At 27.9% G+C, this 144,179-nt stretch overlaps 2 protein-coding genes and 1 pseudogene across 7 annotated transcripts in view; 2 read left to right on the forward strand and 1 right to left on the reverse strand.

Moving 5' to 3' along the window:
- Positions 1-11,363: 11,363 nt before the first annotated feature.
- On the reverse strand, positions 11,364-12,154 carry LOC111622793 (annotated as a pseudogene).
- A 34,995-nt stretch (positions 12,155-47,149) lies between these two features.
- On the forward strand, positions 47,150-100,176 carry LOC111622805 (Down syndrome cell adhesion molecule-like protein Dscam2). 6 transcript variants are annotated; one of them, XR_002756340.1, is made up of 24 exons: positions 47,150-47,330; positions 47,399-47,716; positions 56,452-56,610; positions 57,980-58,141; positions 58,267-58,554; positions 60,399-60,668; positions 60,772-61,179; positions 74,063-74,221; positions 74,309-74,587; positions 74,733-74,852; positions 75,215-75,388; positions 76,450-76,597; positions 94,729-94,877; positions 94,940-95,074; positions 95,158-95,313; positions 95,387-95,457; positions 95,526-95,763; positions 98,106-98,204; positions 98,279-98,464; positions 98,538-98,831; positions 98,906-99,070; positions 99,120-99,271; positions 99,616-99,773; positions 100,059-100,165. XR_002756340.1 is itself a non-coding variant. In XM_023365225.1 (24 exons), exons 1-24 carry the CDS (start codon positions 47,282-47,284, stop codon positions 100,087-100,089), a joined length of 4,380 nt encoding a protein of 1,459 aa, XP_023220993.1. In that variant the 5' UTR covers positions 47,150-47,281; the 3' UTR covers positions 100,090-100,176. The 6 variants fall into 6 exon arrangements, 5 of the variants coding, with proteins under 5 accessions (XP_023220993.1, XP_023220994.1, XP_023220991.1 ...); XM_023365225.1 differs by having other exon boundaries at positions 99,120-99,287; positions 99,616-99,769; positions 100,059-100,176; XM_023365226.1 differs by having other exon boundaries at positions 99,616-99,769; positions 100,059-100,176.
- A 34,426-nt stretch (positions 100,177-134,602) lies between these two features.
- LOC111622785 overlaps positions 134,603-144,179 on the forward strand; it is an 11,166-nt gene continuing 1,589 nt past the window's right edge. The window contains exons 1-2 of the mRNA XM_023365206.1: positions 134,603-134,710; positions 141,504-142,006. Of these exons, the coding sequence (XP_023220974.1) occupies positions 141,518-142,006 (489 nt within the window). The 5' untranslated portion in view covers positions 134,603-134,710; positions 141,504-141,517. The remainder of the gene's footprint in view (positions 134,711-141,503; positions 142,007-144,179) is intronic.

The following is a 144,179-nucleotide window of genomic DNA, read 5'->3' on the forward strand; positions in this document are numbered from 1 at the left end:
TATATACAGTACATCACTTTAATATTCACGGCGGAAATTTTTTCCTTATCGCTGCTAACCCACGAGAGAATAAAAATATTACTCTAAAAAAATTGTCTTCAGACCATATTTTGAAAGTAGTAGCTTCTTAAGTGTCTCATTCTGTTATTTTTAAAATGACAAAATGAAAATCTTATTTTTATTATTGTGAAAGTATCTACTTAAGCTATGTTCATCTGTACAAATTATATTTGTTGTAAATTTAAATCGAATTTCTTGGATTTTTGAAATAGTTTCAATGTGGTTAAATGGAAAAAGAAAATCCAATATAACAAATCGATAATCCGAAATGATCTGTGAATACTTATTCTAAGTGAAAATATAATCCTTAAATCAAAAGGGAATATAGTACTGTACAACTTAATTCATTCCAGAAGGTCGTTCGAAGTCCGAAGCAATGTTTTCCATAAGAAGTAATGGAAAGTGAATTAATTCATTCCCCATCATTATACAATACCCATTTCGATAAACTTAATTCTGCATAAACACATTAATGTTAAAATAAGACAAGTACGAGATCTAATAATAAATTAAAACTCGAAAATGATAAATAAAATTTATAAATAATGTATAATAAAATGAGAATTGCATTTACCGGTCGCACACCGTCGACTTCGACATCTTAAACATGGCCGCCAGATCCGTCACACGTGTACAACTTTCCTGTTTCGCGATGAGTTTCTTTTTAATTTCAGTTGTAGATCTACAACCTTCCTTTTAGACTTTTCCTTTTTGAACGTTAATCTCCTTTTCGGCACTTATATAAGACAAGATCAACTGTTCTGTTGTCTCATCTGAGACATTTTCTTCGTTTCCGAATCGTTCTCTTACATTTCGTGGTGATCCGTCTTGAGATGGTGGCGAAAACCTTTCCTTTTCTGAGACGGAAACTCTGACATTTTTCCAGAAGAAAGCAAAAGTGAATCAAACCAAAGAGCAAAAACATTCACGCCAACAGTCAGACAGTGGCCCTCTGAATATCTTGGCATTTCAGTTTATAAGAATAAATAAATGAATGATCTGGCTCATAATTAGCGTTGTCACCCGACCTTATTTGGTAGGAAAAGTCTGACTTCAGTTGCAATGTTCTTCCATTCTTATTTAGCAAGGAATGTCCTTCCTGACAACAAAATGAATAGGAAAAACAAAAAATGTTGCGTCTAATATCAATGGCTAGTGTTTCGAGTGTTACCTAATGTATATTACCTTGTGATTCTCAACATATCACAGAGAAACTTATGAAAAGGACTTTTCTGGGACATATCTCAAGACATTTCCCGATACGATACCTTTTAGCATGCAGCGCATTAACTAATAATTTAATAATAATTGTTCAGTTAAAATTACAAATTCAGTATCAGTTCATAATTGGGTTTGATAATTTTCATGACTACAATTCAAAATTTTTCAAATTCGATTAAAAATATATACAGTAGATTAATAGAGTGCTTCGTACGAAATAGCAAATTAATATCGAAACGGTGGAAGTTTATATAATTTAATGGCCATTGAAGTAATTGAATAGTCAATTAATAAATGAATATTAAAAACGTTAAACTTAACGAATAAATACGTGTNAGAAATGCGTTAATTTTGAAGAAAAAGCTTCAAAGTTTAACTTCCTTTGTCTCGCCCTTCTGTGAAATTTAACACCGAGGAGTCATTGTTTACACATCTGGATGACCTTGAACGCAGCTGGAGTTGGATTTCCCGGGGCATTCTCATAGACGTCGCGGGAGGACAAGGGTTTAAAGTAGGGTGAACACTAGCTGGCCGTGTATTTTTAAATATTTTTAAAAAATTTGGAGACTTAAAAAACATTCCAAAAATTCAAAAAAAAATTTCAAAAATGGCCTTAAGGACCGTGTTTTATGTAACGATATGTAACCTGCCCGAGTTAACTCAGGCGAGGAACTAAAGGGGTTTTAATTAACTCTTCACATCCAGATGTCAGTGATTTGTTTTTAGAGTGAGCTTTTGCAATTCGGGGATTCCCCTTGTACATGATACCATCGACAAATCGCTATTACATTATTCTGAGTTTCGCATTGAAAGGTATAAACTGTAATTGTTTTTGAAATTAAATTTTATTTTTAGCGGTGTTTTGTTCATTTTTACAATAAGTAGTTGTTTTGGTTTTATGCGTTGTTTTGGTTTTATGCGATTTTAGAAAATTACGGAACGTATCCCTACTTTTTTTCAAGGCAAATAAAGTCTTTTTTTATGCGATTTTTTTATGCAGTTTTCTGTAGAACGTATCCACCGCATAAAACGAGACCTTACAGTATATACAGGGTGATCATAATTTAAAGTACATTTATTCAATGCTGTGTAGAAAAATATCTAGCAATTTTAATGTAATCAAATCTGATATGGTACCATTTCAGGATAGTCAGTCAGTATTTTTATTAACATACAAATTGGTACATACCCGGTACCGCAAAACATTCCGGGTGTGATTACAAGGTATACAAAATATGTGATACAATATGCAGTATAAGGTAAAATTGAATGTAAAAAAAAGGTGAACATAAGGAAGAAAAAACAAAACATGTACAAAATTAAGAATCAAAATAACAGATAATACAAAATAGCGAGTACAAATATGATGCAGAATGAAATATACAAATTATAAGCAATATAAAGGTAAAATGAAAAAAAACAATTATATATAGTTAACATAATAGTTATGTACAAAATTACACTACAGAATGATATAATGTTACAAAACACAAATACTAAATGAAATACAGAGTAAGGGGGCGTTGGCACCGCTACAAATTACAGGAATGATTATAAATTACAACTGCAAAGACAGAAAAGAATACGACGGGGCATAAAGACGATGGTTAGTTCGGTAGAGAGCTCTTTGTGCCTTAGAAGGTCGTGATGATGACATGGCCAGTTGATGTTCAGTTTGCTTGCATTTAAATTAATCGCTAGTCTTTCTGCTTCCAGGCAGACACGGTGGAAGAGACAGTGATCAGCACCATACTCCTCGTCACAAACGGTACAGTGTGGGGTGCTTTTGATTGGCGAAGCATTAAAGGTATGAAGAGAAATTGTCATGGTTGGTAAGAAACCGAGATAATTGCGAGTTAGGAGTAATCCATTTGAAACTATGGTATTCTTTAATGTTGGGAATAAAACTGTAGATCGTGGAGTTGTGTTTATCATTCCAGCTGTTTTGCCGTGTCCTGAGCAGATCTTCTTGTAGTAGTCTTTTGGTTGTCGCGTAACTGATTTTGTCGTAGATAACCTCGAGGGAGTCATCGTTGGTGGCTTCCTTTGCAAGCTAGTCAGCTCTTTCATTGCCAGCCGTTCCTTGATGCCCACGGGTCCAGCTGATGTAAGAGTTTGTAGACGTGTAGACGGTTTTCCGAATATCTGTGGCAAGAGGGTGTAGCTTTTTGTTAAGGAGGAGAGAGATGGTAGTTTGTCATTTGGTGATAATAGATATGTTACTGTGGTTGTAATGACGTGTGGTCCAGTCTCTGGCCTTGTAAATAGCTGCAAGCTCGGCTTGGAAAACAGTGCAGTGACTGTTAAGCCTATAACTTTGATAGTAGATTTCTTGATGGTTCTGGAAGACGACGGAGGCACTGCCGATTTTATCAAGTCCTGAGCCATCAGTGAAAACCTCCAGGTCTGGATTAGAAGATGGATTAGTTGGGATGAGATTGTTTACATAAGGAGAAACGGCCTCAGTAATGGGGCTATGTTTTTCTAGATTCCTTGCAAGGAGATTGCAAGTGTTGGTGTTTATGTCATAGCCTTTCTTTAGAATACAAAGGTTGTAGTTTAAATTGATGATGTTGGTGATAGGCGGCCTAACATTGTGGGACTTGTAGCGCTGCGAATGGTGTCAAAAGTGCTCGACGCTACAATTTCTTGAGACATTCGCAGCATAGACATTATTGTCATAAAACAATAAGATCAGCATTTCTAATAAGGTCATTAGCAATTGCGGCTTATCTACCTTAACACAGACTGAATTCGCCATGTGGATAATTTTATACCCAGAAATCACCCATAGCACACGCATTTTGCATGAGATATGTGTTTTTTTTTTTTTTTTTTGCCATTTACAGCATCACAAGTCTCTGAGTGCGTTTTAGTAATTGTTCTTAAGGAATTGTTTTCCACGTGTCCTGAAATGCCACCGTACCAGATTTAGTTGCATTTGGACTGTTAAATCTCTCTGCAGACAGCGTCGAATACGAGTACTTTAATTGAGATCATCCGATATATTAAATTTATATATACAATCTTAGAATTCACGTTACAGATTTAATCAAAACGTATTTAATTTGCAAGAAAAGAAAAGGATGGATTGAAAGAAAAAAATTAAAATGTTTAATTAAATTTATAATAAAAAGTAACATTCAATTTTCTTAATTTCTACATTTATTTGCAATATTTATTTATATTTTAACAACTATCGAAACAATTTAGTTTTTGCAGAAAATACTGTAAAGTCCGTTTAAAAATATTTTTTTTTTTGATTTTTAAATAATTAAAAAAATAAAAAATTCATCAATTCGTTATTTCAGGATTCTACGCAGTAATTGCTATTAATATATAATCTAGTTGTGTTCTTAGCAATGAAGTAGGAAAATTTAGTAAGAAAGACAAAGGTGTGCCCTAAAAATCCTTTTTAGGTATGTAATATAATTTATTTAAGCAGTATTCTATATTTTTTGGCGATATTACATTTCCTCTTTACTCTCTTTTCCGTTTAATCACTTCAATCTCTAACCTAAAAGATGCTCAGACATCGTAAAACCTTACTAAACGACTTACCTATTCAGACGCAAATGTCACTAAGGCTTTGAAACACACGAAAATTGCGTCTACATCCCAAGAGTTTTTAACATTCGGGAGTTTTTACAGAACATGTGCATTTCGCGGAATCCCCTAAACTCCTGAATTCTGTAAATCAGTTGACTACATCATACTTCCTCTTTAACTTTCATTGTCGAAGTATAATGTATACTACTTTCAAATTAACCAAATCTATACTAAAAAAAGATTTGATTAACTGCATTTTAAATATTAATTTAAGTACGAATTTCAAGGAGAATAAGAGCGGTTTCTAATTAATTATATTCGACTGTATTATAAAGTCCTTATGTTTTATTAATATTTTAATTAGCATTACAAATATAAATGCAGTAGCGTCAAAATTACATTACGTATCACACATGTATTACCAAGTTATAAATGAACACAAATATAATAAGTGACATATATTATTAGAGTAATATAACCTATATAGTAAAGAGATTATTGAATAAAAATATAAATTTCTTTAAATAAAATTAGTTATAAATCGATTCTATGTTATAATTCTACAATAAATTACATCTTCAACAAAGATTTATTCAGTTAATATTTAATATTTTGTTAAATTCTTATTTAGTCATACAGAAATACCTACATTTTAATTATTTCAAATTATTTTGAAATAATTAAATCAATTATATTTAACGTCATTTATAAGTTCACATTAGATTCATATTGGAACCTGTTATAATTTTTATTATAGAATTTCTTTCTAATTCTAAAGTTGTGACAGAATCAAATAATAAAATTCATTGCATATTTATAAAGATATTAATATTATAACTTTATCATAACAGATTGCGACAAATAAAAATTTTTTCTATGTTAAACTAATAAATAATTTATTTTATATTGACTAAGCAAATTAATAGTTGTAAGGGTTTAAATTCAGAAACAGTTTAACAACAGCTAATACTATAAACGATGTATATATAACACATAGCATGTATTAAGTGTATACTGTCAATTTTTATAATTGAGTACTTACATCATCCTAATTCTCTCCGGGATGCTTAATATCGAGCTACAAGAACAGCAGCACAAACATGATACAAACTACCAGTAAAACCACCAATTTCCATACTACAGACCCTTTAAAAAATAGAAAAATACCACTGATTAATAACAAACGAGAAAATAGCAAAATGCAAAATTAAGACATTTTATAGTAAAAACAATTACTGATTATAAACAAATAACAATCGATATCAATATTACTCAAATTAGTTTATATTTAGATTACTATAAGATTTTTTTTTAACCGTCCTAAATGAGTTTAAAATATGAATAGTTATTATTTATTTATTTTTTAAATATTCCAGATTTAAATAGATTACTATTATAAAAAAAATGTTGTTGTAAATTCTAAAAATTAATAAAATAATTTCTAGATTAAAAGCAAGTAAAACTATTCTCTCTTATCCGACTTCGAGTGATTTATCTTAGCAGACAAACAAATAACGTAGAAATACTAAGTTTAAAAGTGAAGAAGAACAGAAACGAGAAATGAATTTTTAGATGTTACTATAGAAAGAGAAAATACCCAAATTTTGTTTCGTAAGTATGAAAAATTATGTAACACAAAGAAAATTATTAATTATAAATCATATTGTCCAATAGAAACCAAGAAGAACGTATTTATAATAAAACTAAAGAAAATATTAAATAGAACAACGCTACAAGAAGATATAGAAATAGAAACAAGACAATTTTTTACAAAATATTTATTAAACGATTACCCAAAGAATACAGTATGTAAGTGGTATAAGTATTATATAAATCATAGATATAAAGTTAAAAATTAAATGACAAATAATTCATATGTTAAGTTCCCTTATATAAATAATTTATTTAAAAATATAAACCAGCTCTCAAGAAATATTCTATGTGTATAGTGGCAGAACAAAAAAATAAGATGATGAATCTAATTAATATTATAAATAATGAAGACCAGAATACATGCAAAAACCAACTTGAAGTTGCAGGTGTCGTTTACAAGCTATCATGTACAGTACTTGTCCAAGACAGAAACTTTATATAGATGAAACAGGAAGGAAGTTGGAGACCAGATTAAAACAACATGAAGCCGCTATTAGACTAAAAAGACAAGAATCGCCGTGGTGTCTATATTGTAATAAATTTAATTGTAAATAGATAGAAATAATGTTAAAATATTATATAAAGTTAAAAATTGTTTTAAAAGAAGAATAATAGAACATTTTTGTATCATAACATATGCAAATTTAATAAATCTGAATACCAGGATGAATGTAGATGCATGCTGAGAAAAAATCACACAGCATAAAAGAAACAGAAATTGTTAAAGTTCATTATGTCCACTGATGAGGCCTAGCCCGGTCTTCGGGCCGGGCGATGATGGCAATTTTTTTTGTGTGCTTGGTCGCTACTTGCTTAGCACTTGGCTGGGGGACTTGTCTCCCATCCAATAGGGGTGCTGTACAGGAGTAGTCGTACCAGATGCCAGAGCGATTTTACCGGTTGCGGCATCCAGTAAATTTTATCCGAAATGGATTTTATGATGAATTTTGTGAATATAAAGTTATTGGTAATTAAAGTTAAAGCTTAGTATTTCTACGTTATTTGTTTGTCTGCTAAAATAAATCTCTTGAAGTCGGATAAGAGAAAGTAGTTTTACTTGGTTTTAATCTATAAATTATTTTATTAATTTTTAGAATTTTTACAACAAAAATTTTTTATGAATTTTTTACTGATCCCATTGTTTTAAATTTTGTGAATAGATTACTATTAATTATAATAATTGATTTTTGCCCGATAAATAATTTACATAACGGCGTAGGAAGATATTTTTGAACCTATTACAAAGAAGTGCGTTTATACGAGTGAAAACAACTATAAATTACATGCTAATCATAACCGTATTTACTAATAAAAGCAATAAGTTGCTTAATTTAATATACAAAAAGTTACTATTATTAATCATATCTTCTTCGTAGGTTCCATTAACCAAAGAAAATTTATCATAATTAAACAACATCGTAAAGCGGGGTAAATACTATACGATTTTTTCTGCTTAACGTGGCCACTGGCCGATTTTGACGTTACAAAACGTGTTGCTCGGCAAGGAAATTGGCTTGGAAAGCACAACAACCACTTATTCTAACGTGCAACGGGACACAAAATGTGTAATGGGAATTTTGAATTGTACAGTGAGAATCCAATATTTGTGCAGTGATTAATTGTCCGATTCTTGGTTTTATAAGTATTTTTTTTTTCCTGGTTAAAGTTAAAATATTTACCTAAATTACACAGTGTACAGTAAAACCTGTCCAAAACGGAACCCGAATAAAAAGAAAACCAGTTTAAAAGAAAAAATTATTCTAAACGGAACGATTTTTTATGTTAAAATAAGAACCTGTTTAAAACGGAACCTGCCAAACCGGAAAAGTATTCGGTACCGTAAGATTCTGGTTTACACAGATTGTACTATATATTTTATTTGGTCTACGAAAAAAAAGCTATGGAAGAAATATTGGTAGGATTTACCATTTGTATCGAATATATACAGTAGATAAATTTTTTATGTAGCCGCAACATCAATATTAACATTTATACGCAACCACAGCGCACTTATCGTATAGTGAATTATATGCACAGTACACACTGCACATGTCTAACGATTAAGATTGAACAGTGATTGAAATTAATAAATAATTATACGGATATAAAATTTGTGTTATTGTCCTTTCCCATTATCTTTTACAATAGCTTATTAACGCTAGGATTTAAGGCTTGGCCAAAACAAAACTGATATTTATGCAATAGGAAAAAACCTTAGAATAAGATCTGATTTATACACAAACACTTGGCTAAAAACCAATCGGATACTATAGATAAATTTTATTTGTTTCAGATATTAATAGGTTTTGGTTAGAATTGATAAGATTAACCATGATATCATCCCATACAGAATTAAAGACTGATAAAACTTGGTCAAATAAGCTATTAATAAATAAATTGTATAATACGAGAGATAGCAGAAATCTCTGAGGCCATAATTCTTTACAAATCAAAACGAAACAATGTAGAATCAATTAAAACAAAATATTTTCTATTGTGTAAATAAGATGTCGACCAACAGAGAGAATTGCCACGGAGTCCATATCGTTAAAATTTCTGTTTCAGATTAACTAGATCTATTGAATCAAAAGTCTTTGATAAATCAATGAATACGACAGGATTTAGTCAAGAATTATCTAAATTAGTAGTTAAATTATAGTGATAACAAGCCAGAGCATACAAAGTAAAATAGTTTTGCCTAAAATCAAACGGTTATTTGTTTTTAATATTAAATTTGCTAATGAGAGCATTAAAACGATTGTTAAAATATTTTTCAAATATGTAAGCAATAGTAGGGATTATGACAATAGTAGTTGGCAGTAGTTACCTACATAAGTTCTCGTCCCTCTTTTATGGATTGGTATCACTAAGTTATTACGCAGACAATCCGGAAAAATGTGATAAGACAATGGGAGTATAATTATATCAGTTGCATATTTAAGTAGTAATGAAGATCATCATTATCTGCCGTATTGATAGAAATATAAAAATTAACATGATAAATTTCAGTAGCATGGGTATTCCTAAAAACAAAAGAGTTCAGATTACTAAAGTTACTTTTATAATAACTTATGACAATTCTTTTAGAAACAAACAAAACTATAGCGTGGCCTATCAAAGAGTTAAAATATGCAACAAATACATTAACAATCTAATCGAAAGATTTAGTAGTAGTATTTTGGTAAATAATTCAACCTCTAATTTAATTTCTGTGGAACGTATTCTATTATACATATTTAAGTAGTAATGCACTGCACAGTCCAGCAAAATTTCTTGGTCTTCAATTATTCTGGTTGGAAAATCCAAATCAGCCGTATAAATAATTCCATAGACAATAACTCTTTAAATTCAATCCAAATAAATTATCAGATTTAATATCAATATTGTAGTCATCTATTTAAATTGAAAATTTTATGTAAAAATGGAAAACAGAAATGAAGATATCCAATAAGTTGATGTTGGACATTTATAAACTATACATACCGATTTTTTTAATGAGTTCTAAAGGTTAAAATGTCCTATTTGTATTTTTTAATAGTAGGCTAAATTTGTCTAATAACTGATAAGACTGTTTAGAATAACATAAGAAACTATTCCACCATGCTTCGATGTTGGTCTGTCAATGTTTTCTATAACATAGCTAGGGTAAACTTGCCTCATTCGTATCCCTTAAGGAAAAACCATCATATTAACGAAATTAATAAACACAAATTATTTTTTATTTTAAGTAACTTTTATTTGGGAAATATTTTATTACTACCATAATCAAATTTAGCCTAAATCTTATAAACCAGTGAGAAATAAACAATTTAAAAAACACTAAAAAAGTACGATTTAGGACCATTTATCTTAAATCGTACTTTGAGATCCTATCATTGGTTGGCAGTCTTAAGAATCAAAATCTTAATCAATAATGTATTAATATGTGTGTAGATTAACTCTTAACAAATTCGGCGGATGGTCTTCGCCAATTCTTGGCAGTCATCGCAGTTGTAATCGGTTGTTTTTTATTGGTTCCTGCGCAAAGTTCATGCATTCATATCTCACATTGTATGCATTTGATCATACTTTCTTTTACGTCTTCTTGGCATAATTTACAGTACCAACTGTTATTTTAATCTTCTTCTTGTTTCTTTTTTTTTATTCTCCTTTTGTGATATTTTAGTAGTTTTACTTTTCTTTGCACCAATATTCTTTGACAGGTTTTTCTTCTTGAATTCTTCTATTTTATTCTCGAGCTCTTTTTTATGAGAACTTTCTGTAAGAACAAGAGCGCCTGTAGTTCTTCTTTTTATTTGTTTTGAATTTCCAGGAATAGCACGTATTGGAGATATTATTTCAAGTGTCGCTCGACTGTCTCTGTATTAGATATGTTTAATTTGATATCTAAAGAACATTCCTTCGCTTTCTCTTCTAGACATTGATCTTGCTGTTTTCCGAAGGTTGAGTTGTTGGTACCTCAGGAAGTTGTAGGTACTCAACTTCTTCAGTCTGTTCTTGCTCAGTAGTCTGATTGGATTGTGCCACACACGTTAAAGTATCTGTTTGTTCTTGCTGCCTTTCAGTTGCCAGATTCTGGGAGACTTCCGCCGATTCACTTAAATTAGCATCTTCAAAAACAACATATTCCTCATCCCTGATCTTAAAGCGATTGCAAGGTCACAATCCGCAAGATTCGAAGCCATGCATGCCAGTGTCCATACAAACCGCTCGAGGATATGCCTCTCCCAAAATTTCTGCGATGTTTGCTTGCTTTAGGAACCAGGATAGTTTCGCATCCACGATGCGCAAGCAGCACTAAGATTCAGTTTTAGTGGTTTGAAAAATAACCTATCTAGTGGTTGCAACTTATGTGTGGTATGTGCTGGCAGAGAGCATGATTATTCCATAGTCTCTTCAAGATAAATGGTATCAATGTTCTTCGTGTGCTTCGAATGACCGTCTAAGATGAGAAGAACTTGACTGTCTTGTAATGTTTGCAGTCTCAGACACTTTATAAAATGTTTAAGCCATTCGACAAATAATGTACTCAGAATCCATCCGCTTTCTGAACAACTGTACAACGTATTCGGTGGCCCTCCACACTTTAAGTCATCTGTCATTCTTTTACGTTTAAATATGAGCATGGGTGGCACGAATTCTTCAGCAGCGTTCATACAGCAGATGTATGTGGTGTTGATACCACGTTCGCCACTAGTGACAGCTCCAACCTGGTATTTTTCTTTTTAAGCAAAATTTTAGAAGGCTTATGAACCGTGCTTAAACCAGTCTTGTCCATGTTATAATTTTTTTCAGCGAGCCATTGATGTTGGTTCTGGAGTACGTAAGAATATTTCTGGTGATTCTTCATAAATTTACAATACCATTTCCATCCGACCAGTTGCGATTCATTATTGAATCCATGTTTCAATCCATATTTTTCTGCTAACTGATAAGCTATGCGCCGTAAGTCGGTTATTGTCAGACTGAAAAATCTAGATTCCAACAGCAAAACATGTCCGACTAGTTCTGTTCCCATTTCCTCAGTTAAATCTTTCGGACGTCCAATTCTTTGATGTGTATTCAATCGTTGTAAATGTCGTCTAAATGTCGGTTTCGGTACATTATATACACGACAAACTTCGTTAAATTGTAAGGTCCCGTCATTATATTTTTTAATCGCTTCTTCCATATTTCCTTTTTGACATGTTGTTCTAAAATTAAAGACAATTAAATTTTAAAGTAAAAGAAAAATACGTTTACGAATCGGTAATAGCTTATTGTGACATTCATCTAAAATGGTTTTCCTAAATCGTACCAATACGTTTTAAGAACTTGCCTCAAGTACGAATTAAGCAAGTTTACCCTAGGAAAAGTCGGTGGCGACAATATGGTATAAATCCAAGATTTAATAAAGATTAACAAATTAAATTAAAACGTACTGCCTAATTAAATTTAATAGAGATGTCTTTAAATGTATGTTTCTAACGTTAGCATTAAGAATGTACACCTAATTCAAATTATCTCCCTTGAGACAATTATGTATAAAGATGTCGTTTATCATGTTACGTGTTGTTGGTCTAACGTGAGAGAAATTAGAAAGGCAGAAATAGGGTCTTTTCTAATGTAATTCGTTTCATTTCATGTCTAAGCAGTAGCTATATTCTGTAGTTATTATAATCTAGTTTTGTAAAATAATACTTTTTGGTATTTAAATAAATGATTATTAACATATATGTTATGTTTTTCATTTATATTTGGCAAGCATCTATTGTAATCTGAAGTTTATGCTGCTTGGCTTGCATAATTTTCTGCTTTATCAAGGAAAGTTTACCTACGGTAGGAATATTTACTCTAGGATCTCCTGACAATCGTTTCGTTCTGTGTACATTGATAATACCGTCAAGGTTCATATCACTATTAACGTAACAAGGGTCGGCGTAAACTTTTGTGATGTCGGGGACGTTAATATTCAAAGATGTATTTTAGTAGCTTTCTCAGCAATAATATACTTGTTTATTAAATCCGAAGGAGTAGAAAGTCGTTTCCTATGGCGTTTCCAAACTTCTTTAGACGTCTTGTTTAATGTATTAAAATTAGCACGAAATAAATTGAGACGATAATAAAGAAATCTCTTTCCATATGCACAGCAAGATGAAAGTTCCTCATCTTATATTCCATCATATATTTCGGTGGAATATTACATGGATAATTCTCTTCTTTCGACATAGGATTAGATATAATCATAAACTAAATATTAATATTTGCTTTCCTTTCTGTTTAACGAAATAATTATATGATTATTGGGATACACGTGGATAATCTACAAAGGAAAATAGCCTTCAGGAATGACTTTCTTACAGAAATATGTTAAATACGTGAAGAAAATCCGGAAAATTCCAATTGGTGAGGCGCGAACCCGCGACCAATTCTGCCAGTGTTTAGTGGTTTTATCCAAATTACAGATCTATATATGTTTCATTAAAAGAAAAGTAAAACAAACATAGTTCGTTTCCTTCCTAAATTATACACAATGCGTATTTCATTTTACGAGCACACCATTTTGAATTTTTATCGAATTCTAGCGTACGAATTTCAGAATTTTCATTCGAACATTCAGATTTACTTAGAAGTTAGTTCGTGTTTGATTACGTTCATTAGTTATTTACGTAACAGTGGTATTTCAGTAATGGTTTATTTAGAGACGGTTACTTTACAAGTAACAAATTTAAACAGTAACCAGTTATTCGAATAAGACGATTTTAGGCAATGAACAATTTAGCCTGACAGAGACTATGGAAGCGAGCTGACATCAATAAATATTTTATTTGTTATGCAGAGTTGACTGCATAACAAATAAAATATTTACAAAATTCAAAACAAAAGATTATTTTATTATTGACTTATATAGCCTATCGACGATTTTGGTCAAATACCTATTGTCATCGTTTCTGGTATTAGCATGATTTCGCATTCATAAAAGTTTTTACTGTCGCTTACAAAAAACTGATCCAAGTGATTTTTGACATTGTCATTTCAAGTAAATGTCTTACAGTTAAAAAAAAATTTGTATAGACTGGAACAAGTAATAATCCGAGTGTGTTCGATCTGGCAAACATGGTCGGTGTGATAGCATGTCCCATCTAAGTTATAACAGTTTCTGACCAGTTACCAAACTTGTGTGAAATTTGAAATTATCGTGGTAAAACACTACACCCGTTTTGTTGATCAATTCTGNTACTAACATTGAAATTTTGAAAACTAAGGAATATTATATTAGAATTATTTAGAAACAGGCAATTTTATTTATTGTATATTTGTCTGTATTATTTTCATCGGAGATTTAAAAATAAAGAACTTTACTATTGATTTTCTGATTTTCGTTTTTCTTGAAGAAGAAAAATGTGAAGTCGTAATCCATGGTTGCAATCGTAATACTACTGAATTCAAAATTTTATTTGTTGGCCAGATGGCCGCTCTTTAATCCTGTCTATCATTGTGATGGTAATGGGATCGAAGAACACTAAAGTCCGAGTGGATAAAAACCACTAAAAATTGGTAGTTGATCGTGGGTTCGAGCCTCGCCAAGAGTGGGCAAGTAGAGTTTTTTGGGATTTATTCGCGTCGTAACATGTAAACAGATCCAGTTTCCCTGAAAAAGTGTGCAGTGATGAGAAGATAAAAGATTGGATGATGGAATAAGACAACGCAACACTAGGATTATCTATTAAGTGAGATTACCCGTGAGGACTTTCTATGGGAAACTAGCCCTTATTTGGGTGTTAGGGACGTAAAGAAAACCCAAAAAAACTCTACTTAGTCAGCCCGTTATTGAGGCGCGAATCGGCGATCAACTACCAGTGTTCAGTGGTTTTATCCACTCGTCCACTGGTTGGTTTCAACATGCTATTGGAGCCACGACGCCGTGATTTCGATCATCGGTCAGATGATCATTTCTTAACTAGTAATTTTTATAAAACGTTAACTACTAAAATCATTGGGCAATTTTTCAATAATAGTGATTAAATTGTCGTTTATTATTGTTGTTCCTCTTAAACAGTTAATCTTTGTCAATAGCACTCAAAACTCTGATTCTAATGCACGAATATCTCTGTAGACATTTGACCATAGTTATTAACAATTATTCACATTAAATAAAATTATTTCTCGAGAGAAAATGCTGAATTGAATAGAGCTATTTCGGCAGCATAATAAGAGTTACTATATCTAAAGCAGCCAGATATTCTTCCGCTTTCAATCAAATAACTACCAGAATGGTGATGTTTAAACTTCGGAGATGTTCAACTATCAGAAATAAGATTAATTCTCGTTTTGTTTCCCATAAATATGGAGAAATATTCGTTACCAATAAACAGATTAAAATTCTGATTAAATTTCATCTTTATCATCATATTTAATCACATCTTTTTTTGAAATAACTGAAAAAATTATAAAATTAAATATTATTCGTCTGAATTTTAATATGGATTTAATTTTAATAAGTTTAGTTCATCTCTGAAAGACATCTTATTAAATGTAATGACACGTATCATTATAAGCAAATACGCCCATTTTATCTATGAATTACAAATGACAGTGCAATCATAGAAGCTCTTATTATAGAAGCGTTACCATGATAGTAGTGGTGGTTTTGTACTCATAATGCAGGATTAGGAGATAGAACTAGGATTGGGTTGGATTGATGGAATAAGGCAACGTAACAAATGAACGATCTGCCAAAGAGATCCCTCCCTGGAGGACTTTTATGGGGAACAGGTCTTATTTAAGTGTTAGATATGTGAAGAAAGTTCTGAATACTTTAGCCTTTAGGTGAGAGGCGAACCAGCCGCCAACCAGTGTTTCGTGGTTTTATCCACTCAGACATTGCTAGGCAATCAGATATTCACTAATCGACATTTATTTTAAGTATGTAAATTGATTTACTTTTTATAACTTTTGATTCTGCATCTTAGTCTTAAATGTTTTTTATGTTGGTTAGGTTAATATTTTTGACTAGTTAATTTTAACACGAACAGTCTTCGCAGTCTTTCACGAATTAAAAAAAAACGATTTGAAATTCCTTGAAATCGTTTCTTCCCAATAATTTTAATTCAATTTTAAACAATAATAGAATAATTCAATAGACATTAATTTGATATAAAAATAAAAATGGTGATAATTTTTTGCACCTTTTTGGAATCAAGTTTGAAGACTGTTGTTAACTATGGGGTAAAGACATAATCTAAAGTCTCTCAAAGAATTTTTGAGAAACTCTCAAAGAATTTTTGAGAAACTTTAGATTATATCTTTATGATTTTTCATAGATAAAATAATAGATGAAATAATTTCAGTAAATTTTATGAATTTTTAATACTTTTTCTGTAAATAAACACAGATTATAAATACAGAATTTATTTCAAAATAAAGCATTAACCAATAATTAAAAAGTTTTACAGTCGAGATAGCGAAATATTTTTTTCCTTTTTTTCAATTTCACGTCTTTCAAATGTGATAGAAATCTTTACTTTCAGCGTCCAAAAATTTATACAGTATAAAATTATCACATTTTTTTATATATACCTTATTACAGCAAAATATGTTAGCTCGATACAATATAGGTAACACATGCTTACCTACAATGCGGATCAAAATGTTTGGACGTCATCACCCACGTTATATCGAGAAAATTTGATAGAATTTCGACAAAATTTTACTTTTGTACATGCAATTTACTAAAATATTTATGATATATTATAAAATTCTTCAATAATAATAAAAGATATAATAATAATAGAAATAGAAAAGAATAATAAAAGAAATAATAATAGACTTCATCTAATCAAATTCTCGTTGTTGTCAAAATGACAACAACGAGAATTTGATTAGATGAAGTCTATGTGTTATGTAACTTGGAAGTGAATTTTGTTAATAATAAATGGATAAGATCAAGTAAAGACGTGTGATACAACTTTTCTACCATTTTATAACGAATTAAATTATTGAAATACAAAGTTACTGATCTTAAATGTCTTCTCTTTTCAAAATTTAGAATGGTTGAAACAATTCCTGGAAGACAATCAATTTATTAGAGAGAAATTCATTGGACATTTATTAATAAAATATTCTAATAAAAATTTTAAAGAATATTTTATTACATAAATATTAAATGTTAATTGTTTATTTTCGTTATTTATTTATTATACTAAACAAAATATTAACATTTAAACGAAAATATAGATTTATTTTATTAGAATCATACTGATAAAACATTTAATATAATATTAAAGTTAAGAGAACATATTTTCAAGCGATATAACAACTTGTAAACGATATAACAGAGCTAAAGTTTTGTTTATTAATGGCTACTTTCGTACTAGATGAAACTGGTATAAGTCTAAATTACTAAGTAGAAAGCTGTTTAGTATAATTTGGTTTGATAGGATACGGAAACACAACACATGGGAAACCTTCCATGGGGAATGCTTCTCATAAGTTCTTTCTATTAGCCTCTTTTTAGGTGTTATACACTTGAAGAAAACTCGAAAAACTATAGGCGGACAGCGCAAAGTCAGGGCCAACTGTTAATGTTCAGTGAGAGTAGGAAATCGCTTCTCGGTGTGCAGTGAATAAATCATGTATCACACGAGTTTTGGATTAGATTGAACTGATAGAATGAGACAACCCAACACAAGCGAAGAAAACCCGAAAAATTTCACACGGTCAGCTTATTAGATAGAAACCTGCGACCTGTGTTCAATGCCTTTCTGCTGATGTGCACATGGATTTTGAGTGTAAATCTTTTACAACTGTACTATCCACGATAATTTAATTCTTATAAATTTAAAAATCGATAACAATGTCACTAAACTGTGAATATAGGGGAGACCGGGGCAACTTCGGCATGCGGGGCAAGTTTGTCAAGCGCTTTTTTTAAAAAACAAATTAAAAGGAGACTTTGGTTATAGGTTAGGCAGTTGAGTTTTATTGTTGGCTTGTTGAGTGTAGTGTTTTTATTGTTCTCCAACAAGCGTAGTTGAATTATCAAGCAAATTTTCATTTTCGTTCAATTCCATATAATATTTTTTTTCCATTTATATTGAATTGGCAGGTTTTGTTATAATTCCATGATAACGAAAGTTACTTTTCCTGTTAGAAGGATGTAACTTCAACTTATTCACGTGGCCAGATCGTGGCTTGGCATTCTGTTCTCAGGGTTGTACTTAATGTTTCGAAATCATGACTAGCGGGGTAAGATCGGCAACATAAAGCCACATTAGAAGCAAAGGATAAAAATCAAACAGATGATAAATGAAAACATGTTTGCATTTGTTATTCATGTATATATGTCTTTGAACTTGCATTTCGTTGTAATAATATTAAATGGGTGTTGGATTTGTATTTCTTTGTTTTAATAGTGAATTCCAACTTATACATTGTTAATAACATAATTTTATATACGTGCCTATCTTGCCCCATTACTGTTGCCCCTATACCAGGGGCAACTTTAATAAAAATAATTAAAATAATTACAACTTTACAAAAAGAGAGAAGTTGCCGATCTTGCCCCTATACCCGGGGCAACTTCGTCAATTTCTCTCTTCTTGTAAAGTTGTAATTATTTTAATTATTTTTATTTCCAAACTGATTTTAACCAGTTCTATAGTAAGGTAACATTCCAATAGACAATATGCAAAGCTTTTTTTTCAGTTTACAGCAGTATTTATTACACAAAATTTAAGTAAAGCTTAACATGCCGATCTTGCCCCGGTCTCCCCTATAATACAAAGATTATTACTTATTATTTTTTATTTACATATCCAAGACCAAGGACGTCGAGACAGGAGAAGCTGAGATTTTTCTCCCGGCCTGGAGAAATTTTAAGGGCCTGTAATGGTTCCTATCTCTATAAATTAATATTATTTTTACTAACAAAAAATAACATTCATTAATAAAGAAACATTCTACGTGTTTTGCTTGTTCAAAAAAGTAACAAAAAGGGCCGCTAAAGGACGAAGGGGCCCACTCTATCCCCAGGCCCCATACAAAGGCTCAACAGCCTACATGGGAATAATCAAGCAAATAATATGAATATTGAATTATTAAGAATGTACAAACTCTTATACATTAAGATAACACTAAAGTAATTGAGATAAACACTGTAATTTAAATAAAGTTAAACCTTTGAATAACGGCCACTAACGGAAATAAAAAGTGGTCGTTGTTCAAGAACTGAAAATTGCATGAGTTTTATACATTAAAGGAAAGCTTAATTTCTTAGTTTTAGATTAGAAAATAACAAAAAAAAAAAAATTATAAAAACTCTTTCTGTAATGTGCAGAGAATTAAAAAAAAAACACAGATTGACCTTTTATTGCAAACTAAATCCTAAGTTTAAAAAAAAAAAAAACGTGTCCTCTGCCAGCGGAAATAATTAAAAAATTTTTCAAATTCTTATTTTAAAAACACTTAAAACGTAGTTAGTTCTTGGTGTTGAATTTTTTAAATTATCCCCGCCGGCAGAAGACAGTGTTCCTTTTCTTTTAGATATTTTAACTTCGGTCGTAACCTAGACAAAAAGTCAAATTAAGTCTGTGTTTAGAAGTTCTCTGCACGTTCCAGAAGGACTTGTACAATTTTTTCGCAGTTATCTACAATATTAAACTTAGTTAGTCCTTAATATTTTTAAAGAAAAATTTTTTTATTATTTTGCATTTACAGCCTAATTTATTAACCAGGTGAAAAGTCAGTAACTAAACTAACCATTTTATCGATAAAGACTAATTGTGCACAGTGACGCGTTATCCTATGGGCAAAAAGGACAATTGCCTGAGGCCCTCACTAACAGAGCCAAAACCAATCTTTTATAAGAAAATATTTCCCCCCAAAATATTCCCCGGAAGAAAAATATCTGAAGTCATGAGGCCCCCTAACTCAAATTTGCCTGGGCCTCTTAAAGCGCCACTTACAATGCATTATTATATCACATTTTTGAGGAAAATGGTCTGTGTTGAGAGGTTTTAAAAATAGGACTTTTAGTGGCCGGGAACATTGTCGAAACTGACCGTTGTTTAGAGGTTATTTTATATGTATTTTTGTTTAAAAAAAAGTTTTTGAAAAAAATGACCGCTGTTTAGGGCTGGTTTTTACTGGCGATTCGACTGTATTAACTAAAAATTAATTGTGATTTTAATATTTTAATTAAAGTAAAAGTTTTGAGAGCGAAGTAACGCATACGATATATTTGGTATAATATGTAAAATTCAAATCGAATTTTCAAAAACTTTCGTAAAATTTTGCAAACAGAAAGAAAACTTTGCCGAATTTTTTGCAAATAAAATATCGTGTATAAAATATCATTATTTCAGTCGATGCGATATGATTTTTAAGTAACTTTCTTTTCAATCATTTCGATCATCATTCAAATAATCTCGATAAAGAATTTTATTCACTTATATCGGAAAATGTATTATTTTTCCATTTGTCTTATTCGACGATCGACAGATTCCTGTCTAGAACCAAAGTTGTTAACTGCACAAAAATGGCAGAATACGTTAAACGATAATTACCTCGGATATTTTTTATTATAAGTGTAGGATTGTAGGATTAATGAAATAAAGCAACGCAACAAGTAGAAAGTCATATAAGAAGTCCTCTCGGGAGGACTTTCAATGCTTTGCGGCTACAACACCAATACGTTGGTGTTGACAATGTGTTATCAACACTAACAGAGTGCAGATTTCTATAGAAAGTTCTCCCTTTCTACGGTAAACTGGTCTCTATATAGGTGTTAAAAACGTGAAAAAAGTCCAGAAAACACCACGAGGCCAGCCTATTGGTTAGGCACAAACCCGCGACCAACTTAATACCAGTGTTCAGTGGTTTTATCCGCTGAGCCACTGCCATTTTTATAATTAAAAAATAGCGAATTCAGTTTAACTATATAATAGTTTTATTTAACAAAACAAACAAATACATTTCCCTTAACATACTAAAGAATAAATAAATTTTTTAAATAGTTTAATTCCTTACTGACATTGTTAATTGTTGAATAATGTTATAAATAGATGTATATATTGATTTATTATAAAACTAAAAGAATTAACTTGTATTTATATACCTAAATTTATCAGTAAATAATATAAATTAATAATTATATTGTAATTTCTTTTTGACCTTACTAATTTTCTAAAAACTAATACAGTCAAACCTCTGAACAATGAAGGGGACATAAAATTGGCCGTTGTTTGAGGGTTATTTTGTATGCAGTTCGAAAAAATTGGCCAACGTTATTGTAGAGGTACCTTTATTGGAAACTCGACTGTAATTATGTAAATAGTAATATTCTCATTTCGATTCATAAACATTAATTTATTTACAAATTATATCAATCTTCTCTTAAATATTTGCATAGGCTAATGCAATATAGAGAACAATTAAATTAGTCTATACAAATCTAATAATTTTATAAAGATTTTAAACTTAAAAATATAAAATTATTTATAAAATTCGAAATTTTTATCTGTATTTTTAATAAAAACTGTAGAGGATGAAGACAATTTAATAACAACATCTCACATAATTTGGATATTAATAAATAGAATATATGTAAGATATTTTTATATAATTTTTTCCGAAAACAACGTATTTTTTTCGGGGGAAAAAATTGCTAATCCTTTTCGAAATAAGATTAAAGTCGTAGCTGTTACTTGTAAGCTTTGTTAAGATTATGCTGCTGTAAGGCAGTGAAAAGCTATCAATGTCGGTCAGACTCGTGACGGATCTACCAGATTATAAGGATTTAGAACCAACTTTATTTTTATTTCTTTACACCGAACGAGTCAATTTTGTTAAATTTACAACGAAACCATTTTAATTAATTAGAATTCTTTACAATGCATTAAACTACTAAATTAACTTTGTATGCACAATTTAATGTTGTACGTTATTTTATATTCTTTTCGCCCTGTAATACCTTGTAAGAAGACCTTTTTTCTATGATCTAGCCGAGTTCAGAATGGGGGTGGCCAGATGCGGATCACCCGGATTCGAACCCGGAACCAGAGCGATAAGGGCTTAACCGCTTCGGCCTTTCAGTCGGTAATCTTGTACATTGAAAAATATTAAACGTATAAGAATATTTTTTAAATTTCAGTTTTTATAACTTTATTTGGTAAGAAAGATAGCGATTTATTAAATATTAATTATTGGAAGTTAAATATAAAGACTAGAAATTGATGATATATTAATCACTGGAGTCTTATTCTTAAAGTAAACATTTATTCTCTAAAATTCAAATAATATGAAATATTGAAAACATTCGAGTTCTGTAACTGATTTAATTATAAATTCACTTCATTTGAATAAAGATTTAGAATTTTCTACAAACTTAACAGAACATTTTAATTATTATTTTGAATGTCGTTTAAATTTATTGATTTCTCCGTTACATTTTCTACAATTAACTCTATCAATTCTGAAAGTAAAAATGACTTTTATAATTAAGCATAACAGTTAAAATAATTGTTTAATATTATTTATTTATTATTACAGTTGACCCCCCTCCTATAGCACTGTTGATAATTCCGTTTTATATGAATTCCATGTTATACGAGTCATTTAGATTTAACAAATACGTATGCCGGGCTGTGAACGGCTCACGTATTTGTAAAATCTAATTGACTCTTACAATATGGAATTCATATAAAACGGAATTATCAACAGTGTTATAGGGGGGTCAACTGTATTATGCTGGTCAAGAATGCCGACAGTATTTATTTCAGGGGTGCACAATGAAACGATTAAACTAAAACTCCATTTATTGTTTAAAAATTACATTTATCTCGTATTATATTCGACAGATTATTTGATGGATTAATAAATAAAATAAAATTCCTAGTGTATTTTATTATTTTTCTCCACATTTTTGAGCTAAGGAGTGTAAGTGCACCACCACTTGCATCCTCCTCGCGGAGCGATTGGTGTTGGTAGAATGTATTCTATCTGGTTTATAAACCAGTATCCAGACCAGGATCAAAGTATAACTACAGAACAAGCTAATGTTATGTTTACGTGCTGTTCGCGTTTTGTGTTGTTGTTGTTGCTATTATTACTATTATTATTAGTTTTAATATTAAAGAAGATTCTCAATTTCACTTTCTTCTTATTTTTTGCCAAAATGTAACTGATATTCTTTGACGATAATGTAATTTTTTGCTAGTATTTTTAATAAATATATTCAAAAGTTTATTCCATTTCATTTGCTTATCGTATTTCTCTAATGGATTTTTTGGTAATCGATTGAACATTTTTATTTTATCTTATGTAATCAGGTTTCAAGTTGTTATTTTAAACCTCAAAATATGTATTGTGTTCTTCAGACATTTTAAAAATCAAAACTCATTATCCTGTTTATCATTCGTGAACTCATATAAACTTACATATTTGTTTTAAGTAATTAAAAAATATACTTTAAAATTTTCTAATTAATTTTTACATAAATAAACAAAATTTTTAAAGAATTGCTTTACTGTATACATTTACATTAATTTGTTGTAAACATTAAAGTTGTATTAATTTGTATACATAACTTATATATAACTTTCTTCTACATAAACAATTTTATATTGTTTAAAAGGCAATTAATGGAACCTGGAAAGTAATTATTTACAATAGAGATTATTAGTTATTTTTATAAGGAAAAATTCATTAACTATATTAATATTTTATTGACTTTTATGCTACATTAAGACACGTTATATATATATATATAACCTTAACCAGAAATACTGTACAGTATATACTTAAACGTAAAGGTAATGTTTATACTTGCTAATATCCAATCTTATAACTAAATTTCCGACTTTCTAGTAAAGAAAATAAATTATAATTACTTACATTTATTTATAAATATAATTTAAAATATAAAAAATTAGAAATTTAAATATTTATTTAACTAATCTATTAAAACCATTAAATTGAAACTGCAAATATTTTGTTTATTATTCAACTATTTTTTTTAAAGACTGATCGTTTAAAAACGTTTCCAAAAATTCTGAAAAAGATCATTATAACAATAAATTTCGAATCTTGTAAGGTGTAAACTGATTTATCTCGAGTTTCTGTTTTCTTCCAGGCGAATATTGAATGAATTTACAAATTCTAAAAAAACATTTCCTCCTCTGTTTATGAATAAATCAATATACTGTATACAAGAAACACGCGATATCCTTCTAGAATTTAAAATAGTTCCACAGTTTTCCATAATGTACTAATGTAAATTCAATTCAGTGCGTTCTGTTGCAGTTTTTAGCACTTTATCAATTTTATCGTGATTAATAGGCTTTATTCTATTTTTCAGCGATTTTTAAAATACAAAAATATGAAAATATTTTTAAAACGACTGATTTAAAATGCATTTAAAAACGTTTTTTTTTTTAAAAAAAAAATAAAAGAATAATATCCTGAATAAATTGTGTTAAATTAAAATTCCCCTATGCAGGGTTTCTATCAGGGGGAGTAAGGGAGGGAAATATCCTTTCGTATAACCTCATATAAAAAAAAATATAAATAATTATTGTTTCTACGTATACATATACGTGTAAATTGGACTACCAATTGCACCTGTCTTTCTCCCAGATCAGAAAAATATCATTTCCCAAGAGAATGTTTCATAAAAGAAACGCTGATCTTATGTATATTTTATTGCATTTAATCGTGATAAAAGCTTAAAAGTAATTAAAATTATTTCCGGCGCTCGATAATTAAATTAAAACGCTAATGTCTCTCTTAAGAAATGTTTAGAATCCACTATCCACCCATTAAAAATGGACTGCATAGTGCTCGTATGACAGATCACTTAATAGGTAGTCATCCATTTTAACTTAATAATGTAAGGTTTAGCTATAGAAAAGTTGTAACTTTGCACGAAGAATATTCAATAAGAAATTGCTGTAAGCTAATTTTGGAACTAGACTTTAAGATACGATGAAAAGCGAGAGATGAATAGGCTTATCCCTTCATTGTTACCTATTATACCGCGCATTTTAGACGAGTTTTAAAATATATTAAGCAGACAATAACATGTACTTAATTAATAATTATATGAACGAAAATCTTCTTTTATTTACGCCAGTGTAGCTATTTTATTATTAAAAATAAGACAAGATATTGAGAGAACTATTTTATATAAGCCGGAATATCAATTAAAATGCAGAAAATATTGTTATTAAAAGACAATGTTTTTTTGTCTTAATATTATTTTTCTTTATAAATTTAATTATTATATTCGTGCAATTTTATATGCTAAATTTTTCAGCATTTGAAGAAAGTTCTGAATACTTTAGCCTTTAGGTGAGAGGCGAACCAGCCGCCAACCAGTGTTTCGTGGTTTTATCCACTCAGACATTGCTAGGCAATCAGATATTCACTAATCGACATTTATTTTAAGTATGTAAATTGATTTACTTTTTATAACTTTTGATTCTGCATCTTAGTCTTAAATGTTTTTTATGTTGGTTAGGNAAGACGTTTCTTCAAGAGAAAATTGTTCTTTTATTCTTCTGTTTGTATTGAGATGTTCAACTGCCTTTGTTCTCGTGGAATGCTTTCACCAATGAAGCAAGACGATTGACGGTTCTACCTAAAGCTTCCTTTAACTTCCACATTTTTGTAGAAGAAAGACTCGAAGTGGAGCAAACGGAGCGATCACTCCCCTCAAATTCGATCGACAAACGAATAGTTCGAAAATAGAAACGCGCAAAACATCAAAAGTAGAAACATCCTTTTACATTTTCCGTTTAGGATATCTTTAATGTCTGAAACGTGAAATAAAATAGTTTTTAAACGATTTTATTTTTACGATCAACACATTTTCTAAGATATAACTTTCTTTTGGAAAAGCTTCTGGAGCCATCTCTGAATCCTTATATACTCAAGGCGACAACACAAAACAAACATCACAAAGAAGACGGCAGAAACACTCACCAAAATGATAAAAGGACAATCGTTCGTTATAACTCACCCTCCTATTACTTCCACATAAAAATAACCCTATTTTATCCCTCAACGACATCTTCCAAATCCACACTTTTAACACTATAATTGAACTAGAGATTGTCTTTTATCGTTTAATTCCTGGAAAATTTTCATACTACTCAATTCAATACACGCATAAAAATTGTGTAAAATAAAACAAATGTGTTGTTTTTATTTAAAAAAATTAATTATTTTATTATCAATATATATTCATTTTTATCCCATAGCATTTGTACAGTACATAATATAGTGTAACGATGAGCGCAAATATTCTTTAGTTATCATTATCATTAGGCCTATAAATTATAGAAAAACAGAAAAACTACTAATTTCATTTTTCTTTAATATATAGAGCGTATTTAAAGGAAACGATTTGGAATTTATATAGATAAGTTAATACATTTTTCTATACAGGTATACTTTTTCTATACTTAACCTCTTTGAAGCTTAATAATTCCTGTGCGTTTTGTCGAAAATTTTTGAAAGTTTGTAGGGAGGTTTGTGTATTAGGAGGATTGATGTTATTAAATTTTGGTGATTAAAGGTCTACGGGCTGGAGAGATAAAAGGGGGTCATATATCGTATCTCGAGTAGGGTCGAACTTAATGATGATTTTACTCGTTATCATCATTTACAATTGTTTATAAAACCCATACCTAACCTAAAAAGTAAAGCTTTTTTACTATTTTATAATATTTAAATATATAAAAAGTTCTTAAAATATCATAACGGATGGCGCTACCAAAAATTTAAATGTTTCCGGGAAAGTTAAGCAACTCGTTGCTTGATATTTTTTATTTAATATCTTGAACTTTAATCACTGACTGTAAATTTCATCACAGTCGCTTGCAGTTAAAGTTAAAATATAATATAAAAAAAGCATTTTATACGATTAGTAAATATATTAATAATGGAAAGCTATCATATATAAAGAAATGTAGACATTCTTAGGTTGAGATGGTTCAGATGTTGACATATGATATCACGAATCTCATTGAAGCCGCCGGCCACTAAATGCATTAGTTCAAATGGTAAACTTATTTCCCTTCAGGTAGAATACATTTAGTAATGCATTATTCTCTGAGACAATTTAATAATTAAAAAACAATAATGAAAACGATAGATAATTTCATAAATATAATATATAAGAAACGGTCGAATGACATTTATAATTCTGTATCTATTATAGCATCTAAAAAAACAAAGAAGTTTCATAAATTTATAAAATTTGATTTTGAATTTAACGATGAATGATATAAACTAATTAAAGTGTAATATAATCTAATTCGTTCGCTGCAAATTTTCCTTTAAATCATATATAATTTTGCTTTGATGAAATCTGTAATTAAATTTTACTGATCTTAGATATAATTCTCTTCATTGTCTTCGAGTGATAAATTATTTGAAAGGAACTAACGATTACATAAAGTAATTTTAATATTTTAAAATATACTGTAAGAGATTTAATATAAATATACTAGTTATTCAATTCAGTTTTTCAAAGCACTCGTAGATTTTTTTTTTATTATTTAAATTTTTTAATGATTCGTATAATTATTCTTAGATGGAATTGGAGATTGGAAGTTTTCTTTTAGCGCATTATTGATGAATTTCTTTCAATATTAATTCAGCTTTTTTTTTAAAAAAAATCAGAGTTAAATCATTTATTTAATGAATTCTCTCATTAGATAAGTGACTTTTTTCGCTGTCCATTTTGTATTACACACTGTTTAATCTCTACTTTGTTTCGTAAGAAAAGAATATTGTAGTTATCTCTTCCCTCTTTGATCGTACGAATGGGACACGTTTCGCATGAGTTAAAAACAAATTATTTATTAAAATCTTTTAATTATTTTGACATTTTAAAATGATTAATTATTCAAAAAAATCTTCTTATTATTTTTTTTACTTGTAAATACTTATTTTGTGGATAACTGAGAGGAAAATATCTCTCGGAAATAATTATCACGCTATTTTTTTGTCCAGAAAACTGAAACTAAGCATTATTAAAATTCGTATTGCGTAATCTAGTTAATTAATTAATAATTTAATTTTGTTAATAATTAATTAACTTGGGGGCGCTTCTGTCTGCCGAGGCTGCTGGCGTATTTTTCCACTCACCTCAAAAACAGGCAAAGAACTTATTCTACTAATTAAAAATAGTTAAATTTTTTTTTGATTTTGTGTTGTGCAGTAATATTATTAGTGTTGGATAGTTTAATAATATATTTAATATGCAACGTTCGCCAGTGAAAAGAGGTAGACCACCACTTCAAAGGTCAAAGTCAGTTAACAGGAAAGAATCTGCTCCGAATACTAATACCAAGCTAATTACAGACTACAATACTCATGTTGAAAGAATCTCTCCAGAAACATCCTCTGCAAATATAAATTCGAACTCTGAAACGACACTTCCAAAGACGCNATTATATTATCATAACTATTTTAAAAACTTAATTACAATTAATTGAATAAATTTAAAATTAGAATTACTAATCCTAATAATAATTTAGATATGAAATCAGGCATATAAAATAGACAATGAATAAACAAATAGAATATTTATGCTTTTAAAAAATTGATAAAAAATAATGAAAAAAGAAATATTTTAATATAAGAAATTGGAAAACAATCTTTACTTTTGCTTCTTTTATTAAAATGTTTGCTTGAAGTAGATCGAATAAAAGCTGAAAAGAAGTATTTCTTTACATTGTATTGCACTATTTGAATAATAGTTTATGTTATTCAGTTTCTTTCCTTGTTTGACTAATAAATTTTTCACTATTTCAATTAACTGGGGTCATTTATTGAGGAAAATAAACTAAAATTTAAAGCAGTTTAAGAAAATACGATAGGTTATCGTGGAAAAGTCATCAAGTTTCTAATTTAAAAATATAATTTATGTTTTTATTTGTTTTATCAATAGTTAAATGCTTTTGTATCGTTTTCTTTCCTTGTTTGTTTTGCTAATGTTTATGGTTACTTCATTGAAAACTTTTTATGTTAATCAATTTGTTTCTTCTTGTGTTTAAACAATACATTAAAGTAAAATAATAAAATGAATTAATTTAATATATTTTCTAAATGTTAATTATTGATTCATTTTATTTTATTTTTTTATTACTTCAAAAAATACATTAAAATAATGTATGAAAATATTCTTTAAAACATTAAAATCCATGATTTAGATTAATAGAACTAATATAGAATGAAGCGAATAATGAACAAAATAATATTTTAATTGTGAAATAAAATAATAAATTATAAAATTTTATTTATTTTTTTTTTCTTTGAAGCGAGATCTAAATGATTTTCATCTTATATTTTATAATTTATAGGGTTATTTTATTTATGTAAAATTGTACAATGTAAACGGTATTAGCGATCGTTCATAAATTACGTATACTTTTCAACTATCATCTTATTCCCCTTAATACTCGTAACTAGGGTTTCTTTCCCGGGATCCCGGGAAAAGAAATTATTTTTCCCGTAATCCCGCTGGAAGCAAATTTCCCGGGAAATGAGAAACCCTACTCGTAACGTTATCGCACATACCCATCCCCCAAATTTACGTAGCGTATTTGTCGATCATCCCCTATTAATATACAGCACGGAGTGCAGAACGTTACATTATTTTATTAATTATAAGTATAAGGAAACGTTCAAGTATTACATCAGCAAAACATTGCCCATGTTTTGATCCTCTACCCATAATTATGTCATCAGTCTAGAAGTTAAAACCATTCACAAATACACAAGAATTGTTTTCAGACAATTCTGTGATAATTGGGGAGAAAAATAAACGTCAGATACAATCTTACGACATCAAAGACTCATCCTCCTTCTTCCCATCAACAGCAATCGTCAGATACAAAAGATTTCTCCCTCCCTAATAAACTACCGACGTAATACTTGAATGGTCCCTAATGTATAATTTAACGATGAATGATATAAACTAATTAAAGTGTAATATAATCNAAAACATTGCCCATGTTTTGATCCTCTACCCATAATTATGTCATCAGTCTAGAAGTTAAAACCATTCACAAATACACAAGAATTGTTTTCAGACAATTCTGTGATAATTGGGGAGAAAAATAAACGTCAGATACAATCTTACGACATCAAAGACTCATCCTCCTTCTTCCCATCAACAGCAATCGTCAGATACAAAAGATTTCTCCCTCCCTAATAAACTACCGACGTAATACTTGAATGGTCCCTAATGTATAGTGACCCTTGACTCTAGCATTACGTTTTTGTAAATGCCCTCACTTCGTTGTAACTTATCGTAATGATTACCTGACATACGTTATAGTCGGTTAACAGGAAAAATATAATTAGAAACGAGAAATTTTTTGTGGAAATAGTAGATTATACGCCATATCTATTACTATAATCGGTAAGATCATTGGCGATCAAATAAATTATTTATCGATTAAATTTATTTATTTTTTTAATTAAGAGAACAATGCCTGTGCAATTGTTATCAATCTCATCTTGGCAACTCAAGCTTTCACCAATTAACAGATAGTGAAGAGTGAATGCTTCCTTATCAGTTTTCCATTTACAGAATGGGTAAACACATCCATTTATTGTCAAAGATTTTTTATTTTTTGGTCCTTCTACCGACAAATAACAAATGGACAGTCGCCAGTCGTCATTGTATTAATAAAATTTGTTGAATCTAAAGCTCGAGGGAAGAAAGACACTACAATCCACTGTAATTGTGTTATTATAAATTGAATTAGTTTCTAAATCCCTTTTATAAATAAATATAAAAATGTCTTTACAAAATTTAGTTTTAAAATTAAATTTTGAGCACACTTTGTATATGTTCTTTCCTTTGGATGGATTGAATTCATTTTAGTAGATGACGTTTAATCCCTAGGATTTATATATCAAATACGACTGTTTATAGAAAATATAATTTAAAAATTTTTATATTTTTTCAAATTTTTATTAATGAAAAACGAAAAAAAAAAAAGAAAAAAAATGCAAAATAAAAATTAACTTACATCTTCACCACCAGATGGCGGCGGAATAATTTGTAAAAAATTGTTTTTCTAGTAAATTGATTAATTAAATCAATTATTAAAATAGCCCAAAATTATTCATTTTTATAAAAAGTTGGTCTTAATTTTTCTTTTCTAAAAGAGGCAATTTCGTCGGTCATTATTTTTTAAGGTTTCGGTCATAAAAGGAAGTAAGAAATTCCGCAAAGGAAATTCTCAGTTTGGAATGAATATGACATTCCATATCTCTCAATAACGTCATTCCTGTCCATTGAAAAGGTTTTGTATTAAACACCAAACTTTCCCAACTTCACTGAACTTCTGAGTGCTCTACAGGTCTGATTCATACGAAGTAATAACCACAAAAATATTTTATAACATCGATTGTTACATTGTTTCATTGCTTATTTCACAAACATTCCTTATTTTTACACTGAAAAAATTTTATATTTTAATTTTTACGCTCTTCATATCAATTTCTATATAACCATACCCTTTTAATAACTATCGATAATAAATTTTATAAAATACAGTACAGTAGTCCCTCGGTATATCGCGCATACAGGAAGACAAAACATCGCGATATATCCGAATGAGCGATATAACGAGGGGACACTATATAAAATATCTCTGGTTTTTATCGATACAACTAAAAAATTGCCGAAATTTTTTATTTATTTATTTATATACAAAAACTTTCGATTATTTTAACGATAATATATAAAATTAGTATTAATTACAAAAGCCTATCATCTCTTCTTATTAAATAGAATTTTACTATTTATTTAATCATAAATTACTATCCAGAAAATTTAATAAATGATTATTAATGATATTTTAAAACATAATTTAGTATTATAACAAACATCGATAAGCTCTTTAAAAGATTTTACGAGATATCGGGCAAATTAGGATTTACAATAACATTATTTGGGATTAGAAATACTCCAAGTGAAATTTTTATCTCTGAAACTAATTCCTTATTGACTAAACTCGATAAGGGTAATTATGAAAGAGATATATAATCACTGTAATCAAAAATCATTTATTTTCATAAAAGAAATTTTTTTATAGAAAAATATTCTCTCGATTTTTTTTTAATATAGTATAGGATATAATATAAAATGGTTCCTGCTCAGCATAGCTTTTTCTGTAACAGTAATCGTAGCATTCTGTACACGTATTGATACATCCATTCTCGTTCCCTGGATATTACAAAAGAAGAAATTTTCAAACGAATCACGTTCATATTTTTCACTATTTCTTTTTGTAACTGAGTACCTCATTTAGAAAAGGACTGATTAACGAATACATCCAAAAGGAATGTTTAATAAGAAATATTACCGTTATAAATAACTTTTTCCTTCTTCTTCTCAGTTGATGATGTCGCATCTAGTTATTAAGCTACTTTTCTACGAACGTAAAACAGTAAATAATAATATCATCATTATTATTATTGTTGTTTTTTTATTCTTTCCTCCCTGTGGGCCTTTTTTAATCAGGCCCATCGTGGATTCTACCAGGCTCAAGATGGGGCATATCTCCCCGGCGAAAAATCGCTTGGAATTTTTGGCTGCTGGATTCGATCCTGGATCCCCAGAATGATAGGTTAACGTCTTAACCGCCTCGATCAACCGGCCGGCAAATATCATGATTATATACATATCTTGTATTACAGAATATCGATTACTCCTACCTTAACTGTGGCATTTATCATGCTCTCAATTATAAATTTTGCAAACTAAAATGAATAAACTTGCTGTTAATTAATGTCAGTTTATTTGAATATAAATATATTAATAGAAAATATATATTAATTTATATATATATATACAAACCATTCAACGACGGCCACCTCTAAACAGTCGCCATTTTTTATTGTTTGTTTCTTTCTGTCATTGGCTATTGTTCAGAGGTAAATTAATATAATAGGCCTATATATTGTATATATAAGCCTATTATATTAATTTATTATATAATTTGTTTGATTAATTTGGAAACCATACAATAAAATGAACAAAATATTAGAAATTTCTTATATTCTTCAGTTTTAATGCATTTTAACAATGCACATTTGCGCAGACAAATACGTGTTAAATATAATTACTGCATTTGTTAGAGTTAATAGCGTATACAATTTTAATATATTTTATTTTTATTAAATAAAATTAAAGTATAATTATAATAATTATAAATATATGTTTTTACCATAAATTAATCTTTAAAAATAGAATATATCAATTGTTTGAGTTTACAAACTAAAAATATGTAATAAATATATTCATTGATTATTATATACTTTAAAATTATGTGTTAATGAACATTAATTAATATAATTATTATGATAATGCTAATTGTCAAAGGTATTGTCTAAAATTAAATGCCATCAACGACATCTTACTAATATTACCCATTATATTACAACATTACCGAGTTTAAATTATATAAATTATAACTGCTTCATCATATTACTGATATTAATAATAACTTTACAGAATTGTTTTCAGTTTATACTATTTGATACTTACTAACAATATATATTACTTTTGATATCATTAATAAATAGTATCGACTCACATGTTGCTGACATTAACGCTTCACTAATGATTGTTACTAATTTATTTTCTAAGATAAGCTGTCAAAGTATTAATCATTAGTTTGCTAATTCCCTATAGATGAACGTTACTGATTATTCTGGAATTAAATTCGACATGTTTAATTTTTTATTTTATGTTATCAATGAAAATCTGATTACACGACAGATTCGTGTGCTAATTATTAAGAAGATCATAAATGATAATTCGATAGTATATAAATTATAATATTATTTAATTAATTATGGCTATTTACATTGAATACGCCAATGTAATTTTGTTATGGACACGATTCGTGTTAATTATTATTGAAAGTCTTTAATTTTGTTAATGAAACTAAATTAAAATTCATTTTTAATAAATTATTAAATTTATTATAATTTAAAATATATTATTATATAACGTTTCATATTTTACAAATTAAAGCTAGAATTTCTCAACTAGTGAATCGCCAACCGATTTCTAGATGTCACGGCCTTCTATAAGCTAAAAGGGGAGTCAATAACTAAAGAAAAAGAAAAAAAAAATAAGTGAGAAACATTGATCTCCCCATTTTAAAAATATTTTCGTATCTTTTTCGTGATAAATCGAACTTTCTTTTTGAATTTTTCATAAATCAAAAACCATATTTTCTCGAATTGTAGCTTACCAGCGGCCGAGTGGATAAAACCACTGAACACTGGTAGTTGGGTCGTGGGTTCGCGCTTCGCCTAAGAGAATCGGAAAACACCACGTGGCCAACCATGTGGAGTTTTCCGAGTTTATTTTACGTCTAAAACCTAAATAGGGATCAGTTACCGGTAAAACTCCTCCCAGGAGGCATCCTTTGGCAGATCGCCCAAGTGTTATCATTCCTTATTTCTATCCTATCCTCGAATTGCAGCGAAATTTCTGCGTTGTCATACGATTTTATAATTTATTTTTAAAAATAATCAAAATTATTGCAAAATTTTAGTATCGTATATCATCATTACTACATTCTGTTAAGGTTAAAAGCTTAATAAATTCGAGATTATTATATAGAACGGGCCAGATATCTGTTAGACATGAAAAATTGTGAATTTATCTAAAATCTGTTTTCTTTCATGGGAAGAAAGAAGAAATATAAATATCCTTTCTTGCTCCAAGACATGATCAAACATCAAGACAAATATTTTCTTCTTATAAATATAAAATCTTCATAGTTACGTTGCTTGAAGCAGGTTGGTTCGTAGCTCCAGGTTTTCATTTGTACTTTGTTGCGTTGTTTATTGTTTGTGCTTACATAATTATTAAACTCTTGATAATTTTATTATTAGACTCTAATTTTTCTACACGGACATTATTTTTCGGTTAAGCTCGTCAATTTTATTGGCATATTATTACATCATTATTTCTGGCTTGTGTAACTAAAATATCGATCCGAAAATTTTTCACATGCTACATTTAAATACATTGTCAACATATCAAAAATATCTTTGATCGTTTTCGAGTCTTGCAGACATAAAAAGAATGCTAAATATTTAAGATAAATTTTACCATTTACCATTAATCAATTACAGCAGGCTCTCGCTAATTCATCCATTCCTTGCTCAGAGGGGTCCCAGATTAGCGGGAGTGCCGGATTATTGAAAGTGTATAGGTGTAAAGTTTGAATAATACACTGTATGACGTAACCTGTCGCCCTTCTACACTGTTTTTTTTTTGGAACTATGCTCTGTAATGGTGAAATTATATACTGTACAGTGATACAGTAATTGTAAGCTTAATTCTTCGTTAAATTTAATGTTATAAGTTTATTGTATGTATTTAAAACAAAGAAAACAAGAGACAAACATATGGAGAGTATGTCGGATAATTAAGAGGCCGAATTAGAAAGAGCGCTCAGTATCTTAAAATTATTATAACCTCATTCATTGTTATTAAATATTTATTATTATAAAAGTTTCTAATATTTATTAAATATTAACTTTATTTATTTATTAATTATTAATTTATTAAATTTAATGTAAATACCCTCTAAAGTTATTATTTATTAAATGTAACAATATATATATTGTTTAGTTTGCTTTAATAATAAAAAATTATAATACATTTTTTAAAATCTTAATTAAAGTATAGTCTTTTTAAGAAAATTGACCGCATTATATATGTAAAGTAAATATAAATTTTGAAAGAATATGTAAGCAACGGTCGAGTCAAGAAAAGAAAAAAGAGGAGGAACGGTCTGTCTGTTGTATACAGCACGCATTCTGATATTGTTTTCTACAACTTTTATGATCTAATATTCGAAGTGGCACTTTTATTCTGTAGGTTTTTGAGTTTTCGATCGTGAATGCACCTTTGATAAAAAGGATGCCACGCCTGATCTACTATATAAATAACTTCTATTTATGATCCTTTTTAACTGTAAATAATTATATTATCCAACAAAGAATTTGTTTAGCCAACAAACAGCAAATATCTTATATAATATAGCACTTAATTTTAATAACTGTCCCGTCTAAACATGATATAAATAATGATTTTTCCGATAATAATTATTGTATATCCTAAATATAATTAACTATCTCATCCATTTCCATCAATTTCTTTGGTTAAATGTTGTTATAGATAGACTGTTATTAATTTTATACGTTATTAAATAATTCGTAAACACATGAAATGATTTAATTTATTAAATTAACAAATATAACAAACAATCATAATTTATTACGTATTTTTATCTAATTAATTTATCTCATTTATTATATAAATCTGAATTTTTAAAAGCATGCTTAAAAAGTTTAATTTATTCTGATCAAATGTGGAAATTTTTATCTATTAATTAAACGAATACAAACAAATTATCTTTTGTAAAATGAATGAAAGAATGGATTATGCAGCTATTGACTGTTGCTGTTATTCAGATAAAATATGCAATGTAATATATAAGATTTTGCTTTCAGATTCAATCAAATAGACTTTATTTATTCATGAATATTAATATTACTGAGAACTTACTTCGCTCTTGCTTGTTTGTCTCTCCATAGAGTAACTTAATTAAAATAGCAATCTAATTACAAAAGATATCTTCACCATTCTGTTTAGTACGATAATTGTTACAGTTACTTTAATAAACTGCACAATACATTTTCGTTCCCCCTTCTATATATATAAAATAGAATTTTATTGCCCAGTCATAGACTTTTGAATTATATTTTTGAAGGAACATCAGCATTGTTGTGTTTTTCTCCTTTTCTCTTATTCTCTTTCTCTTATATAATGTATAGTATATTCGTTGGACTGTATCGCCCGATATATATATGATTTTTTTTAAACTTAGCTTTTTCCTAGAAGGGGGATGATGGATTGGATATTCTAAGTTCGCGAATTCGACATAGTCCATAAATCTTAACGTAGTTGTTTCTCGGAGAAAAAAAATATATATATAAAAAAATAGAAAGTAAGTTGATACGGAAATTCGTAAAGAAGATACGAAAGTGCGAATTCAGAAGTCAAAACGTTATCTATAATATTCTTATATCTCGATATGAATACAGATCTACACGAAAATAATTCATGGAATATATCGATGTGATAATCAGAAATATTTCTTTTATCTCATTCTTTTCAGTTTTCGTGCAATAACAATATCCAGATGGCATTTCTCTTTAGAGATGATATATTGAAATATCTGCTCTATCACCAGGAGTCATTTTATAGCAAAGCAATAAGGAACAATCAGAATATAAAGATTATAAAGTTTGTATCAAGTGTACTTAAGGGAAAGAATATGACCATTTATTCACCGACAAGAAAAATAAAAAAAAAAAAACTTTTCAAATTTGGCCTAGCAGATTCTTATTGTTCTTTTACAATAGAAAGCAATTTTTCCAGTTCTATACTCCGGTTTTTTTATATATATTTTTTTATTCCTCTGTAATGTCGAGAGCACTCCAATTGTAGATATGTTGGCACACACCTTGAGGGAATCTGCAACTTAGCTACTAGTCCAGATATTTGATATTATCAAAGGAGGACTTCCTTCTCTGCTTCTCCGAATGTATTAGCCGAAGGGGATGAGTTCGGACGCAGAAATGCTTAAACTTGCTGAATATAAACGCCAGTGCAGTTATTTGCCATCCGGCATATCTGGAAGACAGCGGATCCGGAAAAATAACTTTTTCAATTGTAGTTGCTAAGAACGAATTTTATTCGTTTCTGAAAACTTTTTAGTTAGTTCCTATCTCATAAAATATGTTCAATTAATAAAATCTTTTAATATTTAACTACATTACACTTTTGCTAATTCGGCCTTTAATAAACCGGCCTCTCACTTATCTGGCATACGTACCCTATTATAGTATGTTAATTTCCCATTTATGCTTTTTAAATACGTAAAGTAAACTTGTAACATTAAATTTAATGAAGAGCTAAACTTACAATTACTGTATCTCTGTACTGTACATAATTTCATAACAAATACAGTACAAGGCCACTTTCGGCTTGAGCACTCTCGATGATCCGACAATCTTGCCAGTACAGTACGTTCAGGAATAGTCGGATTAGTAAGAGTCTAGTGTACTTTGTTAGGAGTATATTAATTTTAACCTTTCAAACTAATTCCTTTACACATTCATCAAATATCTCTACTTAGTTATATATTTTCAAACTTTTAACGTGGTTCATTTATCTTTCATTCTTAATTTGTTTTAACTTAAAACTTGACATGAGTGTGTTCTCCTAAATTTTGTATCCTCTCATTTTCAATTTACTGTATCTCACAAGCTATATGTAGCCATGGCAACATTATACTTTGATAACTCAGGTTCAACGATACTGCATATTGTAATGGCTAGAGAATTCAGTTAACTATCAAGATGAAAATTCACTTTTCAATATTATCTAATCGATTTTCCATTAATATTCATAATGTCAAAATTAGTTACAATTGTGACATTACTATCATCTTTCAAATGTTATCTCCTTTATTATTTACAATATTTTAAATTTCAATTTGCATTAAATTACACAAATAATTGATTATTACACTTTAAACGAGTAAAGTTTTACTTAACTCGGGCCCAGTATAACTACATAGAATCCATAAAAGTAATAAACTATTAAATTTCTAAATTAACGTTACATAAATTGGAATAAAATGATGTGATAATTATGTAAACATTATTGAAAAATATTGCTTAATATTTATTATTTATAATATACAATTTTATGTAAATATGGTAACGAAGTTATAAATAACAATTTTACATGCATTAACTTTGTATAAATAGAAAAATAGGTTTCGGTTGAACGAACTCTTGCCATTTGTATAGCCTATTGAAAAATATTTTGCTATTAATTTAAGAAGAGAATTTCTTTTATAAAGGTAACAAAAAGCAGTAGATTCTTTTAAAAATTACCTTTGGAAGACCCTTAATACTTTTCTTATAGAGTTATAATTGTTGAAAGTGTCTGAAAAGCATTTCTCGTACTGAAGCACAAATAGAGATGTATAGCTTTTCTTACTTTTTTATTCTTATCAAACTATACTATTCTCACATAAAATGGAAATTTGTAGTTTTGTTTCATACTCAGAATTCGAAAAGCATTCAGGCATCAATGACAAAAGAGCTTCCTTTCAGTTAGTCGAACGAATATACTAGCTTTCCCAATATTCTCTGATGTCCACGGTTGTCGAATCTGGCATCAGTCAAATTTATCACTTGACTCATTTGCTACAGAATGATTTCTTGTTCTCTCGAGATGCACCTTTACCATTTGTCTGATATTCTCTCTGTACTCCAGGCCATTCTCTTTCTCCCCCTTTTTTTTTCCTTTGGCCCTGTTTTTTATATCATCATTGTCATCTTCACGGAAAAAAATCTCTTCTTCATCTAGCATCCTCCGTGGAAATATCCGAAAGGAAGATGTAATTATGATAAAAATAATTAATCAATTCGTTTATCGAACCGTATAATTAAAATTAATTATATAATATCATTAAAAAGTTAGTCATGTTGCAGATACTAATTACTAATAACCAAAATCGTTTCGCACGCTCTATCAATGAAGGAAAATTAACATTTGTATCGCTTATTTTAATTTTGTTTATGTTAAATTTTTGTAAACAAATAAAGAATCACACGAAAAGAAACGAAAGATATATATTTTTTTTTAAAAATTAGTTTAATTAAAAGAGTGTCGACAATACAAGCTTTTAAATAGAGAATTTGGCAAAAGGAATAAACGTTAACTTTATTGAGACTGGCTGAAGTGTGAAAATAGTAATCGCACGCTGTTTGAATATTAATGGTCTGACGTCATTGCGAAAGTCCATCACGTATTTCCTGGATCAATAATCCACTGGAATATATTCTTGAACCGATAAATTCTGAATTTACAACTCCAATATCGTGTTTTAAATATATCAAGAGAATATAAAAATTAAATTTTTATTTACAGAATACGATAGTTATATTGTAATTATATAAAACTTTCGTAAACAAGCATCGAAGAAAATGTTAATAAGACTTTCTTTCGTAGAAAAAAAAAAGAAATTTGTTTTCGAGTTAACAAATTGTTTTGCTTGATCTTTATGAAAGAAAATACATATATTTATCCTATATATAAATTGCTTTCGAGACTAGAAAGTTCAATTAAAGAGAACAAGTCAAAAGAGATTTAAATAGATTTGTTTTCTAAAGAATTACTGATACAAATGTCTGTTAAAATAAAATACTTTTATATTTTTAAAAAATTTTAAATTAAACTTGAAAGCTTTATATAATGAAAGTAAAAATAAATCTTAAATTAAATTAGAAATTTATATAATTAAGTCTTAATTTTAAATTAAAGTTTATCTTTATATAATTACTTATTTATCTCTCATTGAAGAATAATAAATGCAAAAATTTTAATTTTAGAATTTATAAATAGATATTTTATTATTACTTTTATAATTTTCCAGAGAATTAAAGTTTAATTTTGTTTTATATATTATTATATATGATAATTATTCATAATTATACATAAACATTACGTCGAAAATGTCGAAGTTCAATCCATATTTGTACTGTACGAATAAGCAAAACTTCATATGTAAACTTAATTAAAACAACTCGAAAATTTTAATAACAATTAAAATTAAATACAGTTACTTAATTATAAAATATCTTCTATTTTATAATAAATAAATTAATAAGCTTCAGTACAATTAATTTTAAGCAAATCAGTTTTTTTTCCTAACAAGAGCATATAATACTGTTAATTTATTATATATATACCGCATAATGTCATCAATGTATACCTAAGTGAATATCAAAGATTGAATAGTTTAGAAATTAAATATTTTAAACAATGTCCTGTGCTAATTGAATATTTAAAGCTGAATGTTTTAAAGGAGAGAGAAAGAGAAGAAAATCGATTTTTAACCATGCTTAAAGATTGAGGAACAGGGCAGAACGGTTAATGATTAAATTTAAAACGAGTGAAGTTTTGGTACGATTCAATCGATCCATTTAACTTACTCCATAATTGTTTTTCCGCCAATCAATTTCTAGTCAGAAAAAGAGTGATGTTGCTCTGACAGGTTGTGATTTACCGTAGTCTCAACCAGAAGAGGAGATCCAGTGACATGTGATTAAACCAGGAGAATGAAAGACGGTGATTTTCTGATCTGGTTACATCAAATTGTTCTCAATATGTACAGTGTTATATTGGTGCCCCTTACGTTTTATTAAGAGTTACATCCCAGGTTTTTTTTGTTTTATTAGTTAGTAACTATTAAAACATTTTAAAAAAACTATGGTTTAACACTTAAAAAAAGGGAGAAACCATTATAACACTGTACATGTTTTCCATTATGTTTTATTAAGCGTTACGCTCCTTTTTTTATATATATAATTATTAAGAAAATTATCTTTAAAAATTCTGTATTAAACTTCTTCGAAATTAAAATTTTTCTAATTCGAATAAATTTACTTTTGTATAAAAAAAATAAATACATATAAAACTTATTAATAAATTAACACGTTGAAGCAGATATATTAAATTATTATTTATAGAAGCGTAAAAGTAAATTTAATTACTTTTAAGCTTGGATCTACAAATAATTTTTTTATGTATATATATAACTGGTTTGCTTTAATGCTGGAAAAGTTTGTTTTAATCGTCAATGTAACGAAGAAAGTGATGTGTTTTTCTACAATAATAAAACTTTTATCTTTGAAATTCGACACTATATGTGCGTTGAAAGAAGTCTTCTGCATCTATGCAGATCGCCTACATTATTAATTTGCATAAAATCATGCCATCCATATTGACAAACTGATCTTTCTTTTTCTACTCTCCATTTCTTTCTTATCGCTATCATTACAGGTAATGCACTTTCGAAATTTAAATTCCCAGTTGAATATTATATCAGAAATGAGATTAAACATTGATCTAAATTAGAGAAACCTTAGACGAGAGAATTGTTGCATTCAATGTTATTATTCTCTCTAAATTATTTATTTAAATTGACTTTAAATCTATTCAGAAAAATATTTTAAAACGTTATTAATGTTTAATTCATTGTAAAATTTTAAACGACCGCTTTCTTAATAAATTATTAACTTTAATTCTTTTATTTTTTTTCTTACTAATTGAGAATAAACAGTTATTTTATTATTATTTTTTTGTTTTTTTGCTTTCTTTTACACATAAAAATTTCTCATTATTTTAGTTTTAATAACAGACTAATCTTTTAAAAAATGGATAATGATAAAGACAAAACCATTAAATAATTAATTTTTTAAAAATGAAAAAGCAGTTTATTTTCGAATTTATATATATTAAGGAATAACTTTTATAAAAAGTATAAATTAATAACAGTCTAAGAAAACTTGCATTGGTCTAAGCTTATTTTATAATTTACAATGATTAATTATATAAGGTATTTGGAGTGGTTTACTAGAAAAATAAACAAAGCAGAAATATATAAAAGCTGAAGATGATTCTTGCATAAGAAAATGAATTATATATTTACGCTTGTTAAGATTTTATCATTAAATATAAAGAAATAGAAGAAACTCTCGACGTGAGCATTTAACATTTAATTATTCAAGCCGTTTTCATTACAAAATTTTATTTATAAATATTTTTACATTAGTATTTTTGCTAAGTCCTGGGTGGCATTGATATTTGAGAAAAAGTCTGGAGAGGGCCAGTTATTGAGAAAGCCATTAATGGTGGCAGCGACGATTTTTCTCACCAAACTATCGATTGACAGACTTCAGTTCTATTCAAGCCAGAAAGAATAGGAGAACGATTAAGTTAGGAAGAGGTATGTACAGGCTGAAAATGAGGGGAAAAGAATGCGAAGTTTGACAGAAGACGATCATTATTAAATAGAGTTGAGGACATCGTCCTGCTTGATATCTACTTAAGGTGCTAAATTTAAACTATGCTGGATCGTATTTATCCCTTATATATTCTTCGTTTGCATGCAATGAAATATTCATATTTGTGAATAGTCTTTTCCCCTTTTAAATGCTAGCTCAATTTTACAAATCTTTTAAAAGATACGGGATTAGGAGTGAGAGAAAATTTTCTTTTACAAAGTATAAAAGAAAAATCCATTCCGCATTTAAACAGGGAGAATCTCCATGAAGAAAATTCGATTGAAAGAAACAATATAAAACATTGAAGTAACACATCATTAGTAAGACGACGAGTTTCAGATGTGCACACGTTTTAAATGACGCAGACAATCATTTCTAAACATTTGGCAAACTGACAAAACATTGCCTACTAATGATGATAGTTTTTCAGGGCAATAATAAAACTTCTGAACATTCTATCTGTCATGACTGACACTTCTGAGTCGAAAACACCTGAAATTTATGAAGGAGAAGTGACGTATTTTTAAAATAATGAGCGTGATATTATTCTCATTTTTTTTAAATTTACATCACGGCGTAACTCTGATATTTACAGCAATATATATATATATATATATATATACCTTATACTTTTTGAATTTAGAAGAAGTTTAATTATATCGTTCCACTTAAAACATCTGACATTCGCTGCAGCTGTGTNATAATACTGTTAATTTATTATATATATACCGCATAATGTCATCAATGTATACCTAAGTGAATATCAAAGATTGAATAGTTTAGAAATTAAATATTTTAAACAATGTCCTGTGCTAATTGAATATTTAAAGCTGAATGTTTTAAAGGAGAGAGAAAGAGAAGAAAATCGATTTTTAACCATGCTTAAAGATTGAGGAACAGGGCAGAACGGTTAATGATTAAATTTAAAACGAGTGAAGTTTTGGTACGATTCAATCGATCCATTTAACTTACTCCATAATTGTTTTTCCGCCAATCAATTTCTAGTCAGAAAAAGAGTGATGTTGCTCTGACAGGTTGTGATTTACCGTAGTCTCAACCAGAAGAGGAGATCCAGTGACATGTGATTAAACCAGGAGAATGAAAGACGGTGATTTTCTGATCTGGTTACATCAAATTGTTCTCAATATGTACAGTGTTATATTGGTGCCCCTTACGTTTTATTAAGAGTTACATCCCAGGTTTTTTTTGTTTTATTAGTTAGTAACTATTAAAACATTTTAAAAAAACTATGGTTTAACACTTAAAAAAAGGGAGAAACCATTATAACACTGTACATGTTTTCCATTATGTTTTATTAAGCGTTACGCTCCTTTTTTTTTATATATAATTATTAAGAAAATTATCTTTAAAAATTCTGTATTAAACTTCTTCGAAATTAAAATTTTTCTAATTCGAATAAATTTACTTTTGTATAAAAAAATAAATACATATAAAACTTATTAATAAATTAACACGTTGAAGCAGATATATTAAATTATTATTTATAGAAGCGTAAAAGTAAATTTAATTACTTTTAAGCTTGGATCTACAAATAATTTTTTTATGTATATATATAACTGGTTTGCTTTAATGCTGGAAAAGTTTGTTTTAATCGTCAATGTAACGAAGAAAGTGATGTGTTTTTCTACAATAATAAAACTTTTATCTTTGAAATTCGACACTATATGTGCGTTGAAAGAAGTCTTCTGCATCTATGCAGATCGCCTACATTATTAATTTGCATAAAATCATGCCATCCATATTGACAAACTGATCTTTCTTTTTCTACTCTCCATTTCTTTCTTATCGCTATCATTACAGGTAATGCACTTTCGAAATTTAAATTCCCAGTTGAATATTATATCAGAAATGAGATTAAACATTGATCTAAATTAGAGAAACCTTAGACGAGAGAATTGTTGCATTCAATGTTATTATTCTCTCTAAATTATTTATTTAAATTGACTTTAAATCTATTCAGAAAAATATTTTAAAACGTTATTAATANACGTGTATTTAATACAGAAAAATCTATATGAGAAGTAATATTATATTCCAGAAAATTGTTATTGTTTGTTAAAAATTATAAATTAATAGCGGTAAGAAAAAGCATTTGGCTTCTGAGAGCAGAATGCGATCAGGAGAAGGCAGCTTTACAGGCTGGCGAATTCTTTGGATTTTTGCTTAGTTGATCAATTTCATCGAGTTTCTCATTAATATTCATAAATAATTCCATACTTGAAGAAGTTTTATACTTCTGTAACGTCCACTTATTACCCTCAAACGAAGAAAATTAAATTTGTATCCCGATCATTGAACTAAAGCTTGAAGTTATGCTTCGTTCCTTTAGATCTAGATGAAAAGAAAGCCGTTTGTCATTACCTTAAAGTAATTTCATTATAAATTAATGAGATAAAAATAAAACAAATTTTAATAACTAGTTAATGAGCGATAATATATATTTATATATAAAATTTTTGATACTAAGTGAGTGTAAAAATTAATCCTTAAACTTTAAAATTGTGTCATAAATTCAACAACTTATTTTTAAAAACAATTAAAAATTTTAAAATAAATTAGTGCAGAATTTAAGTTTGTTTTATGAATATATTTACAGCTGTTTTATTATTAAAACATTCGTTTAATGCTTGTGTGAAAAACATTTAAGATAGTATCGACTCATCTGAATGTGCAGAGCAATAGATCGTATCGTAATGCAAATATGAGTTTAAAAATAACTAAATTCTTACAATTTTCGTAAGCGATGCTGCACAATACTGGAATAAATGGTAATAAAAATCTATTTTACATAATTACTTTTTCTGTATTACCAATTTTATGCCGATTTACTTTGTGTGGAGAAGTTTAATAAACGTACTTTGAGCATTAATAGTAGTTAAGGTAATTAAAATATTTAAATGATTATCGAGTTTAACAAAATTCAATTTACGGAGTTAAATGCGGAGAAAACGGGATTTTCGTGTTTGTCAAAATTTTAATTTTCGTTTTGTTTAACAGAAAAATTCAAACTGAAAGCAGTAATCTGAGGTATGCAAGTTTAACTTCTCTTTAAAAGTCAGGAAAGAGACTAGTAAATTTCTTCTCAACATTTTAACGACTTGTGGGAAGGAAGGAAAAGTGGTGGAAGAATTTGTAGCAGGTCTCCATCGAATTACAAATTAGGAAACTCAACATTCACTTATCCTTTTGCTAGACACACATTGTAAGTTTAGCAGAATCAGCAAAGCATCGTGTCACCGTTACTCGCAACTAACGCATGAAAATTCAACTTCACATTACGGAAACGAGTAAGATAATGGATGTCAGAGGTTAGTCCTGTTCCTCTCATTATGATGTGCATATCTGGCGGACACAAACTCTCGCACATTAAGTGGATAATGGTTTGTGTAAACAAATATCGATAAGAATGAGCTGGCTAAAATTTTATTATTTTAGTGACGACAGTATGAGGTCCTGTAAAAGTAGGTAAAAAAATGTAAAGTAATAAACGAAGGAAAAGTTGTTATCGAAAAAATGGCTTTTATAAATTAATTTTAAAAATAAATTTGATTCAATTACATGTTAACAAGAATATCTCCTTACATAAATACTTAAACAAACACAACTGTTCATCAAGTAAATATTTCCAACCAACTTCAATTTGTATCTTCTCTAAGAATATAAAATACTCTTTGTATGTAAAGTGTTTCACGCAATTCCCAGGGCAGACAGCAGGTGTTGCTAGAGATGAAATGGCGGCATGCACGAAAGGCTAAATCCTAAAGTAATTCCTGAAATTGTAAACGGAATTGACGCTTTTCTTCCTAAGAAAAAAAAATTTCCTTTTCTTATTTCACAATTTCAATTAACTTATCGCACGTCTAGAAGAAAAAAAGGGGAAAAATACATATATGTATGTATTTGTATGCAAGTGTTCTTCTATTTTTAATATTTAAAATCGAAATAAATTTATTCATGAGAGAACGATAGTGCCAAATATAAAAATGATATATTATTTTCTTTACTAAAATGCTTTCGTTATAGTTATAGGAGCGGATAGAAATCGATAATAAAGTTAGTTATTAATAAAAATCCTATAGATTTAGTCCAGAAGAAGTGCAGAATGGACGCGAACAGCGTCTCTAGCGGACGTAAACTAAATTGCCTCGCTCACAGTTTTAAGCAGCCTTAGCATGCAATTGCATGTCAGTTAGACTGGAGCAGTCGGTTGTGCGGCCGCCAGACAGAGCAGAGACTGTCAAGGATAGCGTGCGGTCATGTCCCGGAATTCGTCATTATAAATCAAACCATGTAACCAGAGTAAAATACTCAGATGTCCGGATACGTACTACCAGTTCTAATCCTGTTGCACCGCTTCTCAGGTGAGTTTCTTTTGGCGTAATCCGTATCTACCTCTATCAAACTATCGCTAATGGGACGAATTATATAGTTCCGGAAGGTTTAATTCTCGAAGGACCAACTTTTGTGGAAGAGCCACCGGGACACGTGGGTTTTATCAACACCCAAGGTACTGAGATACGATGTAGAGCCCAAGGTTTACCTGCACCGTCAGTTCAGTGGTTGTTGCAGGATAGCAGACCCGTGTCTCCTGTGCCTCAATTGTTAGAAGTCAAGGAAGACGGCACTTTAGTTTTTCTTCCCTTTCTAACAGAGGATTATAGATCAGAGATCCATGATACTATATATCGTTGCACCGCCAGAAACGTCATAGGGGTTGTTAGTAGCAGAGAAGTCAGGCTAAGAGCAGGTACGTTTGATTAATATACTTCTTTCTTTAAATTTTAATTATTCTTGTTATAAATTTTAACTTTCAAAGTTTAAACTTAGTTTAATATTATTCATGACTCGTAACTTAAAGTATTTATTTTGTGTCCACGATATTCCCAAAACTCATGAATATCGTATTCATGATGTATAAATATTTATGTGGTTAAAAAATATATATTTTAAATTTTTAAATTTAGCTAGAGAAAGTTTAAACTTCTAGGAATAAAAATTAAATTAAATGATTCGCATGTAAATACAATTCGTTAAATATTTTAATATGAAAGATTGAATGGCGCAGGATTATTGAAAAATTAATGAATAGCCAATTTCCTGTATTTAATATCTTGAAAAATGATTAAATAACATTTAAAATATTAATTTTTTTATTGGAAAATGTTTTGTAATATATAAAAAGACACATTGAAAGTTGATACAGGAAACTTTAACACAATTTTTATTCTTTGTAGTTAACTTTCAGTCATTTTTCTTCGTCGCATCAAGTTAAAAATGCTCTCAAACTCGATGAAAGATAATACTAAAATAATATCAAATTATTCCAAATCTTCGACTTTATCAATTATCGATCGACAATGTTTTACTTGTTGACGAAAGCCACAAAGCCACTTCAAACATCTGTCATCCAATTTCATAGATTTTAATCATAGTTTTATAGAAAAATTTAAATATCTACAATATTTTTATTACTACTACTACTACTAAATATTTATTAAATCATAAATTAAATAATCTTTTAAATAAATATTTATTTAAAAATTTAATATATATACAGACACACACTGCAGTCTTTATCAATAATGAAATTTTGCTGAAAGTTTATAATTTTCTTAGTTTGATTGATTCACTTTCGAGTTGGGATAGTCAGGAACTCGCTAGAACAAATTATTGGCTGATGTGCAATATATGTATTTAATGGAAGCACTTTCGCAGATATTAAGAAAGAAAAAAAAAAATAAAAGAGAGGAAAAAATGCAAGTGAGGCTACAAGAATCCATTTAGAGTGAGATTTTACTTAATACATAAATTAACATAAATGCTAAATCCTGGATGGTTGAGTTGGGATGTACAAGAGTGAGTCGTGTCTTCGAAAATGGCATAAATGTAAAACATCATTTAATTACGCCTAGCTAGTGGAGGAGTGGTATGGCAGCGACAAACGTTTTGTCTTCTTATCGATTAGTTGTGACACCTAACAGCTGCCGGACGTGCATACAGATTGAAGGTGTCACAGGAAACTTGTCACAACTCTTGTAAATGCGAACGTATCGACCGTAAAGATCACAAGAGACGGAGAAGCTCGTTAACGTTTTGTTTTCAGTTGGCAAATGTCTAACTAAATTCGAGTCGATGGTTGAATTTTGTCATGTATTTCGGGACTGTGTTTTATTGATTCTCGTTCTGCATTTTTCCGTTAGTGTTTCGATTTTACTTTCGCTTTCCCTCGGGGCATAATAGCCTCATCAGGCAATATATGTAGCTCCGTCAACACTCCAGCTACGCTATGATAAAGATAGAACTGCACGGTAACGATAAGTCTGAACACGATGGGATAGCAATAACATTGCGAAATATAGATAGCCCCGGTGTGTTTTTGTAAAAGCTGTATCACAGTCCGAAATTTTCTGAATAAAATGTGGGATTTTATGGATATCGATCATAAAATGTCAAACATCTGTTCTATGCATCCTTATCTCGATACTCACAGCTGAAGATGCCACAGAATTGTTACAACATGATGAAACATTCAAAACCAATTGAAAAACCAAAAACACTCTAAATATATTTACTCGGTCGCGAATTTAACAAACTTCTCCGTTTGTTTTTTAAATTATTTTTCGATATTTTACCCCGCGGTTGTTAGAAGATCGCGACAAAAAAAAGATAAAAAGAAACTGTTAATTTCTCATCGGATGTTAATTATAAACTTTTTGTTTACGCCTTTTAGTCTCCAGGCAATAAGCTGTAAACTCTACTTTCAACTTCCTTCAGAGAAGCTGATGGAGCAAAGTAATTAAAATATGGCCTCTTAATCTGAGAAGAGAACGCGCAAATTTTACTTAATGACACAAATTACAAGTTTAGATACGTTTTAAAAATATATTTAAGAAATTTTTTAAAACTGTTTTTAAATAAGTAGAACAGTTTTTGTTTATATCCAAGATTTAATAAAAATAAATAAATAAAAAACATCGTAATCACCACATCATACTCGAGAAATAATAGTTGTGTACTATTTAAAAAATAAGTTAAAAAAAGGAAATGTTGTTTAAAGAAAAAAAAATCGTAGTAAAGTTTCTAGATTAACAACAAACTGCTCCACGAGATGCCAAATTTTCAAAGAAACAGAAAACCATAAACATTATCTTCTAGTTTAATTCAAAAATTAATCCTTTTAAATCTAATGGAAAATGGTGTTTCGGTGATATTTTCAAACACTAATTGACTTTTTTTTAATGTAATTTTCTGGAATTAATTTGAAAGAAAAAAAATTTAAACATTAAAGTAGTTTAAATTTGCTACATTTTTAAAAACAGGTAAACTTTTTTTTTCTTACCCCATCTCTAATTCATAATCAATTGGAAATATGGCAAATAAGGAATTATTTACGCTTAAAATTTATGCTGTTAAGAGGGAGACGACAGAATGATATTTTCATTCAAAATATTTGTAAAGTAATAAATGAAGGAAAAGTATGCAGAAAGGACATCAATTATGTTAAAATAAACGCAAGCAAAATGTAAAAATGATATATTGAAATCATTATTAAAACTTGGAATTTCGCTTCTTGTACACGGCATAAATTTAATCAAGGACACATGCAATATTTTCCAATTCTTATACTTTTCGTCTAGCCAAATATTAAGGATATTTATTCTATAAACTTCTGAAGTCATCTAAATTCCAAATTTATACAGGTAAAAGCCTCGAGAGATGGAGAAACTCTTTAAAATTTTTTTGTATGTTTTTTTTTTTTTTAAATTTACATCACGGCGTAACTCTGATATTTACAGCAATATATATATATATATATATATACCTTATACTTTTTGAATTTAGAAGAAGTTTAATTATATCGTTCCACTTAAAACATCTGACATTCGCTGCAGCTGTGTCACAAAGAAAGAAAGAGCGAGCTATAAAAAAAGCAAATTACCCAGACAGATACTAAGAGATTATCAACATTCTTTCGATCATCTACTTCACTCAGACACCCATTACTTCTTTGTAAGTTGTTCAGCAAAATCGGAAATCAATGATACTCCAAAAGCTGCCAGCCATGTTAATTAATTATTGATGCATATTTGAACAAGGGAGTGCGTTAAAGCACAGTTTCGACCTATCAAGTAAATTCTTCAAGATGTATCTTTAAGATTAATAATAACAAGCGAGGAAAAAAATTAAAGGAAGAAAATAAAATCCCTAACTTATCCATCGTCGATATTGCTTTGAACACAGGAACGGGGGGAGAAAATGTGTTGTCATCGATAGAAAGCTGGTAACTCGTAATGGCATCTAGAATGACAGAAATCACAGTCCATGACTCGACATTACTCTTTCATTATTCATTATGTCAGTGAAGCAAATGTTGTGTTTTCACACTTGGCTCATACATAAATTCATGTTGGGAGAAAGTGAAGTTTTGTAATTACTGTTGTCTACAATTCGTCTGATCGATTAGAAGCCACGAATGTTAGTCAATAATAGACAGATGCTAGGTAAACATGTACTTAGTACAGCCAAATTGTATGTATAGGAAATTGCTTAGATTGGCTTGTTATAAGCAATTCATTACACGAAATAAATTATGATAAGAATTTAAAACTTATTTCTTCTTTTAGCGAACAAAAATACATTTCTTATTTAATTAAACTTGAATATTTCGCATAAATTATCTTCTGAGATGTATAATTTTAACAGATTTTTGTAGTAGCTTTCAAGTTTTATATCGGAAAATTGCTTTGGCGTTCTAAGATTGAATTTTGCTTTTCGGCATTGAGGTCAGTGGCAGTTTGACTGACAACAGACTACGTAAGCATTTGACAGATGCCGTACTGAATACTTGAAAACTGTAAAAAAAACCAGGTCTTTAGAAAGCTGCAAAAAATAGAATAAATAAAAATTTATATTTAAAAATTGAATAAAAAATTAGTGAAGACAAATAGAATAATAAGAAAATGTTAAATTACTGGAGATGATCATTTGTAACCTGATTATTTAATAAACGAGTGTTTATTCTTCTGCTCACTTTCTAAGAAATCCTAGCAACATGTGGTTGTTTGATTTTATAGCGTAACTATTCCATATTTACTATGGCTATAAAAGAACCATCTCGACAATTGAATCGTGCCAAGTTAGTCAACAAGTCTCTTAATCAAAATGAAAAAGTAAAAATCGAAAAGTTAAAGAATAAAGAAATGAGCAAAGTACTGACTTAGACTTAAGCAGAAATACATTTGCAATGATTCATTTCGATAATGTATTAAATATATAAACGAAAATGATAAACAGGCGTACGGGCGCGCATTCAATACTATAATGTTAATTACTCAAAATTGAGAATTATAAAGTATTATGCTAATAATAGAAAGATTATAACGAAGTGATAAAATTAAAAATAATTGCTTTAAAAAAAAAGAAAGAAATGAGTATCTTTATTACAAAAGTAATTCCCATGAGTGGGATTAAATATTCAGTTTGTCGTGCAACAAATGTGTTGGAATGAGACACCAATCTTCATCCACGTCATCTAACCCCCCTCAGAATTTGCCGAAACCTTTCCTATGGGGAATGGCACGGCCATAGACATTAATGTGCTGTCAAGAAACATTATTGCGCTTGTCCTTTAATGAAATTTCCTAGGGAAAATGCGACACTCACGCTGAGAGATCTCATTCACCACGCGTCATATATACCTCGTACCAAATATAATTATAAACCAGCTTAATTACTTGTCTTGTTATTGGGAGAATGTCACACTGGCATTCCTTGTTAATTTCTAGCAGAAGCAAGACGTAGCGAAGTTAAAGAATGTCGACTAATTGTTAATTTATGCGTTTTATTATATGTTTTGATCTTTATATATATATATTAAAACTTATATTTATATATTTATATACATCCTCGGATTATATTTAAATACTTTAAGATGATATTTCAGTTGAAGGAAATTTATAAAGTTTTCCAAAATCCTCAAATATGCTGAAGCAAGCAGAGTTTGTGAAAAGATTTCCAACTATTTTGCTCTTTTTGACATTTTTGACATTTGCTAGATGTATATTAAATGAAGCGAAGAAGAAACGTCATTTTCCAAGGCTGAATTTTCATCTAGTTTTATTCGTCTATAATAATTTGTAATAATTAAAGAATAACAAAAATACATTATTTTAATGGTATTTAGTTATTTAAAATTTGTTCGAGACGATCGATATTTAGGTACTCTTCTAGATAATAGAACTACTTTTATTTTAGAGATGCATTGTCGATAAATTGATATTGAAAAATTCGATACTTAGTATTATGAAATTCTTCCGTTTCATCTCTCAGCATTTCATATTATTGAAATTTCTCTATTTATTACTTGTTATTTAGTATTATTAAATTCCTCGTTTTATGCCATCCATAATATTCAATATTGCTGCAATGTCTTCTATTACTAATGCTCTTAATATTTAATATTGTGAAACGAGCCATTCACTAAAATATAAATATATATATATATATATATATATTCAGTACTGTGAAAATTTATGTTTCTTGCATTCTTTTTTAAAAAAATTGCTACTATTAAAAATTAATCAGTACTTTCAAAACGTTGCTTAATTTTTTCCACATCAATCAATTTTATTTAGAAAGTAAAATAAAATGTTTACGTTCTATTTAAGCACGTTTACTATAAAAAATCAAAAGAATATCTACCATTTTAATTAAAAAAATAATTAAAATGGTAACTATTTTCTTCTATTTTATTTTTGGGCTTTCATTAGTGACCGAATACTGGTCGAAGGTTTGCGCCTTACCAATGGAGCGTGCAGTTTTCCAGTTTTTTTTCGCGTGTACAACACCTAATTAGGGACCAGTTTACCATAGAAAATCCTCCTGGGAGGTATCCTCCCTTGGCAGATCGCCCAAGTGTTGCATTGTCTTATACCACCAATCCTATCACATCCCATTTTATTTTTGATTTTGTTATTTAAAAAAAATGGTTATATAATTATTTCAAATTTTACTTTTTTTAATTAATGATATTTAATAGTGTCTTCTCTTCATTTATTTTTTTCACTTTTAAATTTGTCATGATTTTATTTTAAACCAAAAAATCCATAAAATTTGATACTTGTTGTAAACAAAATTAAAGAAATGTTATTTTGTTAAAAATCGTTTTAAAGAAGATAGAAATCAATTTTGATTAGCATCAGATCTATTTTCCTAGTCTAACAATATAAAATTATGTTTTTCTATTCATTAAAAATGACATTTATCTTTCATAAAGACACTTCAAAATAATTTAAGAAAACGTATTAAGTTTGATGCTGAAATTCAACATTTGAATCTGTCCGTAACGTTCTTTCATACTGTATTTTTGAATTTTACCCGATTTCTTTAATATAGCGTTGATTTGGAATCTTTTAATATCCCTATTCTAAATACAATAAATTATTTTCTGGAGTTTATTTTCGCTTATTTAATTTTACGTGCGATGCGATATTTTAATTTTCTGTTGCTATAATTTTATGTAATTATTCTAAAGACTAATGCACACGGGCGACATATTAAGACGATAATGAACGTCAACGACAGGTTAAACCAATCATCTATTTTAATTTCAATGTCAAAAGAGACGATTGGTGGAACCAGTCGTTGACATTCAATATCGCTTTAATTTTATCGCCCGTGTGCCTTTATTTTTCTTCGATTTTCTAACAATATACCAATTGTTTTTAGATTTATTATCATTAAAATTTCTTCATTAACTGTTGTTCTCAGTCTTAAAAATTTATCTAAATAATTATTCAGGGCAGCAAAATAAATAAATACAACCAGTTTTTTTTTCAATTTCTCATCTTTATAGCCATTAAATTATTCGAATTTTTTCAGTTTACGTATTTTTTTTAAATGCTGTACATTTTCTCGGCAATAATTTAATTCCTGAATTTTTTTATTGCCTTTTATATTTCTTTAAAATTGTCTTTTTTTTTTAAAAACTTTTTTTAATATTGTTACATTTTCCCAGGTAATGTTGCTTTCCTTTCGTGTAATTCTAACATTTTCCTGTAGTTTATCCAATTTTCTTTTTACCCGGAATCATTTCAATTTTTTCAATTTATGTTAACTTTAGCTATGTTGTAATTTCTTCATTTATTTTCATCCATAGTGATGCTGCAATTTCCCCGTTTTCTTTAGCCTTACCGAAATTCTTAATCTTTATATTTTTAGTAAGAAAGTCTCTCTCTGTATGATTTCATTCGAAACTTTAAACGTAGCAGAATTTAGCTTTCAAACAATTGCTGAAACGTTATATTTTTTACATTTTTTACATTAATAATAGATACTGTTATCAGTCAAATTCCTTATCGCTTTTGTAAGAAAATTTGTATGTAAATTGTTAATTAGATAATGGAAAATTGCTGTTGAATTGTCAAAATTGACGTTCTTTCTTTGAATAATAGCATCTTTTAATATTTAAACTACGACAATTATAAGCAAAATTAATAAAAATAAATTCTGAATTTAATATAAGTGATAATAAATAGGGAAGGGGGAAAAAAATAATTTTTCATATTTATTAAAAAGCTTATTTTGCACCGGTATGTTTACTCATTTTTAATCTTCTTCTGATAGAAATTAATCAAAATTGGATTTTAGTCTTCTAGTTTCATTTTCTTTTTTTTTAAAGAAAGAGAAAATGATATGAAAGTAATTAAATTCTCTGACGTTTTTGAAGAAAGATAGCGACTACAATGCTTAACGACTTTCTTCTCAGTTTAACTGTATGGAAAAGAAACAACGACCATTTAACTGGCATTGCAGCTTTGGTTTTCCTTTAAAGGGATTAAGCGCCGAAACAGAAATTTGATGCATACAACATTCTAGAGTCATTTGAATGAAAAGTTTTTTCTTGTTTTTTTTTCCAGCTCCTTTCTGTATCACTGCCAATCGTTTAGGTAAATGGCTTCAGACAAACTTGCAGACAATCCGATAATGTTAGATATAGCAACAATAATTGATTTTTTATCATGTCGAAACTCTCGTTACATTAATTATAAAATTCTTAATTATATTCGACGATTATCCCTTCGATAATTGCTAGATTCGAAACATTTTGAATGATAATCAACGCGACAAATCGTTATCGATTTTCGTCAGTAATGATTTCATTAAAATAAATTCGACATCTTCCTATTTCGTTTCTCGAAAATTTGACTTTTTCTTTCTTTTTTTCTTTTTTTTTTTACCTTATAAAATTCTTAAAAATCAAGATATTTTTCGAGTTTTTTTCCCTGTCTNTATTGCGAGAAAATGTACAAGAGACACACTAAAACTATTCTCGCTTGAAAGAGTATGCATTTCTGTATTTTATAATAATGTATAAAAAGTTTTTGCAGTTTTATTTAAAATTTAAAATCCGATTTTTGTCTTTACTAGAAGAATTTTTTAATGTTTATTTTTTTTCCTATTAACTGAACTTCTTTATTCAAGCTTTAATGCAAGATTATGAAGTACAAGTGTATGATCAGTATGCGATTTATGGTACAACAACTGTGTTTCGCTGTCACGTAAAGAGTCCAATTCGAGATTACATTCGTGTTACAGAATGGAAGATAAATGATAACTTAACAATCACTGCATCAGAAACAGGTAAGTCTTATTATTTTTTAATAATTTATTATACTGTAAATGAATGCTGCGTGTTTAGAATCCTAACAGTGACAAATATCGGATAGTGTTTCTAATGGACACAAGGATGTGATTATGTCGACAGTTTCGAGCAGCTTGTTGTCTAATTACAGAGAAAACTCATTTCTTTCCCATAAAGCTTCTCATCGACTATCTCAGTTTCAGAAAACAATTAAGTAAAGTGGAGGATCATCATCTACATTAACGATGCTTTATTTTCTACGGTTGAACAATGGTTAATATTTAGAATTCTTTGACAACCGACTCATTTACTAATTGACTTTTGAGAATAATGAAAATAGCTTCCAAAAATGCCTTATAAGTTCGCTAATTATTGTAAAAGTTTAAAGAATTCTTTAACAGATAAACAACGAAGTGACTTTTTTTTTTTTACAAAAGAGCTTTTTATTTTTATGGATAACATAAAATTGCTATTTTGTACATAAATTCTCACTACATTTGGGGAATGTATTATCTATCTGTTGTTTCCAGATCTGTCCGACTTATAGATGTGAAAGCACATTCTCCACTTCATTAATTACTCTCTTTATACACACCCAAGTGTTACCCATCATTAATTTTCTTCTCGGATTACAGCTATATGGTGCTCATTAAATCATGTTTCTCATTCGAGTTTCCATTTATTGATAGAAACTTATAATACCGACGAAAAATATTTAAAATAAAAATTCGAGCCATTGTGCCGTGATGATCATTAAAAATTATTGCTATTTTAGCCAGAAACCGTTTATAAATNGCTATATGGTGCTCATTAAATCATGTTTCTCATTCGAGTTTCCATTTATTGATAGAAACTTATAATACCGACGAAAAATATTTAAAATAAAAATTCGAGCCATTGTGCCGTGATGATCATTAAAAATTATTGCTATTTTAGCCAGAAACCGTTTATAAATCTGTCGTTTAAATATTATTGATGATAATAAACTGCTACTTTTAAAATTTAATAGTTAATGTATATTAATATATTCTCTCTTTGTATAGCATATAGAAACTGAAATTGCTATAGTTATAATTTTCTTTATGTTTTTAAGCTCGGCTTAAACAGATTTTATCGTTATTTAATATAATTTTCATTAACACGTAATATATGTGATTAAAGATGCTTTAATCTGATACTTTTAACGGGGTAAGTTGTTTAGTTTAGTTGATAATCGCCACAAACGACGTCGTCAACGTTACGACACCAAAACTTATAACTGAATTTACTAGAAAATTTTAAAGTTTATATTTTAAAATATTCACGAAGATGTTAAAGTTTGTGAAAAATATTTTTTTAGTGTAATTTGATATCGTGGATTTTTTTTAGAACCGAATGTTGTGGATAAATATGTTGCTTTCCCAACTGGAGAATTACACGTGCATCAAGTAACGCATTCCGATGGGCATTCGAAATTTAAGTGTAAAACTGTTCATAAATTGACTGGAGATCGGAAAATCAGTAAAGCTGGAGGACGTATTGTCGTCACAGGTAAGCGGAAACGGCAAACACTTCAACTTTAACAAAGTTTTGGAGAGTTGCTAGCGGAAGTAGTGCACTCGATAGCTTTTAAATAGTAAATTCATTCCTTATATTTGTGATAAATTCTTTCGTAGAACCTGTTGGAGGAATGTCACCAAAAATTATTCATAGTAAACCAAAAGTATGGGCTACTCACGGCCAAACTGTGATGCTACCCTGCGCTGCTCAAGGTCAACCTCCACCGAATTATACATGGGTCAGGAAAGAGAAAGGCAGAAACACTATGAAAAACAGGATCCAACAGAGCATTCACGGCACTTTAAAAATCCCAGGAGTTATAGCCGCTGATAGCGGCCGTTATATATGCTACGTTAATAACAGCCAAGGTACAGATACAGCAGAAACTGAACTGGTAGTCACAGGTTAGTTTTTTAATGTTATGAAAAAAATAATAAATTAAATTTTGTTAAACGTAAACAAAATATATTTTTTTTTCTTTTTGCTTATCTTTTCGATGTTAATAAGTACTTTATTATTTTTATATATTAAATTTTTTAATTAATGACGTCACCAGGCGCGCACACCACATGATTTACTGAAGAATCTTCTATCGCTAATGGAAAATCAATGGTAGCAGTTTGGTTATAAAAAAGGAAAACAGGAAAAAGTTAAAAAGTTTAGTGATGCGGTAGTCAATCGTAATTTTACCGTAAACATCTCAATTTACGTATAGACGATTTTTTTTTCTTTTGATGTCGTACGGTATCAATATCAGAAGATACTTACGTTGGAAGACATAATGACTTCATTAAACAACATTTAAAGTACGCGTAAGAGTTACAAGAAGCGTTTTGAGAATGGCTGACGATGCGAGATTTTTTTAAGATTGTTTCTTTATACTTTTTTCCCCCTTGTAAAAAGTAATACTCGGTTACAAGAAAAGAGAATGTCAATAAAAAGGCAGCTGTATTGGAAGGCGAGTTGTGTTCAACAGTAACACGATACAAGCTCGAAAACAAGCTTGTCAGCTTATATTTCGGTTTACTATTTGTTTCTATATAGAATATGAATTTGAAGCAGACAGAATCAATATTGATGGATTCTTATGCCGTATAGGAATGGATAGTTCATCGATTATGTTTTAAGCAAGTTTAGTTCTCATTTCTTACAGAATTAAACGAATTAATGAAGAACGATTTATCCATAGATAAAATAAATTTCATCTTTCTTAATAATTTATAACTAAAGTATTTGACAATGTTTTCTTTATACAAATAAATATTCCTATTTTAAATTTTAGATTTAAGGGGGAAAAAATGAAATTTTATCGGTAGGTTCTGACATAATTTTTTCCTTCACCTTAATGGTATTTAAAGAGACATTAGAGAAAGACAAATTATTGGAAGTGAAAATATCGACAATAAGTTCAGGAAACGTAATCGGGGTTGGGATATAATTTCAACTTTTTTGAACAAATGGTGTATTTTGACGTCAGAGGTCACAAAATCTTGCCATTAGTCACAATCACGGATCGACTTCTCCGTTATGGCGAAAGACCACTTAGAACGAGTCGCCCTACGACAATCGCCAAAGTCGTAAATTTTATTCGCCTGACAGAAAAATGTTTCTATGACGACAGCTTTTCTCGATTCATAACAGCTGTTGTTTGAAAATAAGCAAGATCCGATGACAAAATTCCGTGACGTAATATAGGAGAAAGACATTAGAAAATAATTTCACTTTCTCTCTCGGAAGATAATTTAGAAATTTTTATTAAGACATATAATGTCCCATGTACTTTACTAGAATAAAATTATTTCATTTTAAGCATTTTATAATGTTTTTATTAACTATAGTTTATTTTTTAAGCATTATGGTTAATCGCTTTCCATTTCTGTAACTATAACTATATCCCAAATGATATCAGTCCTTCCATGCCATGAGTTAATTGGGAGATATATATACACTAAAAGAGTAATTTTCAATATTTGGAGATATCTTTGACAAAAATATGAGAATAAGTTATTCGTTTTCTTCAGAATATTGCGAGAAAATGTACAAGAGACACACTAAAACTTACTTCTGCTCTTTCAAATATTGAAAGAGCAAAAGTAAGTTTTAGTGTGAAGTATATTGAATATCTCTTATTTAATCTCTTGTCTTTGTAGATTATAGTTTCCTTTACGCGAAAAATATGCTCTAGTATTAATATAATATGCTTTAAACTTTACGGTAATTGGATAAAATGATTTTCTTCTTTTTATAGTACCTGTAAAGGTGAATATAGATCCGCATCGTTTGGTAGTATTAACTGGAGAATCTGCAACTTTGACGTGTAACCAAGTGGGACATCCCATAGATTCAGTGCTGTGGATGAAAGATTTACATCACTTGACAGAAGATGGACGAGTTCAATTCGTAGGTCGAAATGTTCTACACATTCCAATTGTATGGAAGAAAGATCAAGGAATGTACCAGTGTTTCGTTTATAGTTCGGGTACGACCGAACAGGCCATTGCTCAACTAACCGTCGGGGGTAATTTATTCAAATGTCTTTAATATCTGGAAAAGCGCAGATGCTTTATTCGATCGTAAAAATTGTTTTATATTCTATAACTTCTATTATCGATTCGTTGCAGACATAGGTCCTGTGTTGCACGACACATTCGGAGAGAGAATTGTGCATCCGGGTCAATCTGTCAGCTTCCGGTGTATGGCTTCCGGCCACCCCCTACCGGAAATCACCTGGTACGTGAACAGACAACCAATCGTCAATGAGGAAAACTTGAAAGTAAGCGATTATGTCACATCCCAAGGCCAAGTTGTCAGTATGATCAATTTGACAGACGTCACTGTCAATGACAGCGGTCTTTATGAATGCATGGCTCAAAGCAGTGTTGGTAGAGCCAATCATGTAGCTAGATTAAATGTCTATGGACCTCCAGGGATTCGCCCAATGGCTAATGTCACTGTTATAGAAGGTCAGAATCTATATTTGGAATGCCCCGTGACGGGTTATCCTTTGGATTCTATTACGTGGGAAAAAGGTTAGTGCATAATGTATTTTATCATGAATCTATTAGAGATTTCATGCATTTAGTTGTAAAAAGCTACTGATTAAATCTCCATTATCTTCATAACTAAATGAATTTTCTGCGTAAGTGAATGTTAGTTATCATTACAAGGCTTTATAAAGATAATTATCTATAAGAAAAAAAAAGCGAATTTATGGTCATTTAAGCCCTATTGTTCTAATATAACATCTTAAAAATAACCTTTAAATATTAAATAGGATTAAATAAATTTTTTTATTTTAATTTACTTAATGATAATGGCATTTAAAATAATAGTATCCTATTGATATCTTGAAAAACAGAACATTACTATTATCATTATTATCAAACCTCGAAGCTAGGTAGGTTTTTAATTATGTAGAGTTTAACAAAAGACGATAAAGTTTCTTTCAAGATGAAAATGACTACATTATCGTTATCTTATCTGCGCTGAATAAAAATAGAGGAGAAAAAAATTGTCTTCAAAACTTTTTGTGTTTGGCTCTCATTAATCGATGGAAGTTTTTAAACTTTCCAAAATGACTCACTTTTGAAAATAATTTTTTTCTTCTACGTTTGAAGAAAAGACTATTTCAATTCGCTTCATTTATTTTAAAGGCCCTCATGGCTAAAATCGTGATCCACACACTTTCCATATTAGCATCTATCAAGAAAAACTAAACAACCTCAAGTCCCAAAGTTGGCTATTTGCCTACATTCTAAAAAAGAAAACAGGAAAAAAAAAACATTCAATTCCATCAGTTCTGTCTTCCGAGTGGATAAAAAAATAAACAGATAGTCCAAAAACAAGTTTGCTAACATCCATACATTTCTCTGCACTGAAACAGAACAAGTGATTATAATTTCCAAACAAAACAAGATCTTTTCTTTTCAGTTTCTATGTTGATTTTCTGTTTACACTCAACTGTTTCGATCTTTACAGATCAATCAAAAGATTACTTTTTCCTTTATTTCTTCCAAATTTAGAAGTGTTTTGGCCAAAACTCAATTTCTTGATTCCTGCATTTAAATAACATGGGAGTTGGCACAGACAATGATTGATGTCTTAACTTTGCAGCAATTCTGGTTTTCGAATACTTCTTCAGACAGATTTCTGGCCACTTTTTTTCTCGTAAAAATCCATTAAAAGTTTATATGATCTCGATGATAGATAGATAATAAATTTCTATGAATATAACTGCAATAAATTTCGCCATAAAAATTTAAACTAATATATATCCCCCCTTTGTAATTCGAAACTGAATTCGTATTTCTAAAGCGAAAGTAAGGAACAGATATCTCAAATTACCTGTTTAGAAAACGAAGTTAAGTGAGAAGACTCTCGAGATGACATCAAGACCTAACTTTTCCTTTTCACAATCTTCAGTTCCCAGTAGACACGTGTTCAATCCCACCTTGGTTCGCATTCCTCTCAGATTTAATACATCGAAGATTATACTGGCTTTTATATATACGTACAGTACATTTTTTTTCCCTGAAGAATTATTGAGAAAATGAAAAATTACTCAGACGACCATTTTAGAGAAAAATAAAGATAAAATAGATGTGAAGTTCTAACGCTTGTTGAATGAGTGCAATGTTAAAGAAACTAAAAATAATCGAATTTAATGATTTTTGAACGTTTACAGTAGCTCTAAATGATCTTTTTTCTTGTTTGGGAGGAGACTTTCTGTTCAAACTATAAATTTTATGTTTAGTTTTTTTTTTCCTCTTTTAGTTTTGAGATTAAAAATGAACGAAAGATACAAAATAAAAAAAAAAGTTTATCGGAGTTTAGAGAAATTTTTTAAGAGAGAACTTTAAATATTCTTGTCTTTCTTTGTATTGTGGAAACATTCCTTCTGTGTAACTAATGATAGAAAAAATTCTCCATCCTTATTTATAACAAATCTTTTCCACGTTAAATTTCTTCCACTCGACTTACCGGAATAGAGATCATTATACAGAATATAGAATTTATTTTAAAACTTTTTCTGTACATTATCAACACAGAGATAACAAGATGGAATACAAGTCGATTGGTTCGATGTCTCTCTTCTACCCTTTTTCTTATCAGAGAAAATTAATCGAAAGAATAAAGATACACTAAAGATCCGACTGCATCATCAGACTGACTGCATCTTGATTTAACAAGATAAATATCTTCGTTTAGAACCGTTCAAATTTTTTCTTGTTTAAAATTTTCTACTTATTGAGTACTGTTTAAGATTTATTTTTTAGAATTTTGTTCGAGGCAAATCAATAATATCTACAGAAATTATAGTATATTCTCAGATTAAGATGCTGAGATACTTTTCTGTTATGATGTTAATCTCTATTAATATCATAGCAGCATCTCAGTTAATCAGCATTATTTAATATATCAATATGGAGGATTACAGATATCTTTATATAACGTTGTAGACTGGGCCGGATTTGCACATAAGCTAAACAAGCTGCAGCTTAGGGCCTGGTTCTATAAGTCTACAGCTTAGTGCCTCACATTTTTACACGTATCGTTAGTTAGTGGAGTGGAAGGGCCTGTTATATGACAAATCTGAGTCAAACTTATATGTAATAGTTTCTAAGGAATACGCTGAAAGCTTAATAAAAATAAAAATTCGGATAAACTAATTTTTTACAATCTGATTATTTTTATTTAAATATATTCCTAACAATATTACCCAATTCCATTTCTTTAGTTGAATTTATTTATCTATATACAGTACTTTAAAAGTATTAAATGTAAACAAATTTATATTCAATACTTTTAAAGTATTAAATGTAAAAGAAAAATATTTATTCTAAGTATATATTATTGAAAAAAAATATTTTATTTACTACAGTTTATTGTTTATTGTATTTTAAACTGAAGCCATGAATATAACTTTGTTATATATACATATATATCATATACTGTATACGTGTATGTTTGCGTGTGTGTGTGTGTGTGTGTGTGTCTAGTCACATATATATTTATTTATATAGAAAATTAAAAAAAATAATACGATATAACAGATAATATATATTGTTGAACCTTTAATAACGGCCCACCTCTATACAATGGCCATTTGTTCAGGAACTCTTGTTTTAAACAAAAACGCATACAAAATAACCTCCATTCAACGGCCATTTTTTAAGTTCCTGTCAGTAGCCGTTTTTCAGAGGTTTCATTATATAAATCATATGATAAAAAATGCTAAAAAAAACCATGACTTTTCCGATATAATTTTTGCTTTAAATATGATGCGTAACATTAATAAAAATCATATACTTTATTATTCCATTTTTTTGTGAAAAAATAAATCAGTAAAACAGCAAATATTTCACTTTTTAAACAAATAGTCGAATCAAATCCGTTTTTTTTATGTAAATGAAAATATTTAAAATATTTTTAAAAGAGAATATATTTTATTAAAATTTATTCTACCGTTCAATAATAGAAAGTTTAAAAGTTTAAATTGAGGAATTCAAACTTAAAACATGAGAATTTTATTTTATTTTTATCTTTTCCTTCTATTTTTAAAAATCAAGTTCATTCAGCGTAGTTTTAAAAAACAATTGAGTTTCACGTTATTAATTAATTTTACTTCTCATCGATACAGAATAATTTTTAAAATATTAATTTAAAAATTAATATAAATAAGCGATATGAAAAAATTATACAATATTTCTTTGATAAAACAATTCATTAATCGAAGAATTACTAATTAGAGTAGCTTTTTTTCTAATTTCTTTTTTTACTTTTTGCAAACATATTTAATTAAGTAAAACATCAATAAAATATACAAGTAAAATCCAAACAAACCTTAAGAAAGGATTAAAACCTGGACTGTTAAGCAAGTCCAGACTGTTCCATTAATATAACTTAATCGCAATCGCATTTCCTATAGCAATTCTTATTCATGAATGATGTTATAAATAACATTTAAGTACCTCTATCGCCATTAAAAGGAAATTTGAAATGAAAGAAAATAGCTTTCTTCTTACACTCATAATTTAAATTTAGAACTTCATATTTTATGGATATACTTAAGAACTTTACATATATCCTATCTGGTGCGTGTAGACGATGAGATTGTTAAAAAGTTGATTCATTAGCAATTTTTTTTTTATACTAAAGTAATATCAACTACTAGATGAAATCGTACTCATTTCAATGATATGTTGTTACCGGTACAGGAAGATTATTATTGAGAATTTATGAATATCGTTGAGACTTTCTGATAGTCATCGATAAGAGTTTTATAACATATCTATTAATTTTTATATTTATTTTAAGGTGGAATCGAGCTTCCTCTAGCTAGAAGACATTACACATATCCCAACGGTACTTTATTGGTGCAAGAAGTACAGAAAGATTACGATCAGGGATCTTATACATGCGTCGTTCGTAGTCAAGGAATATCTCAAAAGAGATCGGTAGCAGTAATTATTACAAGTAAGATATTAGAGTATTTTTAATAATATATATTTTATTAATTTTAATTTTAATTTTTTGTTTAAATTTTATTTAATAAATAAAAAGAGCCACCGAAAATAATCCCTTTCGAAACTCCGCGTGTACGTGAAGGTACATTAGTGGTTCTGACGTGTGCCATTAATCAAGGCGATCCACCTTTTGATTTGCAATGGTTCAAGAATGGGCAATCGGTAATTGCAGAAATTGGATTGACTGTTCAAAGACACGATATGTTTTCTATTTTGGTATTTTCCGAAGTTAAACGTCATCACGCTGGCAATTACACATGTTTAGCTAAGAATGCAGGAGGTTCTGCATCACACAGCGCTCTCTTGATCGTAGACGGTATGAAGATTATTTTTTTAAAGTTTTAATCATAATTTTTTTTAAATATTTTCAAAGTAATAGCGTTTTCAATCATATTTGCAATTTAATTTTTAAATTTTGCTTGTTAGTAGCAACAAACTTTTAAATTAATATTCTTTGCAGTTCCTCCTCACTGGCTGATAGAACCTGAAAATGCATCAGTTATCTTAGGCCAATCAATAACATTGGATTGTAAAGCCGAAGGACTTCCTCCTCCGACTATCGTCTGGAAAAAAAGTCAAGGTGAGATAAAGTTACAAGAATTGATTATTAATGTGAATGTAGAAACTATTATCCTTCAAATAATAAAAAGGATAAATCATTCTTTTCGAGATGTTTAACATTCTTTAAATGCAAATTTTTAGCCGCTTAAAAATAATTAAAATGCTAAATCTGACAAATTATCATCGAAGGAATTCTTGAGTTAATTAATCAATAGTAAAAGAAAAAAAAATTCCCTGAAAAATTCTAAAAATTTCGACATTAAAATTTATTGTAAACGAATAAGTTTAATTTTTGTATGATTAAAATTTTTAATCATAAAATAATCTAATAAAAATAAATTTAATAGTATTATAAATAATTATTTATTGTCGCTTCTATAGGAATCATGGCAAGGGAATTCGAACCAGTATATAATAGTTACAATTACATTCTCTATGGAAACGGATCACTAGGAATTAGAGAAGTGGAATCCGCAAACAGTGGTTACTATCTATGTCAAGCCAATAACAACGTTGGTGCAGCTATCAGCAAACTAGTAACAATAACTGTTCACAGTAAGTACAGTACTTTCAGTTATTACTCTTAAAAGCATCTTTATTTTTTCACATAGAAATCGTTTTCCAAATAACATATGACACCTAAACTTTACTAAGTTTAATTTTAGTAACTGCCATTGTTATCGCAGTGTATGGGAAGTAGCAGATAAGTTTCTGCCAACAAGATGACATACAACCTGACAAAAATTGATTGATAAAGCTCGAGTCTCTGGACTGTACTGGACTTATCCCAAGCTATTGTATCATCTTTGTATAAACAAAGACCCCCTCCGTGTTTGGTCTTCTAATTGGTGATTTATTAAAGATTTTATGTTCTTAAACGCCATTTTTTTATTTGTTTAGTTCTACCTCAATTTAAACGGAGTACTCGACGAACATTTTTTTTTTCTTTTTTTTACACTCGCACAATGACTTCGACCATCTTATCCTAATTGTTTGAATATCTTTGTGTAAATAAAAATTCTCTAGCAATTTTAGCTTAATTGAAAATTTTTATATTCTTAAATTTGCTCTTCTTTATCTTTGTCTCAAGTAAAATGGCAAATACTTCTGTTATCTTTCGATTATTTGTTTTTATATATGAGACTGTTTTCATTTGATAATTTCATTGCAGTCAGTTGAGCTTTCATATAGTAATTTTATATTCCTGAATTCAGTTTCTTTCCCTAATTTTTTTCTTATAGTGCTGATAATAAATAAATTCGGTTAATTCATGTTTTAAGCATAGAAAAACTCAAAAAATTCTCTTTTCTATTTTTTAACTCATACACTTACTCTAGTTCTTATAAATTAGCATTAACTACATTAAAGAATAGCAAAAGTTTTTCTGTAAATATACAGAGAAATTTCCCTAATTTGGCCTCTTATTAATGATTTTTATATATCAAACTTAGTCTTTTATCAGTTTAGTTCAATTTAAAACAGACTGGAAACGTTTATCTTCTGCGAAGCTTTTATGTTTGGCCAGTTTTTATTTTAGTATAAACAAACTCTCCTTAAAGTTTGGTCTCCTAATTGATGATTTTATATTGTTTAAACTTGTTCTTTTATTTACTTAGCTCCTCCCCAGTTTGAAACAGAGCACACAGTAGAAACATTTCGCCTTCACTCTTCACTAGAACTTTTATGTTCAGCCAGCGGAGAATTACCTTTAGAAGTGACTTGGAGCAAAGATGGAGTGACCATATCCAATCGAACAGACGACACGTAAGTGGAAAGTTTTTTTATAATTCAAGAAAGAATACTTAAAAATTCAAGAAAATTGTTTCTTTTTTGTATTTAAAAATGCATTATGCAAATTGATGTATATCTATTTCTAACAATTTATGTAAGATTCAAAGGTTGTTAATCTTATTCTAAAACATCTTAGATAATTTGCATCAAAGTTTTACATTTCTCATGCATGAAAATTCTGCTCCTTCGACTGATTTGTTCTACTCACGAAACTGTTTGATGGATTTCACACTGAAAGATTAAAAAAATATTAAAAAAATGAATGTTTAATTTCTAAAAATTCTTGCAGAAAATGAATCTCTCTTAGGTATTTTCTAATTATTTTACCGAGAGAGCAATTACCATGATTTTATATTTAAAACTTACATTTAAATCTTAAAAGTAAAAGTATAAAATTTACATTTTTTTAAAAACATTTAATTATGATTTATTTTTAATTCCAAAATTTCCCTTTTCCTCTTTCATTGGATGTTTTTAAAAGAAAAATAAATAATTAAATTGTTATTTTTCTCTTAAATTTAAGAAAACATTTACATTACATTAAAGCATTATTATTTTTTTATTATCTTACCTTATTTTTTATGTACATATTTAAATATATTTAAGCAGATAATAAGAGATAAATTTTCATATTTTAAAATTAAAATTTTTATTTAATTCTTTATTAGAGATTATCTTAACTTATTATTATATATATATATTTTTATTTTTTATTCAGTATTTTGTCATGAATTTTGAACGAATGTAAACATTGGAAATTAATGACCATACAAGATTTATAACATAAAGAATTTATGATAAATATAAATAATAAAAATGAAATTTTCAATATACAAAATTCTTTTTTTATTTTATTTTAATGAAAAATACTAAATTTAATGTTGTTTTCTCCGTAAATAAATGTTTTAATGCGAGTTTTGGACTGATCTATTTAATCATAAAATAAATAATTTAAACTCAGATAAATTCATTTTCTAGATGAAGTTTACGAATCAAAAACAATTTGTATTAAATACATTGGGAATACAGAATTTGTATTGATAATATATTTGATATTTTTTTACTTGCTTGTTTATGTATATATATTTTAAATCAATGAATAAACTGAAAAGAAAATAAGCAAAATATGTCAGATGTTAATTGCATACAAAACACACACACACACACACACACAAATACATATTTCTGTCAACAAAATTTCGTACCTTTTTTAAGTAAAAATACAAACATAAAAACAAAAATATCTGTTTGTTTTGCTTACTCGACAAGTTTAAAATTAATTGTAGAGTTGTAAATTTTTAATTTAATAAAATATTTGTATGTTTTCCCATTTTTAAAAAATTTGCTACTACATATATAATTTAGAAAATCAATAAAACCAAGAAAGAATATCAATCATTGTCGAAATTACTGATGAAAATTGAAGATTTTAAATGAATAATCTCATCATCAAATACGTTATCATTATATATATACAGTTTAAAGCAGAATTTAACAGAATTAATTTCTTTTTAACATAACAAACTTTCATTGAATCGAAGCTATTAGTTTATGACATCATCTTGGATGTAGCTCAGTTCGTAATCCATATTCCATCGAGCGCCGTTATTATCTCTATCTTTACAGTTTTATTATCCTTCATAATTCTCGTTTGACTCGTCTCTTATTATTCTTTATCCAAGCTTAATTGTTTTCATAAATTATATTTTCCCTAAGTAATAGTAATTTATTTTCCATCTGCTTTTGAGATGCCATTTTTCAAACAGTCGTGACAGCTACTATATTACTTACAGTAACTTACATGATTTAACTTTCCTTCGTTTCTGTTCGAAGATTTTTCTTATCTTTAATCATTATCGATAGCTATTCTGTTAAGGAATTGTTCTGTAAAGATGCAACTAAATCTTTTCTTTTAAAGTGTCATCTAGTCTTACATTTTACATACTGTATGTTGTCTATCTTTATAAATGATGAAAAATTATGATTTATGTAAAGTCAGATCAATTCGCGGTTATATATGACTAAAATATTGAAATTATACATTTAAATTATTTATCTGTAAAGTATTCTGTATGATTTAATGATTTAAATATACTTAGTCATTTATAAAACCGGCACCAGACTTATGGGCACTTCGTGACACTTTATTGGATCTTACTGTACAACATGGAATGCATTTCGGGATTTTAACCCCCCTAAACCAACCATACATGCCAAAACTTGAGAGGTAGTATATATGGTAAGTTGAGGGAGGTTAAAAACCCCCAAATTCATCCCATTTCGCATAGTGTCAAGAAGTGCCTATACGCCTGGTCCTTATTTTATACATGACCAAGCATATTTTAAATTTTAAATTGTTTATTTATTAAGTTATAAATTCTTTTATATCAATTTGAATTGATGTATTCGTATAGAGAAACGGAAAGAATTATTTTAAAAACATAGTTAATAGTTTATGTATGTTTTGTATTAGTACAGATAAAGAATTCTGATAGGTGTAAATACTTCATTTTGTTATATTAATTATAAAATGAACAATTTTAAAAAATATTTAAAAGGTACTTTATACAAGTGTAAAATAATTTTTTAACTCCTCTTTATAAGAAGTAATTAATAAAGTATACAAAATTTGCAGTACAATTTTAATACATTTTTTTATATTTACAAAGTTTTATTAACCCCACTCAAACTTTTATCGACCCCTAAGAGGTCAATACCGAGCAAGCCCTGGTTTATACTACGTACAATGAATTAAATTAGATAAACAATATAAAAAAAGAGACCAAAGTATTAGACCTACGTCAGCAGTTTATGGGGAAGGGAGTTCCTTTTTATCTGATGATTGCTGACGATAGGGGAGGGAGAGTGAGTCTTTGATGACGTAAGATATTACCCGTCGTTTATTTTTCTTTCCAGTCATCACAAAATTGTCTGAAAATGATTCCTGTGTATTTGCGAATGGTTTAAACTTCTGGCCTGATGACATAATTATGGGATGGAGCACCTTCATTTCTAATGACTGGCGATGATGAGGGGAGGAGATTAAAAAAGAGAACATTTATATTGAAGATATTTGAACGTCTCACAAGCTTATAATATAATTTAAAAATATTTAAAATCAACGATGATAAAGTTACAGTATATATATATATTTTTTAATAAAATATTATTTTACTTATGTTTTATTTTATCAACAATATTGCATCAAATATTGTTCACTTTAGAAACTTTCAGGATTATTTAATATGTTGAAATTTATATCGACGTTTCAAGTAATTTACTTTATAGACTTTCGGTTGCTACAAACAAAATACTTTATGGTAAGAAAAAAAAACCAATTCTAATACTTTATCATAAACGTAACTTATTTAAAGCACTTCTACTTTTTCTTGTTTAATTTATATTCCCTTTAAAACATTTCAACGAAATATTTAATATATTTTATTACTATCACACATGACATATTTAAATTGCTTCTGATTTAAAATACTTTAAATTATAATCAGGGCCGTCGAGAGGGGGAAAGCTGGGATTTTTCTGCGAGCCCGGGAAAAACCTAAGGACCAATTTTAGGAATTAATAAAGAAACATTCTCTGTGTAAATTAGGTGTTCAAAAAACAGGCAAAAAAAGGGCCCTCTACAGAGAAAAAGAGTCTGCTCTACCCCGAGCCCCATACCAAGTTTTCGACGGCCCTGACCAATAATAAATTTCATAAATATGGCTTTTATATTACGTAGAACAGGACATCAAATTGTACTAAAAACAATTAAATTTAAAACGATTTTTATATAATTGTGTTTCATCGTAAATTATTTCGTGTCACTTTTTATCATTTACATAATGGAATCAAATAATTTACATTATAATAATTAGTGTTATATTAATTATAAAATGAACAATTTTAAAAAATATTTAAAAGGTACTTTATACAAGTGTAAAATAATTTTTTAACTCCTCTTTATAAGAAGTAATTAATAAAGTATACAAAATTTGCAGTACAATTTTAATACATTTTTTTATATTTACAAAGTTTTATTAACCCCACTCAAACTTTTATCGACCCCTAAGAGGTCAATACCGAGCAAGCCCTGGTTTATACTACGTACAATGAATTAAATTAGATAAACAATATAAAAAAAGAGACCAAAGTATTAGACCTACGTCAGCAGTTTATGGGGAAGGGAGTTCCTTTTTATCTGATGATTGCTGACGATAGGGGAGGGAGAGTGAGTCTTTGATGACGTAAGATATTACCCGTCGTTTATTTTTCTTTCCAGTCATCACAAAATTGTCTGAAAATGATTCCTGTGTATTTGCGAATGGTTTAAACTTCTGGCCTGATGACATAATTATGGGATGGAGCACCTTCATTTCTAATGACTGGCGATGATGAGGGGAGGAGATTAAAAAAGAGAACATTTATATTGAAGATATTTGAACGTCTCACAAGCTTATAATATAATTTAAAAATATTTAAAATCAACGATGATAAAGTTACAGTATATATATATATTTTTTAATAAAATATTATTTTACTTATGTTTTATTTTATCAACAATATTGCATCAAATATTGTTCACTTTAGAAACTTTCAGGATTATTTAATATGTTGAAATTTATATCGACGTTTCAAGTAATTTACTTTATAGACTTTCGGTTGCTACAAACAAAATACTTTATGGTAAGAAAAAAAAACCAATTCTAATACTTTATCATAAACGTAACTTATTTAAAGCACTTCTACTTTTTCTTGTTTAATTTATATTCCCTTTAAAACATTTCAACGAAATATTTAATATATTTTATTACTATCACACATGACATATTTAAATTGCTTCTGATTTAAAATACTTTAAATTATAATCAGGGCCGTCGAGAGGGGGAAAGCTGGGATTTTTCTGCGAGCCCGGGAAAAACCTAAGGACCAATTTTAGGAATTAATAAAGAAACATTCTCTGTGTACCTTAGGTGTTCAAAAAACAGGCAAAAAAAGGGCCCTCTACAGAGAAAAAGAGTCTGCTCTACCCCGAGCCCCATACCAAGTTTTCGACGGCCCTGACCAATAATAAATTTCATAAATATGGCTTTTATATTACGTAGAACAGGACATCAAATTGTACTAAAAACAATTAAATTTAAAACGATTTTTATATAATTGTGTTTCATCGTAAATTATTTCGTGTCACTTTTTATCATTTACATAATGGAATCAAATAATTTACATTATAATAATTAGTGTTATATTAATTATCCTAGTTGTAACTTGGTCACTAAAATTTGCTGTAACAGTAAAATGTTTTGGGACTTCATACAANCAGCTATATGGTGCTCATTAAATCATGTTTCTCATTCGAGTTTCCATTTATTGATAGAAACTTATAATACCGACGAAAAATATTTAAAATAAAAATTATACAATATTTCTTTGATAAAACAATTCATTAATCGAAGAATTACTAATTAGAGTAGCTTTTTTTCTAATTTCTTTTTTTACTTTTTGCAAACATATTTAATTAAGTAAAACATCAATAAAATATACAAGTAAAATCCAAACAAACCTTAAGAAAGGATTAAAACCTGGACTGTTAAGCAAGTCCAGACTGTTCCATTAATATAACTTAATCGCAATCGCATTTCCTATAGCAATTCTTATTCATGAATGATGTTATAAATAACATTTAAGTACCTCTATCGCCATTAAAAGGAAATTTGAAATGAAAGAAAATAGCTTTCTTCTTACACTCATAATTTAAATTTAGAACTTCATATTTTATGGATATACTTAAGAACTTTACATATATCCTATCTGGTGCGTGTAGACGATGAGATTGTTAAAAAGTTGATTCATTAGCAATTTTTTTTTTATACTAAAGTAATAGCAACTACTAGATGAAATCGTACTCATTTCAATGATATGTTGTTACCGGTACAGGAAGATTATTATTGAGAATTTATGAATATCGTTGAGACTTTCTGATAGTCATCGATAAGAGTTTTATAACATATCTATTAATTTTTATATTTATTTTAAGGTGGAATCGAGCTTCCTCTAGCTAGAAGACATTACACGTATCCCAACGGTACTTTATTGGTGCAAGAAGTACAGAAAGATTACGATCAGGGATCTTATACATGCGTCGTTCGTAGTCAAGGAATATCTCAAAAGAGATCGGTAGCAGTAATTATTACAAGTAAGATATTAGAGTATTTTTAATAATATATATTTTATTAATTTTAATTTTAATTTTTTGTTTAAATTTTATTTAATAAATAAAAAGAGCCACCGAAAATAATCCCTTTCGAAACTCCGCGTGTACGTGAAGGTACATTAGTGGTTCTGACGTGTGCCATTAATCAAGGCGATCCACCTTTTGATTTGCAATGGTTCAAGAATGGGCAATCGGTAATTGCAGAAATTGGATTGACTGTTCAAAGACACGATATGTTTTCTATTTTGGTATTTTCCGAAGTTAAACGTCATCACGCTGGCAATTACACATGTTTAGCTAAGAATGCAGGAGGTTCTGCATCACACAGCGCTCTCTTGATCGTAGACGGTATGAAGATTATTTTTTTAAAGTTTTAATCATAATTTTTTTTTTAATATTTTCAAAGTAATAGCGTTTTCAATCATATTTGCAATTTAATTTTTAAATTTTGCTTGTTAGTAGCAACAAACTTTTAAATTAATATTCTTTGCAGTTCCTCCTCACTGGCTGATAGAACCTGAAAATGCATCAGTTATCTTAGGCCAATCAATAACATTGGATTGTAAAGCCGAAGGACTTCCTCCTCCGACTATCGTCTGGAAAAAAAGTCAAGGTGAGATAAAGTTACAAGAATTGATTATTAATGTGAATGTAGAAACTATTATCCTTCAAATAATAAAAAGGATAAATCATTCTTTTCGAGATGTTTAACATTCTTTAAATGCAAATTTTTAGCCGCTTAAAAATAATTAAAATGCTAAATCTGACAAATTATCATCGAAGGAATTCTTGAGTTAATTAATCAATAGTAAAAGAAAAAAAAATTCCCTGAAAAATTCTAAAAATTTCGACATTAAGATTTATTGTAAACGAATAAGTTTAATTTTTGTATGATTAAAATTTTTAATCATAAAATAATCTAATAAAAATAAATTTAATAGTATTATAAATAATTATTTATTGTCGCTTCTATAGGAATCATGGCAAGGGAATTCGAACCAGTATATAATAGTTACAATTACATTCTCTATGGAAACGGATCACTAGGAATTAGAGAAGTGGAATCCGCAAACAGTGGTTACTATCTATGTCAAGCCAATAACAACGTTGGTGCAGCTATCAGCAAACTAGTAACAATAACTGTTCACAGTAAGTACAGTACTTTCAGTTATTACTCTTAAAAGCATCTTTATTTTTTCACATAGAAATCGTTTTCCAAATAACATATGACACCTAAACTTTACTAAGTTTAATTTTAGTAACTGCCATTGTTATCGCAGTGTATGGGAAGTAGCAGATAAGTTTCTGCCAACAAGATGACATACAACCTGACAAAAATTGATTGATAAAGCTCGAGTCTCTGGACTGTACTGGACTTATCCCAAGCTATTGTATCATCTTTGTATAAACAAAGACCCCCTCCGTGTTTGGTCTTCTAATTGGTGATTTATTAAAGATTTTATGTTCTTAAACGCCATTTTTTTTATTTGTTTAGTTCTACCTCAATTTAAACGGAGTACTCGACGAACATTTTTTTTTTCTTTTTTTTACACTCGCACAATGACTTCGACCATCTTATCCTAATTGTTTGAATATCTTTGTGTAAATAAAAATTCTCTAGCAATTTTAGCTTAATTGAAAATTTTTATATTCTTAAATTTGCTCTTCTTTATCTTTGTCTCAAGTAAAACGGCAAATACTTCTGTTATCTTTCGATTATTTGTTTTTATATATGAGACTGTTTTCATTTGATAATTTCATTGCAGCAGTTGAGCTTTCATATAGTAATTTTATATTCCTGAATTCAGTTTCTTTCCCTAATTTTTTTCTTATAGTGCTGATAATAAATAAATTCGGTTAATTCATGTTTTAAGCATAGAAAAACTCAAAAAATTCTCTTTTCTATTTTTTAACTCATACACTTACTCTAGTTCTTATAAATTAGCATTAACTACATTAAAGAATAGCAAAAGTTTTTCTGTAAATATACAGAGAAATTTCCCTAATTTGGCCTCTTATTAATGATTTTTATATATCAAACTTAGTCTTTTATCAGTTTAGTTCAATTTAAAACAGACTGGAAACGTTTATCTTCTGCGAAGCTTTTATGTTTGGCCAGTTTTTATTTTAGTATAAACAAACTCTCCTTAAAGTTTGGTCTCCTAATTGATGATTTTATATTGTTTAAACTTGTTCTTTTATTTACTTAGCTCCTCCCCAGTTTGAAACAGAGCACACAGTAGAAACATTTCGCCTTCACTCTTCACTAGAACTTTTATGTTCAGCCAGCGGAGAATTACCTTTAGAAGTGACTTGGAGCAAAGATGGAGTGACCATATCCAATCGAACAGACGACACGTAAGTGGAAAGTTTTTTTATAATTCAAGAAAGAATACTTAAAAATTCAAGAAAATTGTTTCTTTTTTGTATTTAAAAATGCATTATGCAAATTGATGTATATCTATTTCTAACAATTTATGTAAGATTCAAAGGTTGTTAATCTTATTCTAAAACATCTTAGATAATTTGCATCAAAGTTTTACATTTCTCATGCATGAAAATTCTGCTCCTTCGACTGATTTGTTCTACTCACGAAACTGTTTGATGGATTTCACACTGAAAGATTAAAAAAATATTAAAAAAATGAATGTTTAATTTCTAAAAATTCTTGCAGAAAATGAATCTCTCTTAGGTATTTTCTAATTATTTTACCGAGAGAGCAATTACCATGATTTTATATTTAAAACTTACATTTAAATCTTAAAAGTAAAAGTATAAAATTTACATTTTTTTAAAAACATTTAATTATGATTTATTTTTAATTCCAAAATTTCCCTTTTCCTCTTTCATTGGATGTTTTTAAAAGAAAAATAAATAATTAAATTGTTATTTTTCTCTTAAATTTAAGAAAACATTTACATTACATTAAAGCATTATTATTTTTTTATTATCTTACCTTATTTTTTATGTACATATTTAAATATATTTAAGCAGATAATAAGAGATAAATTTTCATATTTTAAAATTAAAATTTTTATTTAATTCTTTATTAGAGATTATCTTAACTTATTATTATATATATATATTTTTATTTTTTATTCAGTATTTTGTCATGAATTTTGAACGAATGTAAACATTGGAAATTAATGACCATACAAGATTTATAACATAAAGAATTTATGATAAATATAAATAATAAAAATGAAATTTTCAATATACAAAATTCTTTTTTTATTTTATTTTAATGAAAAATACTAAATTTAATGTTGTTTTCTCCGTAAATAAATGTTTTAATGCGAGTTTTGGACTGATCTATTTAATCATAAAATAAATAATTTAAACTCAGATAAATTCATTTTCTAGATGAAGTTTACGAATCAAAAACAATTTGTATTAAATACATTGGGAATACAGAATTTGTATTGATAATATATTTGATATTTTTTTACTTGCTTGTTTATGTATATATATTTTAAATCAATGAATAAACTGAAAAGAAAATAAGCAAAATATGTCAGATGTTAATTGCATACAAAACACACACACACACACACACACAAATACATATTTCTGTCAACAAAATTTCGTACCTTTTTTAAGTAAAAATACAAACATAAAAACAAAAATATCTGTTTGTTTTGCTTACTCGACAAGTTTAAAATTAATTGTAGAGTTGTAAATTTTTAATTTAATAAAATATTTGTATGTTTTCCCATTTTTAAAAAATTTGCTACTACATATATAATTTAGAAAATCAATAAAACCAAGAAAGAATATCAATCATTGTCGAAATTACTGATGAAAATTGAAGATTTTAAATGAATAATCTCATCATCAAATACGTTATCATTATATATATACAGTTTAAAGCAGAATTTAACAGAATTAATTTCTTTTTAACATAACAAACTTTCATTGAATCGAAGCTATTAGTTTATGACATCATCTTGGATGTAGCTCAGTTCGTAATCCATATTCCATCGAGCGCCGTTATTATCTCTATCTTTACAGTTTTATTATCCTTCATAATTCTCGTTTGACTCGTCTCTTATTATTCTTTATCCAAGCTTAATTGTTTTCATAAATTATATTTTCCCTAAGTAATAGTAATTTATTTTCCATCTGCTTTTGAGATGCCATTTTTCAAACAGTCGTGACAGCTACTATATTACTTACAGTAACTTACATGATTTAACTTTCCTTCGTTTCTGTTCGAAGATTTTTCTTATCTTTAATCATTATCGATAGCTATTCTGTTAAGGAATTGTTCTGTAAAGATGCAACTAAATCTTTTCTTTTAAAGTGTCATCTAGTCTTACATTTTACATACTGTATGTTGTCTATCTTTATAAATGATGAAAAATTATGATTTATGTAAAGTCAGATCAATTCGCGGTTATATATGACTAAAATATTGAAATTATACATTTAAATTATTTATCTGTAAAGTATTCTGTATGATTTAATGATTTAAATATACTTAGTCATTTATAAAACCGGCACCAGACTTATGGGCACTTCGTGACACTTTATTGGATCTTACTGTACAACATGGAATGCATTTCGGGATTTTAACCCCCCTAAACCAACCATACATGCCAAAACTTGAGAGGTAGTATATATGGTAAGTTGAGGGAGGTTAAAAACCCCCAAATTCATCCCATTTCGCATAGTGTCAAGAAGTGCCTATACGCCTGGTCCTTATTTTATACATGACCAAGCATATTTTAAATTTTAAATTGTTTATTTATTAAGTTATAAATTCTTTTATATCAATTTGAATTGATGTATTCGTATAGAGAAACGGAAAGAATTATTTTAAAAACATAGTTAATAGTTTATGTATGTTTTGTATTAGTACAGATAAAGAATTCTGATAGGTGTAAATACTTCATTTTGTTATATTAATTATAAAATGAACAATTTTAAAAAATATTTAAAAGGTACTTTATACAAGTGTAAAATAATTTTTTAACTCCTCTTTATAAGAAGTAATTAATAAAGTATACAAAATTTGCAGTACAATTTTAATACATTTTTTTATATTTACAAAGTTTTATTAACCCCACTCAAACTTTTATCGACCCCTAAGAGGTCAATACCGAGCAAGCCCTGGTTTATACTACGTACAATGAATTAAATTAGATAAACAATATAAAAAAAGAGACCAAAGTATTAGACCTACGTCAGCAGTTTATGGGGAAGGGAGTTCCTTTTTATCTGATGATTGCTGACGATAGGGGAGGGAGAGTGAGTCTTTGATGACGTAAGATATTACCCGTCGTTTATTTTTCTTTCCAGTCATCACAAAATTGTCTGAAAATGATTCCTGTGTATTTGCGAATGGTTTAAACTTCTGGCCTGATGACATAATTATGGGATGGAGCACCTTCATTTCTAATGACTGGCGATGATGAGGGGAGGAGATTAAAAAAGAGAACATTTATATTGAAGATATTTGAACGTCTCACAAGCTTATAATATAATTTAAAAATATTTAAAATCAACGATGATAAAGTTACAGTATATATATATATTTTTTAATAAAATATTATTTTACTTATGTTTTATTTTATCAACAATATTGCATCAAATATTGTTCACTTTAGAAACTTTCAGGATTATTTAATATGTTGAAATTTATATCGACGTTTCAAGTAATTTACTTTATAGACTTTCGGTTGCTACAAACAAAATACTTTATGGTAAGAAAAAAAAACCAATTCTAATACTTTATCATAAACGTAACTTATTTAAAGCACTTCTACTTTTTCTTGTTTAATTTATATTCCCTTTAAAACATTTCAACGAAATATTTAATATATTTTATTACTATCACACATGACATATTTAAATTGCTTCTGATTTAAAATACTTTAAATTATAATCAGGGCCGTCGAGAGGGGGAAAGCTGGGATTTTTCTGCGAGCCCGGGAAAAACCTAAGGACCAATTTTAGGAATTAATAAAGAAACATTCTCTGTGTAAATTAGGTGTTCAAAAAACAGGCAAAAAAAGGGCCCTCTACAGAGAAAAAGAGTCTGCTCTACCCCGAGCCCCATACCAAGTTTTCGACGGCCCTGACCAATAATAAATTTCATAAATATGGCTTTTATATTACGTAGAACAGGACATCAAATTGTACTAAAAACAATTAAATTTATTTTATTTAGAAAATGTAAATGGTATCGATCCTTGTGTAATAAGCAATAAACTGATATGAAGTTTTTTTTGTAAATTCGATGTTTTTAAATTATATTTTTCGTTTTGTTTTAGGCGAAAAGTATCGTTTGAAAAGTTAAGAATAATTCTGTTTGAAGTTAATTGTTTAATTACAATTTTTAACGTTTCCCTTTGTTTACTTGTAATTTCTCACTATTATTTATTGATGTTTCTTTAAAATTTTGAAAATATTTCGAATTTTCCTTTGATCGCCCACCAGCGACCGAGTGGATAAAACTACTGAACACTGGTGGCTGTGAATTCGCGCTTGACTAATATGCTGGCCATATGAAGTTTTCCGGGTTTTCTTCGCGTATCTAACAGCTAAATAGGAGCCAGTTTCCATAGAAAATCCTCCGAAAAGGCTCCTCTTTGGCATATCGCCCACGTGTTGCGTTACCTTATCCTATCAATCCTACAAATCTTTGGTTTATTGGGAAAATTCTTAAATATTTTCAATAAAATATTTATTAGGGAATCAGATAAAAGGTATATATATATATTTACCTTGGTATGTAATAATTTGAAATTAATATCGATTTTAATGTGCCTTAGAATAATTTTAGTTGAAAACTTGCATTAATAGAGGCATATACATTCGAATTGTTATAAAAATGCATAATGTAGATTCTTCGATTATCAAATCAGAAGATCGATATTTCATTGCCTTAACTTTTAGTTTTAACCTTTAACCTTTGTCAATAATATAACATAAAAAATAATGTGATTTTTTTATAGAAACTCCTTCCATGAAATATCATATTTCATTTGAGAAAATGACGTTTGTAGTAAACTACTTACAAAAGTATATTATCTCAGCTTATTTATGCACTGTATCCAGGTTATAAATCTTATCTAGAAAATAAAACTTACAATAGAAACTGCTGTATTGTTTAAGGAATATCAAAAAGCAATTATTTTCTAAAATTATTATAACTTTACGTAAATAGTCTTTAGTTGGCATTCTATATGTGAATTCTATTGCAAATTATAATGAAATCCTATTAAATATATTATAATGATGTAATATATAATTCAAAGTAATGATGTAGGCCTATGATCTTTTGATAATTTGTTAATTAATAATTTCTTAAAACATAAATATACTACATTAAGCTAATTACTGCAAATCAGCTTTAAAAACTATTAATTTGTTTATAGGTTAATTATTTAATAAAACTTGTCTGTAATAAAGTTAATTAGTGAGAATTATTATTCAATCAATATTAAAACAATATAACAATGTTTACTTGTATAATACATGAATAATGGATTAACTTTTGTGTATAGAATAGAATGTTTATTTGACTGTTTTAATTTATCCATAAAAAATAATTAGAAGGTATAGATAGAAATATATACAGTGTCTACTACGAAGTAACTAAGTAACACTGAAATATAGGTAATGGGTGGTTTGAATGCCATGCATCCCTAACCCCTTTCGCATGGGATAAATCCTATCTCGGGTCCTATGGAAAATAACGGCATAGTTTAAGTAACAAAGTCGTAGAGTTTATTAAGAACAGTAAAATCCGTTTTTTGTTTGATTAAAATACGTAAAGGAGAAGCGGCTGGACACTGTCAAAAAATGACTGCTGAAACCGTGTGAGACTTCTCTGCTAGGTTGCATAATACAGTATACGGTTAGCCGCCCGGAGCAATGTTTGTACTATATCTACACTCTGTATATAAGATATCTATTAGAAGTGATCAGAATTAAAATTTTTATGTATTTAATGAATTGAATTTTGTAGAGGTGGATGGATTGATGAAATAAAACAATGCAATACTTAGGCGACTTGCGTAGAAAGACTTCTATGAAAACCTGGCTCTTATTTAAGAGTTAGTAGACGCAGAGTGATTCAATCTAAAAAATCAAAACATAATATTCTAAAATATGATTCGAATTGAAATCGTTCAAGATGATAGAATAATTCCTTACGGGCTGACTATCCAATCAAATATTTAATTTAACTTCAGTTAATTTCTAAAAGAATTTATAATACAATTCGCAATTTAAAAAAAAAATTTTATTAATTCTTTTTTTTTTTGGGGTTTTTCAATAGATTCGATAGGGAAAATGGCATTTTGTCATCTCGGATGCATTCATCTTTATTTATTAAAATCTCTCTTTCTCTCTTATTAAAATTCTTAATTAAATCTGTTTATTAATTTCGTCGAATAAAAATAAAAATAAAATATCTGCTTTTCGTGTCTTGATAAATTTCGTTTCTCACAGAAAATGCAATAAGCAAAGGAACAAATAAATAACATACAAACCTATCAAATGCTAAAATCAAAAATGACAAAGTATAGTTTTAAATTGATTTAGTCTGACAACATTGTTGACGAAATCTAACTTTAATTATCCTACAGACGGAAAAGAAAAGAAAATAACGCTTTCAGTCGATACACGCAATTTCAACAGGAATTTTCATTTTTCTACAATCTTTCTTCTTTTTTCAATAAAATTTAACTTTGAATTTATAACATTTATTAAGTTTAAGAGTGAATAAAAATTCGATATTTTTAATGATAATTATCCAACTTGCCATTAAGTAATTACAATAACGGAATTTTATTGTTTATCATTATCATTTTTTGCACGTTAATGGACCATTAATAAATTGATACAATAATTTATAAATAATGTTTGTTTTTAAGTGCAAGAAAGACGACACTTAAGGAAAAAAATATATATATATATTTCTTTTCATAATACTCAGAATGCATTTTCAAGTAATATGTATTTTTTCTTCCTCCCTTTCGTTCAAATAAAATATTATCTTTATCCCTTTCTTTCGCTTTATATCAACTGTTTTCATTTTTATCGTATCAAGCATCAAATGATAAGTTATTAATTTATTAAAAAAATAAAAAATAAATAAATTTTTATGTGAGATCTGTAATAATATCAACGTCTTTAATAATAAAAAAATATGGATATTGATCAAATAAATCTGTCAAAAATATACGAATTTTAACTCGCTTCCAGTCTATCAAATGCCTATAATTATAAACTTTAAAATATATATGGAGTTTATATGGCATTTTATTAGCTTTTTTTCTGTAAATTTTTTATCAGAATATGTATTTTTTATAACACGGAAAAATATTATTTATTTTACAAAGTTGAACTAGATAACATTTTCTTTAAAAATCTATTTTATATCGTAAAATAAAGAAGAAAATATAAACTTTAGTACATAATGTTTCAATTTTTAGATTGGTTTTTATCTTATTCTCTTAAATAAATTCGATATTTTATAGAAATTTAACTTTATATCTTATAATTATCAAGAGATAGTAAATGTTTGGTTGATTTTCTTGTATATTTTTATAGAATCATTTATTATATTTTATATCTTTATTGTTATAACTATTTGTTTTAAATATTAAAGTGATTTTCTATGTTTAAGATTGAAAATTTTGCAGTTAAGGAGATAAAACTGTCACAAATAAATAACAATAATAATAACTTTTTATATACAGTAGAATCTCGTTTTAACGGATCGCGGATTTTTTCCTCCGGGTTCCACCAAATCAATGTATATTTACCTCCTTTTAGCTGATCAGTAACTCGGAATAACGGATTTTTTTCTAGCTCCGTTTTCGGTAAACATCGTATTTTTTCAACCTTTAATTACTAATTGGATGTTTCTGGATACTTAATTCAAAAATACTACAACTAAGCGCATAATCGTTACGGTTCTCACTACTAACGTTGCAGCACGCGTTAGTGTCCTCTTGTAGCGCGTTAATTAGAAAGATCTATAAACATAAGGTCAGAACACCAATTTTCCTTATGGAGGGCGCCATATTGGGTCCATAGTTCCAAGGTCACTGTATAGATTTCATTCTATGTACTGTAGGTTCCTTTGAGTTCGAGCCACGGAATTCCTTTTATAATTTCAAATAATAAAATGATCATGCAATTACAAATGCAATATGCAATTTGTACTATGTTCCATTACTTTTAATTAATATGAAATATTAATTTAAATGACTGAAAGTTTTAATTTCAATTACTGTATTTTATTTTAAATTTTAAAGTCTGTTTTCAGTCCACAAATAACATATTATAATATTTATTCTGTTTAATAATTTATGTAATGTTATTATACAACCTGTCAGAAAACTAAAACCTTACCACAAACAGTCTATAGACTAGTATTGATCTGAGAACCATGTTTTAATATAATTTAACAGGATTAATTAAAACCACTTTAATGATGCATAGTGCAAACATTTTAGAATAAGTGTTAAATATTAAAACAGTTTATATTAGTTTATATACTAGATTTTTGTTTTCATCTAATAACAAAATATTTAAAAGAAATCTCTATTAGTAGTAACCTGATATTGTATTTTTCAACTTCACTATAACTGTTACTTCAGAAAATGCAATATGCTCATACTAAAAGACAGTATATGTAGCAAATAGAATCATTTGTATCAAAATATGAAGTTTAAAGCAATAATAATTATAAAATATTCACTAAATTTCAGTTGAATGTTTCTTATTGAATATATTCAAGCAATCTTGTATGGCTGTTGTTCCTTCTAAAGGAAAACATCAACTAGAAGAGGAAAATAATTTTCTGTAGTCTTTTAAACAAGTAATAATTATTTATTANTAAATAATTTAAACTCAGATAAATTCATTTTCTAGATGAAGTTTACGAATCAAAAACAATTTGTATTAAATACATTGGGAATACAGAATTTGTATTGATAATATATTTGATATTTTTTTACTTGCTTGTTTATGTATATATATTTTAAATCAATGAATAAACTGAAAAGAAAATAAGCAAAATATGTCAGATGTTAATTGCATACAAAACACACACACACACACACACACAAATACATATTTCTGTCAACAAAATTTCGTACCTTTTTTAAGTAAAAATACAAACATAAAAACAAAAATATCTGTTTGTTTTGCTTACTCGACAAGTTTAAAATTAATTGTAGAGTTGTAAATTTTTAATTTAATAAAATATTTGTATGTTTTCCCATTTTTAAAAAATTTGCTACTACATATATAATTTAGAAAATCAATAAAACCAAGAAAGAATATCAATCATTGTCGAAATTACTGATGAAAATTGAAGATTTTAAATGAATAATCTCATCATCAAATACGTTATCATTATATATATACAGTTTAAAGCAGAATTTAACAGAATTAATTTCTTTTTAACATAACAAACTTTCATTGAATCGAAGCTATTAGTTTATGACATCATCTTGGATGTAGCTCAGTTCGTAATCCATATTCCATCGAGCGCCGTTATTATCTCTATCTTTACAGTTTTATTATCCTTCATAATTCTCGTTTGACTCGTCTCTTATTATTCTTTATCCAAGCTTAATTGTTTTCATAAATTATATTTTCCCTAAGTAATAGTAATTTATTTTCCATCTGCTTTTGAGATGCCATTTTTCAAACAGTCGTGACAGCTACTATATTACTTACAGTAACTTACATGATTTAACTTTCCTTCGTTTCTGTTCGAAGATTTTTCTTATCTTTAATCATTATCGATAGCTATTCTGTTAAGGAATTGTTCTGTAAAGATGCAACTAAATCTTTTCTTTGAAAGTGTCATCTAGTCTTACATTTTACATACTGTATGTTGTCTATCTTTATAAATGATGAAAAATTATGATTTATGTAAAGTCAGATCAATTCGCGGTTATATATGACTAAAATATTGAAATTATACATTTAAATTATTTATCTGTAAAGTATTCTGTATGATTTAATGATTTAAATATACTTAGTCATTTATAAAACCGGCACCAGACTTATGGGCACTTCGTGACACTTTATTGGATCTTACTGTACAACATGGAATGCATTTCGGGATTTTAACCCCCCTAAACCAACCATACATGCCAAAACTTGAGAGGTAGTATATATGGTAAGTTGAGGGAGGTTAAAAACCCCCAAATTCATCCCATTTCGCATAGTGTCAAGAAGTGCCTATACGCCTGGTCCTTATTTTATACATGACCAAGCATATTTTAAATTTTAAATTGTTTATTTATTAAGTTATAAATTCTTTTATATCAATTTGAATTGATGTATTCGTATAGAGAAACGGAAAGAATTATTTTAAAAACATAGTTAATAGTTTATGTATGTTTTGTATTAGTACAGATAAAGAATTCTGATAGGTGTAAATACTTCATTTTGTTATATTAATTATAAAATGAACAATTTTAAAAAATATTTAAAAGGTACTTTATACAAGTGTAAAATAATTTTTTAACTCCTCTTTATAAGAAGTAATTAATAAAGTATACAAAATTTGCAGTACAATTTTAATACATTTTTTTATATTTACAAAGTTTTATTAACCCCACTCAAACTTTTATCGACCCCTAAGAGGTCAATACCGAGCAAGCCCTGGTTTATACTACGTACAATGAATTAAATTAGATAAACAATATAAAAAAAGAGACCAAAGTATTAGACCTACGTCAGCAGTTTATGGGGAAGGGAGTTCCTTTTTATCTGATGATTGCTGACGATAGGGGAGGGAGAGTGAGTCTTTGATGACGTAAGATATTACCCGTCGTTTATTTTTCTTTCCAGTCATCACAAAATTGTCTGAAAATGATTCCTGTGTATTTGCGAATGGTTTAAACTTCTGGCCTGATGACATAATTATGGGATGGAGCACCTTCATTTCTAATGACTGGCGATGATGAGGGGAGGAGATTAAAAAAGAGAACATTTATATTGAAGATATTTGAACGTCTCACAAGCTTATAATATAATTTAAAAATATTTAAAATCAACGATGATAAAGTTACAGTATATATATATATTTTTTAATAAAATATTATTTTACTTATGTTTTATTTTATCAACAATATTGCATCAAATATTGTTCACTTTAGAAACTTTCAGGATTATTTAATATGTTGAAATTTATATCGACGTTTCAAGTAATTTACTTTATAGACTTTCGGTTGCTACAAACAAAATACTTTATGGTAAGAAAAAAAAACCAATTCTAATACTTTATCATAAACGTAACTTATTTAAAGCACTTCTACTTTTTCTTGTTTAATTTATATTCCCTTTAAAACATTTCAACGAAATATTTAATATATTTTATTACTATCACACATGACATATTTAAATTGCTTCTGATTTAAAATACTTTAAATTATAATCAGGGCCGTCGAGAGGGGGAAAGCTGGGATTTTTCTGCGAGCCCGGGAAAAACCTAAGGACCAATTTTAGGAATTAATAAAGAAACATTCTCTGTGTAAATTAGGTGTTCAAAAAACAGGCAAAAAAAGGGCCCTCTACAGAGAAAAAGAGTCTGCTCTACCCCGAGCCCCATACCAAGTTTTCGACGGCCCTGACCAATAATAAATTTCATAAATATGGCTTTTATATTACGTAGAACAGGACATCAAATTGTACTAAAAACAATTAAATTTAAAACGATTTTTATATAATTGTGTTTCATCGTAAATTATTTCGTGTCACTTTTTATCATTTACATAATGGAATCAAATAATTTACATTATAATAATTAGTGTTATATTAATTATCCTAGTTGTAACTTGGTCACTAAAATTTGCTGTAACAGTAAAATGTTTTGGGACTTCATACAATTTGACTCTATGTTAAGAGAAGAGTTTAATGTAGGAAGACCAAAAGGTGGCCAAAATTAATAAAGTTTGACGCCTTTGACTTCGTTTATTGACTCAGAATTTATCATATGATCTATTCGAAGTGTTAGCACCTAAATAGGAGCCAGTTTCTAATAAACTACGTGGAGTTTTCCGGGTTTTCTTCAGTTTCCCCATAGATAATCCTCCCGGGAGGCACCCCCTTGGCATTTTACTTCTCTTATTACATCAAACCAAATAAACCATTTAAAAACCTACACATTGAATATTTTTAAACTAAGAAATATAATAATAAAATATGTTTTTACATATTAGAGAGACCAGATATTATATAATAATAAGAAATTATTAAATTTTAGTATTAAATATTTTTGATTGAGGATAGTATTTTATATTTAATTATTTTTATAATTAAATATACATTTTTACTTAATTATAATTAAAAAAACAATCATTTCTAACTACAGAATGTTTGAATTTGATATTAGTTAGACAGAAAATATTTTTTTTATTTAATTTGTTTTACAATATTTTTCAATTTTTAATTTTTGTTCTACTCTTTCTTAATAATGGACAATGTAGAGTGTAGTCGAAGAGTTTTTCGATTTTCTTTGGTAATTAAATTTATTTTATTTAGAAAATGTAAATGGTATCGATCCTTGTGTAATAAGCAATAAACTGATATGAAGTTTTTTTTGTAAATTCGATGTTTTTAAATTATATTTTTCGTTTTGTTTTAGGCGAAAAGTATCGTTTGAAAAGTTAAGAATAATTCTGTTTGAAGTTAATTGTTTAATTACAATTTTTAACGTTTCCCTTTGTTTACTTGTAATTTCTCACTATTATTTATTGATGTTTCTTTAAAATTTTGAAAATATTTCGAATTTTCCTTTGATCGCCCACCAGCGACCGAGTGGATAAAACTACTGAACACTGGTGGCTGTGAATTCGCGCTTGACTAATATGCTGGCCATATGAAGTTTTCCGGGTTTTCTTCGCGTATCTAACAGCTAAATAGGAGCCAGTTTCCATAGAAAATCCTCCGAAAAGGCTCCTCTTTGGCATATCGCCCACGTGTTGCGTTACCTTATCCTATCAATCCTACAAATCTTTGGTTTATTGGGAAAATTCTTAAATATTTTCAATAAAATATTTATTAGGGAATCAGATAAAAGGTATATATATATATTTACCTTGGTATGTAATAATTTGAAATTAATATCGATTTTAATGTGCCTTAGAATAATTTTAGTTGAAAACTTGCATTAATAGAGGCATATACATTCGAATTGTTATAAAAATGCATAATGTAGATTCTTCGATTATCAAATCAGAAGATCGATATTTCATTGCCTTAACTTTTAGTTTTAACCTTTAACCTTTGTCAATAATATAACATAAAAAATAATGTGATTTTTTTATAGAAACTCCTTCCATGAAATATCATATTTCATTTGAGAAAATGACGTTTGTAGTAAACTACTTACAAAAGTATATAATCTCAGCTTATTTATGCACTGTATCCAGGTTATAAATCTTATCTAGAAAATAAAACTTACAATAGAAACTGCTGTATTGTTTAAGGAATATCAAAAAGCAATTATTTTCTAAAATTATTATAACTTTACGTAAATAGTCTTTAGTTGGCATTCTATATGTGAATTCTATTGCAAATTATAATGAAATCCTATTAAATATATTATAATGATGTAATATATAATTCAAAGTAATGATGTAGGCCTATGATCTTTTGATAATTTGTTAATTAATAATTTCTTAAAACATAAATATACTACATTAAGCTAATTACTGCAAATCAGCTTTAAAAACTATTAATTTGTTTATAGGTTAATTATTTAATAAAACTTGTCTGTAATAAAGTTAATTAGTGAGAATTATTATTCAATCAATATTAAAACAATATAACAATGTTTACTTGTATAATACATGAATAATGGATTAACTTTTGTGTATAGAATAGAATGTTTATTTGACTGTTTTAATTTATCCATAAAAAATAATTAGAAGGTATAGATAGAAATATATACAGTGTCTACTACGAAGTAACTAAGTAACACTGAAATATAGGTAATGGGTGGTTTGAATGCCATGCATCCCTAACCCCTTTCGCATGGGATAAATCCTATCTCGGGTCCTATGGAAAATAACGGCATAGTTTAAGTAACAAAGTCGTAGAGTTTATTAAGAACAGTAAAATCCGTTTTTTGTTTGATTAAAATACGTAAAGGAGAAGCGGCTGGACACTGTCAAAAAATGACTGCTGAAACCGTGTGAGACTTCTCTGCTAGGTTGCATAATACAGTATACGGTTAGCCGCCCGGAGCAATGTTTGTACTATATCTACACTCTGTATATAAGATATCTATTAGAAGTGATCAGAATTAAAATTTTTATGTATTTAATGAATTGAATTTTGTAGAGGTGGATGGATTGATGAAATAAAACAATGCAATACTTAGGCGACTTGCGTAGAAAGACTTCTATGAAAACCTGGCTCTTATTTAAGAGTTAGTAGACGAAGAGTGATTCAATCTAAAAAATCAAAACATAATATTCTAAAATATGATTCGAATTGAAATCGTTCAAGATGATAGAATAATTCCTTACGGGCTGACTATCCAATCAAATATTTAATTTAACTTCAGTTAATTTCTAAAAGAATTTATAATACAATTCGCAATTTAAAAAAAAAATTTAATAAATCATTTATCTATTGGAGATTTTTCAATAGATTCGATAGGGAAAATGGCATTTTGTCATCTCGGATGCATTCATCTTTATTTATTAAAATCTCTCTTTCTCTCTTATTAAAATTCTTAATTAAATCTGTTTATTAATTTCGTCGAATAAAAATAAAAATAAAATATCTGCTTTTCGTGTCTTGATAAATTTCGTTTCTCACAGAAAATGCAATAAGCAAAGGAACAAATAAATAACATACAAACCTATCAAATGCTAAAATCGAAAATGACAAAGTATAGTTTTAAATTGATTTAGTCTGACAACATTGTTGACGAAATCTAACTTTAATTATCCTACAGACGGAAAAGAAAAGAAAATAACGCTTTCAGTCGATACACGCAATTTCAACAGGAATTTTCATTTTTCTACAATCTTTCTTCTTTTTTCAATAAAATTTAACTTTGAATTTATAACATTTATTAAGTTTAAGAGTGAATAAAAATTCGATATTTTTAATGATAATTATCCAACTTGCCATTAAGTAATTACAATAACGGAATTTTATTGTTTATCATTATCATTTTTTGCACGTTAATGGACCATTAATAAATTGATACAATAATTTATAAATAATGTTTGTTTTTAAGTGCAAGAAAGACGACACTTAAGGAAAAAAATATATATATATATTTCTTTTCATAATACTCAGAATGCATTTTCAAGTAATATGTATTTTTTCTTCCTCCCTTTCGTTCAAATAAAATATTATCTTTATCCCTTTCTTTCGCTTTATATCAACTGTTTTCATTTTTATCGTATCAAGCATCAAATGATAAGTTATTAATTTATTAAAAAAATAAAAAATAAATAAATTTTTATGTGAGATCTGTAATAATATCAACGTCTTTAATAATAAAAAAATATGGATATTGATCAAATAAATCTGTCAAAAATATACGAATTTTAACTCGCTTCCAGTCTATCAAATGCCTATAATTATAAACTTTAAAATATATATGGAGTTTATATGGCATTTTATTAGCTTTTTTTCTGTAAATTTTTTATCAGAATATGTATTTTTTATAACACGGAAAAATATTATTTATTTTACAAAGTTGAACTAGATAACATTTTCTTTAAAAATCTATTTTATATCGTAAAATAAAGAAGAAAATATAAACTTTAGTACATAATGTTTCAATTTTTAGATTGGTTTTTATCTTATTCTCTTAAATAAATTCGATATTTTATAGAAATTTAACTTTATATCTTATAATTATCAAGAGATAGTAAATGTTTGGTTGATTTTCTTGTATATTTTTATAGAATCATTTATTATATTTTATATCTTTATTGTTATAACTATTTGTTTTAAATATTAAAGTGATTTTCTATGTTTAAGATTGAAAATTTTGCAGTTAAGGAGATAAAACTGTCACAAATAAATAACAATAATAATAACTTTTTATATACAGTAGAATCTCGTTTTAACGGATCGCGGATTTTTTCCTCCGGGTTCCACCAAATCAATGTATATTTACCTCCTTTTAGCTGATCAGTAACTCGGAATAACGGATTTTTTTCTAGCTCCGTTTTCGGTAAACATCGTATTTTTTCAACCTTTAATTACTAATTGGATGTTTCTGGATACTTAATTCAAAAATACTACAACTAAGCGCATAATCGTTACGGTTCTCACTACTAACGTTGCAGCACGCGTTAGTGTCCTCTTGTAGCGCGTTAATTAGAAAGATCTATAAACATAAGGTCAGAACACCAATTTTCCTTATGGAGGGCGCCATATTGGGTCCATAGTTCCAAGGTCACTGTATAGATTTCATTCTATGTACTGTAGGTTCCTTTGAGTTCGAGCCACGGAATTCCTTTTATAATTTCAAATAATAAAATGATCATGCAATTACAAATGCAATATGCAATTTGTACTATGTTCCATTACTTTTAATTAATATGAAATATTAATTTAAATGACTGAAAGTTTTAATTTCAATTACTGTATTTTATTTTAAATTTTAAAGTCTGTTTTCAGTCCACAAATAACATATTATAATATTTATTCTGTTTAATAATTTATGTAATGTTATTATACAACCTGTCAGAAAACTAAAACCTTACCACAAACAGTCTATAGACTAGTATTGATCTGAGAACCATGTTTTAATATAATTTAACAGGATTAATTAAAACCACTTTAATGATGCATAGTGCAAACATTTTAGAATAAGTGTTAAATATTAAAACAGTTTATATTAGTTTATATACTAGATTTTTGTTTTCATCTAATAACAAAATATTTAAAAGAAATCTCTATTAGTAGTAACCTGATATTGTATTTTTCAACTTCACTATAACTGTTACTTCAGAAAATGCAATATGCTCATACTAAAAGACAGTATATGTAGCAAATAGAATCATTTGTATCAAAATATGAAGTTTAAAGCAATAATAATTATAAAATATTCACTAAATTTCAGTTGAATGTTTCTTATTGAATATATTCAAGCAATCTTGTATGGCTGTTGTTCCTTCTAAAGGAAAACATCAACTAGAAGAGGAAAATAATTTTCTGTAGTCTTTTAAACAAGTAATAATTATTTATTAAAATATTTATTATTAAATTACAAATCTCACACAATAAAAATCTTCACAATAATAATAGTAATTTAATTAATATAAGTAAGATGTTTATGAAAAATAATTGATTAGTGAATATTTTTTATGATAACATTATGTGGTTCTTGTTATAAATTTATATTTTTTTTTAATCTGAAAAAGCAATGCTAAATGTCCTAAAGAAATTTGTTTAAAAAAAGCTTTTAAAATGTAAGCAGAGCATGTTTTTTCTTAATGTAATAACATAGAATAAGAAAGTTGAGTACATTATTAAATAATAAAATGTTACTTTGGGACAAAAATTCTTTAAGGCAAGCAACATTTCTTCAATAATTTACGATAGAAATTTATTATCTTATTATCATTCAATTCTAATAAATCTGGTTTCTCTGTATATAACCATTAATAAACCATTAATTATATTAACTCTTAAATCATCACTCTCATGGATCTTTCAGCGGAAAAACGGAACAATTTTACACCTTTGACTGAAGAATTTTTACAATTCGGTGCTGAATACCAAGCCATTTAAAAAAAATAGATAACAAGAAATTCAACTAATTGAGATTGAAAAAAACAAATAACCAAATTCGCTCTAGAAACACCGTATACACAACCTGAAAGGACCCAATATGGCTACTGCTGCGATGCATCACGATATCGTGTCCAGACCTTCTGTTTATAGACCTTGTTGATTAGTGGAGGGAAACTACTTCCGGCTCAATACTTTCAGATATGCACGTGTGTCCGCACCTTTGTTGTAGGCACGTGTTCGGGAATATCGCATCTTGAAATCGTGCACGTGTAACAGTAAGATTTCATACTGACGATGCCATCAAAAGAAGCCCAGAAACATCGCGTCATCATCAAACCAAGATGGACGAGATTTTTAACATATCGTGAAGTGCTAATGATCATATGTACTGTACTAGCGCGCTTCATTAACAAGCTGGCCACGTGGGGTTTTCCGGGTTTTCTCCACGTGTTTAACACCTAAATGGGGACCAGTTTCTCATAGGCCATGTAAACTTTTCCGTGTTTTCTTCTCGTGTCCAATATCTAAATAGAGGTCAGTTTCTGATAAAAAGTTCTCCCGAGAGGCGTCCCTCCTTGGCAGATTGCCCATGTGTTGCGCTGTCTCATTTCACCAATCCAATAAGTTTTTTTTAAAAATATCCTTCAGAGGTTTTCTTTAAAATATTTCATTACATAAGTTTAATTGCATAATTATCTTATAATAATGCTATATTTTATTTTTTATTTTTACAGATTTCGTTTCGGGTTTCAAGAAATAAATACTGGTATTGAAGCTACTCTAATTAAATCTAAAGTTGTAGGAAACGATTCTGGTTTATATGCTTGCACAGTAGGGAATGCTTATGGTGTTTCTGAAGCAACATTTCAAGTTATAGTGCAAGGTAAAGTTTTGATGAGTGAAATTATATTAATTTAAAATCTAAATAAAATTTATCATCACCAGAGGCTCCAGCATCACCTTCCAATATCGAAGTGGTAGCTAAAACAGGAAGGAGTTTAACCATCTCGTGGCAAGAACCATTTGGAGGACATAGCGCAATTACGGGATACATTGTTCTATATAAAATAAAAGGAGGAGGTATGTTTCTTATAAATAGTTTAAATTTATTAATAATAAAACTAAATTGAAAAGTATTTAAATATTTTCTAATTTTATTATAGACAAGTGGCAAAATATCAGTATATCTGGAATTTCCACTACAGCTACAATATCTGGCTTACAACCCGCTACGTATTATATTTTGCGCGTTTTAGCAGAAAATGCCATAGGCAAAAGTAATTTAAGTAAAATTATAACAACCTCAACGGACGAAGAAGGTATTTTTATATAAAAAATAGTTTTTAAAAGTATAACAGAATATATTACATGCATTGTTATCTATTAAAACAGTACCCGGAGGGCCGCCGCTACGAATAAAAGCATCACCTACAGGACCCAATTCTATTAAAGTATCATGGGAGGTGGGTTATGGCTTTCGCTCGGTAATTTTGAAAAATTGATCAGGATTAAAGCATGATTTCTTCTTCAGCCTCCTAATAAATCACTGTGGAATGGCAACATCACAGGATATTTTATTGGGTACAAAATCCTTTCGTCTAACGATCAAGCCTTGTTTAAAACCATTAACCTGAGTTCGGGAAAAGAGTTAGAAGTTCATCTGACTAATTTAAGAAGATCTACTAAATATTCTGTTTCCGTTCAGGCTTTTAATGGGAAAGGAACTGGACCTCGATCCGATGAGTTGGTAGTTCAGACATTAGCAGATGGTGAAAATGCTCCTCTATTACTTACTATTCTTTCATTTAATTAATGAATTTTTCAAAATTTTTATATTATTCCTCGACCCTATTCGTGACTTTAATTTATTCGAATGTGTAATTTATTTTATGAAACTGCAGAAAAGAATTTTCGGCTACTTTGTTTCGTCGTAATTAATTATTGTCTTTCGCGCAACTGAGAATAATTAAATGACTTTTTTAAAACTTAATTACAAACTTTTAACATAATTATAAATTGTTTTAATTAAAATGGAACTTTTAATAAAGCATAAAGTCGTTTCTTATCTGTGAGATAAAATCGTTAAATGAAGAGCTTCTTGCACCGTTTACACGGGTTGACTCTATTAAATTTCTTAATTTCTCTTAAGAATTTTGGTTATATTTTTTGAGTAAAGATAAATTCGCCCGCGAGAAGAAAAAAAATATTTCGCGTAAATAAATTTTATCCAAGCAGAATCAATTTAAAGTGAACCAATTTCGAAACATCCGAAGGAGAAACGCTCAAACTGTTTTCAATAAGCGTCATTTGTGGTTTGGATTGGTGGAATAAGGAAACGCAACACATGGATGATCTACCAAGGGGGATACCTTCCTCCTATTAGGTGTTAGAAACGCGAAGAAAACTCGTTAAATCCATGTGGCCAGTATTAAAAACTTGCCCCCATTTAGAAGGTAAACACGTCAAAACCCCCCCTGAAAACTCTATATGACAGTCTGTTATTGAGGTGCGAGTCAGCGACCAGTGTTCAATGGTTATATCCACTGTGATACCGATGGGTGCATTTATAGATATAAGGAAAAAGTTACGAAAATAAAAAGTTAGCCTCACAGATAAAATTTTATACAGTTATAATAATTCCTGCAAAATAATAAATAACTAGCATAACGACATAAACGTTGCAATATATTTTTTTTTTATAATCAATGATAATCTCGGTGTTAGAGAATATCTAAAAATTTTTGTTATTGTAAAAAGTTATCGAAATCTTTTCATTAAAAAATTATTAAAAACTGTTTTTTTCCTTTTATGATTATCGTCACGGTGGTTATTAGAATAATATATGACAGTTAATATAAACACTAAAATAGTGTGTTTGAGATTACTGGATGATCTCAAATTTATACAATAATCACTTACAATTGAAACCTTGATAAATTTGAGATCATCCAGTAGTCTCAAACACACTAATTTAATGTTTATATTAATTACTAAAAAACCACCCCTCTTTGTTTCCCAATTATTGTTATTGATAACTAACACTTATTGCAATTTAATGGATCATATGTAAATAATATAAATAAATAAAATCATATAATGTAAATACTGTATTTATTAAAAAAAATAATTTCATCCTTATGCTTAATCTATCTATTAGCTATTCTTATAACAATTTAAATTTATCAATATAATTGATATTGCTGCTATACTGTAATAGGCTACTAAATAAATTTAATGCTAAGTTTAATAAATGCAATACTAATATAAGTATACTTTGTTAGTATTATATTTAGAAAAAAGCGTTTATATATATAAATAAACATAAAAATATACTCAGTATCAATAGTTTGATAAGATATAACAACGCAACTCATGTGCGATCTGTTAAGATAGGAAGCCTCCCGGAAGGACTTTCTATGGGAAAATATCACGTATATAGATATTAGACACACGAAGAAAATTTGGAAAAACTCCACATCACATAGCCAGCCCGTTGGTGAGGCGCAAACCCGCAACCAACTATCAGTGTTCGTGTCCACTCGGTAACTCAGTAACTATAAGGAAATGGGATTTGTCGCTAAATTCTTAATCTTTTCTGTAATTCACGAGGATAAAATAAAATAAATAGAGGTAAAATTTAATTATAAATATACATATCCATAATCTTAGTTCCTCGTGGAGTTAGGGAAAGTGTACGGTATGTATTTAGCTACAAATATCAAAATATCATAATTAAAAGACGTTTTTCTCATAGTTGCTGAAAATATTTATATAACTTAATATATAAATACATCAGTTTGTCTATACATTATACAATCGCATTATTAAACAAATTTATGCATAAATGTAGTCTAAGTTGTCAATATTTGTGCATTTACTATCTATTATTTAAATTTTAAAAAAAATTTGACAATCGCAACTCAATTTTCCTCAAGTCAATTCACTATACAATTAATAATATAAAGCTATATTTAAGCATAAAATGTCGTATTCTATCAATTTGATCTGTCGTATCGTTTCGGTTACGTTTCCTTCTTTGATATTTCAAAATTGGTTCACTTATATAATAACTCTCATATATTATAAGTCTGATAGACATTTTTCCATACAGTACCTCCAACTGCTCCATTTCTTCACATTGTGACATCAACTACTTCATCCATTACTCTTAGCTGGTCTCATAAAAGGACGTTTTCAAGTCCCGTAAAAGGTAGGAAAAAAGATAGTTCCGAAGACGTTATACTTTAACCGAATATAATATTTTTGACCAATATATTTTTACAGAGTGCGTCCTCCATCACAAGAGGGAATATGGAGAATGGAAAGAAACCAAAGTCATCACTCAAACCAGTACTTATACCATTTCAAGCCTAGATTGTGGCACCCGTTATCAATTCTTCATGGTTTGCCACAATAGCGTAGGAAGAAGTGAACCTAGTGAAATTGTTCAGGCCACAACATCTGGTGCAGGTAATTGTCATTGGTTTCGATATGTCTTATTTTACAAAGTGAAATATTCTTAAAGAAACTTACTCGCATACAGCACCAGTATCACCTTCTAAAGAAGATTTTGTCCAACCGAATTCGACTTCATCCATTCTTCACCTATCCAGTTGGCAAAATGGAGGATGCCCTATCAAAGAGTTCACACTCAAGCTCAAACCTAAATATAAAAGTCAGTGGTCATCTTTGGAAACTAAATTGCCGTCTGATCAATCAAAATATGTGATACAGTCTTTAACTCCTGGAACTTGGTACTCAATAAAAGTAACTGCCTATAGCAGTGCAGGAGCCACTGAAGCCCAATACGAGTTTCAGACTTCAAACGAAACGGAAGGTAATTTCAAAACAAAAAAAAATCGAGACATCTAAAAATAATTATCATCATCTAATTTCAGTATACACTTTCAGTTATTGAAATTCATCAGCCTCAATCCTCAGAACTCGCCCCGTTCTATTTAGAGATTACGTTTCTGATCCCCGTTATCACCTCATCTGTTATTGTTATCATTATCATTATTGTTGGTTGCGTTTTATGTAGGAGGCGAAATTCGCACAGAAGCACGATAAGCAGTGGTAAATATACAAACTCCCCATTCATCTTTCAAAATATTCTTAATAATAGTTATTTTACTTATTGTAGATGGTTCCGGAAGCTCAAAATCTCGCCAAGGAGGTCTGGAAGCCATGGCATTGAAAGACATAACTAACAACGGTTCAAATCAACAGCCAATAGGAATCTCAGGAGATGACGTCAGCCGTCCCGTATCATCCGTGGTACCCATTACAGGAAGTTAGCCTATCATTTTCTTCCGGTGAACTTTTGTTGCTGGTTGTTTTCTCAACTGTTTGTTCTTTTCTTTTCTGTTTTCTTATTTATTTTTTTTATAATTTATTTTATACTATCCTTTAGTAAAACTTTATTTTTTTTACTATTATTTGTTATTATACCTCTGGCGCCATCTGTTATGTTTTATCTACAATAATATTTAAATCGTGTTACAAAGAGTTATTAAACTAAACAACATCCTTAAATTTAAAAATATCGATTTAAAAATATTTTTAAAAATTTTGCTGTAATAAAAAATTGCCTTTATCTCTTTCTTTAATTTCGTTTACAGTGGCAGGCACCAGAGAAGAAACACATTGTTACGCCACACCGTATGACACAATACCCGAGATGTCAGTGGGAGATCAAACACCAATATCCATCGTTCGGACATTAAATCGTCCAACAGTTCGAGACAAAAAAGGAGACAACTTGTACATCACCAGGCAGGTATATTTCGATTAATGTGGCGGGTTATTAAATTTTAAACGACAGATGGCGCCACCAATTAAAACGTTAATCATCAAAATCTTCCCATAAAGATCGAAATAAAAATAATAAAATAATTCAATTTACATAATTGTAGAAATAATTAATTAATTAAATTTTATATAACGTTTTAATGCCATATAGAAGTTGTTTCAGCATTAACTTTAATTATCCTTTTAATGTATTAAAATACAGAACTGTAAATTTAAATGTATATATTTTTTATCCTTTTTTTTTTATTATTAGCTCTTCCAAGATCGACCGTATGAGGCCTTGAAGGCTGACGTCCAACCACCGTTTCCCTTATTTAGGGTGGAAGACGTCTGATCCATCGCCAAAATGTTCTTTCTAACGCAATTCGAATAAAATAAAAGTTTAAAAAAATTTTTGTTTTTATTTTTATTAAAACTTCATATAATTTAAATATTAAAAAAGCCATTAAAAATTTGGATAAATTCATTTTGATAACTTAAATATTAATAACCTCCAGTAACGGCCACGTCCCACCAATGGCCATTTTTTCGGGGGTATTTCTTTTTAAAATGCACACAAAACAACCTCCAAAAACGGCCATTTTTTAAATGTTTTCGTCAGTGTCCGTTGTTTAGAGGTTTCGCCGCGTGTTAAAAATGTCCGAGAGAAGGAGATAATCATGAAAATTTTTAATATAATTAAATTTTATTTTAAAATATAAAATTATAAAGGTATTCACTTTATTTATTTATATGCAAAAATTCCGTAATTTAAAAAAAAAATTGGAGAAAAAATTTAAAAATAAATAAAATATATATANTCGACCACTCAGCGAAGATTTTCTTAAAGAATTTTTACTTGTTACTTCAATGAAGATATAAAAGGTTAAGCTAATCTATAAAAAAAAGTTTACATTATTTATGCAATTGAAATTATCTTTCTTTCATTGTTATTGCTTTAACACTTCTTCTATTTTATACAGAAATTACTCATTTCTTTCAGCACATTGACAATTAAATATTCATTAATCATCTTTGAAGATTTTTCCTATATTATATATTTAGCATCACATGATGGAAAATACCACTTATGGTTCTTCATCAGGAAAATATGATAGAATGGAATGACATATATTGTAATTTTGTGTGTCCTTGATTGGTAGATCAGATCGCAATGACTTTCCATTGATCTGTTTTTCAATTACCTCTCTGATCAAGCCAGACAATGGACTGGTTACTTAGTGCTCTCCATAATCATCTTTCAGGTAAGCACCAATAGTTTCTGTTGACATATCGAGATTATATATATATATATATATATATGCATTATATATACTTTCATATATATATATATATAAGTAATCTTATCGTTCCTGTATCACTAATTATTAATCTTTATACACAAGAAAATAGAAAATGAGATTATTATTTCTAATATTAAAGTTTAAACTAAAATTTTTTAAATTGATAGTCTAAACAATTTTTTAAAAATGGATTTTTTTACTTTATTTACTTTAATTTTATATCTCGTATACGTTGAACAAACTTTCAGCATTCTCTGCTTCCTTTATTCTTATACGTATCAGAAATAAATTTAACTGTGTCATTTTAATATTAAAAAAAACAAAGTCGAATAAATTATTAAAATTTTTAATTTTGTTTGATATTAAATTCAATTTTTTTTTTTATTTTCTTAATAAAGAATGATGTATTTTCGTTCAATATAGGATCGTTCATAAATTACGTAACGCACTAAGGAATAATACACAATACAAAGTACCAAAATTCACATTATTTTATTAATTACATGTATAAGATACAAACCCTAGATTCTGGAATTACGTAAACATCTCCATTTCGTTATAACGCATCGTAACGATTACCTGCATATAATAGCGGATCTACAAATATTTAGAGAAGTGCATGAAGGAAACAATATGCCTTACAAAATTATTTACTATTTGAAAACCCCCAGAAATGGGGTATAGCTGAGCCCCGAGTTTCCCTAAACCCTGCACATCCACTTATATCTGCTTTACGTAATTTATAGTCAGACCTTACATAAAAGAGTTTATATGAGCTTTTTTTTCTTATTTCTAGAAATGTTAAATTGATTTATATATTTTTAAACATTTAATTTTTCGAATTGAAGGTAAAATTACATTTTAATTAATATATTTATTTAATTAAATTGCAATATTATCCAGAAGTGTATTGATTTAATTAGTACAATAGATTACATCTGACATTGTTGAGCATGGAAAGTTGCAAGTTGGAATAGCATCAGGTGTTTGAGAGAAAAAGTTTCCCAGAACTGCGAAGAAACAGCTAATGTACTTCACTTGCAAAGTAACATTTTCTTTATTTCCTATACAACTTTTTCCTTTCAAATCTTTGTCTGTTTATTCAATTTTCGAAACTAAAAAAAAACCTGCTTCTACTAATAAAAAAAATCAAAGTTAAGTTTTTATTACAGTTCTCTTTCGATGGGTGCTGAACATCTCCATTTTGAAAAAAAAAGTTTATTTTTTTCTTCCTTTTTTTTAAAATTCTCTCGAGTAATGTTACTTGCTTTGCGACTCTACAGAATTACTTCTTGGAACCGCTATTTCTTTGCTGTGCAAACAGACAAGATTGCAGTTTGGGGATTTAATAGCAAACAAGATCAATGGTAAAACCCAATGGTCTAGTTCTTTTCTGTTGTGACATCGATCTGCTTCCTGTGTCTTAGAGGTTACTTTATAATATAATCGTTGGGGATGAAGGAGAACGATTTCTTTTACTCTTCTCTTAACTTCGGTTAACCGAACTGTAAATAGACCATTTTATAATCAACTATACTATCCGGGACTCGATTTTATTATTTTTTAATATCCCGAGCTCGATTTTATTATTTTTTAAATTAAATATATCGTAAAATATAATGTAAAATATTTTATTTCTTTGGAGAAAGATGACGAGTGAAATACTTTCTATTTTAAACAAAGCTATTAAGAAAATGGGCATAAAAAAAAGGTGAGAAGCTTTCTCTGGTTTTGGCTTTCTCTTAATGTCGCATTATGACCGGTAATCCCCATGTGAGTGGCTACAAAGGTATTTCTTATATTGGCTGGTCACGTAGTTTTCTCATCACCTATCTAACTTGTTGCCTTAAAGCTATTTCGACCACTCAGCGAAGATTTTCTTAAAGAATTTTTACTTGTTACTTCAATGAAGATATAAAAGGTTAAGCTAATCTATAAAAAAAAGTTTACATTATTTATGCAATTGAAATTATCTTTCTTTCATTGTTATTGCTTTAACACTTCTTCTATTTTATACAGAAATTACTCATTTCTTTCAGCACATTGACAATTAAATATTCATTAATCATCTTTGAAGATTTTTCCTATATTATATATTTAGCATCACATGATGGAAAATACCACTTATGGTTCTTCATCAGGAAAATATGATAGAATGGAATGACATATATTGTAATTTTGTGTGTCCTTGATTGGTAGATCAGATCGCAATGACTTTCCATTGATCTGTTTTTCAATTACCTCTCTGATCAAGCCAGACAATGGACTGGTTACTTAGTGCTCTCCATAATCATCTTTCAGGTAAGCACCAATAGTTTCTGTTGACATATCGAGATTATATATATATATATATATATATGCATTATATATACTTTCATATATATATATATAAGTAATCTTATCGTTCCTGTATCACTAATTATTAATCTTTATACACAAGAAAATAGAAAATGAGATTATTATTTCTAATATTAAAGTTTAAACTAAAATTTTTTAAATTGATAGTCTAAACAATTTTTTAAAAATGGATTTTTTTACTTTATTTACTTTAATTTTATATCTCGTATACGTTGAACAAACTTTCAGCATTCTCTGCTTCCTTTATTCTTATACTTCTTTCTTTTGACAGATACAAACAAGCATTTTGGCTGCCACGGGATCTATCTTTTATTCATTTGTAAATATAGTTTTTTTTTACCCTATTGGGATTTAAAGAGTATATAAGTCATCAGAAAAGCCTTATTGCCTCATCCATAAGACGTTCTTACATGAATTTTTTTCTGTACTAAATCTTTAAATTATAAAACTCTTCTGGGTAGCAACAATCATTTATATTAATATTTAAAGTAACAATTCTATTATATTTTCTGGTTAAATAATTAATTTATGGTCAATTTAAAATTTTGAATTATTTTAAGATAAAAAATTACCAGTCATGCAATTTCCTTTTTTTTCCTTTTTTTATCGATTGACGGTTGGGGCCGGTTTGCGCATAAGCTTCAGTTTAGGGCCTTATTCTTTACATGTATCATTACTTGGTGAAAGAGGAGGGCCTGTTATAAGTTATAGTTTAGGGCCTTACAGTTTTACATGTATCGTTATTTGGTGGAGTGGAAGGGCATAGTGGAAGGGCATGTTATAGTGTAGACCACAACCACAAAACTAACTCTGTGTAAAGATTAAATAAAAAATTTATTCTGAATAATTGGAATATTTTTAAGAGAAATTGTTACTTAAATAATAATGATAATAATATCTATATATATATATAAATTAAACAATTTATTCCAATAAGATGTTCATGAAGTTCTTGTAATTAATTGAAGTCATATCTGCTCTTATGATTCTTCTGATGGGAATAATCAACATGTTTCAACTTCTATTAATCATCATTTTAATCAATCATGTTCTTAAATAAATTTTCATCTATCGAAATTCAGTAGTTTCCATAATTAATAATTGAGAATTACAATCACGTTCGATGTTTATCGGTAATGACAAATGTTTATTCAAGAAAGGACGTTTATAATTGAAATTAATTGGATCCCTTATAGATTGATGGGATATAAATGTATGCAACGCTTAAAAGTATTGACAGTAAAACTTTATTTTGCATAAATACATAATTAACGACTAGAATATATTTATTTTAGAGTTTAAACTTCTATCTTTACACAATAAAAAAATATCTTGTAGTGTAAATGTAAAATGAAAATATCACCTGATGATAGAAAGTCTTTAATAACTTCACACCTTACTAAAGTCTTTCTAATATCTTCTAAACATAGAGATAATTAATCATACATCATATAATATATTTATTTTAGATTTAACAAGTAACTATTATAGTAATAATCCAGGTTATGTAATGAGATCTTTGGGGATGTTCGAAGGGCAAATAGGATCGCATGATTATGATAGAAAACTCTTAATAACTTTAACACATCTATCACTTCAAAATGATTTAACTCACTATTTATTAATGGAACTTTAATATATTTATTATTATTTTTATAACTAGTTTTCTACCGAAAAATAGGGCAAATACTTCACGTAATACTTGGAAACTTTACATAGTATATTACAGATAAATGAGCTCATATAGGAAAACAATAAGGTAAATAAATAAATATAATGTAAAGAAATTACACAAGTTTAGTGGAGTCATTTTTTGTAGGGATTCTTTATTTAAGAATTCTCATAAGTGAGAGCAAAAGGAACTAACAGCTGAATTAACTCTAATATAGATAGAATTACATACTTCGTTTAGTCTATGTGCATCAGAGGATAAAGACGAATAATAATCGCTCATATTAATAATAATTTATATAAATTTCTATATATTATGATCAATTCCTATTGTTAATGTCATTAGCGTTAATTTAATATTATTTTAAATAAATTTCTAGAAGTAAAAACGTTACATTTGTGACTGTAATTCGCATTATATTTTAATTTCGAAAGATTCCTAAACATTATCGTTTCTCTATTGCTAGAGACAATTCAATTAATTAAGTTTAAGTTGACAATCGACAAGGGAATTATACTCTTTCTATTATCTAAATTTCATCTATATCACTAGCTTCTGATTTAATTAAATTAGACCTGAAAATGTAAAAGTGAGTGAAAGAGCAATAACAATTGATCCTATTTTCTTCTTCATTCAGGTAATGCACTTTAAAGGTAAACTAAATAAACAATGTTAATTCTTTTAATTCTCTCCACATGTTTTACTATACCGTTTTATATTTAGAGGGAAAGATAAAGTGGTTTTATACATTCAAAAATGACGAGATAAATGAAAGGGTATTGATGACTCCCGGAAGAATAGTTAGAAACTTTACAAATTTGTGTAACGATTAATAGATTTCAACCAATGGTAAACCACTTATTCAACCAGAAAGATAATATTAACCAGCTCTCGACCAGAAATAGTGATATCACCCGATCATTTTGACACGAAATGACACGGAATTAAGCCCTTAGAGATTACTACTTACTACAGGATTGCAAACTAAACGACATTTATAAACTTGTTACATTTTCAAATTTTAATTATAAGCAAGTTAACAGCGGTTAAATTATCGGATTACCTGTTGATTTTCGAAAATATAACTACAGAATATTTATTACAAGTTTGATCAATCTTGCCAGTTTTTAAGCCCTAAATTTGCCAAAATCAGTGATATTTGTTACCCAACGTCATTTCAGTTAAACAAATTATTAAACTATGTACCGAAGTTGTGGAAAAAAACGGAAGAGAGGGGGAAAATATGCTTGCAGTAGAGTGCATTCAAGGAAAATCATAACAACAAATATAAAAAGCTTGTGCCAACAAGTCAGCGCCAGTATTTTACTGTAAACGTCGGGTAACTATTTATAATATTTTATGTTGTTATGTTTTAAATGTAAAAATCAGATTTTTACTGATTTATTTAGCTATTTTGAAGTGAACATTCTAATAAATTACGATTTCAACTTTTAAAAGTTTGCAAACAAATTTTTAATTGGTTATTTTTTTATTCTAATAAACAATTTCATCTTTTTATAATCGCTGAATTATTAAAATTAAAAATTANAATATTATTAAAATGATTTTTTTGTTTTTTTTAGAAAATTACGAGAAAAACCATTATATAGTGGCCGCTCAAGCTCCAAGGCAATTCTCTCCTTTGTCTCTTCCTCTCTAGGCGTTCCTGATTTTGATAAAGATGATGATGTCTACGAGAAAAATTAATGTTTGATGAAGTATAGTAAAAGTTTGACTTATAGATCATTTTATTCTATGAAAATGAATCTCCGGTGATATAGAATCAAAGTACAAGTCTTAAAATATAATATTTAGAGGAAAATGTTCTAGAAAAGTGACGAAGAAGAATCAAAATATTTGTTTTAGGAAGTCAAAATGTTTTACATAAAGAATTTATATTATCTCCGAGACGAAATGTCACTTCATCATGGGAATAACAAATTCTTTAGATATTACAGAGAATAAAAAAAATCGAAATATTTTTATTATACATTTGAAAAATAAATTATAATATTTGTCACTTTCATTTAAATGCAAATGATTTTTAATTCTACATCAAACTTAATTCCATAATCGGATAAAGTAACATTTTGATATAATTTGATCTAACATTTAATTATAGTTAAATGACATATGTATTAATAATTTATCTCTTATCTCATAGGAAAAATAATACGAGTAATCAATTATCTTGTAATATTATCATCGAACTCTCAGATATTCAACTTTGTAATTCCTGTTGTCAGCATGATTATGATAATTCGGAAAGGAAAATCGGATCCAGCTAAACAAGAAGACATCTTTTGTCGTGGTTTACTTACAACGTTGTCAACCTCATCCTTAAGGCTTTGGATGCTTACCAATTCGAATTTATTTCACGTAAAAATGTATTTTTAACATTAAAAAAACTTATAAAAACGGTAAAAGTTTTTTCATATTTTTTAATTCTAAGCTTATTTTCAACAGTTTGGTGATAAAGGAAACAACATTCAATGCTATTTAACACAATTTAATTATGTTGGTGAGTGCCTGACCGATCGTTACGGTTCTCAGCGGGATTTAACCTTTGTAAAAGATTATCCGATTAGAAGATTCACTTCATTAATATATAAATATGAAAGTAAAATTTTAATTACCGGTTATCTAGACCAAGGTATTGTAAATAATGATCGGTGGAGGAGACGTTCTATCGTTTAAGATGGATAAAATATTCTGAAATTAGAATGATTTGTATCCTATCGGTTGCTATTCCATAAAAGTGTTCATCACCTCAGTGGTTACCAAGACGACTCGTGATAAACACTCGAGAAAAGGAAAGTTCGATCCATCCCAAAGCATCTCCATGACTACAGAAAGAAACAAGATTTGTAGGAAATGTTTTAATTATACTTTGTTGATAATTATACATTTTTTTCCTCTCACGTAGGTAAATGCATTAACGCGATAGACAGTTATCTAAATTTATAATTAATTTTAATGGAATTGTAATCATTCCAATTCTCTTCAAATCAATGTTTTTAATTTCGGCATAATAATAATAAAAACAATCAATTTTTATTAAAGTGTTACAGAAGGAACTATTTATAAGCTTACGACACGATACTTTCGACTCTAATAATTTGTAGTGGAGGGAAAATAACTGGAATAAAAATTTATAATAATTCGAGAATTCACCCAGTTAGATCTACTGTGTTTTATTTTATTATTTTTTACTGTTAAAGTACTATTTTCGTATGATGTTTAACCTTTACTTGTATATTTTAAGTATGTCTTAGTGGAGTTTGTGGTGTCATGTAATTTTAAATACAGTATATAAAGTGAAATCAAAGAGTTACAAAATGTGTTTCATTAATTTAAAAGGAATTTTTTGGTCATTATTAATGACGGATGTTTTAAAGTACAATTTAATTCCGATGAATAAATATAATTAATTTTAATTGAGTTTCGAATATTTATCAACATTTTAAATTACTTTAAATCATTTATATTATCAAAATTATTTTCAGCTTTATTTACATTAATTAACATATGAAACTAGTTAAAAATATTAGTGAAAAAACTATTTAAGAAATAAATAAAACTTATTTAAAAATTTTTAAATATTTAATTAAGTTTAAACTATTTTTTTTAAATAAAAATAAACCATCAAAATTATTTTATGATGATGCTTATAGGAAAGTTACAATAAAATATTTATTTTAGCGTCTTTAATAATAAACAAATCTAGTTAAATTATATTCATTACAACAAATTAAATCGAATTAATTAAAAAATAAATATATCATTTCTCAAAATTGAATATGAAAATTTTAACGATCGAAATCATATTAGATTACATACAACGACAACAAATTTATATCTTATATTTTCTCGTTCAGAAACACTAATTATCCGTTTTAATTAACAAATTAAATAATTTTAACAAATAAAAATTTCCTTTATTAACAAACAAATTATCAAATTAATTAACATTTATTACTTTAGTATAGGAAATCTTATTGATAGAAGAATGATAGATAACAACTTAGGTTCTAGAAAACAGCCTAGATTCTAGATAAGAACAGTCTAAATTCTAGATAAAAACAGCCTAGATTCTAGATAAGAACAACCTCGATTCTAGATAAAAACAGCCTAGATTCTAGATAAGAACAACCTCGATTCTAGATAAAAACAGCATAGATTCNTCTCCCAAGCCTCAAGATTCTGGTAATTTTATTAAGAATGATTTCGGTAAAAGTTAACAAAGAGTCATCAGAAAATTCTATTATACAATTAACTGTAATATCAAATACTTTATTGATGCATAAAACAAATAATAGAGAGCCTACGGGCATACCAATATTTGCAATGTTAGTGCTAAAAGTTATAAAGCAATAACCCAAATTAATCGTTATATTAAAATCAGTCTTCTCTTCTAAAAATGTTTATTTGGCAAAAGTAATTTAATTTTACAGAACAATACTAATTTAAGAAAATTGATTTAATTTAAAGTTTCCTGTTCATTTCTCAATTTAAGTTGCAAGTTAATAGAAAATTGCTGACTGTTAATTATTTTGCATAATATTTCGTATACAAGTGTATATAAATCATTTTTATTAAATCTATCACTCATTTAATAAAGATTAAATCGAATATTTATAAGTGTATTTTTATGTTGAATAGATTTATGGGATAAGACAACGCGACACTTGGCGATTTGCCAGAGAGTGTGTGTCCAGGGAGGACTTTCTTTGAGAAATTGACCCCTATTCAGATGTTAGACACGTGAAGAAAACCCGGAAATTCATGTAGACAATATGGGAAACTTGCTCCTATTTAGGTGTTGTTAAACACGTGAAGAAAAGCTGAAAAAATTACGTGGCCAATCCAACTGACTGGCGATATGAATTCGCATCTACCCAACGGCAGGCGCGAACCAACGATCAGTGTTTAATGATTTTATTCACTTGTCACAAATAAGAATCATGTTTTTATATTAAGTTCAAAGAAGTTACCTAGCTCTTTCAAAATATATACTGTATTTTCATATTGTTAAAAAAATTTTTTTAATTTCTTTTTTTTTTTAGAACGAAACTTTAGAATTATGCCTTTTGAGTTACATATTATATTGTCAAATATATACAAACTTTACATAAATAACAGAACTTTTGAATGTCCCAGTTGAAAAATCAGTTTTGAAAATTTTATAGAGTATTGCGAATTGGCTCTTCAAGTTCATTTCCAAAAACTTGTACAATTTCGACAGTTTCTTGACATTTTCATGTCACGGATCAAATCTATTTATTTCGAAGAAAGAATTCAATAAAATAGGTTATTGAAAATGTTATGTGAATAAATATTATTCGCGATATCACTTCAATTTTAATGATTATATGTATAAGATAAGGAAAAGATATTTGATTTATTTTTAATATAGCAAATTCCTATTTTGCGATCATCAATGGTTTCGAGCCAAATTGGTCTTTATGAGAATGGTCTTTAAGAAGGGCTTTGTTACATAATATTTAAGAGGAAATGAGTGTTCATTAACGTTCTATGGGAATGGTTCTATACACGAGGGCGCTATATCGAGGTAAGACTTTATATAAACCTGATGGCTTTCACGTGTGTTCAATATATAATTAAAATATCAAACTCTAGTATATATTTTTGAAAAACGTTAAACCAATTTTGTATGAAAAAAAATGTTAACTGTTTGAATGAATAGAATAAATGATTTGATAAACTTAAAATTAATTATAATAAAATATGGCTAAATATGTTATTGTGATTGCAATGATGAAGAAGACAATACAACATACAGGCGATGTCTATGGGGATGCTTACCGAGGACTTTCTATGAAAAGTTTACTCCCATTTAAGGGTTAGATACATGAAGATATGAGAAACTGGCCCATATTTAGATGTTACACACGTGAAGAAAAACCGGAAACTCCACGTGATCCCGTTGTTGAAGAGCGAACCCGCAATCAACTACCAATGTTTTATCCACTTATGGGCATATATAGAATAGCCTATATAATATTGAAAGAAACAAGATTTGTAGGAAATGTTTTAATTATACTTTGTTGATAATTATACATTTTTTTCCTCTCACGTAGGTAAATGCATTAACGCGATAGACAGTTATCTAAATTTATAATTAATTTTAATGGAATTGTAATCATTCCAATTCTCTTCAAATCAATGTTTTTAATTTCGGCATAATAATAATAAAAACAATCAATTTTTATTAAAGTGTTACAGAAGGAACTATTTATAAGCTTACGACACGATACTTTCGACTCTAATAATTTGTAGTGGAGGGAAAATAACTGGAATAAAAATTTATAATAATTCGAGAATTCACCCAGTTAGATCTACTGTGTTTTATTTTATTATTTTTTACTGTTAAAGTACTATTTTCGTATGATGTTTAACCTTTACTTGTATATTTTAAGTATGTCTTAGTGGAGTTTGTGGTGTCATGTAATTTTAAATACAGTATATAAAGTGAAATCAAAGAGTTACAAAATGTGTTTCATTAATTTAAAAGGAATTTTTTGGTCATTATTAATGACGGATGTTATAAAGTACAATTTAATTCCGATGAATAAATATAATTAATTTTAATTGAGTTTCGAATATTTATCAACATTTTAAATTACTTTAAATCATTTATATTATCAAAATTATTTTTAGCTTTATTTGCATTAATTAACATATGAAATTAGTTAAAAATATTAGTGAAAAAAGCTATTTAAGAAATAAATAAAACTTATTTAAAAATTTTTAAATATTTAATTAAGTTTAAACTANGGTCATAAGTGAATAATAAAAAATTAATATTAATAATGTTTTATTGAAGAAATTTTAATTCGGTTATATTAATTTTTTAATATATTATCTTACATTATATCTATTTTAAGATAGAATTGATTTTTCTATTGCCTGAAGAATATTTCCATTAGCATACCTATCGATATCCATCTGTACATTGTTCCATCTGAAGACACCCTAAAAGCATATAGGCCTATCTTATTTTTTTTACAAAGTAATATTTTAAAGATAAAATAAAGAATATTCTAAGCTACACTTTACATAATTTATTAATATTATTTTCAACATTATAAACAATATTTTTCTGTTCTACATGATTCGTAGTTATTTCTCTCTATAGTTATTTTTATAGTCTTACTGTATAAAATTAAATAAGTCTCTAAATTCTGGAGATTTTTGAGTTAACTGAATGAAGCTGAAATAAATATTTTCAACAATTTTTTTTACCAAGTTTACTTTAGATTTCCGCTATTTACCGACTTGGCACATTATCTTAATAGTCATTTTTCTATTGCTAAATGATGGAGAAAATTGTAGCTATTTATATTTTTGGATAATGATGTTAAATTGGATATTTTTATAGCGCACTAAAGCATCAAAAACATTCATTTTTCTCTCAAAATCAGCTATTATTGATTTTAAGACTTTCCAAAAACCAAGAATACTTAATAGAACTGTATTTAAAAGCTGTTACTCTTAAATGGTGTTATAAATTACTATTTTAAACGTTTATTAATCATTTTTTTAACTTATTATTTATTAAATTTGAACAAGAAAATGGAAATCGAAATTTGTTCGAATCTAATTAAATCCTATGAAAATAAATATATTTTTAATATAAACAGAGATGAAGATAAAAGCATCAGAAGAAATGTACATAAACGATAAATGGGATAGCAAACTAATCTAATATATTGCAAACAATTCAGATATGGCAACAACTCTGCGTTTACTGTGAAATATTCATAAACAAAAATTCTTAGTAAAGTTTAAGATCCTTATATAAAAACTTGCCTAAAGCTTAAACTTTAAGAATGATATTCTATAATAAACTGAATCCTTACATTTGAGTTCTATATTTAAATTCTAAGCATAACTGTGACTGAAATTTATAAATATTTTAAACAAACCTTTAAATAGTTATATTCTAAGATATTCTTAAACATAAAGTCGATGTTTTAGATAATAATAATAACATACGTCCAATTAGGGAGGAATTTATGGAAAGACGTCATGGGCACGAAACCAGAAGCTTCGAAAAAAGAAACGTAATAATACTATTTAAAAAAATACGAAAAGAAAAGGAGTAATGCTGATTCAGGAAATGAAATACAGTAAGCTGTATTTATAAATACCATATAAATTTAAAATAGAAAACGCTATAGAGTGAATTTTTTTTTAATTAAAATTATAATTATATAGGCTCACTAGTGACCGAATGGATAAAACCACTGAACACTGTTGATGACGGGTTTGCGTCTGACCAATGGGCAGTTTTCCTACTTTTCTTCACGTGTCTAACGCCTAAATAGGAAATAGTTTCCCCTTCNTTCAAAGCTTAGCAAATATTACGTGGAAGCGCATCAGATAATAAACTTATAAAAGAAAATATTTTTAGTAAATATTTAAAAGAAGTAACTTCGAACTATTCAATCATTCTGGGCATTAGTCACTGCAAGGTCCTCCAGATAAACAAATCCGTTCCTGCTTCTTATTAGCATCGTATATTTCTTGTCTACTTTTTCTTTGAATTATTGTAATAACTTTTAGGTTTATTGTTATTTAAATATTTATGCCGAGTGAATTGAGATTTATCAACTAACGTCGAAATCTCCCAAGCCTCAAGATTCTGGTAATTTTATTAAGAATGATTTCGGTAAAAGTTAACAAAGAGTCATCAGAAAATTCTATTATACAATTAACTGTAATATCAAATACTTTATTGATGCATAAAACAAATAATAGAGAGCCTACGGGCATACCAATATTTGCAATGTTAGTGCTAAAAGTTATAAAGCAATAACCCAAATTAATCGTTATATTAAAATCAGTCTTCTCTTCTAAAAATGTTTATTTGGCAAAAGTAATTTAATTTTACAGAACAATACTAATTTAAGAAAATTGATTTAATTTAAAGTTTCCTGTTCATTTCTCAATTTAAGTTGCAAGTTAATAGAAAATTGCTGACTGTTAATTATTTTGCATAATATTTCGTATACAAGTGTATATAAATCATTTTTATTAAATCTATCACTCATTTAATAAAGATTAAATCGAATATTTATAAGTGTATTTTTATGTTGAATAGATTTATAGGATAAGACAACGCGACACTTGGCGATTTGCCAGAGAGTGTGTGTCCAGGGAGGACTTTCTTTGAGAAATTGACCCCTATTCAGATGTTAGACACGTGAAGAAAACCCGGAAATTCATGTAGACAATATGGGAAACTTGCTCCTATTTAGGTGTTGTTAAACACGTGAAGAAAACCTGAAAAAATTACGTGGCCAATCCAACTGACTGGCGATATGAATTCGCATCTACCCAACGGCAGGCGCGAACCAACGATCAGTGTTTAATGATTTTATTCACTTGTCACAAATAAGAATCATGTTTTTATATTAAGTTCAAAGAAGTTACCTAGCTCTTTCAAAATATATACTGTATTTTCATATTGTTAAAAAAATTTTTTTAATTTCTTTTTTTTTTTAGAACGAAACTTTAGAATTATGCCTTTTGAGTTACATATTATATTGTCAAATATATACAAACTTTACATAAATAACAGAACTTTTGAATGTCCCAGTTGAAAAATCAGTTTTGAAAATTTTATAGAGTATTGCGAATTGGCTCTTCAAGTTCATTTCCAAAAACTTGTACAATTTCGACAGTTTCTTGACATTTTCATGTCACGGATCAAATCTATTTATTTCGAAGAAAGAATTCAATAAAATAGGTTATTGAAAATGTTATGTGAATAAATATTATTCGCGATATCACTTCAATTTTAATGATTATATGTATAAGATAAGGAAAAGATATTTGATTTATTTTTAATATAGCAAATTCCTATTTTGCGATCATCAATGGTTTCGAGCCAAATTGGTCTTTATGAGAATGGTCTTTAAGAAGGGCTTTGCTATATTTTAAAAGATGTAACGTATTTCTCTATAATTAATTAAATTAGTAAATATTATTATTTTGAAACTTTATTTATTTCCTGTAATAAATAACATAAAAAGTAAAGAGTTTACAAGAAAAATCTTCATATATATTAAAGGGTGTTGATTTTATTCATATTAATTAGGTAAATATTTGCTAACATTAATCGATGAATGAAAGTTTTAACCTCGAACGAACAATATTTTATTTTGAGGTAAAAAAGCTGCAGGCTAGAAAATATAGTCATTATTCTACCTTTCAGTTGAGCATTTATCATCGTACATCTTTTTTACTCCTCATCTCATAAAAAGGACGGTGTTGATTATAAGTCATACGAGATGACACACCAAACAAGATTCGTTACATTGTCTGGTCAATGTTAAGACATTGATGAAGAAGACTTTTTTAAGAATCGTATCCCTATACGGTTTATTATTATTAATATAAGAAATTAATTCATACTCAAAATATAATTTAATTAGTCTTAAGATTAAAAGAATCTATTTAAATTTCTTAACCAAGATAAGGAAAAAAATTTCTATTTTTAATTAAGTCAAGAAACAACGATAAATTAATTGAAAGCGGAGCAACAGACATACAAACATGCTTTAAATCGAATAAAAGTAACCATAAGGGTATTAAAACACGAGTAAATTAATTTAAAATAAAATCTCACCCTCATTAAAACACATTTTAAATCAGTTAAACGTATATCTTGAATTATGATAGAATATCTTTAAAATATTTCTTTTTAATGATGATAATTTAGTAAACACATTTAATTTTATTCATTTAAAAATAGTAATTTGTTTGGAAACTAATTTTATTTAAATTTATCTTTCAAGTATGATACTGATCAGGACTGACTCAAGGGTACAGTAGGTCTACTTTGCATAATAGTGATATCAGACTAAGGAAAAAATATACAAGTTTAATTTAAAATAAAATTTTTCGCTTTTTTGATTGCGAAATTTATCATTAGTTCTTCTAAATCGAGCACATTTATCAAATTCAGTTTAATTGAACACCCATCAAAATCTGTTTTGAGTCATGGTTGTTTTCGAATGTGTTTTTATTACTTTTAATTTGAAAAAAAAAACTCCTTTTTTGCACTGGCCCCAAAAACAGAAAGCGTCAGCAAAACACCCGTCGTTACTAATAAATTGGATAATGAAGACATTAACTTTTTCATATATAAATTTGAAAATTTTTATTGGTGTCATTTTCCCCAAAGAAAATGCAAATTGTAATTATTTTTATTTCGTAAACTGAATCTGTTTCTAATATGTTCTTTTCTTCTTTATCTGTTAATAAAACTTTTAAATTTGTATAGTACTTTAGACGTTCACCATCGTCCATCACCTTAAACGGCCCACCAGTGGCCGTGTAAATAGTCCACTAAATACAAGTCGTGGGTTTGCTCTTTACCAACGTGGGCACATGGAGTTTACCGGATTTTCTTCACGTGTTTAACACCTAAATAGGGATCAGTTTCTAATAAAAATTAATCTCGAGCGACATCCCTTGGCAGATCGCACAAGTGTTTCGTTTGCTTACCATTCGATCTCATCCATCGCCTTGAATTTATTGAAATTCCACACAATATTAAAATTATCACTATGTTTAATCAAGTATGAAAAGTATTTTATATTAATTTCGAATTAAATGTGAAATGTTTTTTTTTAAATTTAAAAGTGTTTAAGACATCTCTGAGGGCCCTACACTAAAGCCGGCCTTAATACAGATGATATAAGATTAATTTTAATTATTTTCTTTATTTGTATTTGTTGATAGTTCAGCGTCAAAATAAATCAATTAATTTAAATAAATGCATAAGTTACTTTACACAAAGCATTAGTAAGAAAAGTAAATACATTTCTTTGTTATTAATAGAATTACTTGTATATAAATCTTTATTTTCTGTACAAATTGCGTGATTATAATCGTTTATCAGTTCTATGAAATTTCCTTTAGCTAATTGCAAAACCATTTTACACAATTTTTATTAAAGGAAATGGGTGTTACCTTAATATATGTATATATATAAAAAAAAAAAAACATATTTGGGCCTATACTCATATTTAATTTCATTCACGTAGAATGAAATTTAATTCGTAATTTACAGATGATAATAATAATGTTCTACGTCATACGAGAGCATTTAATACGTATAATTTATCGAAACATTTAATTAATAACAAGCAAGATTTATCGAAATTCAACCGTAAATAGCGTAATACATACTTTAATTTTAATAATTATAAACATGTAGAAACATTTATTCGTAATTTTTATGAACAATATACCTCGTGTTAAGAATATTAATCAAGAATACTTAACTTCATTTATCATTTTGTGATTCGTGTAAGAAAATAATTAAAGTCTTCATTTACTCCTGTTCTGTTCAACATTTACGGTTTTAAACAATAAATTAAACCCTATATCCTACAAAATAAGAACTAAATTTAGAAAACAGAAATGACGTTTTTATTATAATATATACATATAAAAAAAAATCTGATTCTATAATTATTTAATGATGTCAAAAAAATTTTATTTTTATTTAAAATAACTAAGTTTATACAGAGAATTCATTTTAGAAATTTCTTTGTTGAGGTAGCTTAAATACTTCTTTACTTAAGAATAATCTGTATGATATATTATGTAATACAGTGAGTAGTGTGAAATCTGCACAGTTTCCATGCTGCCTCATATTGCATGAAGATTTTGCAGGAGACATCGGCATTCAACGAAATGGGCAGATTATTAATTTAGGTTGACAAGATATAGCAACGCAACACATGGCCGCGCTACCATGAGGGGAATGTTTGCAGGGAGGACTTTCTATGGGAAATTCGCACATAATCAGGTGTTTGACACGTGAAGAAAACCCAGAAAACTCCACGCCTCTAGCCCGTTAGTCAGATGCGAACCCACCACCAATCCAGTGTTTAGTGGATGCGTAACCTGCAGTGTTATATTATTTTATTTTATGCTTATATTTAACAAACAAAACAAGCAATAAAAATACTCCGTGCGCCTGTTATTGAACATTGATGCTTTCCCGTAAGACAAAAGGGGCAATGTACGGATTTCACGAAACACACTGGATATAATAATGACAAATATATAAATCTATNGTTAGTACATTTTTCTTATTTAACAACATGTAACAAAAAAATTGCAGTGTTTTGGAGGTCTGGAACAGATTAACAGCATTTCAATCCATTTCAATGGGAAAAATTTATTTGGCATATGAGTAATTTGAGGAATGAATTAAACTTGTAAGTCAACATACCACTGTATTTATAATAATTATTTTTAGATGAACATTATATGAAATTTTGAGGCACAAGTTTACGTATCAAAGACAGATTTCATATATTTTTGATTTCTTCAAATCTATTATTTAATATTAAAACCCAACAAAATATAAGTTTGGTAAGTCCAATTTTTCATTCTTAACAAATGATTTTGAAACTGTTACACTTGAAAAACATAGTATATAATGAGCAATTATTTATTGTGACATGGTCACAATACCAGGTTGCAATTTTAAACCATATTTTTTAAATTTATTTAATTTAAAATATATGTTTGCTATCTCAAATTAATAGTGTCTTGCCCCTGTACATCATAATTTTCCTGTTAGCAATAGAATAATGCCGATCATCTATCTAACTCTTTTCGGGGAAAAATTTTTGAATTGAAATAACATGACTTTCGGTTTAAACCGGAAATTCATATGTCGTTAATCAGGGCCTCCTGTTACTAATCTTTCCAGATCTTTCTCAGCTTTTATCTAACTAACTTTATTTTCGAGATTAAGGAAGGACAGACAGACAAGCGGACAACAGTTGGAAATTATGTCTACAATTTTTTCAAATTGCATCCCAATTAAGGCTATAAAGAAGAAATTTGATTATACATTTCCATAGCATTGTCCATTGCCCGACTTTTGAAGCTTCGATTTCGATTAAGTTTTTGGGTTTTCCCCAAAAAACTTACTTTTCAAAATCGGCAAATCAAGAAACAGAATGATACACGACTGGTCAGTGAATCCATCTCCGAACATAACGATTTCAATCCAAAGAAAATTAAAATATCATGCATCTTTAAGTAATTACAAAATGACGAGAATGAAAGGTGTATATGCACCTTTCATTCTCGTCACCTTTCATTAGAAAATATAATAAAAATTCTGAATACCGCTTCCACTTTTCAATTAAAAGTGTAATAAATGCTAATAATAAAATGTGGAAAATAATAAAAATAACACATGCTAATAATAAAAATGTCTTAATATTAGCCGACATTGGAGAACTATCAAAAAAAATATTAAATAAAAATGTTGCTGACACTGCATAAAGGAGGAAGAAATTATATATTGGTGGTGGAGGCAGCTTTATTGGTGGTGGAGGCTTGGAAAATATGGCATTTTTGTAAAATAAATATTTCTTTTAATCTATATTTGTAAGTACAATTCTTCCTTGCGATGTATGTAACAACTTCGTCATCAGATGCTGCAAAACATGCTTATTGAGAATCTTACAAGTGTTGCCTAAAAAAGTTAAACAAGACCCCTGAAATCGATTTACCCATTTTTATGTTCACATGGTTGTCCCATCTTGCTGCAGTTCATACCCTAGATTCAGTACATGAATGCCATTTAGCAATAAACTCGGAAAATCTCTAGACGAGATACGTGTCGCGAAATTTAAGTTTTCCGTCGGTGGAACTGTCCCAACGTAAAACAGCCTCTTATATGTGGTTTCGATTTTTGGAAAAAATTTACTTGAAAATACAGACGATAGAGCAATAATGGCACTGTTGTCCTGTTAACGTGCATATTACTTACATTTTCTAACGAAGTTTGGGTATAAAAAGAGATACAAAACATTCTTCACAATTCTTCCTGATCTTGCATTACTCGTTAATATTTCTTTCTAAAATACCTCCAAACACCTATTCTTTAATTATGATTGCCCTGTAAATATAAAAGATTCTTGTTTGGGAGGAAGTAATTTCTTTTTCATTAAAGCATTGTAATATTATAATAAATAATTATTATTTTGAAATTTTATGCATAAATTTTGCATTTGCTACATCTATTATTCGCTTCTTAAACAAAAAATACTTTTTTAATTATATAAACTGTAATTCTTGAATGGAATAGCTACTATAGTGCTTCATAGACGCTTTAATTACTGATTTTAAGTAGTTTATTTTAAAATAAAAACGGAAGTTTACCACGTTTAGATAATAAATGTCTTCTTGCCTACATATTTATGAAACAATGTTTTAAGCCAAAAATATTGCTCCATATATAAAGTTTGTTTCTCCCGAAAAATATTCAAAGATATGAGAATTTCATATAAATCTCATAAAATATTTCTTCAAATAAGAAAAATTCTACCTTCTGCACAGTTATTTACCTATAGCATTCAAATAGGGAAGTTTCATGAATAGTTCTGGAAATATCGAGCAATTGTGTAAACAATGACCACCATTATTTTTATACTCTCGACTACATCAGTTCAAAGCTTAGCAAATATTACGTGGAAGCGCATCAGATAATAAACTTATAAAAGAAAATATTTTTAGTAAATATTTAAAAGAAGTAACTTCGAACTATTCAATCATTCTGGGTGAATTAGTTTGTACAGGACAATGCCATACACGGACGATTTACCGAGGGGGATGCCTGCTGGGAGGACTTTCTAAGAAAAGGGGACCCCTATTTAGGTGTTAGAAACATGAAGTACCATATGGCCTATCCGTTGGCCAGGTACGAATCCGGTTATATATAACAATGGGAAGTTATGCAAAAAATTAACCCCCAGAAGATTTTTATATTTTTGTACTTGGGAAACCGTGATAAATGCAAAAAGTCATGGGTCCACTTTAAAATTTAATAATTTCTATGCCTTTTGTCAAAAATTTCTGAAAATTTGTAGGGAATTTGTGTATTAGGAGCATTATGCTATTAAATTTTTGTTGTTAAAAGTCAAGGAGATAGAGAGATAAAAAGAATCATGTGTCATATCTCGAGAGGGGTCGGGCTTAATGAAGATTCTATTCGTTATTATGATTTACAATTTATTATAAAACGAACTTGTATCCTCAAAATTAAGCATTTTGCCATTTTATAATAATTAATTATAGAAAGTTTTTAAAATAAAATCTCGTAACAGATGAAGCAATTTTAAATCTTGCCGGGAAAGTTATGCAACTTGTTGCTGGATTTTTTTAATACAATTTCTCAGATATTGAATTGCGAAGTGACGAATAAGATATAAGCTATCTTTCATTTTAAAAGTCGAATGTATGCGTAAAATAGTAAATATGAAATTTTAGTAGCTTTTAATGAGGTTGTAAGGATTATGTAGTAATAAATAAGAAACCAAAAACTTTTAATGAGACAGTGTAGTAATAAAAACAAAAGCAACTTTTATCAATGAAAGTATGTAGAATGTATAATAAAGACTGAAAATTATGTAAAATTACGTAGATTATTTATTTAATGATAATGAATAGTTTTCCATTGTAATTTTTGGATATTAGTTAAAATAGAAAAGGAATATTTTTGAAAAATAATACGAATATTATGTTAAGTTTTTCAGTAGAAATTATACAGATATCACTATAGAAACTTAATACTTTATTTCAAATAAGATACAAATCTGTGCTATAATAAGAAATCGAAAATATTCCTGAGAGAATTCACAATAAAAATAAGAAAATGATTTTAATGTATTAAAAACATTTTAAAAAACTCTTTTCAGATTGTGAGTGAGATGGTATGACTACACCATTATAATACATCATTGCAATACATTTACATACATAATTAAATTCTACATTTGATTATATTTATTGGGTTTCGCAGTGGAGAGGGTAATAGAGAGGGGCCATCCCAAAAACATCACTAATGCATTGACATTGGATTTATCTACGCCTTCAAAGTTTCGTCCTTCTATCTTAATTAGAAGTAGATGAAATTTGAGTTGCAGATTTAAAGGAATGATACAAAACAAATTGAATAAAAGCGTATAATTAATAATAATAATAAACTTGACATTTTCGATGATCAGTAAAAAAAATTGTCAAGTTTTTTTCTCTTAAAATCACTAGTTAAATTTAAGCTTTTAATTTAATGAATAAAGTTAAACGTGTTTTAAAGTAATGATTAATTTTCAAGGCGTTATCTAATGCTATCACCATTCATATATCTTGATTAACAACGTTATAAAATATTTTTAATTAAAAACTTTTTTGTTTTTATTATATTTATTTTTTAAATCTATTAGTTTTACATTTGTAATCAATTCTGAAAATGATTAACTTTATAAAATAAGTAAATCAAAGAAAGAAAAAAAATCAATTCAGGTATTAAATAAATAAAAGAAAAATCATTTAATCTTAGAAATTTTATTTAAAAAAAACATGTTGGATCATAATATTGTTTTCTTATAAAATTTTGAAATATTTTTAGATCATTTCAATTTTCTGATTTGATTTTATATTAAATTTTAAACTTAGTTTAAGGAAAAAAAAGGAAAAATAACTTATCAATAATTACTATATAATGTTAAAAATTTAAATAAGTGCCTGTGGCAGAGATTCGCAACCTTTTATACTGGCGTATCCCTGTGTATAGACTTGTAATACTAACCGATCCCCCTAGGGGTACGCGTACTACTGGTTGAGAACGTCAGCTCTATACAATTTGTTTCTTGTACTTAACATTAAATAAACTTTTATATTGCTATAAAGTTTTGAAATTAAGAAAATGTTATTTAAAAAATACATTTTAATTAAAGATAAATCTCATAAAATATTTCTTCAAATAAGAAAAATTCTACCTTCTGCACAGTTATTTACCTATAGCATTCAAATAGGGAAGTTTCATGAATAGTTCTGGAAATATCGAGCAATTGTGTAAACAATGACCACCATTATTTTTATACTCTCGACTACATCAGTTCAAAGCTTAGCAAATATTACGTGGAAGCGCATCAGATAATAAACTTATAAAAGAAAATATTTTTAGTAAATATTTAAAAGAAGTAACTTCGAACTATTCAATCATTCTGGGTGAATTAGTTTGTACAGGACAATGCCATACACGGACGATTTACCGAGGGGGATGCCTGCTGGGAGGACTTTCTAAGAAAAGGGGACCCCTATTTAGGTGTTAGAAACATGAAGTACCATATGGCCTATCCGTTGGCCAGGTACGAATCCGGTTATATATAACAATGGGAAGTTATGCAAAAAATTAACCCCCAGAAGATTTTTATATTTTTGTACTTGGGAAACCGTGATAAATGCAAAAAGTCATGGGTCCACTTTAAAATTTAATAATTTCTATGCCTTTTGTCAAAAATTTCTGAAAATTTGTAGGGAATTTGTGTATTAGGAGCATTATGCTATTAAATTTTTGTTGTTAAAAGTCAAGGAGATAGAGAGATAAAAAGAATCATGTGTCATATCTCGAGAGGGGTCGGGCTTAATGAAGATTCTATTCGTTATTATGATTTACAATTTATTATAAAACGAACTTGTATCCTCAAAATTAAGCATTTTGCCATTTTATAATAATTAATTATAGAAAGTTTTTAAAATAAAATCTCGTAACAGATGAAGCAATTTTAAATCTTGCCGGGAAAGTTATGCAACTTGTTGCTGGATTTTTTTAATACAATTTCTCAGATATTGAATTGCGAAGTGACGAATAAGATATAAGCTATCTTTCNGTTGTTTTTTATTATATAATACTGAGTTTATTATAATAATTAAAGCCTACCAAAGACCGAGTGGATAGTCAATGAAAAATAGTCGTGGGTTCGCGCCTTTCCAACGGTAAATTACCCCTATTTAATGTTAGATACGTGAAGTAAACCCGGAAAACTCCACGTTTGTTAAGTGCATACTCGAGATTACCAGTGTTCAGTGGTTCATTTTTATCCATTTGGCCACCTTTTGAGCTAATTTACTAGAACTAATGATGTACTATCGCAAATTATTATTATTTTTCCAATGTATTACAAAATAAAATAAATGAAACATCGATAAATAATGCAAAATTTACATATGTATACAGTATATAAATTCTGTAATTTCTGTTATGCTTATTACATGCATGTGTAATAGGTATAAATAAATTTTGAAATTATGTTCTTTTAAATATAATTTGTCAAAACGATCAATACAAATATATTGGAGAAATTGCATGAAAAATGATAGAAAACGAATTACTGTACCTTTAAAATTGCGTATATACAGTATATATAGATGCGTATGCAGATATACAAAATGATATATATTAATCATGTATTTCATTGTCGTTTTTTCGCCCTGTGGGCACAAAGAGGGTTTTTTTCGAGCCCATTATGGGGTCGGCCAGGCCCCAATTGGGTGAGCGATCGGGACAGATCATCACCCGAAAAATTCCAGGAATTTTAGACAACGCAGATTCGATCCCGGATTCCCGAGAGAGGTAGGCTGGCACTTTTCCGACCTGGTAGTATTGTATTAAATACATAACCATTTGAATATTCTATAATTTTTATTTCTATTTCTTCAATGTACTTTCATGTTTATCTTTGTACCATACGATTGTATGCAGGTTGTAATGAGATATTAAACATATTCATTAACGAAATTCAAAGTGTTAATGGAGCCCCTATTGTATGGTTATTTCTTTAGAACAAAGATCAATATTTGAATCTTATATGCAATATAGCGAACATATACCAGAAAGATTTACGAAAACAAAAAGTAAAAACTTAAAAGCCTTTATAGCGTAGAGTGAAGTGTGAAATTTGATTTAAATCCTCAACAACCTACGACGTCCTTCAATACTTCACTTGTCATTTTCGATCTTTATCAATGTCCGATTATCTTTCACACTGTTTTGACCTATTTCAATCCACTTTCAATTCTGTATTTAATATCTCACCGAAGAAGTAACATTAGAAAAGATCCGTTACTCATTTCGATGGTCGAATTCACTCCACTTCATCAGTCGACTGTCAACAACTTGTCAATAGATAATTAAATCATCCATAAATTTTAAACAGTGAAATAAAGATACTTGTAACACTTTACAAATTAAATTATTCTTTTTTTTTATTGTTGCATACATTAAATATAAGATTTTTCTCTCATAAATACAGTAAACTTCAACGTCATAAACACATAAATAAAATCATTATAGCTGCTGATTTACTTACACCATTCAATATAAATTCGGAATTTTAGTCAGTTAGAAATTCAAATTAATTCCTATCGTGTTTAGTAACGTCGATTTTATCTATTTGTGTCGGAATATAACACAAAAAGTAATGTATTCAGCGGAATAAACAGAGAGGAATAATTTAATTGACTGCAAAAAAATCAAATGAGATAAAAACATATTAAGTTAAAATCTTTAAAAAAGAATATCTTTATAAAACTTTCATAGGAGGAAAATATTTCATAGACGGACGGATGTAGAAAGTTGATGAAATTTTCCTTATCTGTAAATAGTGAATGCAATATTATTTTTGGAAACTTTACAACTTAAATAAATTGATTTCGTGTAAAGATTTTCCTCTCTTTTTCTCACATACTGTATACATTAAGGCACGAGCTGAATCCATAAGGGACAGAGAAAACAAAAATATTGTGTCCTATTCCCTAATATTTAGTACCAATAAACTGTTTTCCCACATATATACGTATTTTTATTTTTATATTATACTCCAAAAATTAGGAGTAGAAACGAGTACTATACACAACACGCAAACCTTATTTTTATATCCACTCAAAACTCGGCAGTGAGAAATTTTTCTTACTCACTTTCCCTCCCAATACACACACACACAGATAGACACGTATTAAAGAATAATGCATTTATTTTCCTCTATTTTAAATATTATTTTTCGAATTTCAGTACGTTAGATCTTTCAATTTTCTTTTTAATTTGATTTTTTCAAATAATTTGTTAATTTATGTGCTAAGTAAAGACAATCTAATTAACGAAATTTTAAAAATATATTTGTAAGGTTAAAGATTTATAAGTCTCTAGAAATTGTTATAATAATAAAAATTAAATTTGTTTTTGTCAGTTTTAAAAGCTAAATAAATTAGAATACTTTGAATTTATTTAATCTGTAAAAATTGAAAATGTCAGTTGTAATTTTATATTAACTTGTTAAAATGAACTTTATCATTAAATTTACGATATATTTTTGAAAATTAATTATACAGTCGACGTTGCAATAACGGCAACCTTCTAACAATGGTCACCTGTAAACAGCGGCCATTTTTTATGTACTCGTCTATGGCCGTTGTTCAGAGGTTTGACTGTATCTAATGTTAATTTCTGAATGATTGTTAATATATTTGGAAAAGTAGAAAATTCGAGCTTATTTCTTAATTTGTAAATATATAAATTAATATTATATGAGATTTTTATAAAGTTGAAAAGAAAAAGATAAATTTAAATGAAATGTTTTTAAAACGAATTTAAGAAGATAAAAATACGTTTTAAAATACTGTTGATAAACAAAAAAACAATAAAGAAGAATCTGTGGAATAAAAATTGTTGAATTATGCATTCGTAGATCTATTTATCGAGTTTGTTGGTTTATTCATTCGTTCATATTCACCGTTTAAACAAAATTAAAGATAAGTTTGTGAGATTTTATATTAGTTCAAAATCCTTTTAAATCTTAAATCCATTTAATTACAGCAATTTTTTTCTTTTCTTGAGGATTTTAATTTAAAAAAATCATTGAAATTTTCTTTAATTATAAAAATTTTATTCAAAATGATTAATATATTTAGTTTTATCTTATAAGAATTCTCTTACGTTATCATTTAATTTGATTGATTGGATTCGACAATAAGAGAACTTTAAATCAATGAAAGTTTTACGATTATCGCGTTATTTGTGATTATATAAATAATTTTAATATGAAATATTTATCTTGTAGAATTTTTTCATAACTTATTGCTCAATTTATAAATGGAACATTACATTTGTTAATCACAAAATCCTTCTGATACACTGTCTGATAGAATAAGACAACGCAATACATGGATGATCCGCCAAGGAAATCCTATGAGAAACTGGTTCCTATTTAGGTATTTCACACGTAAAAAACCCCCAGTAAACTCCACGTAACCAGGAGGGAACCCGTGTCCAACTAGTAGGGTTCAGTGGTTTTATTCACTCGGCCACTGGTGGACTACTGGAGTAGTTTCTTGTTCAAACTGTTTAATATAAAACATTTTATACTGGATAGTAAACATCTTTTATCAATACAATTATGAATGATCATTATTCATTTTCATATTTAAATCATTTTGCGAATTATATTCAATGTCATTTATATCGTTTACGTTAATATATATTTATGTTTATATAGTTTATATATTTATGTTTATGCTTATATTTTTAATAGAATATATATGTTTATATTAAAAACATAGTTGTTTTCCTACAATCTATGCTAATAAATTAAACTATATTTCAATTAAAAATAATATACCCTTATAAAATTTCTAGAAATCCTTCAATACAATAAACAAACTTTATTTTTTGTATAGTTTTATTTCCAAATTTTATCCTAGGATTATAACTTGAAATTTGATATCAAGCGAGTAATATTTTTAATATTTACTATATTATATATTTGTGAACTTTAATATTTATATAGAATTTTAAAACTTAAGTTTTATATTTGTTCTTTTCTTATTATTTTGATGACGTTATATTTGTTTTGAAAAACAAATATTTATCGAATCTTTAGAACAATTGAACATTTTAAACATAGTACTTTTGATCACATTTCTACTGTTATATACTTCAGCGATCATTTTACAAAATGTATAGTGTATTATCACATCAGTAAGCAATTGCTTCATATATTAAATTAATTCGGTCTAAATACTGGGAGTTAGTCGGGGATTCGCGCCTCACTAACAGACTGACCACGTGGAGTTTACCAGGTTTTCTTCACCTGTCAAACACCTAAATAAAATCTTGTTTCTTATACAGAAGTCTCTCGAGAGATATGAGATATTCCTCTTGGCATATCGTCTATGTGTTACATTGCCTTATTAACGTAATTATACTATTAGAAAACATTGGCACAATTATTGTTTAATTCATAAATAAAATATTATTATTATTTATAACTGTTTAAAGACATACTTTTAGTATTTAAATTGTTAAAATTTTAATTTTGAATTGTCTTCAAGCGAAGTAAAATTATATAGCTGTAATAGTAATATAAGCATTTTCTACGATGCACGAAGTTATTTTAAATTAAAACGTTACTTACAATTATTTAATAACTATTTTTTTTCTTAATCTAATAATTTTATCGACTCCTTAAAGTAATTTGACTAATTAAAAGGTAGCATAGAGATACCGATCTCGATAACATCAGATAATGCTTACTCCATAAATCTTTTTACGTTATTCTCCCGTTGAAACAAAGCATGATAGACATATTTCGATTACATACGTCACCTTATCAATTAATAGGGTCTTAGTAAATAAAATTAAATTTCTTGTTTCAATTGGAACTTACAATATTGAAATTGATAAAGTCACTCTCCGCTATTATCAATATAAGCCACACAAAAAACTATTTTTGATGCAATAAAATTAATGTTTTCTTATTTATTTTAATTTATAGAAGTTAATAAATATTAAAGTATATAAAAAAATAATATTAAGATATAATTTTTATTGAGTTTACCTTTATATAATTTCAATAAAAAGCCTTTTGTGTAAGTAAACTTTGAAGATATTATCAGAAAATTCTTTTATGGGAAGTAATTTATACTTTAAGTTAATATAAATTTAAATATTTTATCAAGTTCTATAGAAAATGCAGGAAATTATAATAAAGGATTGTATAATTATAATATTCGATTTTGTAAATGGGAGTAAATTAACAATTTTCATGAAAATTAATTACATTCGTTAAGATTAAGTAAATTTTACGTAATGATAATTTAGTTTAATATTCTAAAAATATATAGCGTACGAAATTATTTTATTATTAGCAAAATTTGTTAGACTTTTATGACTTTGTCGAACTCTATAAGTTAATTCTTGGTGAAAACTTTAAGCTCCTGTAAACAGTGTTATAATTGACTTCTTCATATAGATAATGTCGAATACCACACCCATCGAGAGCTTAAACTAAATCACATTTAAAATTCAGATGAATATTTAACTATAATTTCGCTTTGATGAATATTTATTCATCAAAAAATAATGAAGTAGCTGCGGCATTTATTGTTGTTTATTAAATTCTGAGTTCTTTAATTTATCATTCATCTAACTCGACTTCATATTTAATCCATTAAAAATCGTAATAAAGAAAAATCGAGAAATAAATATTAAAAATCAGAATAAAAATATAACGAATAAAACTTTTTTTGAATACTTTAATTCACATTCTTATTTTTTATACAAACAAAAAATATATAAGAGGAAGATTTTATAACGTAATATAAATTGTAATAAAATACGAATTAATATTAAAATAATTGAAATTATTAGTGTATTATCTCGAATACTGTTTATTACTTTTTAATTTAATTTTTTTTATTAAATCGTTCATATTATTTATGAAAATGTCACTAACAATTCTCCAAAAGAAGGATTCGGATAGATGGGATACGGCAATACAACATGTGGACGATCTGCCAGGGCGAGAGGACTTTCTATGGCAAACTGACTCCTGTTTAGGTGTTAGATAATTGGAGAAAATCNCTTATTGTATCTATGGTATTCTTTGCCCATCTGTTTCATTGAATTACTAGAAACATCTGTTTTATATTTTTGTGTTCTACCATCATATCTATTGTTGTTACAGTTCTACTTAACTACAAGGTCTTGTCCCAGGAGATATATATAATGTGGATCAGATTTCCTTATGTGGACAGTCTCCTATGATTGGCGCAATATAACTCTAGATACACAAGAGGCATTTGAGGCATTAAAAACGAAATAAGTAACTAAGCTAAGACGTTTATGAGGAAAACTAAAGCAAATATAAATGAAAAAATTATGAAATTGTCTAAGTAAACATCAATAAATTTATTTAATAAGTAAATAATAAATGATGTTATTGCGGATTAATTAATAATGTTATATATTAAGACATTCAAAACCATACACTATAATTAATTAGACATTCCAAACCTTGGGAATAATAAATTAGAAGTGTGGAAACATAACATCAATATTAAAAGTTTTGAAAATAATAACATTTGCACATAAACGAGCTGAAAAATCGAATTTAATTTTTCATATGGGTTTTATATGCTTACATACATTTTGGCAATGACATTTACTACTGTGCAATTGTCTGCTATACAGATTTTAATTTAATTTAATTTTTTTTATTAAATCGTTCATATTATTTATGAAAATGTCACTAACAATTCTCCAAAAGAAGGATTCGGATAGATGGGATACGGCAATACAACATGTGGACGATCTGCCAGGGCGAGAGGACTTTCTATGGCAAACTGACTCCTGTTTAGGTGTTAGATAATTGAAGAAAATCCGGAAAATTCCACGTGGCCAGCTCATTAGTAGGCGCAAACCCATGATCATCCACTGTTTAGTAGTTTTAATGGGATAAGATAGCGCAACAAATGGACGATTTTTCAAAGGAAATGCCTCCCGAGAATACTTTATATAAGAAACTGGCCTTTATTTGGGTGTTAAGACACGTGAAGAAAACCGGAAGAAATCCACGTGAGGGGCGCGAACCCGTGACTAACTACCAATGTTTGGTATTTTAATTCATTTGTCACTGGGAGCTTTAAAATAATGAGTTGACATGTACTTATTTCATGGTCTTTAATTATTTTATTAATATGCCTACTGTATTTATTATACAATTTATAAATGATTATTATATAAATTACGATAAAATTTAATATTTTTATTGTTAGATAAGAGCTGTAAAACTTGGAGAATTACAGTACATCGACATCTTTATTCTATCATTTTTTATTATAAATAACGTATAAAATGAATAGAATAAATGAAAATTTAAAACTACTTTTGTCTTGTATTCTTCTCATTAAAAATATTTAAAAAAAAACAAAATATTAAATTAGTCTAATTTAATATAAAAATTGTATTGAAATATTATATAAGTTTCTTTATTTATTAACACAGAATGAAATAAAAAAAATTATGTAAAAATTTCGAATTTTGATATGGATAAAGTTATATTATTCGGAATTCTTCAATATCTTTTATTCATTTTTAATATTTTTTTTTACTTTGTTTNTTCATGAAAATTAATTACATTCGTTAAGATTAAGTAAATTTTACGTAATGATAATTTAGTTTAATATTCTAAAAATATATAGCGTACGAAATTATTTTATTATTAGCAAAATTTGTTAGACTTTTATAACTTTGTCGAACTCTATAAGTTAATTCTTGGTGAAAACTTTAAGCTCCTGTAAACAGTGTTATAATTGACTTCTTCATATAGATAATGTCGAATACCACACCCATCGAGAGCTTAAACTAAATCACATTTAAAATTCAGATGAATATTTAACTATAATTTCGCTTTGATGAATATTTATTCATCAAAAAATAATGAAGTAGCTGCGGCATTTATTGTTGTTTATTAAATTCTGAGTTCTTTAATTTATCATTCATCTAACTCGACTTCATATTTAATCCATTAAAAATCGTAATAAAGAAAAATCGAGAAATAAATATTAAAAATCAGAATAAAAATATAACGAATAAAACTTTTTTTGAATACTTTAATTCACATTCTTATTTTTTATACAAACAAAAAATATATAAGAGGAAGATTTTATAACGTAATATAAATTGTAATAAAATACGAATTAATATTAAAATAATTGAAATTATTAGTGTATTATCTCGAATACTGTTTATTACTTTTTAATTTAATTTTTTTTATTAAATCGTTCATATTATTTATGAAAATGTCACTAACAATTCTCCAAAAGAAGGATTCGGATAGATGGGATACGGCAATACAACATGTGGACGATCTGCCAGGGCGAGAGGACTTTCTATGGCAAACTGACTCCTGTTTAGGTGTTAGATAATTGAAGAAAATCCGGAAAATTCCACGTGGCCAGCTCATTAGTAGGCGCAAACCCATGATCATCCACTGTTTAGTAGTTTTAATGGGATAAGATAGCGCAACAAATGGACGATTTTTCAAAGGAAATGCCTCCCGAGAATACTTTATATAAGAAACTGGCCTTTATTTGGGTGTTAAGACACGTGAAGAAAACCGGAAGAAATCCACGTGAGGGGCGCGAACCCGTGACTAACTACCAATGTTTGGTATTTTAATTCATTTGTCACTGGGAGCTTTAAAATAATGAGTTGACATGTACTTATTTCATGGTCTTTAATTATTTTATTAATATGCCTACTGTATTTATTATACAATTTATAAATGATTATTATATAAATTACGATAAAATTTAATATTTTTATTGTTAGATAAGAGCTGTAAAACTTGGAGAATTACAGTACATCGACATCTTTATTCTATCATTTTTTATTATAAATAACGTATAAAATGAATAGAATAAATGAAAATTTAAAACTACTTTTGTCTTGTATTCTTCTCATTAAAAATATTTAAAAAAAAACAAAATATTAAATTAGTCTAATTTAATATAAAAATTGTATTGAAATATTATATAAGTTTCTTTATTTATTAACACAGAATGAAATAAAAAAAATTATGTAAAAATTTCGAATTTTGATATGGATAAAGTTATATTATTCGGAATTCTTCAATATCTTTTATTCATTTTTAATATTTTTTTTTACTTTGTTTTAAACAGCGAATATATTTTAATGATCCTTTGAGATAGGCTGTGCATTTACATAAATAAATTTAAACTTATTCAGGATTATACCATTATAAACAAAAGGATTCGTATTATCGGAATATTTTTTTCTAAAAAAAATAAATATAATTTAATTTTTATATTTTATTAACAAGAAATTTTTCCTTTTATTTCTAGAAAATTTAATATTACTCTTATATTACTTTTGGTACAAAATTAAATTTTTTCGTAATATGTAAGAACGATTATGTAAAATTTTTTTGATGAAATTTAAATCTGGAAAACAAATTTTAGAATAATTTGGCTCATTTCACCTTATTTCCAAGGTAATATGCGATTTATCATATACTTATTTTACATATTAAGCACAGTTAAGTTATAAGAGTGCTCTACACAATTAATTAGTCTACAGGTGTAGTTTAATGGAGATTTATAACAATTATAAAAAAGAATAGAAAGAAATAAGCAATGAAATCAATTTGGATCAATCTTACGATTATAATTAATCCAAAGCCATTTAGATTTAAACATTCTGGAGCCACGTAAACACTGAATCTCATTAAGCACAGGTAAGTCATAAGAACTCTCTACGCAGCTAATTAGTTTACGGCTGTAATTTAATGAGGATTTATGACAATTATAAAAATAATCGAAAGGAATAAAGCAATGAAATCAATTCGGATCAACCTTGCAATTATTATTAATCCCAAGCCATTCAAATTTAGACAGTCAGGAGACATATAAACACTCAATAATCCCATGGTGTGCATATGTGACGGATTTACAACAGACAGTAGCCGAGATAACAGTTATTATAATGATCCAGATGTGTGCCATTCTTAATCAATGTTGATCCTCTATCAGTTATACTTATTGTTATCCAATGATTATTTATTTTAAAAGGCGATAATAGTCACGTTTCGTGCAACTAGTTATACGCTTGATGTAATTTTCTTACTGAAAAAAAAGAAGTAAAGTTTTAAAAACGAATTTTTTTTTATTATAAAAACAGTTTAAAAATTTTCCTCTTTATTTTTTTATTATTATTATTTATAACTGTTTAAAGACATACTTTTAGTATTTAAATTGTTAAAATTTTAATTTTGAATTGTCTTCAAGCGAAGTAAAATTATATAGCTGTAATAGTAATATAAGCATTTTCTACGATGCACGAAGTTATTTTAAATTAAAACGTTACTTACAATTATTTAATAACTATTTTTTTTCTTAATCTAATAATTTTATCGACTCCTTAAAGTAATTTGACTAATTAAAAGGTAGCATAGAGATACCGATCTCGATAACATCAGATAATGCTTACTCCATAAATCTTTTTACGTTATTCTCCCGTTGAANAAACAAATATTATATTTTATAACTTAAAAATCCGGAAATAAAATTCATTAACAATCACGTTTTAGGAGTAAAAGCAATAGGAGTCACGTTACGAGTTCTTTATAATATAAATAAGCATTATTAAGAAGATAAATGAATGGTTCATATATCCAACTGGATCCTTTCACGTTTCAAATATTAGTGCTTTATTTGTCTACGTCATGGTGACGTTGCAGGGCATGCGTATGTAAGTTGTCCGCCTACGTTGTTGGAGATTGGCGGTCTCTTAAAATAAGCCAGCATTGTGTGCTTCGATCACTGGTTAGCTTGTCGTTGTGTCATATAGTAGCAAATTGTGTCATCTATCTCTTAAATCTGAAAGAAGTAAGTAGGCATTCACTTGCTATTATCCTACGTATGAAATTCTATAACAATTTTTAAGTGTTAACTTTAGATTTAAGTCAAATTTTTCTCGGTTTTCAATATAAATATATATATTTTTATTTGTTTCTAAAGCGCGTTATCTCTATTTACAGTGTTTTCATTATGTCTTTTGCGTTTTTTTTACTTTTTATTTTAAATGTTTACGAGATTTTTTTTTCAGTTTGGAAAGTTTATTTATCGGCAAAATTTTCAGTCGCGGAGAGTAAATATTAATTTAGAAAAGTGCACAGAAGGATATGAGAATATATTTTAGATTTTCCTTCATAGATTAGCTGTTTTCTTACGTTAAAAAGTAAGTTTAGAGCTGAAAAAAGTATTGAAGACAGACAAACTATGCAAATCGAATAGGAAAATCAGATAGTTTGATTTTCCAGATTTTTTTTTATCCAGTTTAAAATTGTCAATTGTTGGTTTGTCGAGAAGGAATATACGAAGTTTAAAAGATTTTCTTGAAATTCGTTCAATCTGCCGGGCTATTTGTATATTATAATTTGTTTATTTACGTACCTGTATATAAACTAGAAAAATAAACATTAAGTTATTTGATAGGCAAATTTATTAACACAATGAATAGCCTTAAGAGAAAACTGTACGATTAAGTCAGTGATAATCTTTAATCAGGCTCCAAAAAATTTTATTCTAATTCTTTTATTCCATTTGTAAATTAATTTATTTAGTTTAAACGTATCTGTCTTTTCTCGAGTAGGAACATAAAATGATTAAATTTTCTCACGAAAAAATATTTTAAAATGACTGATTTATAAATTAAATTATTCCGAATACAAAACTATAAAAAATAAGTCTGTAAATATACTTTTTAATGTAAATATTCGTTTATTTTTTTAGTTTATTAAGTTTTTATCCAACATAAAAATTAAGATGTCAAATATAAGTTTCTATTGAAGCGCATACAAACAAGGTTTAATGTCATTACATAGAATTTTTGTTGACTTTACTGACTAAATCCAGACGTAGAAAGGACAGTTGATATTCTTTAACTTTATAACTTTATCTGATACCTTTTATAATAATAATAATTTACATATTTTTAAACTTTAAAAAATATTTCGGTTTCTTATTTAAATAAAGTAATTCGATTATTTTTAGCATAGAAATTCAATATTAAATTAAATATATAAGGCAACAACACGAATTTTATACTTTTTTTTTCTATTAAATTGAATATTAAACTTATAAATTCTTTACGAGTTTCGCTAAATTTAGAATATTAATTTTATCATATATACGAATATAAGAAACGTAATAGACTTGAATTAGGAATAATACATACAAAACATATATTTAATTAGTTACTTCATATAATTACAATTAACTCAACAAATGTCATTTATTTTCATAGTTTCTCACTCACCCTTCTTCTCAGTACCCTACTGGGACCTTCTATTCCTTTTTTTTTTATCCCTTCACTCTCTTCTCTTTTTCAATCTAGAACCCTACGCTCTAATAACAATAATATATTTAATTACTTTTTCTACCTAAAAATAAATTTATTTTCCTATTTTTTTATATATTTTATATATTATACATATATCGAAATTCTAGTTTTCGATGTCTGTAATTTATTCTTTCAATTAATTTCTTAATTATTTTAGGATTTACGTAGATATAAATGTAATTTAAATAACAATTGAAATATTTTTCTAAAACTAAACATTGAAAATTTCAAATTATGTATCATTAATTATCGTATTTTTCATTAAATGCTTTCTTTAAATATATCAATTTTCTAGCTTAAAGATAAGTTTCTGAATTAGTTTCTAATTATCCAGCTAATTTGAACAATATTATAATAAATTTAGTATTATGTTAAGGTATAATTAGTTCACTTATATTAACAAGACAATTTTAAAGTTTATAATTAAATTAATTACTTTTTGTCGCTTTATAAAAATTCTTTGCCTCGTTTAATCTTAATTTAGTTAAGATATTTTTGATTGGTTAGTTTTTTTTACGTGGTTACGTAATTTTAAAATTCTAACAAATAATAGTTCGTAAAATAGCGTATTATGAAAGGTGAATTGCAACGAAAAAAAAAAAATGAAAGTAGAATCACAACTTTGTTTAGATGTTTCTTAACTGAAAGACATAAAAGAAACAAAATTCTCATTTTGTTCTTGTATTTGTTTAAATAAACTATCAGTTTATCCGCATTCTCTTATTTTACACACACATCTAACTTACTTTCTTTGACATAGACAAATGACAAGTTGATGCGTTTTCTGTCTTGCAATTTCGTTATGCGGGAAAGACACATTTACAGGTGCAAAGAATAGATAAGCTTAACTACATGTTTTGTTTGTATAGTGAGACGGATATTCATGGAAGTTTGTCTTAATTCACTCTTATGCTAACTTAAATTCTCAAATGAAAAGGTAATTTGTACATATATACTTCATTTAGTCTTTAAACTTTTAAATTTTATAAACAATTTTATCTTCGTTAATCAGTTTCTCTTGATCTGTAACCACTTTTTCCTCCTTGTTAGCTTCTAATTTCGAAAGATAGTTTAATGTAAACAGTGAAATTATAATAAAAACTTATAAATATTTTTATTCGAAAAGAATTCGCTTGTAGAAATTCTTTATAATGATATATAAATAATTAAAAATGTAAATATTAGGCAAATTTTCACATGAGAAAAATATTTGTCAGCTTGATTTGTCTTCAAAAATAATAATAACATTAATAAATATTTCGGTTATTGACTTTAAAATGTATTTATTTAATTTTATTGTTTTATAAAAGAATCTTTTGCATTTTAATTAATTTAGATATTATGTCAGCTTCTGGTAGAAATTTTTGACGTCCTTTTTATTTGTTATCTTTACTTAATTAAATTAAAAATGATTGACTCCTTCAAAGAGTAGAATTTTTCTACTATAAATAAGAAGAATATAACACTAGTTCTAAGCTTTCATTTTTAAAAAAAACTTGACCTTCAAAGTTGCAAAGAGAATTGTAAACACTGTTGTGACGGAGAATGATTGCTATCTTATGAATGAAGATGCGAGGTTAAGAGTGTTTGTATATAAAAAAAAAGGGGGAATAACTTCATTTTTTTTATCTCTGCACTATAAATTATGACATCATTCGGTACACCTTTAAACTGTTTCGTGATGAAATAAATATAATCGAATTAATAGACAGAATTGAACAATGGTTGCAATATGAATGCGTGATATATTGGTACAGTATATGGTCCTCGTACTAGAAACAATAACAATCTTCTATGATGACAATGAGAATATTGCAGCTGTTTCAAATTCTTTGATGAGTTGAATTTACGTTACGGATTTTATTTGTAAGGAAAATATTTTAAATTTGTTATCTCTGTAAAAATATTCTTTATTTTAGTTTGAATTTATAAAAGTTATCACGACACGGTTCTTTACTTTATATTCTATTATCACGACTAAAAGCAAATACTTTACAATATTTCTCTTCATTTTAGGCATAAAATAACTTTTAAACTGTAATTTTTATGTGATATTTTTAATACTCCAGGTGTTTCTGGACTAATATCGAGTTGTTCATTTTTGTTTACTTTAATTAACCAAAACTGTCTAATTACTTTCAACATAAATGAATAGTTGTGATTTTATTATTGTAATAATAATAATTATACATTCTAACTTTTATGTACAGTATACAAACAAATTAACACGCTAACGACTAAACAATGACTTTAGTTTACAGTTTCTATTTATAAATTTCTCTTCCATTTTTTTACAGCTTAATTTTCTCAGTGTTCTTTAAAAAAAGAAGCCTCAAATTACTTGTTAATTTATAGAAGAAAAGAGCTTTCTTTAGTGCTTCTTTTTAATAAATATGTATTATTTAGTCGACGAAAAATGATACTTTTCCGGCAATAATACGAGAGAATACATCAATAAAAAATAATTAACTATATAAAATGTAATTTTAATATATTATATAAACAATAATAAAACATGTTTATCTATAAAAAGTTCATATTTAGTTTAAGGAAATAATCATTCTGCTAGATCGAATTGTCGTATTTAATAAATTAAAATATAAATTAAAATTTTATATAATTCTTAAACCAGATACAATTTAAATTTTTTAATAAATATTTAAATCCTGCAGGAATTAACTATATGAGATTATGATTTTCTATAAATTCACATGCTTGTTATTTCTTCAATGGCCTAAATCCATAAAAACAATATTCTCTTAAGACAAGATTTTTGACCTTATGCCATTTTATACCTTTTATTTATATTTTTTGAGTTATTATAAATACGTTTCTATATATAGAACATTATTTCATATTTTTCTATAACGTTCGATAGCGTGTATTGTTCCATCAACTTTATTATAGAGTGAATTCTTTCTTTAAACTATTGATTAAGCAATTGTTGTAAAAATTGGTTTCCTACATATCTAACGACGTTTGTCTTAAACAATAATAGCCATTTATCCAATTTCCTAGGGATAAAAATCAGAAATCAATGATTATTTAAGAAGTGTTCAATCCTCATTACAAATATAAGATATGATAAGTTTATGTAAGAATCAATTTTCTTATCCTTTAGCTTTTTATTTCAATGAAATTTTTATGTAATCATAAAGAAAAATTGTAAAAATATTTAAATTAAATTAACTTTTTTACTAAAAAATTTTAACTCGTTAATATGAAGAAATAATACTTAGAGCTTGGGGCAAGAACCCTCTCATATTCTTACTTCAGGATCTTCGGTTATTCTCAATTACAAAATATAGATAAAAAAGTATTATAATTGCATTATAATGCCTTTTAATACTTAAGTTAAATATTGCTTTGAGTTGAGAACAGCGCGATAATTGCTACTCCAAATTGTTTGCCTATTACAACTTCATTATCTGAAAGAACTGAGGGACGAATTTAGAGGTGTGCAGGACACAACTACACCCTTTCCTGAGTGTTTTTCCCGAGTATAGACGTCAGGTAGAAAAAATACTATACGGCATATTATTTCCTGTCTGCACTCTCCTGGATCTATGGAAAGGACCCGATAGTTTACATAAATATGATTTGAAAACAGGTATTAAACTTGCTTAAAAACATCAGATTAGAACGAACAAAACCCGTTGTTTAACACTTTAAAACTTTAATTACTTTAAAATAAAATAAAAATAAAAATGGATGAAAAATTAACAGTGTGATGATTCGATCAAAGGCAAATTTTCTTTAAGATTACTCGTGAAAAGTTTTAAATAAGAAATTTTAGCTAGAAAATACTGTAATTTATAATTTAAAAATAAATAAATAATTATAAAATAATACACTTTTAAAATGTTTGTTTGATTCTAATCATTGTGAAATTAATAATGTTAATGTTAATATATTATAAGCTTAACAAACTATAATCATAAACTTTTAGAAAAGTTTATTATTCAACAATATTATTTCTAATAAGAAAGATTTTGTTATTATAGCACTAAAGCAATCCCATAAATCTTATACTGTATCGACTTGTAGTGTACAATATAGTAGCTTTAATATTGTATAAAATATTATAGTCGACTATAATAACAAAATCTTTCATTATATTCTTATTGAACTAAATTGAAATACATCAGATTTTTGTGGTCCATTATAATATATCTTTTCCTATTTATATATTGTTATCGAAGATGATATAGAGGATAAATATAGCTTATATATATATATTTTTTCCCTTCGGATTAGCTTTTAGATATCTGAAATATTCTAGAATTTGGTTTATATCTTTTTTCCGACTTTATCATTCTTCAATTCTCTTAAGTACGAGTGAATCTCAAAATTAATAGCATTTCGATCGCTGTCAGTTATCAGAGGTTGCGATAATCTCCAAATATCTTCAATGGAAGCACTTAAGATGCACGGTTTAACGTCGCTTCTCCACCCACTTCTATTGTTAACAATCTTCTGCAACAAATAAGCTTTGTGTTTTTTTTTAGATAATATTTAAAATAAGTAACGTCAAACGTTATTCAAGGAATTAAAACAACTTCTCTCCCTTCCTACCCACATTTCTAATAACGAATATGGAGTCGTTGTTTACTAGTTTCTACGCGTATTTAATTAAAACATTTCTTATATTTTATTGCTATATTAATGAATTTAAACTTCAATTTTAATCTCTTTATGAGCGATGTATCGAAATTATTTTTATTTTTGTTTCAAAAAAATGACCCGAAAACAAATATCAAATTTATCATATTTTGAGAATTTTTAAGTTTTTTTGTATCTTCTTTTCATTATTGAATATGAAAGTCTTCCTTTTCTCCAACTCTACCAAGTATACTACTATTGTTATATTTTAAATCAATACATTTCTTTGAATTTATTTCATCAGTCTTGGGAACAATCCTGTAACGTGACGATTGTGAACAATCAAACCTTCAAGGTTTTCAAAATCTTTGCTCGACTCCTTTTATTTTTCTTGTGTGAGACTAACAGAATTATTACTTGATAAATTTAATATTTTAGAATTAAAATCAAAAACTTTCTAACTATATTTTTAATACTTGATATTTGTACTGAAATTCATCAATTATTAATTCAAAGATATTATTACTCTTGTTTTAATACTTCGGTATTGATCTATTTTATTTTGTATTATCACCAACAACTTAAATATTAATTAAATTGGGATAAAAGAGTAAAACTTTATATTGATAAATGATAAATTTAATTTAATTGACTCTCCTTATTTTACCCTTATAGGTCATTACAAAAAAATGTATACATGTATACACATGTTCATCCTCGTCCTATACATTTTAGTAACTCCTCAAATAATACCATATGCTGTTGGAGATTATTCTAAAGAGGACATCAATCGTCCAAAACCCGACTTATATTCAGTTAATCACGTTAACAGACTGATGAATATCTTTCCTAGACAACAAATTGATAACAGGAATAGAGGCTTATGGGCGTTACCTTATCCTTTATCCACTTACAATGGCTACGATTTAGAAGGGACTGTGCCACCAGGGCACATGATGAAGCGTGATGGTCCTCCACTGTCCATCGTCAACGCATTAGATGTTCTGAGACAACAGCTAATGTTGGATATGGCAAGACAAAAAATGAGAGAGAATCAAAATAAAATACGTCAAAACGATGAATACTTAAAGAATCTCGGAAAAAGAAGCATTTCCTCTCAGAAAGATGTTTCCAGGTCTATGGATGGTCTGCACAGGTCTTCGTATCTAGATAAAAAGGTAAGTTTATTACATAATTATAAACGGAAAAGTAATATAAATTACAGTGGTGTATCCAGGATTTTCGTAATATGGATGCTGCTGGATTCGGAGGGACCAAGGCACGTACCCCCCATATGTTACTTAAAATTACTTTAATTATGTAATTGAAGTCGTGAGACACGCGTTATTCTATTTTTTATTATTATTTTAAAGTAACAAAATCTAATTGCTTCGGTATTAAAGGGGTACTGCAGCATCATAATCACCCCCTGGATACGTCCCCTATAAATCAAGATTATGTAAAGCCTGTTTCATTTAAGATTTTAATTTAAAATATTAATAAGTCATTTTCTATTTTTTGCTTACTTCGTATTTAATTAATCTCATTGTTATACGTAAAAAATTTTTACTAAAAAGACATTTCCATTAAGAAAACCTTGGTTTTTATTTATTGTATCCTTTTGTCAATCTAGAAAAAAAAATTCGTATCGATCAAACTTAAGTAAAATTCTGTTGTAAATGGAAAATTTTCATTATTGTAGTTTTATTTTCTCTTGCTAAATATTATATAACATCTTTGTAAACAAGTCTATCTTTCACTTTTGTTGTACTATTGAAAAATTTATGATAATGTTCTCAAAACTTTGTTCGAAACTATAACGTGATCAGTTGAAAAAAATGCCTGTACTTAGGCTCAGAAATTTTTATTAAAAAATGCGTAAAGAAAAATATAATAATCAGTAAACGAATATTTTTGCTAATTCTCTTATCACATTTTCATATCTGTATTAAAAATCTGAAGAAATAATTGCAGTCTGAAGTTAACAATTATCTTCAAAATGGTTCCGTAGAGAACGTAATACTATTAATAACAAAATAATAACTTTTATATTAAATATTTTTTATATAAATCCTCAAGATATGTCAATCTTTTCTTTTAGGATTCAAGATTATTCCTTTGCAAGTTATTATGTTTGCCTTGGCATTAACCGTGCTTTTATCCTGATTTAATCTTTTGTTTTTCCTATTTTTATTTTATTGCAAGCTCTTTTAAATCACAAAACAAGCAGTTATAATTTTTTTTGTTTAATTTGTTATATTTTAGCTGTAAGTTCGATGCAATCGAAATTTTTTTCTATCGTCTCCATTGATCTGCAGCATAATCTCATCTTAACTAATGGGTTATCTTAATTTGGGGTTAATTAAAATTTAATTGGTTTAAATTTAATCGTGTATCGTCATTGTTTAACCGCATAATAATCTTAATTTAATTAAAGCATAATAAGCATCATTTTAATTTAATTGTAACATTAAATATTATTTTAGTTTAAGAAATAAAATATTATCTTAATTTAATTAATTATTCTTGATATTTTTATTTTAAATTTAAAATATAGATGGTGGCCTAGCAGCCAATCTTAAGCCAAATTGCTTTGTATGTAATTATTAAATTAGCTTCAATATAGCCCGATAGATAATCCATGGATCGTTTTGTAAAATATATGTAGTCTATATATATTTATTTAATAACAGAAATTATTTATAAATATATATATTTTTAAAAATATCACAAGTTTTTTGACAGTTGATAAAATCCATATTGAATTTACCAAGACGAGAAATGCATTTAGCTTTGTAGTTTAATTCATCAAAATATTCTGCATTCAATCTTCAATGTCTGGCTTCTTCGTAGCTTTTACAAAAATTGGAAGACGTTTGGCAATTGGGTTCGAAAGAGAACATTTCCAAAAAGAAGAAGAAGGGGGAAAAAAATGGATGCCGAAAGTGAATGTAACCGCCAACATCACTTCAAATCAAAAATGTTTTCGGGACATTTTGATACATTTTAAACCAATCAAATCATGCTTACTATTTCTAAATAAATCGATCAACTCGAATAATTTATAACATATAAAAAGTTTTATTTATTTATTTATGTATACCTTACTATATAAATGTACTGTACATTTCAGGAAAGAGCATTGTGTATTCCGATAGCTTAGAGTGCATTGCTTTTATTAAGTTTAAGTTCAACTTTACCTACAATATTATTACGTAGAGAGTTGGTAAAAGATATTTGTTTATGTCTTTACTAAGACCGAATACGCTTCGGTTTATTGACAAAAAAATAAAAAGTAAAATAAAAAACAGTAAGACTTTTCTATTAGATATTGAGAAGGAAAGGACTCTT

The sequence above is a fragment of the Centruroides sculpturatus genome, unplaced genomic scaffold (assembly GCF_000671375.1).
Source record: "Centruroides sculpturatus isolate CEXI.00-Female unplaced genomic scaffold, Cexi_2.0 scaffold331, whole genome shotgun sequence".
NCBI lineage: Eukaryota > Metazoa > Arthropoda > Arachnida > Scorpiones > Buthidae > Centruroides > Centruroides sculpturatus.

What these genes read in the sequence shown, in the direction of transcription:
- LOC111622805 (XM_023365223.1), top strand. Translation starts at nt 47,282, where the DNA reads ATGTCCGGATACGTACTACCAGTTCTAATCCTGTTGCACCGCTTCTCA. An exon ending in GGTAGCAGTAATTATTACAA is followed by an intron (nt 74,222 to 74,308) that starts GTAAGATATTAG and finishes ATAAATAAAAAG; the next exon opens with AGCCACCGAAAATAATCCCT. An exon ending in CTATTAAAGTATCATGGGAG is followed by an intron (nt 95,458 to 95,525) that starts GTGGGTTATGGC and finishes TTTCTTCTTCAG; the next exon opens with CCTCCTAATAAATCACTGTG.